This window comes from Onychostruthus taczanowskii, unplaced genomic scaffold (assembly GCF_017590055.1).
Source record: "Onychostruthus taczanowskii isolate IOZ18803 unplaced genomic scaffold, ASM1759005v1 scaffold8, whole genome shotgun sequence".
NCBI lineage: Eukaryota > Metazoa > Chordata > Aves > Passeriformes > Passeridae > Onychostruthus > Onychostruthus taczanowskii.
Genome location: NW_024505892.1, coordinates 5,667,734 through 5,811,912, shown reverse-complemented (window position 1 = coordinate 5,811,912; position 144,179 = coordinate 5,667,734). Strand labels below are relative to the sequence as shown.

The 144,179-nt window shown below is 40.8% G+C and overlaps 4 protein-coding genes and 1 non-coding gene across 7 annotated transcripts in view; 1 reads left to right on the top strand and 4 right to left on the bottom strand.

Moving 5' to 3' along the window:
• The window catches only part of TRMT11 (tRNA methyltransferase 11 homolog), a 23,922-nt gene extending 199 nt beyond the window's left edge, over positions 1-23,723 (bottom strand). Inside the window, exons 1-13 of the mRNA XM_041423700.1 lie at positions 23,471-23,723; positions 21,953-22,018; positions 21,140-21,213; positions 19,832-19,913; positions 19,639-19,731; positions 18,471-18,605; positions 16,650-16,806; positions 11,950-12,030; positions 11,200-11,364; positions 9,765-9,837; positions 8,961-9,092; positions 5,692-5,812; positions 1-385 (exon numbers count right to left, since the gene is read on the bottom strand). The exon at positions 1-385 is cut by the window's left edge and continues 199 nt beyond it. Coding sequence (XP_041279634.1) covers positions 254-385; positions 5,692-5,812; positions 8,961-9,092; positions 9,765-9,837; positions 11,200-11,364; positions 11,950-12,030; positions 16,650-16,806; positions 18,471-18,605; positions 19,639-19,731; positions 19,832-19,913; positions 21,140-21,213; positions 21,953-22,018; positions 23,471-23,713 — 1,554 coding nt within the window. The 5' untranslated portion in view covers positions 23,714-23,723 and the 3' untranslated portion in view covers positions 1-253. The remainder of the gene's footprint in view (positions 386-5,691; positions 5,813-8,960; positions 9,093-9,764; positions 9,838-11,199; positions 11,365-11,949; positions 12,031-16,649; positions 16,807-18,470; positions 18,606-19,638; positions 19,732-19,831; positions 19,914-21,139; positions 21,214-21,952; positions 22,019-23,470) is intronic.
• Positions 23,724-31,697: 7,974 nt separating this feature from the next.
• On the bottom strand, positions 31,698-38,539 carry HINT3 (histidine triad nucleotide binding protein 3). 2 transcript variants are annotated; one of them, XM_041423702.1, is made up of 6 exons: positions 38,342-38,539; positions 37,832-37,949; positions 36,493-36,562; positions 35,582-35,708; positions 33,307-33,399; positions 31,698-32,247 (listed from the first exon to the last, which is right to left on the bottom strand). In XM_041423702.1, exons 1-5 carry the CDS (start codon positions 38,483-38,485, stop codon positions 33,352-33,354), a joined length of 507 nt encoding a protein of 168 aa, XP_041279636.1. In that variant the 5' UTR covers positions 38,486-38,539; the 3' UTR covers positions 31,698-32,247; positions 33,307-33,351. The 2 variants fall into 2 exon arrangements, with proteins under 2 accessions (XP_041279636.1, XP_041279635.1); XM_041423701.1 differs by having other exon boundaries at positions 31,698-33,399.
• Positions 38,540-41,333: 2,794 nt separating this feature from the next.
• NCOA7 (nuclear receptor coactivator 7) lies at positions 41,334-120,098 on the bottom strand. Of its 2 annotated transcripts, XM_041423955.1 has the most exons (16): positions 120,060-120,098; positions 101,492-101,622; positions 82,232-82,485; positions 65,548-65,627; positions 64,628-64,735; positions 63,742-63,840; positions 62,506-62,631; positions 60,144-60,328; positions 57,669-58,735; positions 56,064-56,232; positions 49,540-49,687; positions 46,149-46,277; positions 45,864-46,016; positions 45,247-45,342; positions 44,526-44,599; positions 41,334-43,660 (listed from the first exon to the last, which is right to left on the bottom strand). In XM_041423955.1, the coding sequence occupies exons 2-16, from the start codon at positions 101,539-101,541 to the stop codon at positions 43,525-43,527; spliced, it is 2,874 nt and encodes a 957-aa protein (XP_041279889.1). In that variant the 5' UTR covers positions 101,542-101,622; positions 120,060-120,098; the 3' UTR covers positions 41,334-43,524. The 2 variants fall into 2 exon arrangements, with proteins under 2 accessions (XP_041279889.1, XP_041279891.1); XM_041423957.1 differs by lacking the exons at positions 49,540-49,687; positions 56,064-56,232; positions 57,669-58,735; ... (6 more) ...; positions 101,492-101,622; positions 120,060-120,098 and adding an exon at positions 48,021-48,128.
• Positions 120,099-126,866: 6,768 nt separating this feature from the next.
• On the top strand, positions 126,867-126,938 carry TRNAE-CUC. Its single transcript has one exon. It is a non-coding gene; the product is annotated as a tRNA-Glu (tRNA).
• Positions 126,939-137,926: 10,988 nt separating this feature from the next.
• The window catches only part of HEY2 (hes related family bHLH transcription factor with YRPW motif 2), an 11,218-nt gene continuing 4,965 nt past the window's right edge, over positions 137,927-144,179 (bottom strand). The window contains exon 5 of the mRNA XM_041423761.1: positions 137,927-139,939. Within this exon, the coding sequence (XP_041279695.1) occupies positions 139,254-139,939 (686 nt within the window). The 3' untranslated portion in view covers positions 137,927-139,253. The remainder of the gene's footprint in view (positions 139,940-144,179) is intronic.

Genomic DNA, 144,179 nt, shown 5'->3' with positions numbered 1-144,179 from the left:
ATCATCATTAGTACTTGAAAGTACAAATATAAATTAAATAAGACTCAAAAAACTTGTACAATAAAATCTGCTATAAACAAAGCTAATTAAAAAGAACTGCTCCCAACCTGGATTGTGGGTTTCATCTTGTTTTAAAATTAAAAGCAGTATTTATTTTTCTGAAGCATCCAAATGAATGTTCATATCCAGATGTCCTTACAAAGAAACATGGTCTTCATTCTTTTCTCATTTTTTAAGCTGTTTATATAATATTTTACTTCTGATTGTCCTTTTCTTCCTTGGCAATCCTCTTTGTCACACCACTGAAATACTTCTCCCGAAAAGAATTGTGTCCCCTGTACGGCATATACTGACCATCCAACAAGTAAGAGTTCTCATCTTGATCCTGCATGACACCAAAAGACAAACATTAGACCCGAGGGGAGCGTGTTCAGCACGTACTGCCACCACTCTGCTTCCAGTCTTTTTCAAGCCATTATGTGCAAGGGTAAGGCAGTTAGGTTTTTGTTTTACAGTTCAACAGCACACTCTTAAGTCGTTGCAAATGTCTCAGCTTACATCACCAGAATCCCACCCTTACACGACTAAATGAGCACAGGTACCATGCACCACACAGGTCACTGTCCAGAAAAAATATTTTCAGGAGCGTTGTCAGTCAGAGGTCTGTGGAAGGCAGGCACAAACAGAAGATGAACACAAATGGTAAAATGAGTTCGTACAGTTACTGAAGCACATTCAGAGAATTTTTTTTTTCTGTGCAGCATTCATATATTTCTGAAAGTTAAAGTTGACACAGTAAATCCCTATACATAATACCTATTTTACACCAGCCAAAAACACAGTTTAGAAAATTGGCCCACTGTATATACAAAGGTTTAGTTCATCATGTACTGTGGCTTTATACAATTAAGATACTTGTCAGCTAACATTAGCAATGCTGTAAGATAAACATTACATCAAACTTTAATCTGAGCGTTAAAGAAAACTGATGGCAACTTCTAAAAACAGTTTTATGCTTCTGGGTGATGTCAGTTTTTCATTATGCTCAAAAGCAGGAAGGAACAGCGAGAAGGAGCCTCACACAGAACAACTGAGCAGCACAAGGAGAAAATAAAAACAAGCACACAACAGAACCAAGCCTCTATTCTGCCATGTGTTTCTTCTCAGTTTTTTAACCAATGCAGTAACACAGACATTGGTTCACTACCTTAAAACGTTTAGTTATTTGTTCTTATTCAAAAATAAAGTTCCCGTGGAATGTTTTAGCAGTAGTAGGAACATGGAAATAGATTTTAGTCAATATTTTCATATTACAAGAGTATTACAATGCAAGCATGAACAGAATCCTAGTGGACAATCTCTCCCTTCAGCTCTTTTGTAGCCTTTTTCAGTTTTTCACCTACTAAGATCAATACCTTTCTTAGCTCTCTGGATATCTTAACGAGCATTCTAAGGGAGTGAAAGAAGGTTTTTCAACAAAGCAAGATGCTTGTGTGCATGCAGAAAGGCCCTCTTCTGGACACAATGAGATATTACTTCGAAAAGGTCTCCCCTGCTATGATAGCAGACGTCAGGAATGTGACACCAGCTTAAATTAACTTGCTAAATGTTCAGTGCCATGTAGATATCTATTATGTAAAGCATGTACACCAGCAGCAGCAGCTCTATTTAAATACTGCACTGTTGGAAAATAGCAGGAGAAAATTACTTCAGGAAACACAGTGCAGGCACGGTATTATCTATTGTCTTTTGGTCACCTGTGATAGACTGCCACCTCCATGACTATTCTCAGGCTCAGAAACAACAGGCTTTAACACGTTTGTGAAAAAATTGAAAACTACAAAACTGCTATAGACAGACAAGGAAACAAGAAGGATTTAAGACCTAGTCCTCTCACAGCCAGCCTGTACCCATTTCTCCAGCCACTCTTTGGAAAAGAGCACTTTTTCTTCTCTTGAAATTCCAGGTCAAAAATCCTTCTTCGACATAAACATATATTTTTATATCATTGGGATGTTTTAACAAGAATGCTATGTAATTCACTTATTTTGAGAAATGGACAGGTTATTTGACCCTGAAGGATAATGATACACAGATCAAAGATACTCTAAGATAAAAACAAATCCCCACAACCTCTAAGAGGTCATGCATGTGTACAACATTCATCTTGATTCCATAGGAAACAAAATGTTGATTTGGGGGGAAGAGATGAAGGAGTAAACTGCCCTCTCCTCTACCTCCAAGCTGGTTAGGGCAAAGAGAGGATGTGCTGTGTAGACAAGTAGAACACAGGTGTAACAGGGGCATCTGCATGCACCACATGGAAAGAGGCTTGGTGCACCACTCCGCAGCAGAATCTCCTCTCAAAAATCCAATCCTCATCAAGAGCGCTGCACACACTGCTTGCTAAATGAGAGATCTGCAGTCAGGCATGGATTTCATAGGAGAGACCACAAAGGAAGCTTCTGGCCCACATCGCAATAATTCCAGTCTAAGAGGTTCCATTCCCTACCTCTCACCTGTACAGGCATGACTGTCTAATAAAGATGGCAATTGCTTAAAAAACCAAACAAAAAACCCCAACCAAACAAACACCAACAAGAATGCAAATTGCTGCTTAAAAAAGGGAAAAGAAAATAAGAAATCCTGAACTACCTGGAGATACCACTCACTGTTGAGATTTACTAGTCAAAGGAATTTTAAAGGCAGCATGAGGACTGATCAAAGTAACTGAAATTCCTGGATTTCAGAGACTAAGGATTTTCAAACTAATTCTAACTTACACTGTTTTGTATCAAGGAGCTGAATGGGTACAATCTGAACACCAGGGATTAGCTTCATTTAACTCTAGAGAGAAAGTAACTTGTGAAAAAAACCTTAACAACTCATTTGTTCTAAAAACAACACTAAAATAGGTTTTAGAGATCTCTAATAAATAATGAAGAGGTAGAAGAGAAGGGGATGCTGAATGATAACAAAAAAATGTTGTTTAGATCTTGACAAATATTAAGTGACATTCTAAAGATTTTTATTCATCTAGCATGCTCCAGTTCAGCTTCAAGGTAATTACCCACATTTAGTTTTAGTTTAAAAAAAAGTCTTCCTAGCATTATCACTCTTTCCTACCACTCCACATCTGGTGCTGGACAGTAGCTATAGAAACCACTTGTACTAATGTTATACAGCTATAAACAAAAAGGAACAGTTACCAAACCAGAGACAGCAGGGTCATATACCCAGGAACAGACACTGCTAAATTCAGCAGGAAAAATTCTACACCAGTAACCACGCTGGAGTGAGCACATGACATGGAAATGCTTGACCCATTCAGCAGGGTGGGTTTGTGTGCCTGGTGCTTCACAGTCCCTTCCTGGACAATCATATGCTCAGAGTTTGTCCTTCAGTCAAGTTTTCTGTTACATCTTACTACATCATTTCTAGGCATCTCTCTTGGCATTAAAAAAGTGGGATGCCTCACAGGGAGGGAGAAACACAGGGCTCTGGGCTGAGACTGCAGTTGCCCCTGCCCCATCCACCCTGGGTTTTGGGGGGACAGTGTGCAGATGTGCCCTGGGGGAGGCAGAAGGGGAGTGTGCATTTTGGGGTGAATGCTGTGCTGGGAGGAATAGTGGCAAAAGTTGTCTGAAACAGTAATTAAAAAAACCAGAACTCTTCTGCTCATATTGTGCACATACTGGAGGAGCACATTCATATCAGCACTGAGTTCAGGAAGAAACCTTCTCCAGCTGGCACAACTTCACTGTAAACTTAAAAAGAACAGACTGGATGCTTACAAGACAGTGAGTTATATACCAGGTCTGTGAGGTTTTTAATACAACATATGATCTTCATGCTTATGATTTCTTATGATAGATCAACCTAGACATACTCACTTTTTGCCTTCACTTTGATCTCTTTTTTATTACAAACCATTCTAATCAATCTGCACCACCAATTTCAACTGAATTCATCTCCATTTAAGAGTTTATTTAAATTGTTAATAGTGAAATCAAAATTTACTGTAAAAACTGCATATCCTTATTGGTGCCAATCATTGGGGAAACCGAATAACTGCATAATAACAGTAACATGATTTGTAACATTTCTCATCCGTTTGCAAGTGCTGCACTAAGCTGAATTAAAAGCCAGCTGAGGTCCTGTTACAAACCAGTTTAGTAATGCAGACAGGAACCCTCTAGAAACTCAAATGGTAGGCATATCCATAAAAATTCTCTCTTTCACTTAGGAAAAAGAAAAGCAGACAAAAGTATAACTACTAAATTTTATAGTCATATCTGGTCAGTCAGAAGTACTCAATTCAAAGTTTGCTTAGGACATTAACAGAAGAAAAAACACGTTCCAAGTAAGGGACACTGGGTTGGGGAAATCCTAGACACCAAAACAAGGTCCTAAACCAAGCAGGCAGTGGCTAAGGATTCAACATAAATTTTGTTCTGTAGACAAGTTTTGCATCCTCAGAAACCACACATGGGTTCTGGTATCTTTAAATTATATAACAGACATCTGGAATATTGAATGTAAGCATTTGCACAGTCTTATCTAACCAGCAAGTCTGCCAACTAGTCTCAGGTGCTCAGAGCTAAGCACTTCCAGACATGAACCTGTCAGACCACGAACTGAAGAACAGGTGATGCACAAGAGGAGAGTAACAAATGACGCAAGTCTGTTTGCAGAAGGGCTGATATATTTTTTAGGTTAGAATATGCTACCCTACAGCAGTGATAGCAATAAAACTGCTATCCAAAAACCTCCCTGAACACCCTGACATGCACATGTCAAAAACTTTCATCATCTGCCCTCCTGGTTTGCTCCTGGTGAAGCTGGCAGCTCCGAGGCTGAGCTCCACACAGAGTGTTTACAGAAGTTCAGGTGTTGCTCGAGAAGCGCAGTCACCACGAGCATCATGAACGCAGCACTGAACCCCTGGTGTGCCAGTAGCGCAAGCACCACACAGACACAGCAGCCTGACTGCATCTCCTGCCATCTGAAACAGCTCTTCCAGCTGACAACCAAGGTACTAAAAACACTTGCTCACTGAGTGCATTTTCATTAAGAATTTGCCTCACATGTGTTTAGCATTTCTTTTAACAGTATGAAGTGAGAGAAGTAGCAAGAATGGAAAGGAGATCTGAATGCCATATTCCCTGGTCCCAATGCCTCAGGAGAGGCACTTAGTGTGTCACAAAACAAAAACAGAAAAAAGAGCCAGTGTGCTCTTTTTCAATGTGCCAGTGTTCAATATTATTCCAAAAGATAAAATGTACCACTCTAAAGATGAATTAACAGAATTAAATAAGGTCTACTGCAAGACCCACAAAGATAGTTAGTATTGAGACACACATTGAGACACACTTTGAAATCAATGGAAACTTAGGCATTAAGGCAAAGCCGCTGTGGATGGGATTTACAAGTAACCATAAGTTCAAAGATCTTTTTCACACTATCAAGGGACTTTTTCAGGATGAAGAGTTTACCAAAAACTGAGAATAAAAAGGAAGAAACCAAAACCAGAACAGACCCTTAAATCACTGCTCAATTTTACAAAAGCTCTAGCTCTGATCATAAAAACCAAAGTGTGACAGAAACAAGGATCAAATGCTGAATAGCACGAACTTGTCACGAACGCAACAGCTACTATTTTACACAATATGATCAAGAATTCAAGCTTACCTTGAATTCTTTCACCTTTTCCATGGTTATGAGGCGCCTTGATGTGTGGCTGGAAAGCAGCTGCTCGCAGTTGCTAATAAGTTTCAGGCACGGATGGCGGGGAATGATCTCTTCTGTGTATCTGGAAGAAATAATCACTCTTAGTGCTGTAGGCTCATGAAGTGGAAGACCTGCATCAGAAACAAAATTCTTACAGACACTTCACATAAAGGGTCACAGTTGAAAGTTGTTAGGCACTTTAACCTGATTAAATAAATTCAGATATTGCTGCTTCAGAGTTTTGACATCATATATTCCAATTATCTTGACATGCAGTGTGTAGAATAAATTAAAACCTCACAGTAAAGACACACTCTCCCCCATTTTCTGCATGTATTTAAATGATGTTAATGTATGTACACATGGGCCTGCATGTATAATTTCAAGTATAAAATATCTCAGGCAACCAGGAATAACAACTTAGTCAGAGCTGTGATTTTAATATTTTCCACAGTCAACATATATGAAGTTGCAGGAACAAGAGACTTTACACTGGCTCCCTAAAAGGATCACAACACTTCAATTTCAAATCTTATTAAGCCAGGTCTTATTAGACAGTAACACTCCTGAACTTCAAAATTTAGTATTACAGATTTATCTCATTAGAATTACTTTTTCTAATGGCAAAAAAAAAAAAAAAATCCACCATCATTTAACATTAGATAGGATTTAATTATAAGCCAACGTTGCTACTATCTATAGAAGCAAGAGTTACAGTGTTTTAAATGCCCCACCTCATAAGCATACTAGTTTCTATATAGAAAGTGCTTTCTCTAAATTGCTTTCAATCCGTCTATTTCTCCAAACGCTGAAAGAGAAATTTAACGATTTAAGAGCTTTGCAGGGAACTACAGCAGCAAGAAGTATTAACCTAGCTAGTATGATAAATATGAGATATCCTTCTTTTACACTGAAACATAGATCAGCCATTTATTCCTAGATTTTGTAATAAGCTTTCATATAGTAGTTATGAAAAGATAACACAGAAAATGGCTTCTGGTATTGTTAGGTATGATTTTGTACAAAACACCTGCTCCTATGATTCTCCAGTGTTTGGGGGTAAACGGAAGTCAGACACTGAAACACAGAACTGAACAGCTTAATATCTCTGACTTGAATTTCAAAGGTACAAAGGAGGAGCTTTACTTTTTCCTGAATAAAAGCAAAGGTGTTGGTCTAGATTAAAATAGGATCTATCTAGGTGCTGGTGGAAAACTTGGCATTTCTTAACATAACAGAGAGCTGCTAAACAAGCAACTCAATCCCAAATACAGATCTGCAAATAAGAAAAAACCCAAACAGTACTGCCTCTCTGCTTTTCTCCAAAATTTCCAGACCATAAAACTACCTTTCAGTTACTTGTCATGTAGAAACAAGTATCTGCTTTGGCTAGGTGAAGTCAGAACATGCTTTTGGCAAAGGAGAATGAAATTAATTCTCAACTGCTTTTTATATTAGACAAGACTTTTGATGTATCCAGTACCACCAAGCTGTCCTTCTTTTACAAAGGTAGGCACCCCGCCACAATATTTTAAAAGTGTCTCTCAATAATCATACAGGAGGCTGACTTTAATGGAATTAGAAGAATTTGGACCCAACAATGATTTCAATGTCTGACTGAAAGAGTAAACTCTGGAGTGAGATGCTATCTTGAACAGGGAGAGATCACTATCACTTTGTTAAAAAGCCTTTTCTGTTAGCATTAATCAATTTATTTCTACATTCTTTCAGGTAAAACTCAGGAACATGTCAAGTAAGGAATACAGAAGCAATGATTTTAACAGACACCCAATCCAATAGTTTCAGCTTTAATTTAAAGTAACATACAAAGATCTCAAAAAATGAAACTCAAGGCAGGTGTTGCCAAGGGATATTTGAAAATGCAACATGTTAGTAGAAAGTATCTTCTCCCCACTTAATTGCTTGAATGCCCTATGTTCATTATTACCGCTGAAAATAAAGTGACCATCCTACTACTCTATGCTAATTCTAGCAACTTTAGTATTTCAAGTCATAGTATTATGTACAAATTCACTTTTAAAAAGTCAACTCTACTAGACCTCCCCAAAACAGCAACTAAAGCTGATCCCAAATATGCAGTTCCCAAGTTATCTGAAGTGAAACACTTTACACTGCTGTAGTGAGGAAGCACACTTTTACAAAAGTTCAATGAGCAGAAAGAAAAACACTGGTATCTTGATGAACAAAATAAATTCAGTAATTCCAAAGAGATTTTATTGACATGAAAATTAGCTATAATACTATGAATGGCATTCATTGCTTTGTCTGTGAATTGTTTATAGTTTACTAAAAAATAAAATATCAATTTTATAGTTTACTAAAAATTACAAACTACTAAGTGCACTCTCCATTACAGAAGCATGTAATAGAAATGGCTCCTTTTGATTTCCAAACTTTCAAAACAGCATGAGATATATCCGACTATCACAAGCCATTTCCATGGTAAAACCAGGGTCAACCACCACTTTAAATAACAGTATAGTTTGACTGTACATAGAAATATATGACACTGTAGAAACTATCTTCAGAGCACATCTGTATCTGGAAGACACCTTGAAACGACTACTGTACATCAACTCCTCGCTTTACAGTAAAAAATCTTTACAAAACGAAAAACCCCCTCAAACCTAATCTAAGAGATGCTGAAATAAAACACGCAAACAAGCTGGTGTTCCTGATGCACTCAGCTCCGATCCCAGGCTGCACTCCTGAGCAGGCAGGATCCCGCAGTCTCTGCTGGCCTCTCTCGTCCCTAACAGGGCTGCTCTCGGATGCTTCCTGCCTCTCACTGCCATCTCTTGGTCACTTGACTTTTATTTCTCAGAAGAAAGCTAAATCAGTAGTGCCAAACTCCAAAGAACCAAGGATGATTTTTGCACACCTCTATCAACCATTCTAGCAGAAACACGTACTAATACTAGCCTTGCTTCTACTGTCTTAGAAATCTATCTGCACCTTGAAAGTAACTTTTTAAGCTTAAGCCTCAACATGCATTTACAATGATAAGAAAAGGCATTTTCTGTGTGGTAACAGTCAGTAATTATCTCCATTCAAAAGCTCTGTTACAAAATGTGGCCTCCCTTATACAAAGTTTTAAAACACAAAGTCTGGGCATTACTCTTAAGTGGTGGCACTGTGTCCCAAAGGACAGCAGGGAGAGAATGCAGCAGCCGTTCTGACACAACACAGCAGAATTCAACCATACATACTCAGGCCTGTATATGGGTAGCCAGTAAACCAATCTTCCTCCCATCACCAGATATTCTGCCCCAAACTTCAAGAGGTCAAAAAAGATGTCACTTAGATGGTAACTGGATGAAACGAAGAAGTGATTTTCTGTGCTGAACAAAAAACATACAAGTGTAAGCAAACAAGAGCGCAGGTAAAACCTAAATTTTAATAATAGTAATTAAAAAAAATACACTAAGCCACAAAAGCATTTTCTGAGCTTTGCAAAGCTACTTAAGACAATCCAAGAGTACAACCTACTATGAGGAATACTTCTCAAGTTCCCCCCAACTGTCTCTTTGACTTCCACACGTACTAAAGATGAGTCTAAAGAACCACAGGTATGTTGACAATAGTTATTTTGGCACTGCATCTTTCTAAAGGAATTAAAGTCAGAAGGCAAGGAAGGCCAGGCAGTGGAGAAGCCATGCAATATCTCTGAAAAGAAAGGAGCAGTGGGAAATGCAAAAGAAAAAAGCGTAAAATTACAGGTATTCCATTTAGAGTGATTTCACAGCCTGCAGGGACCAAAGAAACACATGCTGATGGTGGCTCAAAGAGGTGAGAAATACACACACAAGGGATGAGCGAAAACAAAACCAAGGTTTCAGGAAGTGACACGGTGGTTTGCCAAACAGAATAAAAAGGGGTCTTCTTCTTTAGTTAGAATTGCTACCATTTTTTAATTTCTGACAGCCAACCAAGAAGTAATAAATATTCTAAAACTGCAACTGGGTGTCCATTAAGACAATTATATTCTATAACAGACAAGACAGCTTCCCTACCTTCTTTCAACCAATTTGACTGTTTCCTTTTGTGATCCCATTCTGCGAGGAGCTTCTCTGATACCATATGGTGCTAGACAAAGCAAAAGCAAAATGCAGAGATGAGAACCTCACTCTTTGTCCAAATAACACACAATTACACCATACATGCACAACAGTGCACAAACAGTGGCTTATACAAGGTTAAAAAAATGGAATGCTTTTACAAATTAAAAGTCAGTAAGGGAAATTTCTTCAAGATCTGTTGAAAGTTTCTTGCTCCAAAAAGTTATTTTAAAACTGGTTTAATGAAATCCCTTCAGCAGTAAGAGCTTCTAGTAGCCTACATGTTTGTTACATGACAAAGGACTATGCTGTGTTTTTTCTTAGAAGATATTCCTTTGATTTCCAACATGTGATAAATAATCCCATCCTTTTTTGCTTGAGACATGAATGTGTTCCCTATAGCACTTAACTAACCTTTCTCAAAATGATATTAAGTGTACCAGAATTTCTTGTCAGCGCATTACACAAATGGTAATTCTCACACATAAGAACCAGAGAAGGCTTTTTGTCATGTTTTTTGCACATTTCTAATAGCATAACATACTTACTTCATGTTCAAAAAATTTGAGTTTGTGAGACTTGTTTCAGCATCACAGAAGCACCAATATAACCACTTGCAGAAGTTTTACAAATGGTTTCACACTCAGTTCTAAGTCCATATTACTATTCTACACTGTCTTGTTGCCTAACAGGCCAAATAAAAACCAGCAAGCAACCCACAAAGAACAGTCACACTCCCTATTCCTAATTCATATAAGTGTGTCATTGTAAAAGCCGGCACCTGAGATCAGAAATTGTAGTATCAAGGTTTTCATTTATCCCCTTGGTTTCTTTTCCTTCTCTTACAAGACAAATAGTGTTTAGTAAATAGGTTTCTAAAAGAGCAGAGGATCCTTTCAAACTGCTCCTGCTTCCAGTAGCTAAGTGTATTGGAAACACATAAAAATTTCTCTTTGGAAGCATTACATTAAACATTAACACAAGTCTCCCAAAGTCCATCAGAGATGCATGGCAGATTCCAATGTGATGCCAACAGCAACACAGACCATTCTGGTAAGAAGTCTCTATGCATCAATCATGTGATGCTTTCACTGAAGGAGACTTCTTCAAAGGATGATTTTCAGCCATACTGATTTCTGCTGCTGAGTGTAACATTCTCTCCATGGGAGAAAGTGTCATTGTCAGCTTTGTTACATGTTAATAACTATCCTTAAAATAAATGCAGAGACGTCAAATGCAGATGCAATTTCCATAGTGCTGCTCTCAACAACCACCTTTGGAAACATGGAAACAGCAGACCTGAGCACTTGTCCAGGCATTTAATCAATGTCCACAGGCAATAATGTTTTAGTCACTGTTATTGGGCAACAAAAGGCAGTAACAAACTTACGGTCTGTAATGATTGCATCAAACAACATCCCTTTTCTCCATATTGGTCTTGAAAAATCAGCAACAAGTGCATCGAGGTAGTATTTCTCTAAACCATACTGTCGGAGATTAGCTCTGATATTTTCATCTGGCCCTCTCCATTTCTGGTTCTTTCTGCTTGCCTTGCCTGGGAGAGGGAGGGGAATGGAAAGGAAAAAAAAGCATACTCAACAAACTATTATATAAGATCTTTCATATACTCTAACATTTAAATTAAAGGAAAATAATCAAATGTCACCAAAAAAACCAAAATGAAAATATATGAGAAAAGTTCTGCTGCACCATCTGCACAGGGTGTCAAAGAACACATTTACAAAAATGTTGGTTTGCAAGATGCTCTCTCCATCCACCAGTCACAACCCTGGTGACTAGGTAAAACATAATTTGCATATTTGCAGAGAAGTAACAATGAGATGAGGGTTCCTGGGTTAGGTTTTGAAGAGCTTCCCACATCATAGGTTAATCGTTAGCACAGCTGTGTGCCCTTTTATTTGGAACTTTGTTTTGGTCTTCATTATTCTTTTTTAAAAATATTTCCAGCTTAAAAATAAGATAATATCTTAACTAGAGTACATGTAAATTGGTGAATAAAACTAAGCATGACCAAATAAATCCTGCAAATATTAATGCTGCTTTAAAATCCACTAAGTATCATCTGCTACCAGAGTCTTCTTAAATTACAGAGGATAAGATTTCAAAACATGTAACATACCTAATCCATGAATTGTGTTGTAATCTATATCAGTGCCACACACATATGCCCCAAAATGTGCTGAGGAGATTAGAAGGCCACCTAGACAGGGGAGAGAAGAGGTAAAGTATAAACTTCTGTCATAAATATCATCTGCGTTAGGATTTTTTCATCAGGAACTTCAGGAGCCTACAGCAGCAGCACACTAGACCCAAGGAAAAGAAAAAAAGCCAAAACAAACACTAAAAGAAGAAGTGGAACTATCAACCAGCTAGAATCACTATGTAATTATAATCAGACATGAAAACACTAAGTCCTTTGTCTTATCTACCTGATTTTCCTTATCTTGCTATGCCCTGTGTCTTGCTATGCCTCATCTCTGGAGATTGTTCAAGAGTTTTGTTTATGGCTTTCTGTATTTTAAGCAGTAAGATCCTTTAATCATTATATGAACCAAAACTTTTGATTCTACTTTGCAAGGAGCAGAATTTCAAACTGTTGTCAAACAATTGGAAAAATCATCACCAAACAAATGGCAGTTCTACTGTGTCTGTTCTCAAAGCCAGTTTCTTTAAAGGTGTCCAAAAATCAAACTTCCATAAGGTGGCTATTGCCATGTTGTAAGAAACAAGGGTCAAGAGCCTTACAAATGTAAATATCTCCAATGTAAACATAAATATCAAAAACATTTCTGCAATCATTTTCAAGTGTGAAAACTACATACAAATGCATTTGTCTGTGAGCAGGCTGCCTACTTTGTCAGTAGTTTGACCAATGTACTTATTTTGTAATAAAATCAGTTTTTTTAATTACAGCTATTGTGACATGCCTTCCAAATTAAAAAAGAAAAGAACACTATACCAAAAAAAGTGTGATTTCCCCTTGAAACTGACAACAGCTGAACAGCCCACAGAAAAGAATAAATTACATTAATTATTTAACAGCTTCCAAATGAAACAACGGATAGACTGCAGGAGATGAACAGATACCTGTGTGGTCAAGTTATTAACAAAGAGGTCTGTGGCTACCAGAATGGTTTAGAAGAGAACAGAACTGAGAACAAGGCTGTGAACCCCACTGATGTCAACAGTCCTGCTAAATAAAGGGGATGACTGCTGCAGGATGAAGGGTGACGATTTGAAAGCTGGCTGGGGGGCGGGGTGACACTAGTTCTCCCATTCATCAGGAGTGTGGAAAGAGGCATCTCAGGTGGCTGCACTGTCCTGAGCCACCCACTGAGCACCAGCAAATCCCTAATGTGCCCTGTGTGCACCAGAAAACGTCTGCACCATATGCTAATAAACTCTACCAAAACCAAAGTCGAGTGAGAACAAAAAAATTTTTAATATTCCTCTGTTTTTTCTTCTGAAATGGATCAGGGAAAAACAAGGTTACTCACCCCAAAGGAATCACCCATTTCCCTTCTTGGCTGCAATCCCTCAGGAAAGATGGGCAGTACATCCAGAGGGTCAAGACAAATTTAGCTAGCCCTGACCCCCAAGTATGGCGTACCACCCAGTCCTACAAAAAAAGTAAGAAGAGAGTCCTTTGCCCATCTAAGAAAATTTTTAATCACAGGCAAAAAAAAGAAGCTTGGAAATCATGAATTTACAGCTTTTAATAAATCTCAGCTTGTACTAGTTCAATTGTGTACAGGCAGAAGGTGCACAGATACTTACATACTCTTACATAGCCAGCCCTTTGATCAGTATATGAAAGGGTTAATCAGGGAATCACTCTGTCCCTGTGACCTGTAGCAGAATGATGATGCACAGAGCTTCATGCCTTTCTATCACACACTATTCCTCCACCTCTGCAGCACAGACGAGGCCTGGTCCTCCAGGATGTCAAAGAAAAACTTCCTGTCATTTACAACTATGCAGTATCACAAGTATCTTCCAAAAGAACAACCAACAAGATTACTGAGATAACCTGAACTGACTGTCTAGGGGGAAGCACAAAATATTCAGGTAAAAGACTTGATTTATTCTTCTAGAAGCTTCCAGGCTTCCCAACCTGAGGAAAGAATATCTAAACATGGATGGAATTTAAAAACACAGTCTTGGCCATTCCAATTCTGCTCAACAATAAAAAGGGGAATCAAGGCTTCTAAAAGCCAGCCTGGAATATAAAGAGCACTTTATATTCCAAGAAAAAAATGCTAATTATCCATTCTTATACTAATGTTAAAGACTCATGATTTGGCTTATGCGGCAAAAACCAGCTTGTTTGCAACTAGCAAGAACCATTTTGCAAGGCCATTCTGGTTTGGTTCTTCTGTTGGTTTACTCTTCACTTTTTCAGTGTAAAAAAACAGGCAGCAACACAGCCAGGTAACAAAGCTACACTAATAAAGAAATCTGAACTGCAGTTCTCCAAAATGCTCCTCAGATCCCGAATATATATTTTCCCAAACCCATCAGCTCAAAATGACTGCATCACTCTCAACTCCAAACCACTTCCCAGAAACTCCAGTGACAGGGCACTGTTGTACTGACAAGCTCAAAATCTTCTGAAGGTCCTCAAGAGACAATTGAAATTCCTAGGGTTTACTAAAAAGAAGTAAGTGCAAAAGCCACTTTTATTTAGTCATAAATACACTCTACTGACAAATGGCATGCCACCCAGTATCTCCAGTGTCCCCCTTAATCCCTACCCTTTATATTACAAATGTCTAACAAAAAAAAAGTTAAAATTGTAATTCAAACTACTAGGCAATCTGGGAAAAATTTTGTATATGTTACATATATGAATGTAACATATATGAACATATGCATGTATATGAATTATGTATATATTTGAACTGAAACACAACAGTTATCTTGAATTCCTATAGCTTCATTATTTTTATGTGATTTTTCTTCTTCTGTCTTTACCCTTCCTTTTCATTTTTCTTCAATTTTCACTCCCAAGAGAAAGAATGCTCTCAGAGACTTTATTTTATGATTTAAGTTATCAGGTTTTATAAGACAAAAAGCCACAGACTCCAAAATGAAACCAACTGCTAAGAGGTAGAGGGATTTCCTGAACCTTTCAAAGGACAAGCACAAGAAAGAGGAGAAAATTTCATAAGATATTATTATGCATGAAAAAAATCAGGTTCTATAAGAATAAAATTTAAGACAAAAACATAGAGTTCACCAAACCCTTCTGAAAATATCATATCCATGCTCTTTTTCTATGGCACAGAGAAGACACATACTAATAAGAATTTATCCTACTAGTGTAATCTTCTCTCTCCCTAACTTCACTGCAGAGATTTTTCTTCATCTTCACATTAATATACATATTTTTAAATCTCTGCATTTCACATGTGGTCACCTTAAGTTTAGCAAGTTGAGCATCAGTCAGCAGTGCCCTGGCAGCCAGGAGGGCCAAGTGTGTCCTGGGGTGCATCAGGCACAGCATTGCAGCCGGGCAAGGGAGCAGATTGTCCCACTCTGCTCTGCACTGGGCTGGCCTCACCTTGAGTGTTGGGGCAGCTCTGGGTGCCACAATATGAAAAAGACACTGAGCTATTGGAGAGTGTCCAAAGGGGGGCAACAAAGATGGTGAAGGGCCTTGAGGGGAAGCCATATGGGGAGCAGTTGAGGTCACTTGGTCTGTTCATCCTGAAGAAAAGGAGACTGAGGGGAGACCGCAGCACAATTTACAACTTCCTTGCTGGGGAAAGAGGAGGGGCAGGCACTGATCTCTTCTCTGTGGTGACCAGTGACAGGACCCGAGGGAATGGACTGAAGCTGTGTCTGGGAAGTTTTAGGTTGGATGTCAAAAAATAGCCAGAGGTGGCTGGGCACTGGAACAGGATCCCAAGAGAAGTGGTCACAGCCTGACAGAGTTTGAGAAACATTTAGACAATGCTTTCAGGCACATGGTGTGACTCTTGGCCCCTGTGCAGGGCCAGGAGCTGGACTCTGATGATCCTTATGGGCTTTCTTTAACTCAGGATACTCTACAATTTGATTCTAGGAAGAAACACAGCCTTTGCTACATTTTTGAAGAAACTACTATAAGTAGTTTAACACAATATACTGTGCTTTTTAATTATATGGCACAAGCTGACACAATAGATCTCCTATTTCACATACAGCTGAGTTTACCAGAGGCAAAAAGTACTTCTGTGCCAAGCACAGCAATATCTGGAATAAAGGCTCCCCCTCCTGGCTAAGATAAGGAAAGCTCAGCTGGGGAAGGGCACCTTGTGTGAGTAATAATATCCTGGATATAGGCTTTGCACAACAAAGTGGTCCTCCTGGAATGATGCCATTTCACTATTGCTATGTTGTGCTGTATGACCAGAAATGCCCTCAGCACTCCCCTAAAGAGCCAGCTCTAAAATGTTGCCCTTTGTAATGTCCTGAAAGTGACTGCAAGTGCTTAGCCAAATTCCAATTCTTGGTCACTTTGATCTTAAGCAGTCCACGACAGACATGGATGGGTATTTAGGCCATGTGGCATAAAACACAACAGTGAAGACAGACCTTTTAAAAGCTCAAAATAAACTGTTTACATCTTTGGAATTTGGTCTCCTTCCTCCAAAATCCCTTTCAGGTTAACAAATCATTAATTTTATAAATCCCATTTTGCCTTTGGTATCATCTCAAATACCTGTTGAGCACCAGAAGTCGTGACACCAGGTAAAAGAGTAGTGCAAGCATTAACACAATCTTCCAGTTCTTCCCACCAGCAGAAGAAAAAAAAATATATATATCTATATATACCTGTTCCAACAAACGGATCGTATACAATGTCATTGGGTTTTACTCTCCCATGGTTCGCCATGATGAAGGAGAGGCAGGCATCCATGCTTGTGTTTCCAATGAAGTGTCTCTTCTTTACACTGTAGGATTCAATGAGTTCTCTTTGGCCATCTGCAATCTGTTGAAACATTTAAAACCCCTGTCAGATCCTGGATACAAAATACAAACAGACATGCTAACAGACTTGCTTTGGTGACACCATCCAAAACCAGGTAATTTCGCTTCGTAACACATCACCTTGCTTTCTGACATCTGAAGATATGACAGACTTCTTTCCAAGCAACAGATATCTTGATTCAACACCTGGGTAAATTCTTCAAGACAGAGGTTAAAAATGTACAAATATTTTAGAGAGAAAATTTTTTCTAAGAAATTACAACTAGAGTAATTTTGCTATTATTCTAAGCATCAGGAAAACAATTCCTGGCGATTGAGAGTGAAAAGGATTTCAAAAGTATGAGGATTAGACATGCACGTTAAGACATGCATGCACACACATGGATGCTTAAGGTCAGACAGAATTTCTTTCTTCACTGTCATTTCTGTCCCACTCAAAATCCAAATTTAGGACAGCGCTGACAGGTGAGAATTTGAGGGAAAAGCAAACAAAGACCAAATGCTGGCATTTTTACATCAGACTTCCAAAGCACATTGGAGAAGACCAAAGCAATCTGAAACAAAACACATCCAAACACTATCCAACACTATCCCACTACCTCTGCTCAGCATCAGTCTTACTGGGTTAACAAAATACACCTATTTTTTCAGGTTGGTTTACTCATTTTTAAACACTTCAGGAATTCAGCACAGATGGGATAACAGCTGCAATGTTTTGCAGCATCAGCACAACACAGGGTGCTCACACATCAGTCACAGGCATGGAGAATATTCACAGGCCCTAACAGATCTCTTGAATCTCTAACCTCCCTGGAACACAAGTCACTGACTACAGCTACCAAACCTCTGCAGTGATTCTCCCTCCTTTCAGCTGCCCTTGACCCAGGACACTGCAAGCACATATTCCCACCAGTGGCTAGTGTCATTCTGGGAGATATCCTTTCACATGTCACTTTTCCCTCACAAAAAACATAAAAGACCAGACCAAATTTCCTCAGGACATCCTAATAATGCAGCAGGTTTAGAGTGCAATATGGCCAGCAGGCAAGAACATTTGTAGTGAAGATGACAGATGAGAGGCTCCACACAGTTTTTGTACTTGGTTCCTTTTGCACTGTTGATGTTCCCTCGGGCAGGTACTGTGGGAACAGGTACAGTCCTGTGGGCTGGACTCATTGATGTCCAAAGCCTCAGGGATCGGTCTGCACCTTTCCATGGAGGTGCCTGCCAGGATCACTTGAAGCACTTACAGAATGCTTCAGAGAGGCTGATGCCACAAAGCAGGGCCACAAGCCATCTACACTTCTGTACATCTTTCTGGGTGTTTGGAACAAGTGCTTTCAGCTGCAGCTAGGTCCAAAAAAATACAACACCAGCACCCTAGCTGTGCAGTCTGGCTGCTGTGCTGAGTCCTCTCAGTGGATGGCAAGACAAAGGTGTGTTTCCAGATACAACTTCATTGTTTTCCACCTCTAAATTGTTCAGTAAAGCTACTTTTTCCTAGTCACAGTAAGGACTCCCGAGACTTGCTTCAGAGTACTATGCAATGACAAATTCAGACAATGGTATTTTTGGCTTCTATTAAAAGTCAAAACACTTTTTACATTTAAACAGAAATACTGAAAATACAAGCTTGTAAGAACTGAAGCAAACATGCTCACGCACCCATCTACCAAAATACAGATGAATGGGCTCTTCTGGAACATCATTTGGGTTCATTCCATAATCTTCTAAAATCCAAAATATGTGTTCTGGATTCTTCAAATTTACTTTTCCTTTGAATGGCAGAAATTCAAGGGCCTATACAATAAAGAAAAACAGAGTAAAAAATAAACAGGGTCAAATTTTTTTAAATGGGTACCTTCACCCCCCCCAAGGAAAAAAAACCACAACCAACCAAACAAACAAAAAAAAAAAAATCAGAAAAAACCCCACAATTTCATTTGTGAGAAATGGTATATTAGTATTAAAAAGTTCAATTTTCAATGGTTTTTTGAATGCCTTTCTTCTTAAAAAAAATAGCTCGAATGATTACGGTTTGGATATTTGGAACATATATAGAAATAACACTTTTTATTAACTGAACAGAACTCACCTTCAGAGGAAATTAACTGTGCATATTAATTACGCAATTTTCAAGTTATAGAAACAACACTGATGATGAACAACGGGATGTGAAATTTCAGTGATGTGCAGCTACAATTGTTTAAATACTTAGCATTATTTCATCTACACAAAAACTGAACAGGGAAAAAAAGGTACAACTTATACAGATAATTTCAGTCTCTGTAAATGAAGTAAATTGAACAAATAGGTGCCAAAATAGAATGTGGAAGAGTGAAGTAAACAGTCATTTGGAAAAATTTCCTAAATTAAATACTGACATAGGAAGAGAGCACAAGTACAGATAAGAACAGGAGATCAGCACGAATCCACAGTTTGCAGCTGAAGTCACTTGTTCCACACTCTGCAACAATAAAAGACTAATAAGGAGATCAAGATATTTTCCAAAAATCTAGCACCTAACTCTTGCTATTTGAATCTTATAGTTCTCAGCAGTAAGCTTCAGTTTCCCCAGCACATTGGGCTGAAATCAGCAGTGATATTTGTTTGGCATTGTATATGCCTTAAACAGTCAGTTTATAGGGGGGGAAAAAAGTCATTAATTTTGAGAGAATGTTAATTCAGACACAAAAATCTCATTTAGACCTGACAAGATGTAAGCCATAAACTTCCTTAAGATCTTGAAGAAACTTAAATACACTGATAGCATGGAATAAGAACAACATGACTTGATTAAACTAAACAAAGCTTTTTTTAACCATCTACTTACATCAATCTTTTTTATTTTCTGTGCTTGGGTCAGTGTTTTATTAAATGTATGAATATGTACTTTGTAAGTAGAGTCTGACTGTAGATATGGAAGCTGAAAAGAAAAAAAAGGCAAAGACACTTTAGTTAGTACAGATGCAAAGCTATTCAGTGGGCTTAAGGAACCATAGTATCCAGATTATTTATATTTATACCATCTTGTCTGTTGGATAGTTCCTCAAAGATGTATAGAGCTCCCCTGCAGACTTTCCATGGCCCCACAGTTCAAATATAGACCTGAAATTAGAAAGTTTTTGAGAGTCAGTCACACAGAGCAAGGAAAATGCCTTACAGATACTTATTCCTTTTAACCTACTTGGCCAAGGTATTTAGGCTTTAATTCATGGAGTATTAAAGTCGGCATTTAATTCTAGAGTAATGTTTCAGTTTTTGTTTGTAACAAGTATTTTTAATCGCAGGCTGATTTTTCACTGGTGCTTTTCTTTGTTTGGCAACATGCACCAAAAGCTTCAGAGCTTTTCATATTGATTAGCAGTGCAATGGAGGTACTGCAGTGATCTTATTCTAAAACTTACATATCTCTCCACAACCAGCATGACAGAAAAACAAGCCATGGGCTAGTTATGCTTTCTACATAGAACTAGCATATATTAGCTGAGAGTGCACGGTGTGCAGAACATCTGCAAGCTGTTTGGTCACATTTTACTCCCCAAGCTGCCTGCAGCTGCTTTTTGAAGTGCAGTTCTCCAATCTTTAGGCAAGAGTGGAGAGTCCACTCTTGCAGTGATTGTAATAAAATCATTGTAGGTAAAACTGAGTACCTGAGACAACAAGCACTCAACAGGGACTGTGCAACATTCTGCAGAGGAGACCAAGCTCTGAAGAACACAGCACAGAAACCACAAGTTTAGTATGGTCAGAGGGACATAACACACCTGTGCTGCTTCTCATCCTGAACCATACTTCAAGGCCTCTCTCACAACCTCACTGGGAAGCATGTTATTCACACACCTCTAAAAACCACCTGGAACAGTCACTCTCCAGCATGTTCTTGTGCTCTTGAATTTCCTAGAAGAGACTCTGCTGCAGCAGTCAGAGCTGAAGGCTTGGATGCCAGCACTGAGGGAGGGTGACTCAACCTTTCCCTTCCATGATTGTCAGTTTTCACATTATCACTGGTTGTATCTTTCATTTCCACATATATTTTAGAAAAAGCCCCTAACTCAATATTATACAAGGCACATAAAACATGAGTAATGCTACAGGTGCTGTCTCTGGAGTGAAGAACACCCTGAATTGATCATGCACTGAGTAGAGAGGACAGACAGGTATGCTACATAATCAGTCCTACAGGAGTCCTACAGGCTCCAATAGCACCTTCTCAATTCTAGAGGGAATAAAAGACTCTGTATTTTATGACTCCATAAAAAAATCTGTATTTTCCATAACAGAAGAAAATTCCACTGCTTATGTTATTATTTACAAGATTTTTCATCTCTTACTTTGCACATACTGTCCGCTTCATTAGTCCCCTTGCCATCTCTTCTGAAGGAATATTGAGAATCCAAAAGGGAGACTGCAATCAAGAGAAGGTAAGTCATGCAAATACCTAGCTGTAGGATGTCACATGAATTACACAACTACACAGTTCTGTTCTATAAAAACAGAATACGCATACTGAAAATTTAAAAAATTAATAAAAAATACATCTCTCACCTTTAATCATACAGAGAACGTGGGGATAAAATAATTAATCTGAGACAAAACTGTTTACTGAGCTCGAATGTCTGAGAAATTCTGTTCTGTATTTTATTTTTCCAACATAACTGACTTGGTAAAATGTTATTTGCACTTCTCTTGATTATTCATCTGCTAAAGACTGGAAACACCTCGTTACACACAAGCAGTAACTAAATCCCGATAACATTCTCTGGCCAAGCAGTGAGACCAGAATCACATGGCTTCCTAAGTGCACTTCTCCTGTCTCACTGATTTAGAGGCAAACACCAATTCCAAACTGCTGCCGAGTGTTTTCAGGGTGCAGCTATCCTAAAAAGCAAGGAGAGCCTCCCAGCAGATGGCACTGCTTCTTTTCGTGCCGGTAAACGAAGACAACTTGAGGTGCATTTTTGCATCTTTTTTTCCTGAGTTCTGAGTCTTTACTGAAATTGAGAAGCCCTCAGTTTTGGGAAGATTCCTCATTTTCTTAAGAAACTTCAATATTTATTCAGCTGCCTACAATTAACAAAAATACTGTAAAGAACATACTTGCTGGCCATACACACGCTCAAGTAAAATATCTGGTCCTCACTTACATTTACACGAATTTCCTGCTCGCCACTGAATTGTCCACCACAAAGCGAAAGCAATGATGTTATTTCCTAAAGTGAAAACATAAAGGTCAGGCTTTAGAATCTTATAAAGAAGAAAAGGAAAAGAGAAAAAAAAGAGAAGAAGTAGCATGACAAATTCTAATGCAGATGGTGGATAGGGCACATGTTCACAAGTAAATTCAGATTGTATGTACTGTTCATGAACTGAAAATTAAGACCTCCCTGCTATAAAAACAGCTTTCTCAAAATTCATTGGCAAATGTCACAAAAATTTCAGTAATTAAACCCCACCATTTCACATATTCTCCTTCATCAGAATCTTTACTGTGCAATCCAACGCTTTCACAACAATATTCCTCTTATAAAATTATCCATTCTCTTCGTAAAATATTTTTCTGACTAGTTCACATAAAAGTGATGTTTCACTAGTAACACTGACCCAGGGCCAGGATCAGCAGATCATCTGGCTAAAAAAAAATCTGTCCTTGCTTGCTCCATTAAGTTTTTGACAAATCATGTTCCTAGCACAGCTCATCACAAAACCAAACAAACTGAGCAGTCACCAAAATAAAAAGAGAAACAGCTCTACTTCCACCAGCAGCTATATCAACCAAGTGTCCCCAAAACCGGGGTGATAAAAAGAAAAACTTCCTGTGTTACATATGCATCATCTTCTTTTTACTTCATCCAATGACCTTGCCTAAAGGAAAACCAGGATGACCATGAATGGTTCCAGTCCCACAAAACAAATAGGAAGGAGAACCTTAATGAAAACAAGGAAAATAAAAGCTTCAAGACACACTAAACATTTTGTAACACGTGAAAGTCCAATCGACGAGGGAACATCACCCTGTGAAGCAGACCACGGCACTCAGTGCCACATCCAGTCCTCCCGGGAGCACCTGCAGCAGGGACGGTGACTCCAGCAGCTCCGCGGCAGTCCATCCAGAGAGGCCCTGGCGTGAGCCCAGGCCAGCACCAGCCACTCCTGCGCCCACGGCACGCCGGCGGGAGCTGACATGTAACTTAACTTTAAAATTAGTCACCAAAGCCAAAAACTTGAAAGCATTTTTGTAACCCCAGCTTCCGCTTCTCACATGGAGCCCCGGGTACTCTGCTGGCAACCTCTCCTAGCACCAGAGGCTCTGGAAAAGCGAGCGGCAAGGGAAGTGCTGCCTTAAAGCCACCACGCGGAGGCTCCCCAAGAGCCTGGGGCAGCAGGGGGAAGAGGGAGCCTGGGGATCCCTTCCCACAGGACGCGGGGAGCGGCGAGGGAAGAGGCGCCGGGCGCTCCAAGCCCCCGGCTCTCCCGGAGAGAGTGACCTGGCCAGGGTCCGGCTCCCGCGGCACACCCGGGGCCGCGCCGCCCAGGAGCGCCCCGGAGGGGAGGGGAGGGCAGCGCCTCACCAGACCCCAGCCGCAGCCCCGGTCCCAGCCCCGGTCCCGGTCCCAGTCCCAGCCCCGGTCCCGGTCGCGGTCGCGGCCCCACGCAGCGCTCACCGGCAGGCGGAACTCGAGGTGCTCCTGCGCCAGCAGCAGCAAGTAGCGCCGTAGCGCCGGGGCCGCCAGCGCCATGTCCGGCCATCCCCCGCCTCCCGCATGCGCCGCCGGCAGGGAAGGGCGGGAGCGGCGGGAGGAGCCCGGGAAGGGGCGTGTGGCGGAGAGACCCCCGCGGCCTCTGCGGTGGCATGCGGGGCTGTGCGAACTCTTCAGGAGTTGCTGCTCATTTCGTCTCCTTCTCATCCTCCTTGTAGTTATATTTTGGGTGTGCTGTATCACGCACGCCACGTGCCAGTGCAGCAGTGCCTGCGTGTGGTTTATAAATAACTCCGTGTACACTGGGGACACGCTCCCTCAGGGGTGCTTCAATGTCTGGGGCGCGCTGCGGCCTCTCCCGGCCACATTTAAGGACCTGGAGCATTAAATAACATTAAGAATTAACAGATGCCGAAGGAGTCGCATTCCTTTTTCCGTGGGAAGGAGGTCAGCGCCGGCGGCGTGGGTGTTGCAGCAGGTAGAGAAGCACATTCCCAGGAAAGGGGCAGAGGTGTGACGGTCCGGCAGAGGGGCAAAAAGGGGTTTGTTTTGCGGATTATGTTTTATTTTAATATCTGGTCTTGATAATTGTAATCCCGTACTCACTGGTCTCCCTGTTGTGTTGATCTGAAAGGTTCATTTTATCCAGATTTTGGCAAGCTGTTTATTAGGACCAGGCCAGCTCAGCACTGAACTCATGTTCTGTGTTTTATGTACTGATGGTTGTTCAGGTTGTTTTGGGGTTTTTTTTCAGTTTTTTGGGTTTTTTTTCTAGATGGCTAAGATTTTGCTCATGACCTGCAAGCACTGCACGGGACACCTTGATGCATCTCCATAATCCCATCCTGCAGCTTCTCCAATTATCCCTTCCTGCAGTAATCAAAACTGAGTTTACTGTGAAGCTTTAGCCCTGACGATTGACAAGAAAGCAATCTAAAGCCACCTGGCACCTAAACGAGAGCTTTCCTAGAAGAGAAAGAAAAGAGGTAGATGTGGGTCTGTCTTGTTCACATCAGTAGTTGAGTGCTGAGACCCAGCAATAAACACATTGCTGAACTGCTGACAAACCTTTGAGTCTGAGATTGCTTACAAAATCTTGGAATTGCTGAGAGAGATTTAGTGGAAGAAGTCTGCTTTTATTTTTCCAATCTGTCTCACTTTAAATTTCTTAGCTGTATTGCTTCCATTTTAGAAACTCCTTAGAAGCTGTTGTTGGTATTATTTTTAAGCTTAAGCTCTTTGAAACTGGCTTTTGCTTACTTTATCTGTGCTGCTTTACCTTCAGGGCGTTGCTGCCTGTTCTCTCAAGGTGAATACCTGTTATTCACGGATACTGTTTCCTTCACGGAAGACTTTAACAAAAGCCCTGGTTTTTTTCTTGTTTTTGACTTGAGGATCCATGCATAATCTCTGGCAGTGTATACATGTTGATCTACTTAGTTTGAAAGTGAATGTACATTACTGAGATTTACGGAGTATTTGATTCTCACATGAAAACAAAATGCTTTTCAGATGCTGCGTTTGGAAACAGAAGGTACATTCCTGTAATGCCACTGAGGAGAATCAAGCAGTTTGTTAGCCTGGATGTGGGGAGTCGCCTAAAAACATTACATAACTCTTAACTCTTCTAGAGAGGGAAAGGAACAAATTTACACTTTTTAGTCTACAGGGGAATTTTATACACACAAAGTGTAATTATTCAACTCGAAATTTATCCAGGAAGCTAGAATTAACCACCTTCCTCAGAAAACATATAACAATGGTAATGTACAACAATCACGAGTTTCAGTTTAAAAGTGAGAGACCATGAATGAAAAGCCATTACTTCATGTGTGCTGTTGCTATTTATTCCCAATTCCCTTCTCTGGTGATTGCGTTGCCACTCTAGGCTCACCTCCTGCACTCTTCTAGACCCAGAGGCAACGCAAGTGGTTTTTGACTCACCTGGAGGTTCTGCTGGGGAATTTAAGGAATCCTGGTCCTGCTCATGGGTTCACATGCAACAGCACTAACATATGTATGTGGGCAAACGCTCACATGAAAAACTTACTTTTAAAACAGCAATGGTTTCAAAATACAGAAATACCCAGTCTGTAATTCAGCTGTTAAACTGTTCGGAATTTGCATTTCTGTCCATTTCTCCGTTGAAAATCCAGCACTAATCCTGTGTTTTAACTTCAGTTGTCGGTGGAAATATCAGCTCTACTTATGTGCCTCCTGGAAACTCCGGCGTGCATATTTCAACAGGTGAACGATACGACCTAGCAAAGACATGGCTATAGGACACTGAGATCTCTGTAGGGATACAAAAGTCTGTCTCTCATTCACCCCAATAACCAGGTGCTGCTCAGACAGCCCATACTCCAAGCGCACGGAATGCCACAGGTGGTGGGGAGCGGGAGGCGCTGGCTCCCCTGCGTGCCCGCGGGCTGGAGCCGGCAGGCATGGCCGTGCAGCACAGCCTTTTAAGGGAGAACAATCTATTCTGCCTTTGTCTTCCTCACTAAATAGGGTGCTGCGGACAGCGACGCGCTGGCTAACTGGACTTCTCCTTGCAGAGCCTGATGAGGAAAATCCTCCTGCTCCCACCATGTATTGGCGTTTCGACTCCAGCTAATATTTTCTGTGCATAATAACTAACGCAGTCTGAGGGAACCTTGTCGGCACGGCGTGAATTCGTCCACCTTTAATCAGCCTTGAGGCCGGAGAGCGGCTTCCCACCCCTCTGCCTAGGTCGATGTGCCGCTGCTGCCGCTCGGGAATGGTTTGCGCTCTCCGCAGCTCAGCCAGCACTGCATCAGATTGCTTGGGAAGCCAGCGGGGCTGCCGGCTACCAGGATAAAGTTCTTGGAAAGGCGTCATTGCAAGAGGAGTACTGCACTGTGTGTTGCACGGAGGCTGCGGGGTTTGTTCGGTAACTGCGGGATCGGTGGAGCACCGTGTAATCTTGTAAGCGTAATTGACTGCCCTGTGTTCTTAAATTACTTTTGAATTTCACCTGAATCACTTTCACTTTCTTCATTGCTGTAGAATTATGAATGGACTTAAAATCTTCAGAGAGTTAACCTCCTTTTCAGCAACCATGCCTCTCACTCGGGCAAAACTCTTCCAAAAAGTATCAGGCTGATTTGTTGTTCTTCCTTCACAGCTGACAGTGCACACAGGAACCACAGTTACAGCCGGTCACTGATTCATTTCCTGCTTGAGTGCCATAAAACATTTTCAGAAATGGAAGGAGAAGAAGGGCAAAGTGCTAAAGCTACCGGTGCAGTAGGTGACCTGAGGAAAAGTTGGCAGAGCTGGGCAGAGGATCACATTGAGTATCAGAGGAAGAATCCGTTCAGCAGCGACGACAGGCTTGCATCTAAACCTGCGCATACTCACAGAGGAGACCCTACCTATGGGAGACCCCCTGAAGGGTCTCGGACAGAGCAGAGAGGGAAAGATGCTCAATCACACGTGGGTAAGGAAGTAGAAGAGCTGTGCTTGATCATCAGAAGAACTGGAGAGGTGGGAGAAGATGGACACGTGAGAGTGACATTCGGGCAGCTGTTTGAAACGTATGTGACTATTTCCAATAAAGTAGTGGGAATCTTGATAAGAGCCAGAAAACACGGTCTGGTTCATTTTGAAGGTGAAATGCTTTGGCAAGGAAAAGATGATGATGTGGTCATCACTTTACTACAATAAGGCTTTGTCCTGGAATAAACTTTGATGCATGGTTCCATTTGCACAAACCTATCTAGATACCATCTTCACAGGCTTTGGTTACAGAATTTCAACTCAGCTACACACTGGGACACAAGCAGGAGAGGAAATGGGCGAGAAGGATATTTTTGTAAAAATGGTAGAGATTTGGATGGAAATCACAGATTATGAGCTACTCCATCACGCTGACATTGGATGGTCCTTATTATCATCTACTAGCAAGTATATGAGAGTTCTTCAAATAACTTTGCTGGCCTACTGCTCTTGGGTTACTGAAAGTATAAATTACTAACTTGCTATCCTACAACACAGATTCCTGCAGGTTGTGAAGGAACCTTACTGTGTGGGAGAATGGGATTTGTAAAACATGGAAGTGAAAACTCTTGTGGGAATTCATATACTTCTTCAAACAAAGAGCCTGGTATATAGCAAAATTTCAGGTTCAATCTCACGTGGTTAAACTGAATAAATGGAAGTTATTTTCATGAAGTAGATAGAAATTCCCAAAATTGCAAAGATAGCACAGCAAGGATACTTGATTGTTGTAAATTAGTTGCATCTTGCTTGGATTTTGGACAGCTGCACTGGTTCTGGTATTTAATAGTCAAAAAATCTTACAATCATACCTTCTCCAAACCTTCTGTGTCTCTTGTTCTTTTTGTTTTCTATCTCACACCATTTTTTTTTCTGTTCTTGTAACGCTTCAGAACTCCAGAAAGCTCTGCAGCCTTTTTGGTGAATTCAGCTATACCCCTTCAGAGAAGGTAGGGTGCCACAATGTAAAGATGCAAAAGTCAGCAGAAACTCTCTGTTGGGACACCTGTGCATTCATAAGGGAAAAAAAAGGCTCTTCTTTCACCAAAATGTAGCAATGTTTTTTACAAGAGGAGAGTAGAGATACTGTAGTGCCAAATGCATAAATGAAAGTATAGCAGCAGTCCCATGCCTCATTTACCTGCTTTCAGAGCACAGTTGTGAGCTCTTCACAAAGAAAAATAAAGGATTGGTTATATAACACAGTTGTAATAGTGCTATGAAAAATAATCAGGAGCTCTATTTACAATAGTTCCCACGAATAAAGCTGCATAATTAGAAATCTAAAGTTCTGTTTTTTAGCAGTGCAAATAGAAGCTTCTGTGTGGTGTTTACTATACTACTTGATGGGTCTTTAAAGTAAGAGATACTGTTCTTGCATCAAAATGATATTAAAATTTAATATAAATTTGGAACTTGATAAAAGTGATGTGTAATTTTACGCTCTTTATATAAAAGAACTTCTGTTGCAAAAAGCCTAAAAGAATGGGGCTTTGTTGTGATGTTTTCATGCAAGGGGGATGTGCACCAAATGAAGTCTTTGGCTGAGGATTTCATTATTTTCCTGCCTCCTTTTTTCTTTTTATGGTGAAAGGACAATGAAAAGAGGAAAAAAAAAGGAATAAATTAATGTGCTGAAATTAAATTAATGTGGGAACAGGGCAGTCAGATGCAGGTAGAGAATGGATTGTAATCACTACATAATTTTACCACATTGGAAAAGGGTGAATTTGTGCTGCACCAGGCATTGTTGGTGTGCTCCCGTAGGTTTCAAACCAACTGCTTCTTTCTAAACAGATCTGCATCTTGCAGCTGAAAAAGAAGACATGTAATTCGTGATCTTAACATATTTTAAATGCTTTGCTCTTTTTGAAAAAGCATTGCTTGCCAAATGACATGAGCACACCTCATTTTTCAGCTCCTATTAGAGGAAGTCTTTACACACATTCGGATTTCAACACAAATTGAACTTTTTACAGTGCAGCTATGGAATGAGTTTTGTTTAATTCTAACAGTTCTGAAATCCACTCAGTTCTGCTGTAGTATTAGTTCATAACTTGCAGGAAGCAGCATCAGGCACTTCAAGCATCACCAGCTGACTAATGGGATGGCACTATCAGGAAAAATAATACACTTTTGGACTTTGTACAAATAATTAATTGCAAGACATGTGAGGTAGTATGTAGCCTGAGCACCATAAGATGCAAGTCCAGCTCACATAAATTTACTACATTTTAATTAAGACTGGCTCAAATAGTTAAGTATCAGCAATCCAGGCTGTCACTGTCATATAAGTGGTAGATGCTTGAGCACATCTACAAGCACTTTTTAAGTACACCTCTGATCAAAACAGAAGCAGAGCAAACCTTTAATGACATGGTTTTACCTACTTTGTAAGCAACTAAAAAAAGCCTGCTCTATTATATTTTTAATAGAACCAAGGATTACTATATAACAAAACTATTATTTGTAGAGGGATTTTTTTTAAACAGTTACAGAGCCAACCTGCCAACTTTAGATGAACATTCTGGAAAACGTGACTGAAATCCTTCTGTGTGCCCATGCAATGATTATGAACACCCAGCTGCCAAACTGGCTCAGCACACAGGTTGACAAATCCAGTCTTGTGCTTCCAGCAAAAGCCAGTATTTCAAAAAAAGACTTTTTAAAAGATAGATAATGGAACTGGTCAGCTTGCCAACTGGTACACTCTAGAATAAAAAATTACTCCTGAAGCCTGTTTAGTCATGAATGCATTACATCTAATGCACATGACTCAGTTCAGCTGAGTTTTACAAAATTATGCTTTATCTGTGATTAGATAAACATCTACAGATGAAACAGGAATTTAAACTTTTCAACATGCAACTTGTTTTTTTCAGCAACTTGTTTTTTTCTAATTTACATTTAAACAGAATTTATTAAATTGGTTTTGCAAAAATTGTAACATGTGAGGGGTTTTAGTATTACAGATTATTTGGATAGTAAGTAAACCCCAAGTTTAAAAGGTGTTCTTGCCCTACTAAGCATCTTTCAGGTGTTTAAATCTCTCCTAAACTTCACTTTGTGACAGATTACCTCAGTGGTCTTTGCCCTCTTTCCACTTGAAGTCTGTAAATTCTGCATCTGTTTTGGACTGTATGTCATACAGGGATTATCTGTGATTTGTTTTGTCAAACACTGAAGGCACTGTCACCATTTCAATAAATACTGCACATTAGTTTGAAATTACAAGAGTTTTTATGCAGCATTTTATTGTTTACAAGTTTCTTAAATTTCAAATACAATTTTCACTGGTTTGCTCCCATTCTACTTTTATTTACAACTCACACTTAAAAAGACTTTGGAATGGTGTGACACTATTACCATTTTAAGCACAATTTCTTTTTTACAGCATTTTATGTGTATCTGTCTCATAATTTCAGCATAAAAGCATTATTCTCTGGGTTCGTGTTAGGTTGGGAGTTTATGTAAAACAATTGAGCAAAACAGTACAAATAAAGCTTTGTCATTCCTAAACATGAGGTCAAAAAAGCAGCTTTTCTCAAGACTGCTAATACTGGATCAAAGAACAGAGCCAGCAGCAGTGGCTAAACAACTTTGCTTTGCTTCTCCAGGCTCTTGGAGAGTAAGAGCTGCTGAGTTCATGCTCCTTATTGATCTTTGCTCTGTAGAAAGCTCTACAGATGATTTCTGAAGTTTGAAAATTACTAAAAGCTTCTAAAGAAGACAGTGACAAAGTTAATAGGATCTGCCCACTGTCTCTTCCAGGGGCTAGCCAGTAATTCAGTAACATATTGGAAGTATTACGTTAGGTTTTTCAGAAAGTACTTCTTCATCTAATTAAAACAATTATCTTCAGAGTCCAAGAATGCTTGTCAATGCAGAAGGAAAACAGACCACAGTTCTGTGCTGAAAAATACTAACGAGAGGCTGAGTGTTCCTCTCAGCAATTAGTGTGCCTCTGTTTAATGCTTTGCTGTTTCAGCTGTTCTGAGCCCTGTCTGTTGCTGTCAGGCAGCACAGGATATCCCCATCTTTCTCATCAGCAAAACTCTGGAAGTGACATTATACCCAGATTTCTACATTTCCAGTCTTGTCATTAGTGGGGCCGTTCTCCAAAGTTAAGACATAAAAGTTGGCCTTTGTGCCTTCATACACATTTGGCAACGTAGAGTCTGGCTGGGATGGAGGTAACTTGCTTCAGAGCATCTCAGGTTTTGGGTGTGTCTGGAAGTGCTGGTAACACAGCAGTTCTGGCATTGCTGAGCAGTGCACGGACAATGTCAGGGCTTCTTTCACCTGCTCTGCCCCCCCTCAGCAGGCAAAAAGCTTGGAGAGAGCACAAGCTGCACACCTGACACAGACTGGCCAGCATGGATATTCCATGACATATAATGTCTGTAATAAAAGCTGAAGAAGGGGCTTTTTTTTTTTTTTGAGTTGTGGGGGCCATTGCTACTGGCTGGCTTGGGAGGTCATGAGTGATTACCTTTGCTTTTTTCTCCCTCTTTCCTTCAGATATTAAACTATCTTTATCTCAACCCATGAGTTTTTTCATTTTGTTCTTTCTGTTCTCCCACCCCACTGGGTTAAGGGATGAAGAGTGAACAAAGAGCTATCTAGGGCCAACTCTCAGTCAGATATTCCATTGCACTGGAAAAGCATCCCAAGATTAGCATTTATTAATCCTTTTTGACAACAGTTCATATTGATATTTTAAATATTACATGTCACAGTTCAGTAGAGTTGCATAAATTAATTACAGATCAGAACACATACACAGTATTAACTCTTGAAAGTCCTTAATGTACAGCTATTTCACTAAGTTAGGAGCCAGCTCAAACCTCTTCATCTATTGATGGCTTTAAGTCACACTTTTCCTACCAAATGTAACAAATTAAAACCCTAAAGGGCTGCAAATAACATGCAAGTGCCCACTGATAAGAATAACAAGACATTAGGAATAAGATCTTACAGACAGAGAGGTGTAAACTCTGCCAGGTAGAAAATGCAGTTCTTCAGAAGGGTGCAGACTCTCTGAAGTACTGTAAGAATATTACAACACATTGTATCACTAAGGCAACAGGTGCTGGATCCATGGAAAACACAGACTGTTGTGTTCAGGGAGGCTTGCAGGTGCAACAGATGTTCTCACCTCAGCTGCATCTGAATGCATCAGGCAAGGGCACTTGCTTAGTTCGGCACCAAGACAAGCTCTGTGAACAAAGAAAATCCACTCCATGTGTTCTGGAGTTTTAACTTGCCAAACAGTCTGCCTTATTATGGTACTGAAAAACAAGTGCTAGCATTCCTGATTAGAGTCATGCAGCAAAGGCAAATGTTCAGCAGGTTCCTTAAGCAACTTGGCATGTTCCAATTTTGGGCTGAGTCCCTGCTATCCCAAAGTCAAATCACATTGCTCTTACGTAAGTCTGCCACACACACACACTGCATTTCAGAACAGCTTCTCTTATGACTTCATTTAGAATCCAAATTTGGCCAAGGCATTAGTAATTTGCAAGGGACTTGCAGTGAGAATAAGACCAGAATATCTGGACTTTTCTATCTACTGCCATGCAGAAGAGCAGTATATTAAATCCATTCTTTCGAATTCTTCACATTCTTTGTAAATGTACAGGAACTAATTTCTAACATTGTGCATGTAAGAGGGAAAAAAGTCTTTAGGTCTATTTACACATAAACTATATTCTAAGTTATACAGCATTATCACCTTGGGCACATATTGTATTCACTTTAATGTGTCACTGTGATGCAAAGAAGTCAGGTAACATTGAAGTGGTTTTGCACCAGAAAGTCAGTACTGTACTTTCAGCAATGTACCTTCTCATCACTAGGCATAAGTAACATATCATACAAATGCAGGTGGGAACAAATGCTTGAAATGTTACCTGCAATCCCAGAACGATGCCTCTTGAAAATTAAAGCTTGATTCTGCAGCAAATACTCCCTTTGGTACAATTCATATGCTGTTAGTTGTAACTCGTTGCCTTGGTTGCAACACATTCTGCTGCTACACTTTGCCTTTTAATGGGAAGAGTTCTCTGCCTGTGTGCATGTGTATTATGTATGTATCTACACAAATTAAATTAAAATTTTAACTAAAATACATCATGCTATTGCCAGGGAAGTATACAGACTGACATATCCAAATGGAAGAATTAGGTTAGCAGCTACAAATTCTGTGTCTATTTCCTCATAAGGAACTAAAGCTTTTTTTACCCTGGGATATTATTGGCAACATCAAACTGTGCAACCTTAAATCAGAGCTCCAAGACCAAACTGGCTGACAACACAAGCTTTCAGCTGGCAGCATTTTCAGTTTGCAGTCTCTCAATCAGTTGTTCAGCCTATGAAAGAGAGAAAGCAACACATTAACTACACCGTGGGCCTTCATTTTACTGAAAATTCCACTTTAAAAATAGTGACACTAACAGAGCATTTGCTTTTCACTTTTACAGATTAAGTGTACAGGAGAAGCAGAATACAACAATTCCTTTCAACAGCAGACTCAGTTTCCACCAAACACTCATGAGGTGATCAGAAGAAGAAACATAAGCTATGGAGGTCAGAGGAGGTTTGAGCAAATGAACAGCAGATCTATTAGAGCATTGTGATTTCAGAGACCTCAGAAGGCAGCAGTGCTTGGAGCAATCCAGTGGTGAGAGCTGGGATTCTCTGTGAGCCACTCCAGAACAGTGTTGTGACCTCATCACCCACCCAGCTGCACCACCCGCCACAAACGCTGCTGAGGGACAGAGGGCGTTCAATGCGTGGCTCCTGTCATGAGCCACATGGTCACATCAGTGCCCAACACGTACTTTTGTCATCACAGATGGCTATTTATGCATCATGGCCAGAAGTGGGGCAGCTGTACTTTGAACACATAACAGCACCAGCTCACAGAGCCCGCAGGAGGCTCAGGGCAGGAGGAAGTCTGCCAAAAAGCAGGCACACGGAGGCCAATGGGCACTTCTGAAACAGATCAGTTTACTGTCAGCCTTTGGCTTTTTTGCCAGTCCTACTGAATTCATCTTTTAATTTGATCTAGTGCTTGAGGCTTTATTAAGATCTCTAAAGGAACTACGTTAGGGTGAAAAGCTCAAGTTTTTTAAATGCAGACAGTAAAAATGCAATCAGATACTTTAGGTAAGAGCAGCTCAAGAGGAGTTCAGTAATGACTGCAGTTTATTTACAAATAAAGCTACATAAAGCATGCAGCAACTGAAAATTATATTATCTGAATTCTGTTTTACATTCTTAAACAAGTACCACATTCAGGATGCCGTAATTAAAAAACAAAAAAAACAAAAAAAAAAAAAAAAAAAAAAAAAAAACCCAACCCCCCCCCCCCAAAAAAGCTAAAACAAAAAAAAAAAAAAAAAAAAAACCCAACCCCCCCCCCCCAAAAAAGCTAAAACAAAAAAAAAAAAAAAAAAAAAACCCAACCCCCACCCCCCAAAAAAGCTAAACCAAAAAACAAACAAACAAAAAAACCCAAAAAACAAACAAACAAAAAAAAAAAAAACAAAAAACAAACAAACAAACAAAACAAAAAACAAAAAACAAAAAACCACAGAAAACCCCAAACAAACAAACAAACACAAAAAAAACCCCAAAAAAACAAAAAAACCTGACAGCAGGGCAAAACACCGAAGTGCATCCTTACTGGATAACCAGACTTATGAGGGATCTGCCTGAACTAATCCAAGACAATAAGCAGTAAAACAGCTATATGTATTTGAGGGTCAAATACTTCTAAGATGCTCAATAACACATCTGCTTTTTTTGAGCTAGGAGTGAACTTCAGCAAGGTCCCACTGTGAACAAGCTGTGTTTCTTCTCTTTACATTCATTCTTGAGATGAGACAGACCTTTTCCAGCAAATTTTATCTGGGGATGTGCAATGATACCAGGATGCTGCAGCTACCTTGCAAGGACAGGTGCTTTGCTGTATCAAAGCAGTGAGAGTGAGGTTTAGGTCTCTAGAGAGAGATTTTCAAATGCTTTAGTCAGTGTCAGTTCAGTCTCATTGCTAATTTCTACTGACATAAATCAGTACCAACAATGTTTTTGTAAAGTAAAGCAAGCACTAGGCTTAGTCTAAAGATGACAAGATGAGAAAAAGCACATGAAGTGATAAATGCAGTCATTAAGTGCATGATACGTTTTCACCTACGGGATTAACCAGATTATGTGCAAAACAGTTCATCACATTTGAATATACCCAAATATTTACAAAGTGTCACAGAAGCACATCACAGAGCCTGAGTCTCAAGCAAGATCCAGAATTATTGTACTGTTTGCTGTTAGTTATTAGCACTCCGTTCCTTAATGTTTATAAGCATAAACATTAAGGTTTTTACCTTTATTTTTTCTCAGTTAATGCAAAATATACATAACTGAGAATTAAAGCAACAACAAAAATAATTGGTCAGAGAATTTCTGGACATAGTTAAAAGGGTAGAAAGACATGGCATTTTCAGCTCACCATTGAAAACCTAGGGCAAAGCTCACCTGCCTTACACTTACCGTGATAAACCAGTAGGAATTGATTCTGTAGTAGATCCTGGATAAGAATCCCATCTGACTGGCTGGGGCCAGGACGTGGAGATGCAAGTGGGCTATGGAGCAGAACGGTGGCCAGTGAAAACCCATTCTTCAGAAAAGGAAAAGAAGTACAAGACAGTGGTGATGTTAATTCAGGAAGAAGTGCAACATTGCAGGTAATTTACAATGATCCACAGAACTAACAACTCATTGCATTTTTGATATGCACAGAAGCAAAAACAAAAACCCTTTCATTATACCACAAAAGGCTCTTCAAAAGTTCATTCACCTCCTCCTTCACATCTCTGTATTTAAGACATATTTTTAAAAGAAGGAGTTAAAAAGTATCTTAAATGTATCCTATCTAGTTTTCAGCTGGAAAGCCAGCTATCAATTTTCACCATAAAAAGCTGGCTCCCTATTTCTCTACAGTGCTCAAATTATGTTACAGTTTATTTCAGGTATCAAGGGCCTTAAAATGAAGGGTCCAGCACCAAAATCCAGTGAATTCTGGTGTGACTGAAACACAATGTGGTGTCCTGCTTCAAAAGACCAAAGGTTACCTCTCTTCTGGCATCTAGGGTTTAGAGCATATTTGCAGCACATAATAAAAGAGCAGTCTCTTTGGTAAATTGTTTGAAGTGCCCTCCCTGCTCCAGATGTGTTCAAGAAAGCATCTCGGAGCTGGAACCCAATTTGTGCCAGAACTTCATCAGAAAAAAAAAGTTTATATTCAATGCCAGCAGATTTTAATTGAGAATTCATGCAGTAAGTGAAAGGTAGACCTGATTTCTTCCATAAATCACAGTGCAGGTTCTGCCACCATCTCTAAAGTGACATTCTGAAAAGCAAAAAGCACACTCAATAGAAGATGGAAGGTTTCTATTACATACCTTACGTCATTCAAGTCATTAAAATTATTCTGCTGGAGAACAGCTTTTCCCACTTCCATCATTCTCTTCACTATTAAAACACAAATAAATTTCACTTAAAAAGGTATTCTTCAGAATATGAACTTCAACAGACTAATCTACATAATCTACATAATCTACAGACATGGGTTTTTCAAAATATAAACACTGTAACTACTCCTAGCCAAAGAAAGGACAGTCAAGGGAGTGTGTGCAATGATTTACTTGAAGAATTCCACTGATACCAGCTTCCACACCTGCAATGCTTTCCAGTGTAATATTATTATAAGAACTTTGGCCAAAGCCATGCTATCTCCACACCCTTATTAAAAAACCCAACAGGTACTGATTGGTCAGAATGATGACTTTACACTAATTCCAGTGTTCTATCTCTACACAGCTACAGGACTTTGATCTGCAGAACCTGTCAAGCCTAGTGTATGTTTCAGAGACAGTACATAAATTTAAATGAAAATAAAATTGTCAGTATTTCTTACTACTAGCACACAGTTTCATTATCACTAAACAATGCAGTAACCCCAATACAAAAATTCAAGGCAGAAGTCAGAGGAATTGCTTTGAAGCCAAACACATGCAGAAGGTTTCTTCTCTGGAGAAAACCACCCTATGTTTACAAGAGAAATACAGCAATGCAAGATTTGCAAAATGCAATTATAACTCTTTTCTTGCATCACCTGTAAATTTCCCTAAGGTGGAATTTCTTCATGGCTGCAGTTTCTTCTGTTACTCAACACACTTAGCTAGCCATATCTTGTGAAACAAATTGCAGGACAATGTCTTCTTAAGGGGAAAAAACCCCAAAATAAGCCTAGCAACACTAAATAATGGCTACAACATTTCAGAATTTTATTTTTTCAAAAATTTTTAAAGACAATTGAAACACCATTTCTCTTTTTCATCCGTTATTCCCTTTTTCCTGACATATAATGCAGTACTTGTCTGAAAGTATACACGTTATAAAATTCTTCTGTAAGCTTTTAGAACTGCATATGCATACCTAAGAAAATGCAACAAAGCAGCGTATAAATGCTTTAAAAATAAAGCTGTACTTCCAACAAAGTGCAGAAGCATCTATACTCCATGCAAACAGCAATGTTTTTCCAGAACTGCACAAAAAAGTGCCATTCTAGACCAGCACACAGAAGTTCCCAGAAGAGGTAAGTCCCAATTGACACTCACTCACACCAGCTATTTCCACGTTTACAAATGGTGTCCAAAGTTGTAATTTACTTGACAACCCCTTATTTCAGGCTGTGAAAAACGATTTTCCTTGAGGTTAAGCACACACTCGCAGCCTCACCTAGAGGTATGTGCTCTGTCTTCAGCGTTTTGCAGTTTCCCATGTGCTTCACGGGCACCACCAGGTAGTGGTGGGGGGCGCCAGGTTTTATGTCTCTAAAGCAAACAAGGTCTTCATCCTAAAAAAGGATGCAAACGTTTTAAGACGGATTAGGACGAGGATACCGGCACAGAGCAGGTAACGATGCCTATGTCCCCCACACGGATGCGATACCAAATGTCACAGCTGACGCGACCAGCAGCAAAAGCTGAGGGTATTTTGGAGGCAGCCTCCGGGCACGGTGCGCGTCCGCTGCTGACCTTCGGCAGTCAGCATTCCCCGGCGCCAGCTTTGAGGCTTCCGGCTGCTGGGCCAGCACTTTCGGAAGGCACGGTGCTTTCCGTGCGAAGGATGTTTCCCCGCTCTGCCCATGGAGGAGCTGGGGGCCCTGCGAGCCGCCGCGCCCCCGCCCAGCCTCAGCCGCGACCCCAGGCCAGCCCGTGAGGGAGCGGGAAGGAGCGCCTCACCCACCTGGCAGGGGAGCAGCGCCGTGCCCGGCTCCTCCCGGCGGGCGATCCTGCAGAACACGCACTTCCCGTCGTAGCCATCGCGGCCGCCGTTCCCGGCTTCGCTCCCCTCAGCGGCGGCGGCACCCGCGGCCTCAGGCCCGGCCATGGCCGCGCTGCCGCTCCCGTTCCCGCTGCCGGCCCCTCCCGCCGAAGGAGGAGCGGCGGCGCCGGGAGCCCCCGCCCGCCGGGCACTCGCGGGGCGGAGCTGGGGCTCGCGTGAAGGTTTCACAAAAAAAAAAAACCCAAAACAAACAAACAAACAAACAAATTTAAAAATGGGGTGATGTGAAAAATGCGTATTTTATGACTGGCTTTTCGCAAATATTAAAATGAATATTGTATGTGTTATGTTAGAAAGTTATGCTGTATTAATTTTCTTAAGTAGTGTGTTAACTATAGTTTTAGGTTATAACATAATGTTTAAAATAGAAACTTTGCTAAGATATTTTTTGAAGAGAGGACTGGCACCGAGAGAGTAGCCACAGGACACCTAAATCTTTCAGAGAAAGGGAATTTATTGCTCCATTATCAGAGTAAACTAATTTCTCGCTCAGCCGTGAAGACGCCGTCAGGATTAAGAGGAAGGAGATGACACTGACCAGACGGAATCCTTTGTTTGAATGGAATTTATGCATCATGTATGAATTGTATGAATATGCAACAGGCTATTCATTTTTTTTTAAGGCTTAATCCTCTGTTAACGGGTGTCCTTTTTCAGGTTTATTTTGCCCAGAAAAAAGGTACCCGGACGTTCCTAACTCTTTGTTTTTTATTGTCTCATATTGTCCTAATCCAAATTGTCCTAATTTCTATTACTCTAATTATATTACTATTTTTATAAACATTTTATCACTATAAAACTTTTAAAATCTTAAAAACAAGTGATTTAAGTTTTTCACAGGGGACTAAAACCATGTGAATGCATTCTTAGTTCATTAAAATTCGAATTGCCACGGGGGAAAAAAAAATCAAACACGCAGTAAAGAAGAAAAGGATATCCTTTGAAAAAAGGATAAGTGCTTATGATGCTGGATCCTTCTCGTTCTTCACCATAAAGTTATGTCCAGCAATTTACTCGTCAATACAAACCAAGAAAAACCTTAGAAAAATTTAGACATTTTGCCCCAATAGTTCAAGTTACTAGGACTTTTCTATGTGCACAAATAATCTTAAAACACCATTTCAGCACTGTTGCAGTTTGTTTGAGGTCACTAATAGAATTCCATAAATTTTTCCAACTGAGTCTACATTTTTTCTTCAACACTCCCAGCAGCGAGGGCTAAAATCTGACGTTAGTTGTAACTGCATAAGTAAGCTGACAGCCCTGAAATTGTTGCCTGCTCATGACAACTATGCTAATTCACAGCCAAAGTAAGATATTTCATAAAATCACAGAATGATTTGGGTTGGAAGGAACCTTGAGGATCATCTCCCCCTGCCATGGGCAGGGACACCTTCCACTAGACCAGGCTGCTCAAGGCTCCATCCGGCCTGGCCTTGAACATTTCCTGGAATGGGGCATCCACAACTTCTCTGGGCAATCCATTCCGGTGCCTCACCACCCTCCTCCCATCAACTACTTCTGAAACTAAGAGAGGGTATTGGCAAGTGGTAGTTAGCCTTCAAGTTCTAAAAATGTTTTCTTAACAGTTTGTACTTAAAATAATTTGCACTGTTCATTAGACTAGAGCTGCAGAATCACTGACCCTGCAACTTAAATGTATTCTTCATGCAGCTCAAAGGCACAAAGTGCTTGTCCCACAGGTGACAGGCTACAGTGTTTTAAAAGGGAATGAGATGAAAAATTAAGACTGAGATTTTCAAAAATGCTTTTTTTTTTCTCTTAAAAAAAAAAAAAAGAAAAAAAAAGAAAAAGAAAAGAAGAAAGCACGCTGTGCCTGTACAAACAGGACATGGTTGGCTATTCTACCTGAAGCAGCTCAGTTGCCAGATGTGCCAACCTGCAGAGTGCTAGGCAGTCCCTTTGCAATGACCTCACCTGCTCCTTTTCTTTGTTACAAACAGGCAAATCAAATCTTTAGAGTTTACAAATGAGGATTGTTCTAAACATAACCAGATTTGCTCTAAAGCCAGCCTTTGTGCGAAACATCCAACACAAAACCTGCACTTAAACCAGCACCAAATAAAACATCTGCAATTACCTGGGTACTGACAAGCCTGATTTGTGAGTCTGTGTTTGAACACGGGCCTGTATCAAAAATCTGTACCCAAGTACCACTGAAGGAACACGTATTTCATGTTGCAAGAACAAGATCTGGCTCTCTCTGAGAGAAAAATTACTAGTGACCATAATTTTCCAGTTACTTTAACGAAAGTTGTTACTGCCATTTCACTCAGAGCAAGGCTCGTGGATAGCACATTTGTTCAGTTTCACACATAATTGTAGTTTGTTTTCTTTTAATGCCACTGCTGTATACAATGAAAACCAATAAAACCCAAGAACCAGGTACTTTTAAGACAACTTTGCTTCGCTTGGACATAAAAATATATGTGAACACTTTGGAAATATGAAAAGGGTGCATATAAAAATGATGCACGTGGACTTTTGACTTCTGGGAAGAGGCTGGTCAAAAAAGATAAGGGGATACATGTCATTCACTGCAGCTGAGAGTAGCAGCTACCAGGTAAACTGCTAACTGTTTACTAGCATTTCTTAGCCCTTTGTCAGAGTCTGTCTCAGAGTGAATTCAAAACACAGCTCTCTTTAAGGACACAACATACTACACATACAAAAAACTCAAACCCCAAATCCAACCCCACCAAAATCTCCACCCTCCTTATCTGTGTTTGTAAAATACAGTATTGCTGAAATTCTCTTTTTATGAGGTGGCACAGGTATTTGTCAGCATAACCTGTAACTTAAGCTGCATCCTTTCATCTTTAAAATGTTCTAAAGTTTGTGAATAAAAGCAAAAGCATCTGTAACAAGTTTCTGAATGCATAAATTCCTTTATTGAAAATATTGTGATAGCACTGCATTACATATATTCAATATTCATAGTTTCAAGGGTCACAGAATTTTGATTGAACAACACTGTTTTGAATATAGACCACAGCGTTTAGATATGCTTTGACAAGGATAATATAATGGAGTAAGTTGTAGGTAGCAAGAGTGAAATGTATGCAAAATATTGAACTTGGTTTAATTTTGTTTGTTGTGGGGATTTTTTGTTAGGTGTTTGTTTGGTTGGGTTTTTTTAAACTATTAAGTGGTCTTACTCCCACCATTTAAAAGAGCAAAGAGTGTTAGATATTCTGGGTATCTTCAAAGCATTATGCTGTTAACAACTTCCAAAATATTTTAAAGCATTACCAATAAGAACTTTATTTATGGCTGTATTAGACCACAAAGAAAGGAAGTGTGAAAAGCTCATGTGCAGCGTGTTACAGGCTTACTGTGTATAGCACTGGTTTTCAGACAGTGAAACTTCTGTGCAAGATTAAGATTTAGAAATGCTTTTGAAGGAAAGGCAATTGGCTTTTTTTTAAATTATTACTGAATCTATTCAAAAAGGAAAGGACAGTAACTAAAGTGAGTTGTACTACTCAGTTAATAATATTCCAACGTTAGATTGTACTGTTTTAATGCACACTACTGTCTCTAAAACCTGCCTTTCTCAGGACAATGAAACATTCAAGTCTAAGGGCAGGACAGCATCTTAATGTTATTAATTAGGCCTGGATTGTGTAAACAAAACCACAGCTTAATGGCAATGCAGAATTCCTTAGCAAACAGTGAAGATTGCCAGTCCTCTCTCACACTCTCCCCATTTACCAAATGCTTTATAATTTGTAATATATTTTATTCATAAAATAAATTTTACAGATTTTGTAATATAGAGTCTTTTCAGCTTTGGCTGGGGGAGGGGGGAGTATCTGATAATTTCATTAAAAACAAACAAGAATATTGAGTTGACTGTCAAATCCTAAACCAGACCACTGCTTAAAGCAGTCTTTCAAAGGAAATTATGTGTAATTATTAGGAAAACAAGTTTTACACTAATATGACCTGGTCTGCAAGGAAAAGAACTTTCTTCTCTAAATCTCAACTGTATTTTCTCCTTAACAAATTCTTCAATTTGTAGAGAAGTGCTTATAAAAGCACAGTGAGTGGCTTATTTTGAACCATTTTGTGGTGATACAGAAAAACAGTTCTCTTAGAAATCTCCTTCATAATCAGTCAAACAATACTCAGGCAGGTGCTCAGAGCATGCTATCCCAATTCTGTGGACTGCAACTGAACTGATAAAGTCTACACCAGGGGGCAGTTGCCCAGTGTCTCCATACACTGCCAAAATAGTTATATATTAACAGGAATGTGACAGCAGAGTTAAGAAGAAGCACTATCCACCTTCTCCCTAATTTCAGGAAAAGAAAATGAAACAGAATTATGCACTCAAGTGTTTCTGCCAGGAAAACAAACCCTCTAATTAGGGTATAATGAAAACCAACTCTCATTTACAAAATAAAAATATAAAAATTAACTTCAGAAATCAAATAAATTGATTCAGAATAAATGCCAATGCATAAGAAACTCACCTCAACAGTAATTATCAAAATGAGATTTGAAACATTAAACAAAAAAACCTCATAGCTAATACATTTACAGAAAAAAATCTACTATACAGTAACAATAAATAAAATTATTTTAAAAAACATGTTCCCTTAAGTGCTGTGTACACCTATTTCTGATTCTTTTCCATGGCAAACAGTATGCTGTAGATTTTGGTAAAGTAACCTTTTATTTTTGGTCAGCATTTGCATGTTGAACATAAATACACATGGAATGTACTAGACAGTTATAGTTCTTCCACAGGATCTTTTTCACAGTTACATAAAAAGTTTTCAACTTATACATCATGAACATTTTCATAAGCATTGTATCTTCAATTGAAGAGTGCTGAAGAGGAAGTAGAAAACACTTCAGAGTGACCTCTTACTGTTCTGTCTCTTACTGCCTCTCAAAACCAATTCTTTTATTCTTGGGTTGTTCGGTTGGATTTTTTGCGTAGTCATGCTCTGGTACAAACTTGAGGAAAAAGCGTGTAACACTGTGAGGCAGCCTGCACCTTCTGGATAGCTTTTAAGTGCCTAATGGATCCAGTCCTTAAGGCAGTCAGTGTTTCACTCAAATGTCCATACTTCTACGTCTTGTATTATGAAATCTTCTTTCTTAGTTAAGATGTCATTATTGAAGGTGCTGCAGGAGTTGCTTCGCCCATGATACAAATCTGCATCTAACCATAAACCAAACCGGCCACTAAAGGGAAATACAGAACAGATTTGGTGTTAGATGGAACAGTAAAAGCACTGGAGCCTGTAGAAACAATCAAAGAAGCGATACAGAGCAATCTAGGTGACTCTGAGGCCAAATGTTAAGAGCTCAGTACTGGCAAAGCACTTGCCAAGAAGCTGATGGAGCCATCCCCTGGCGTTTGTTTGCACCAGTGAGTGGGGCAGCACGTAGGACCCTGCGAGTGCCCGCAGCCCTGGGCCACCCGGCTGCTCATGCTGCCAGCTGCGGCTACACCAGGGCACAGACCTTGGGGTCCCTTCCCTGCCTGTCTGCATGTGGGCAGAGCACCTTCTGGTTATCCACTCCTGATACAAACCATGCCCAGCTGTCCCATGGTGCAACCTCCAAGTAAGCTTTATTTGGTTGTACAGCCTTAGACTGACCTTTGAAACCTATGATGTGATTATGCCCTGTCTGTATCCCTGCTCTGTGCATCAACAGAAAAACAACAACTTAGTAAGGACCACTTGATAAACCCTTGAAACTGATGGCAAAATTGCCATTAGAAATTATCTTCCAGTGACAAACTTCTTCAGCAATGAGTGATGTATCTACCCAAAACATCTGGTTTTTTTCCTGGCTAAAAACAACTCAAACTCTGCAACAAACCCTACTTGCCTACCATCAGTCACTCTAAGCAAACAAAACTGCTCTCAGTCTGTAACAGAAACTAGATTGCTGAGGTATCTCTGATAAACAGCTTACTAAAATTAAGTTCAGCCACCTCATTGCAAAGTTTTTCTTGTACCTACAACTGTCCCTATTTCCATTTAAAATTTCACAAAAAAAAAAGTTGGCTATATGATTTGAAAACCAAACACTCACTCACCCTCCACCTCCAAGCTCCAGAGAGGTAGTGTCGCCGTTGATGAAGTAGGTGTTTTCTCCACTCCATTTAAATACCTAAGGAGGGGAAAAACATGAACATATTTGGACTGAGGATTCTTGTAATCTCAAAACTACTGGGTACCTACTCTTAGCAGCTAAGAGGTTTGGTCATCTTTTATCTTTTCCTTGAAAGAGGAAAAGGTAAGGTAGAAGGTAAAAGATCAATGCATATTTAAAACTATGAACAAAGCACCCTAATCCCTAATTTAAATGATGCTTCTCTCTCTAAATCAAGTGGTACCCTGTTAAAAAGGAACAATGTGTTCAATATGGAAAAAGTGCATAAGCTATGAGCATCAAGGGGTATTTCAGCAGCACTCTTATCTCTGTTTTGTGGTCACTGTGATCCTAAGAATGCGTAAAATTATATCCTGTTCTTGATATCATTGCCTTCTAAGGTGAGTCTTTGACAGTCCACTCCTTAAGTCCTTCCTCCTTCAATTCACTTAAAACCTTCTCCTCACCCTTACAGACTGTCCTCTTTTCAGATAATTACAGACACACTTGCTTGAAGTATTGCATTGAAGCAATGAATGATTAACTGCATTCATCAACATCTGGCACCTCTTCTACACTCAAACATGCTATTGTCATAAAAATGTCATAACTGTTTCAGAAGTGGAATCAAAAAAATCTTATTTCAGAAAGTGGACACCACTTACCTTGAAATGTGGACTGAAAGTGTAGAGGAATGTTTCACCAGTGCCATAGTAATGGTCACTAAACCTGAAGGGATGAGTAGCATACGCTCCAAATATCTGTCAGAATAAAATGATTACACTACTTTTGTGGCAAGTGCAGAATTCAAGAGAAAAACCCCCCAAACATGTCCAAATACTTTCTAAGGCTGATTTTCATGTTAGAAGAACGAACTAGTGAAATGTATCAGATGTGCAATGTTTTCATTATACCCTCCACATCTTCTGTATCCTGCAAGTTAAAAGCCAGATGACAGCCATGGTAGCAGCATTGCTGACTCTAGCAGCTACTGAAGAATGAGACCTCCAGAGAGGCATTGCTTGTGACAGCTTCCTAACTGAAGAACCTAAAAAAGGTATTTCCAAAGGCACTACTGCACGCACTGCAGTTCTAAAACTTTTATTAGTGCTGAAGTACTTTCCTCTGGTAGCTCTAGTTTAGGCAGTAGAAAATATAAAAGAATACACCAATGTCTTATTTTGGTACGACATGAGTTCATAGTATGACTAGCATTTCATAATGATCACTTTCCAAAATGCTGCCCTTTCTGCTCCACCCCCGCGGAACAAGCGCTCCTTACCTGGTTGTCCATGTCCTTGATGACAAGGAGAACTGGACTGTCGAGAGAGGCCGATTTGCGGTACAGAGTCTTCAGGCTGGTCCCGTGCTCCAGCGTGCTGTATGCCAGGTGCCACGGGTAGCCCTGCACCCGCGCGGGCAAGCGCCGGGCAAGCTGGGCAGGGAGCAGCAATGAGGGAAATGGTTACACAAGCAACACAGGCAGTGCCCCAGCCTGCTCTCTTTCTCGCAGTCGACAGAGGCAGCACCACATCTAAGAAGGAAACCTGAGGGCTTTCAGCCATACCTGCTCTATGTGCATGTTCTCCAGAAGAGCGCTGTGATGCTTTAGGATAGGCAAAGTATCGTCATCTTCTTCTTCTTCGTAGTAACTGCAAACGCTCTTTCGTCGTTTAGCTTCTTCTACAGTAATGATCTGTGGCAAGAGAACAAGTGTCCAACCTAAAGCACAGCTCTTACACCATCAATTCTCTGTTGAAGCCAATTCATTTAAAACTTACTCCTCAGCTGTCACACTGTTTGGAGAAAAAACACCACATGGGATAATTTTAACAAGCACAAGTACCCTTAAGCCAGTGAGGAAAATCTTTAGCTGGGGCTCAGTGCCACTATGGCACATAGCAAGCAACAGCAAAAGCTCTGAAGCTTTTGAGCTCAAAAGCTCAAAAGCTCTGAAAAGCTGATGAGAAAGAGAAGGGGAAGCAATGAGGCCTAGCAACAAAATAAACAGGAAACCTTAAACCGTCTTTTCACTGCCATGTGTATCACCACAGTGGTCTTGTCTAGGAGCAGGAATTTCAGGATGCAGCTGCAGAGCCCACTGTGCTCTGCTATGCACCTCGCTGCCAATAAGACTTCCAAATGGCTTTCATGTTACACACTGATCAAGTTTTGCATAATTTCTCCACGCCTTCACGATCACTGCTGGAACTTGCAGAAGCTGTCAACAGTCAAGACAACTGGGAAGAGATGCCCGGAGGTCCCACACACACCTGCCCCTCAGGCGAGAAAGCAAATGCGCTAGACTGACTCCAGGTGTGGAGTTAACCACACAATAAAGCACAGAAGTTTTGCATGAGGACCAGGCTGGTGAGAAGCTCTCACAGCCCTAATACCTTCAGCCACACCGAGCATCCCCAGTGGGATGAGAGCTACATATCTGCTGCATGCACTCATGCGCAGTCCACGCTCTCCTGCAGATGCCTGGAGCTGAGCAGGGCATGTGGGCACTGGCATTCCAGTGCAGGGTCAGGAAAAGAGAGGAGGGCAGGATCACAAGGCAAAATCTAGCCTGCAGAACAAACACTGCGATGTGTCCCTGAACAGCTGAGCATTACAGGTATTCCTGCCCACGATACTGCAACAGCTCTACAGCTTCATCCTGACCCTCCAGCCTCTTCTTCTGAGGCTACAGATAATCCTGTGCTGGAAAATTTTTCATATGGTCAATTTCAGGAAAGGTTTGCACTGCAAAATTAAGGTAATTAAAAATCTAAAAACCACCCACATCTAAAACAAACTGTTCAAAAACCCCAATCTTTCTACTTGTATCACTATTCTTTTTTCACCTTCAGACTGGTTTGCCTTCACTCCCCACATCCCAGAACATTATTGTATATTTTTTAATTAACACCTTTTAGACATTAAATCAAAAATACACAACTCCCCTTTTGAGGACTTTCTTTTAGGAATAGTCTCTCCCACTCCAGGAATGGGAGAGAAGTATCAGACAACCACAAACAACCAAGAGGTATCTGTAGCAAAATACAACCAAACTCACTTAGGTAACAAGAGAAAACCTATTAACACAGTTGAAAATTGCAAATTGGCTCCAGAGACAGACAAGCTCCCCCTCTTCTCTGCACACACATTTATTCAGTCTCTGGATTGGATATATGAATGAAGTTCAGTTAACAACTGCAGAAAGAGGCATCTGTAAGATCAGGTATTTACAGACCACACAAAAGCAGAAATGGATGAAAAGAATTGACCACTACAGAAACCAGATCTACAAAGTCTTTGAAAGATTTTATAGGGCTGAGAAAGGAAGCCACCTGAGGTGGAAATGCCCCTCACCTGAGTACAGAGCATGTTTATTACCAGGACAGAAGTTCCATCATCAGATCCACACTGTTCAAATGGGAACAATTCGACATACCTCCACAAAAGGTTCCTCCTGGTCCGGTCTGGCACAGTAAACAATTCGAATATTCAAAGGCATTTGTCTCTGTTTCATCATCTAGCAGTTTCTTTTCAGTACCCACTACTCTACCCCTGCTCTTGTGGCAAGAGTTCTCAGCCCCAGGAGTGACAGACAGCTACTGGCCACAGCATGCTGTGATAAAACTGCTTATATGCTGCTCTACAATTAGAGTTTCTGTTTCCCCGCAAGGGAGAGTGAAACTTTCACAGTCATCATGCCCAAATTTGGACTTTATTCAATAGAGATTTCCTGGCAAACCTACTTTAAATTGGTGAAGCTGGAATATATTAGAAATGAAAGAGACACACCTTTAAAAGCAGTTTCCAGCTTTTCTTCCTTTCAATAAATATCTAAAAAAAACAATGAGAGGAAAGCTCCCAGTGTGGTCAGATCTCTCCTACATGTGTCTTTAGATCACTGACTCTCCTTCACTGTGGTTTTATGAAAATGGCATGCAAATAACTGAACAGTAAAATCTAGAGCAATGTATGACTGCACTCAGCTCTAAGGAAAATGGGGAAGGCCATTTTTTTTATATTTCAGCTTACAAAGCAATAACATTGAGAAGCTACAAAACTGTAAAAATATTAGCTCCTTGGGAATAGAGGTTGCTACATTTAAAATTACAAGTCCCACTTCTAAGCTCCATTTTTCAACAGAACATACTATGAAGATCAAAATGCTCAAACAAACAAACAAAAAAGAGGGTAGTAGAATTTAAAGAAAACAAGTTTATGTTTAAGATGAATAATCAGATAACTTTTTTAATCACCATCAAAATATTTCCCACTTTGGAATTTATGTGTCTGTTTCATTTATCCCATATCTTTAGCACAGAAAGTGTTTAAGCATTGAGAAATGTGGTTTTAAAAAATGTGTGTAAGCCTATTTCCCTCAGAAACTAGGCTTTGTATGCAGAAGAAGGAGATAACAAGCACAGGCATGCCAAGTGGTTAAAACAGATTGCAGAAGACCACACATGAAAAAGCCAAAGTCCAATGATAAACTTATCCCACTTACACCCAATATTCAAACAGTAATGCTGTGTGCACCCAAGAAGCAAGGGTCTGGCCTATCACCACACACCCATCTATTTCAACCAGCACAAAGGAGTCTAGGTTGATGGTTACATGCATATATACGTTTTGAAGAATTTATTTGTAGCACATAAATACGTTAGGAATTTAGCAATGCTGACCACATATTCCTGTATAGCTTTGCAAAAGACTAATATCACATGGTCAAAATATTTACACAACTTCTGCTGGTTGCACACCAGAGAGCTCCCAGTTGTTTACCTGCCCTTTCTAGGGAGAGAAGAAATGAAGACTGAAGGAATATGAATACATTTGTGAGACAGATACAAGCCTTAAGGAAACACCATAAAATCCTCCAAAGAACAACTGTTGAGATTCTCAGCAGAGGATGCACACTCAATACGCACATGCTTCATGTAAAGGCAGAAGGCACTCACCTCCCAGCTTTTAGTAGTGGGCTCACTAAAGAAGTTGTCAATCATGTCAAGCTCCTCCTTTTCTACCACAACAAAACCTTGTTCTTTGGCATCTTTCCCATATATTTCTGGTGACCACTGAACAAAAAATGTGTACAAGTGATCCACCCTGTGAAGAGAAGAGGAGGAGACAAGCACTGTTCAGCAGTCCATGAACCCAACGCTGTCACGCAGCACAGAGGTGTTGCCCAATGCCAAAGCAGGGACAACTACACAAAGAGGATAACCTTGTACCTCCACCCTCCCATACCACACAAGGCAACAGCTCCCTCCACCTTGCAGCTTGAACCACTTCAAGGTTTCTCTGCTTGCATTCCCCACAATGTATTTTCCTCCTCTCTTTGTTATATGCAAAGCCAAAGAATCATGGTAAAGCAATATGGCTTGTCCAGTCCCACACAATTCATATTAAGAAGTCAAATTGATTGATATTAGATCATAGTCACAAAAGTTAAATCTGTAAAACATTCACTTTACCCATTTAGTTTTACTCCAGCAATGAAACAAGCAATGAGATCACCAGTGAAGTCTACACTAGTTTTAGCTGCCCTTTAAAAGTTAGAGAGGCTAGCCACAAAGCAATCTTCATTCTCTAAGCATTATGAAAATAAGCTGTTACTGACAGCTTTGGTAATGATATAGTACCAGCAGCACATGCTCTTCCATAAATGTAGTCAGCTCTCAGCCACTGTCTTTAAAAAGATATTCTGTGACAACATCCATAACAAACCACAAAACAATTTCTGAAGAAGGAATTTATGTATTAAGTTAAAACAAACATGTGCAATTTCAAACAGGAATACAACAGTGGATCCACTATACAAGAAGCTGAATTGTCCACAAAAAAATCAGGCCCACAGTAAAGAGGGCAGATAGAAAGATAGTAAGTGCTTATGACATCGGATCTTCCTCCAGCTTTTCACTAGAAAGTTACATCCAGCAACTCTTAGACCAACAGGAAACAGGAAAAACCTTTTAGAAATACAGACATTCCCCCCCGCCCCCGAACCACCATATTTCAAGTTACTTGGATTTATAAATATGCACAAATAACCTTAAAATACTCTTTCAGCACTGTTACAATTTGTTAGGGTCACTAGTATAGTTCCAGACTTTTTCAAACGAGTCTACAAAAAGCATAAATAATTTACTTTGCTTCATCATGGAAATAATGAAAAAGGAATAAAATAGCATGGTTCGCAGAGGTTTCAGAAAAAGCAGTCTGATTAGCTCTTTGCTAATTAATTTGAGCTTTAATTGAAAGAGACAACTGACTTGAGCACTGTGTATTTTATATACAGTAGTCTTACTCTGCAAAGACAGCTACTTAATTCCTACAAATCCCTACGAAAGGACAATAAAAGTAGTGGGTTTTGCTGTCTGGGTAAGATCAGTTTGAAAGCACATTTATGCAGGTGGATGAAGGAGAGCAGCACACTTGTATCACAGAATGTATTTATGTTTTAAGTCATCTCTGGAAATCATCTACACCAGCTCCTGCTTATAGCAGAGCTAACTTCCAATTTTTAAAGGAGGTTGCACATTCTTGTCCATTTGAGTTGGAAAACCTCCAACAGTGATTCTAAAAGTTCTCCATGCATAGTCCGTCTTCTGTGGTTTTTTTCTCTTTTTTCTCATCACCATTTCCTCTGAAGCATGCAGCACATGATCTGAGAAGGGTCTGGTGCCATCCTACATTTTCTGTTTCTTGTCCCCTCACCTCCATTTTTTAACCAAGTGTCTAAAAGGAAGAGGGGATTAATAGCCACCTAAGTTGTTTGGCTGTACTTCCCTACTTGAGTCAGCAAGAAGTGAAGCCTTCATTACCGCAAGGACACACCACTGATGTGTTGAGTTTGCTTTCAACTTCCCCAACTCCTTTTCAGCAGAGCTACACCCCAGGCTGCCCTTCCCCACCTATTGCTGCAGGAACTGCTCCATCCCAGGTAAACAATTTTTGCATTTGCCTTTTCTGAACTTCTTAATGTTTCTGTCAGCCAGTTGTGTTGAGGCCCCTCTGAATAGCCGCCCTGCCCTCCAATTATGAGCGCTCTCCAAATTTTGTGTCATTCCCCAAAACGAAACAGGTGTGTTCTGTTTCAATGTCCATGTCACCAGTGAAGGCATGAGGCAGTATCAGTTCCCAAGAATACCACCTGTACCTCACTGCCACTCAGACCAACTACCTTTGAGCCCAGTGGTCCAGTCAGTTTTACAACCACCAGTAACCTGCCTATCCAGGTCATATCTTTCCAATTTGGCTGCAAGGGTACTATGGAAGATTGTGTTGAAAGCCTTAGTAATGTGATGGTATCAATCCCTTGCTCTCTCCTTGCTCAAGGAGCTAGCAATCTCAAACAGAAAAGTTATTTGGTCAGTAGAAAAGCAATTTGTCCTTGGTAAATATATGACAGCTGATCGTGATCACTTCTTTCTATCTGTGTGCTTGGAAATGGTGTCTGTAAGGACTTGCTTCCCAGGGACTGAGGTAAAGCTGACTGCCCTGTGCTCCCACAGATGCTTCCTTGTGATTTTTCTGACAATGGTTGCAGCATTTGTCTTTCCAGTTATTAAGGAACACTCCCCCCTGAACACAACCTTTCAAAAGATGATAGAAAGCAGCTTTGTAATAACATCAACCAACTTCCTCAACATACTCAGAACATTTCCTGTCAGGCCCCATGGATTTGTATATGCTCAGTTTATTTAAGTAGTACATAACTAAGTTTTCCTCTGCAATGGACAGTTGATAAATCCAGACAATCCAAATTTAAAAAGTAGCAGCATAAAATAGAAATAGGTGATTACAGAGGTCATGTCATTCTGAAATGGGATGCTCTGCTAATAAAATTCTAACATTATGCTACAGTGGTACTTCCAAGCTACCAAATTGAAAACATTTGATCCAATTTTTAAATTGAAAAGCCACTTCTTGAGGAACTTACTTACAACTAGACAACTAGACAGCTGTGAGAAAATTTATCCTAGAACTCAATAACTGTTTTGGTGATCACATGCTTATGAGTGTATCATGCACTAAGAAAGACATCAATAAAACAAAGTACTTGGAAAGAGATAACTATAGAAACCTGAAACTAGTAACTCCAGAAAGAAAATATTCAAAAGGCTCTAAGTCCAAACAATGCTCCTGGCCCAGAGAATGACATTAATCCAGAAGTATCCTATGACTTTGTTATAAATGTGCTTGACTAAATTATAATTCTTCACAAATCTTGAGCATTGAGGTATTGTAAGCCCTCATATGCTTTTATGAGCTTATAGAGACTTCTGTGAGTCCTCTTTATAAGACATTAAGCTATAGATACAAACAGGTTTTCATAAATTTCCTCTGGACAGTTTGATATCTTGTTATCAGCAGTTTAGGAGTATTCTCCTTATAAAAGGCTAATTCAAAAGGTTTCTAAATCTAGCAAAAAAGTGGATGCCCTCTCAGCAGCACAATCTCAGTGCAGTGTCTTTTACATCAACTTCAGTGCAAATTATACATTCATAAAACAAACATGTTTGTAGAATTTACACTGTGGAAAATTAAAGAGATTTACTTCTTGACTAAAGAACTAGTCAATGATATTACTTACAAGCAAAGAAATTCTGCATTACTATCTGTGTCTCGGTGCAAGGCATTTTCTCGTAAAAGGTCTTCAGGAAATGTGTGACCTAATTACTGAGCTACTGCTACTCAAAATTCACTAGGGTGGGAAACCTACATACCACTCAAACATAAATCCACATAGTAAGAGCACACACAGACTTACCCTCTAATACTGTAAGCTATACCCATTGCAAAACTTCCCAGCAAAACAGTATCTCTATTTGTGTCCAAAACATGGGTGCCCCTCTGCTCAGCTGAACCTGGCAAGAAGCTGCCCTAGACTGAGTAATCTGTATATAAGGCAACTCAAGATGCCCCTCTGCATGCTGAGGTGAGCACTGCTGTGACCAAGCAGGCAGCAGAAAGAAGTGCTGCAGTCACTGATTAACTCAGCCACACCGTGCTGGTCATGGGGCGACGTGTGCCGGGACACACTCAGTGCCTGGGAAGCCGTGCATGGAGAGAGAACACCTACAGCTACAGCAGGCACAAAAGGCAAATGAGACAGAAGATTCAGTGCCTTTATGAAGAATATCAGCCTAAAAGTCTTCTTTCTGTATTAATCAAGTTTCCAGAGCCTTTCAACAAAAAAATAAATATAAAAGTACTGGGCCCAGAAAGTAACAGCAGCCAGCACGTGGAAGAGCGGCTCTGCTGGGAGCTGCGGGCTATGGGAACAGGCTGAAGTTGGAGACATTTTCACAACGGATGACAGAAGCTGTTTTAACAGCAAACATTATGACCATGGAAAAAATATAACTAAAAGCAAATCAGAGGAAGATTTAACTTACACTAAATATAGACATGCAGACCAATTTTTTCACAGTCTCACTCCAAATCTGGACAGCTTTTTTTGATTCTGCTTTGTTGTTTTTTTGGTTTTTTAAATTACTACAAAACATTAAGCTGCTGAACAAGCTACTGTGACTGGACTGGAGAAAGTTTTTTATTTATGCTGCTTTGTGGCCAACAAGATGAGAGTGTTATTCTTGTTATTTTCACACATGAATATAAATTGTATTCCAAGTAGTTTTAGACTTAGTGAATTATCTCCCATTTTGTCTAAAATACATGGCAAAGCTATCCCAAACAACCTACTGTTCATGGCACTCTCAAGATGCAACACTTAATGTTTATATTCTACACAATACTGATTCAAGAATATCCCCAGAAGGTAGGAAGTGTTGTGTTTTGCTTTGGGAAAGCATCCAAGAGCTTGGAGAAAACACCATCTTGTTCAAGAGGCAAAGACATGCCTGGCATTAATACAAAGGAATGGGTCTCACATTTAATTTCTGCTCCAAGTTCTACTTGCTCTGTCATGCAATTCTGGGGTGTTAAAACAGGCATGAATAGCACTAAAGAGACCCAAACTTACAACCAATCATTCACCACTACTTTTGATCAAGATCCAAACAGCAGCCCTGACACCAAAGATCTCGTGTGTCAGCCAGCGCAGCCAGGTGCTGCTGCAGCAGCTCACTGCGGAAGTTACTTTTTTCTCATTATAAAAACTGAAGTACAAACCGGTTGTCAACACTTCAGTTTATATACGGATTAGGTCTGCTCACCATTCAGAAAGTTTCTGCTCATAAAGGACAAGCAGAAAAGCTGTTTTCCAAGTCTGTGGTTAGAAGCTTGATAGATTTACCTGTTACAGACAGCAGTGATTAGAGATGACCTCGGGCAGCTCAGCAGCTTTATTCACTGTTAGCTGCGCTATCCCCAAAGCACTAACTGACCTTGTGTGGTGTTACAGCATCACTCCAACTCCTTCAAGTATTTACTCAAACTTCAACCCAGAATTTTCTGAACTCACCCTTTTTCAATCCCTGAGGAGCCAAGGACTAGCAATCCACAAACTAGGGATCATAGAAAGCAAGCAAACCAAAAGCTATCCAGCTGCTCTCCCAAGGACCACATTTCAGCTGGATTAAACCTCTTCCTCTCCTCCAGGAGGAGTTCCAAGACAGCAACTTCCACACTACTACAGACAATCAAAACACTCCTTTTCAAGCCACAAAAAACATAAACATTTAAATCAACACACATCATAGACATCTGAAATTAAAATTATGAAATAAAAATTATTTTGAAAAAATTGACTGCGTCTGAAAGAGACATCTCTGAGATGGATCACAAATTCAAATTCCTCTTTCCTGGCATCTAATTTACCAGAATCACTGATTTTGGTTCATCAACAGACCAGAGATTTGCTCCAGTTGCCTTCTGCCAACAAAAGAATCATATATTTGATTCTTCACAGCCAGTGAAAATTCTTGAGTGATATATGTGGAAAATCATAAACCTCCACTTCTCTACTTTGTTGGTTTGCTTTTTTCTAGAGTACTATTTATGCATTAATACACACCTGCATGAAAACATTTGTGTTCCTCAATTTTACTGCAAAGGGACTATTTTTAATGGGACAAAAGACAGAAATCCTCACACCTGTTTAGTTAGGAGCATCTCCCTTTTCCCACATGATTCCCTTTGCTCATGTGAAATACTTTTTTTTTTAGCACTGACACCTTCAGCCACTGCTCTCCTTTCCCTCATTTCCTAGACTACAGCTGAAACCCTGATCATCTCTCCGTTCTTTTATCATATGTTAGCTGCACATATATCCCTCTTTCCCTCTTCAAGTGGCACCTGAGCCCTTTTTCATTCCCACTGAGAGCCATATTAGACCAGCAACAAACATTGCTTTATGCTACTGGCACGCAATGAAATGAGGACACCCCTCAGCATCCCTGCTGCACTTCACAACTTGTACTATGTAGGTAATGTAGGATTCAGCTCTGGAAAGCACTACACATTTAAAAAGTAACAGACAGACAGACGTGTTTGTGCTGGCAGGAGTGCAGCTTACCTTTCCCGAGGAACAGCAAACCAGTACTCTGGTTGCTTTATCTTTTTACTGTACTGTTGAGACACGGTCGTGCTCTGAGACACAAAGGACTTTCTCATGGGCTTGCCTACTTTAATGCACAGAAACATTGGAGGAGTCTTGCTCTTCTCCTCTTTTGAAGGAAGCATATCTGAACAAGACACAAAAGAAATGGTCTGCTTACAGGAAAGTACAAATGCTGCAGCAGATAAAACACTGTGACAAGATAAATAATCTTGTGCAAAGGAATACTCAGAGGCACCATACACAGAATTACACCTCACTTCACCAGCACAACTGGTTAGTAAAACCACGTTCATCCTAAACTGAGTCCATTTATTCCCATTTCGTCACAGCCTGTATCCCCCTCAGCTGTATAGCTGTGTACAGAACAGCCCTGTAAAGAAATAGATAAGATGACCAGGCTAAGTGCTGCCTGCAACACAAGGCAGGCAAATAAAGGGGACATGTTAGGGTCCAGAAAACCTATCCAGGCTGAAGGGTAATCCTGCATGCACACACACACGCACACACACAAAAAGCCCAATCAGTTTCTCAACTCTGTCAGTCACACAGCCATACAAGCACCTTTGATCTGCACAAGACAAGGCCAAGCCTAGAACCAGTTTAGGCTCCTTAAATTGCTAGTATGACCAAAAACAACAAACTTGCTTATTAAAGTACAGCTTCAGTCATACTGAAGTTGCCTTCTTTGTTTTAGCAGTACATGTACAGCCAAATACCACCAACAGAAACCCTTATTAAAAAAAAAAAGAAAATAATTTTAAGAACAACTGTTCTTAAAATAGAGACTTCCACTTTAATCATCTCCCACCACCTGATCTGACTCAAGGGTAGGTCCACTGGTTCATTAAATTACCCAGAGAGGAGAATCAACGCTCCAGGACAGACTACTGCTTAGTGGCGCTGGGCTGCCATAGAAATGGTAATATGTGTGCGCATGCTCTGAACAGAGATTTTATTCAGGAACGTGCTTTCCTGGAACAGCCTGAATTATTTCTGATGATAACCAATATTTCTGATGCAATAACCAATCAGGAGAAAAGTGATCACTCAGTAGGACTATACATGTATTCCTATTTATCACTTCTTTAAGGGTTTCCATAGCATGAGAGACACCAGACACATGCAAATATTGTCAAGAATACTTCGGTGTCCCCCTTCACAGCAATGCTCTACTACCTTGGATACTATCAGAAACAAAACTGACAGACTTCAATGAAGCAACAGTGGCTACCAATACAGAGTGACAATTCCTAGGCCATGAAGTGTCCCTGCCAATACTGAAACTGGATGACATTTCACTATCCTTCTTAAAGCCAGCAAACAGAAGTAAAGATTATATAAGCAGTGATCACTGAATGTGGAAAGAAAACACAAGCTACTTATCAAACTACAAGCTTCAAGAATTTGAAGACAGCAGGTAATATAAAATTGAAATACACAAGGAGTAAAAAAGAGACCAGGTATTCAGAAACAAGAAATTTAGAGAAGACTGTCAATTCAAAGGTTACCGTCATAATGCTGTCCAAGCCTCAGAGGAAACAAGGATAACCAGAGACCTACCTTCAATTGGCACTTGAATTTTCTGCAGCAGCCACAGTCTGATTTCTGATTGATTGTCTAACTGTGTTTCTTGACAGGTCTTGTCTACGGCTGGTACTAATGAAGAGTCCACAGACTCTTTCAGATCCTTTTCCTCTGCTGCTGCTGAGCTGATTTCTAATGAAGGTGCTTTCCTTTCAACACAGCAGGAATCAAGCTCCATACTTTTAACTGTATGGACTTCATTAGCTTGGGACTTTGAACAGCTAAGTGTAAGGTCTATGCCAATTGCTTTATTGTTTTCACCTTTCTGGATTTCAACCTTGTGTAAGTCTTCAGATGACTGAGATACATTTCCATCTTTATTGAGGTAAAATTCAATAAGTTTATCTTTCTCTAGCTCTTTCTTAGTGTCCAATTCAGTCTCCACCTTACCTGTCGGGGTACTGACACATTTGTTTACTTCTGGAATAACATCTTGCTTTTCACACAGCTCTAAGTCTAAGTCAGCTTTAGGTTCAACACTGTCCTTTTTTTCCAAGGAATCAACTGTCAAGTGCTCCTGGACTTCTGTAGTAGGTTTGGTTACCTGCTGCTTAGTTCTCCCCAAGTCCCTGGGGTCAGCCAGCAAGCCTTCCATTACTGAGATTTTCCTGTCCAACCCTCTATCCATATGAGATGATGTCTTTTCCAGCTCAGTGAACTCATCCTTTCCTTCTCCTAGAAGGGATTTTTCTTTGGTTTTGGTATCTGAAGCATTTTTTTCCCTGGAAGGGTCCTTGGTACATGCATCTGCATCAAACTTTTCCAGATGTTCAGTGGCAGTGATGTTGTTGGAAAACTCCAGAGACTTGGATTTGATTGAGCCCGTACTCTCTGATGCCTGAAGAACTTCAAAATCAGCAGACTTTTCCTTATCTGAAGGCTTTATCTGTTTGGCACCCAGAGCAACAGATGCATCCCCATTCTGCTGCCTCTTTTCCTTGCTAAGGGATTTGAATTTGCTGAAAGGATTGATATCTTTCTCAGAGGACAGGTCTTCCCATTCTCCTGGCCTGTACAGAGGACAAAGATCCTTTGGTATGTCACTGTCAGGGGAAATGATGGATGTACATACGATGTTAAAAGCAAAATGGAAATGGAAAAAAAAATGAAAATAAAAACTAAACATCAACTTAACTTAAACCGTGAAACTCATCGAAAAATAACTTCCTCCAAAATAAACATACACTACTGGAAATAAGTGACTTTAAAGACAATGGAGAAAAATGCTGAAAGTATAATATCAAAATAAAATGAGTAAACCACTTTGCAGAATATGCCACGTGGGTGAAGAAATGTAACACATGTAATAAGAATGTGCAAGTCATCAGAAGTTCCGTAACAAAAAAACACAGGACATGTATTTAGCTGCTGGAATTAAATTCAAATCATATTAATATTGTAATTTCCCACACCTGACAATGAGTCAACATCTACAACCATCCATGCTTCCCTAGTCAGTACATAAGTATTTTTGAGAAAAAAAAATCAGAGATAAGCTGTATCCTGTTTGAACACGTTTACTGCAGAACAGTAACAGGCAAAACAGTTAGTAGCTTTCTTCTTCTATTTGTCTCCATTATTCAAACATATTGTTTGAATACAGGCTTCCCCAAATATTTCTTTTTAAAGCAGGACAATCATAAAATATTTCAAAATGAAAAATTCTGAATAAGCATATCAGCATAAAACTTGAGCTCTTTGTTACTGCTAAAACTCTGAGGAAAATTAGAAAACAAGATCCTCATCACTTAAAAATTACTAAGAAGGTATTAAACACTCCAGAAGTGAGTATAGCAAGTATCTGGAAAGTTTTTCTTGAAACGAGAAATTCAATGAATTTCACTGTTCAAACAGGTATTGCCTGTAAGAACAAAATCCTGCTTAGAACATATAGATAGCAGTGCCTGGTCTGTGCATAAATGAAAACAGCCCACCCCAGAAAGTCCATAACGTATTATAGATTATAACTGTCAATGCATTCATTTCTGGTTATGAGATACAAGTATTCCACAGTCTGGTGTTTCTTTAAGTCCTGAAGATGGCAGCTGAGGTGCTGTTACCTTTAAAAGTTTCAAATACTCTCTGAGAACAGTCCTGGTAACACAATAATGGTCAAAATTTAAACCTCTTCACATCCACTCAAAGAGCCCTAGAGACAGGTCAGTGCCAGAGCCCAACTGTGGCACATTACAAACGCTTTTATTGATTACTGGTTTGTACTCCTTTGCACTTGGGTTCTCACATTTGTGACCCATTTGTGTTTAATGCCACTTTAGTGTTCTAAAGAGAAAGTTGTTGTTCTGAAGAACAACACAAGTGAATCATTCCTTTGCTGGCACTTTACTCTGTTGCACTAAAACTCTTCCCCCTCCATTCCCCCATTCCCTACCCCTTTTCCGTGACCCTTACTGAAAATCTGCAAACGTAAGTTCAGGGAAGAACACTCCTTACGATGGCAATGCATCTTTAATCTTCATGTGAGAGATGTCATTGTAGAGAGCTATAGAGACAACCTCCTCCATGGGGCAGATGAGCCCATATTCTTCACAGCCGTTCTCAATTACCAGAGGATCAGACTTATGTGGGTCAAACATGATATTGTTTGGAGTTACTATCATGACTCCTCCAACGACGCCCTAAAACAGGAGAAGAAAGAGTCAGCACATCACATGTAATGCACTTATCATTGGGTGTTGGATTTTAGGCTACTACCCTAAAAGCAAAACCACTTTCCTGCCACTTTATACTGTGTCATGAAGTGTTTGCTAGCAAAACACTTTGCTTTCCAATTGCATCAAGTCAGACATTTTAAGGAGAGAAAAAAACAATTCTTAGTAACATCCAACTTCCTGGCTGATAAGGAAGAACATCTGAATTATTCATCTTTCAGTGCTGACTGCTACAAGCTAAAAATGTGATTATTAATCAATCTCAGACAAAAGAGATTAGTGGATTTATTTTTTAAAAAAACTACATAGCATTTTATTCTGGATGCAGCTACTTTCATTTGATCCATAAATTTACATGCAACCAACACAACTGCATGCAGTTTTACTCATGGAAACATCCAGGTTACTATGCCAAGCTAACATCAGAGGCCCCCTTGATCTACTTTCCCAGAGGTACATGCAAAAAGCTTTTCCATACAGGGATCTGATACGAGAAAGCTTCTTCCCAACCTAGAAACAGCTCCTATGATTGGTCCAAGCATATTCTGCACAGCTGCAGAGGACTCATTTAATTCTTCAAAATGTGCTCTAGCAATGGATTTGATTAAAGGCTGCTGCATCAGCCATTATTCAGCATCAATCCATGGCAACTGACCATTTTCCAAGGTTTAAGAAGACTTCCACTGTCTTACTTCTGCACCCTCTCCTCCAGATGAACTACACAATTCACCAGACTAACTCAGAATCTGTTTGTAGATCATGACATCTGACAAATGTGAGACAGAGATCAAATGGAATGGCCCACACTGCAGGTACTATTAATTATATGGGGTCATCCGCAAGGCAAGCCAAAGAAGGCTCATGAACACACAGGTAAAAGACCACAAGCTTGGTTTGTGGGGCTTTTTTAAAAAGCAGGTAATCTATCAAGCTGATGGCTTGGCACTGGCAAATGAGCACATGAATGCCTGCTCCTTTATAAAGCAAAGTCTGTTCGTTTTTCCCATTCGCTTCTCCTGTGTGACTCACTCCTCAAGCTTGTTTTGTGTTTGGATGGCAGAATGAAAATAAGTGCAGAGGCTTCCTCCAGAAGTGAGAATACAATACATTAGTAGGACTTCCCACCCAGCCACTGCAGGAAGCCAGGAAACAAGGGATTTCAGCTACACTGGCAAAGAAGCCATCTCATTTTTGATTGCTCTGGCTGAAAACTACTTTTTCCATCCTGCAGCCATAAAATTGCCAATCTGTATCCCCTGCACCTAACAAGCATCACATAGCAAGTGACAGTACTGCCCTAATTTACATGCCAGACATCAAGTAGTCCTCTATTACGTTCTACAAAATGCAGACTGTAAAACTGCAGAATTGATAAATACAGTCTACATCCACTGAATGCAAAAAGAAGCCAGAAACCCTAGAAAACACATCCATCTTACAAAAGTCAGGACTAAGGGGAAAAAATGTTGCAACTACAATGATTAGCATCTCCAGTGTTATAAATTCCAGAAAACTTGAAAACCCAAACGCGCAGACAGCTAACTGAAACCAGAGTCAACAAGGACAGATATGTCAAAGTAGCCAGTTCAGGAAGACAGTGTCTTGAACCTTGAGAAAAGGGCTATAATACTACCCAAGCTCTGTGCTTCTAAAACACTTGCTATAATTTAGGATTGCAGTCCTGGCCTATGTTACAAGAAACAGAAAGAAAAGATTGCACAATGCAATATTTATCCTTTTATTAGGCTTGCACAACATTCATTAGCAAGTGCAGAAGCAACATAAACATATTTGGAAATGCTGCTCTGGAAACAGTTAAAATTTATCTTCACATCATAAATGAAAAAGACTGGCATGTACTCATTTTATAAAGCTGTTGCTCAATTTGATGGTACTGGACAACTAATCCTGACATGTCATAACTCTGAAGTGCAGTTCCCTCTGTGTATCTAGCAACACACAAGCAAAAGAACAAAATTATACAGCATATTATCACAGTACCCGCAAACACAACAGTAATAGATAAAGCCAACGTAACTTTTACATTCTTTATAAACATTAAGCACATTTGACTCTCCCAACATTCATCTCTCACTTATCCAAAGAGAATCTCAAACAATGCCCAAAAATCAGGTTCCACCTACCTTACCATCTGTGAAGTAACGACAATTCATTTTTAAAAATTTGACAACCACAGGCTCATCCTCTTCTGAAGTAGAGGACAGGACTCTCTCCACTGGTTTGAAAGCCTTTCTTGCCAAATCAGCATCCTTAGAAAAGAAAAAGTTCAGTGCAGAGCAACAGGACCAGAATCATATACTTCTAGATTTCTGAAAACTAAAAGGCCAGGTTCAAACAATTATTTTCCATTTGCATAAGGAAGAAAAGCAATGGTCATATATGTGGGTATATATTTACACTTCCCACAGTATACATACGTATTTTCAATACATACAGTATGTATTCAAAAAAAAAAACAACAAACCCAACCTTGTAACCTTACAAGAAACTCCATACAAATAACAGACAAGAAATTAAAAAACACCAAGGCAGGTCAATTCATCAAAATTCAATTACACACTCTCATTAGGGAGAGGGCCTGCCCTGACACATCATCTACACTGAAGACATCTGCTCACAGAGCACTGGTGTGATTCCCCATGCAGATGGAATAGGGGTAAGGTTAAATACAATTATTCACTCCAAGCTTCTTCCCACTTTTGATTAGTATTGACTAATTGAAATTAGTCAATTAGTGATCAAGTGACTAATTCCTTAATCTCAGCAGATGCTAAAGATGCTAAAGGCAGCTAAACTGCCTAAAGGTACTATCTAAAAATCCTCATGGGCCAATCACCCTTCTAAAGAAAATGAAAGATAACTATGCCAAGACCTTTCACAAAGATTAAATCCAGCAGTCTTGTCTAAAGACAAGTCTGTATATGGGTACCACCACAATTTAAATAGAAAGAAACTGACTGCTCAGACTAAATTAAAAGCCTCCCTGTTCAAGGATGCCAGTGCAGGAGCAAGGCTCTGGACTACAGAGCAGCATAAAAATCTCCAGTAGGAAACATTAAATAATTTTTTTATATTTAGCTTTCTATTCTTTAAAGATTATGCACTACACCATTTTTAGTAGTTTTGATAGACTTAGGGCCCAACTGAACTTGTAATGGGTTTCCACACTCACAATTCCCTTAATTTGGACTATTTTTAAGACAATGTTAAATTTTGTAGCGCAGCGAACTAATTTAATGCAAGACACTACACACAAGGCCCATAAACTCAAAACCACCTATTTACACAGCCTTGATTCTCCACTTCAGAATCAGAAAATATTTTGAGAGTTTAAGACCAGTGAACCATGTTTGACTTACAGGGAGTTTATCATATTCAGCATCTGATGATGAAGGAGAAACAGGAGCACCAGGACTAGAAGACAGTCTCCCAGCACTTGTATCTGGCACAAAGAGAATCTAAATACAAACAGGCATTTCAAAACAGTGAGGCAAAAGCTTTAAAAGGTTATTAACTATGTTGTATTAGAAGGACAACACAATACTGATCACTCATATCTGCAATGTACACCTTAAAAACATTCAGAAAAATGAAAATAATTTCCTTATTCCAGCTTTTGTCTGCTGGGTATTCTTAGGCAAGTCACACCATCTCTCCGTGCCTCAGTTTCCCTATCTGCAAATCAAGACACTTCAACCTCCTCATGGCTGTGAAGCAGAAGTAGAGATCTGCTCTTTATGAACCAAGTGCTAATCTCCACACTTGCATTTCCAGTCCTGGAAATTTTAGGATTTAGGACTCTCCTAAAAAGTCTCTCTCCATTTATTCCTCATCTTACAGGAGACTGACTCATACCCAACATAATGGCACAAAGGCATTTCAATTTCTGTCTCTCTCTAATTCTTTAATGCATTATAGATTGCATTTATCCAGACTTCCCAATAATCAAACGTCCTTGCAACAGCTGTATTATCTTCTTGAGCTTCAGAGTGATCTTAAAGCTTTAGTGACAGTACATAAATAACAAGTCAGATACGGTAATTACAAAGCTTTCCCATCACACCAATTCCAAGTAATAATCTACTAAATTTCACTTTGAGGGAGTGTTTTAAATTAGTGCCCGTTATCCTTGTATCCAAGTACCTGAAAGATACATGTTAGTACTAAAAAACTTCTAAATACATAGCCAATAATTATGTTTCAGGTATTAAAAAAAAACCAAAAACAAATAAATAAAATATTTACCTGGCCTGGCACAATTGTCTGTGTGAAAAGCTTATTGAGCTCCACAAGCTTGTTTGGGGTGACGTTGAACTTTAATGCTATGCTGTTTATGGTGTCCTGATTTCCAGCCTGAAGAAAGAGTTGATGACTAAGATACCATACTGAACACAGCACCACACATGAAACTAAACCCATTTAACAGACTGTTTGCAGGGATAGACTTGACAGACATCTATTTAATAGCTTAGGTGATAAGCCAGTATCAAAAAAAAGAACAGAAATATTCTTTCACAATATACAGTAGAAAAAATGTAGAGGTGTTACAGATGTCCCTTCTCCTTTTCTCTTAAAACTTTAAAGCAGCACATGTGTATTTACAACTGGCCTGGCAGGGCGGGGAAGGTCATACACTGCAAAGTTCACTACACCTTCAGTAGCCACAGCATGTCAGGCATTTGTGCAGTTCCCAGCTGGGACACCAGCTTCCACAGAGGCTCTGGATGGTAGATTGGAATGCACTTAGTGACCTGAGGGCTCACACAGACAGAGCAGAGCTAGCCCACTGCTGCCCTGCTACAGCTTACAGAAACATCTCATCCAACACAGGTCATCTGCTTGATGACTTAAGCAACACTGCAGAATGGGAGTATTTTTCCGAATAACAAAACCTCTGCTCTATTAGAGAGCCATCATGCAGAAGTAAAAATGGAACTGGCAGCTGCAAGAGGAAGAGATCCTGGGTTGAGCAGAGATTCTGGATGTGACCCTAGCTCTCCCCATACAGTGGTATTTGAATGGTATCAATAGGGGCAATCCCTACTGAGATAAGTGCAAACTGAGAAAGAATTAGTGCTTACAGTTTTGTGCCACTGCCCCCCTCTCAACCTCAACAACTCCACTTTCAAAAAGCAGGCATGAACACACCACACACCAGTACTTACTGTATATTCTATGGTACCATGGGGCTTCTGAGAAACCATCTTCTTCTCTTTCTTTTCATTGCTTTTGTTTTGATTGTCATCTAAAGAGCAAAAAAAATTCAAGTAATTGACTGTCAAGATGTTTACCTTTCAGCATGTTTTGAAAGAGATCTACAGTATGTGTAAATTGCAGCTGCGAAGAACAAGAGGACACATTAAAATGCCTATTAGACCTTAAAATTAAATTGTATGGCAAGAAAACTTCATCAAGCACAGCAGGTTTAGTAATCGTTCAGGAACTCTGCAGGAATAATGTATATATGATAACATAGCAATACACAATGGCTCCCATGGTTTCCAGGTGATTCCTACACAGTTCAGCTGCTGGATACAAGTACTTTGTACCGTCAGGTGAATATACACATACCTACTGCCTTGGTACAACCACAACAAATATTGGTTAGTCACCACTTCACAAGTACAATATATTTAAACAGTACTTTAATCTCTGAAGGTAAAAGTGTGCCAAGAGTGTCCTGCAAAGCATGCTTGTATACAGTCAAGCATGAGAAAGCAGAAAGTTTGTGCAGGAGAGTTTTTCTATCAGCTGCAATACACAGAACTCACTACAGCTGCAGAACCCAAACCTGTGCAGGACCCAAAAGGCACTCGTGAGCTGTCAGCACCAGAGCTCTCTGCCAGAGCAAGGTAGAGATTTCCAATTCTTACGACAGCAGCAGGTGAGTAAAGCCAAGGCTCAGGGAGGATGGAGCTGCCCAGCCAGCCCCAGCCCCACGGGGCTCCCCCTCCAAACCAAGAGCCCAGACCCACATACCTGGGGGAGGAGAGGGCAGCATGCAGCCCCAGCTCCAGGAGTGGGGATGGGGTGCCAGGAGGCAATTCATGGCTCTGCCTGCCCCCAAGCCCTTAGAAAGGCCCCACTGCCTCTGGCAGGACGCTGCAGCCTGGATGAAGTGGAGAGAGGCAAGAAGACAAGGCAAGGCTGGGCCCAGCAAAACCAGCAGCCAGGACCAGGAGCAGGGACACGCTGTCCAGGGTGGACTCCTCCTGTGGTCCAAGCCAGCAGCTCTGGAAGATCAGGGAGGAAAGGACTGGAAATGGCAGCGCAGGGCTTCTGACTTGCATTCAGGCTTTGCTGCAACCTTTGCTATTTCCAGAGAGCAAGAGGCAGATAGTAAAAGGAAGGGCGAGGACTCGCCTGCCACACTGTAATGTACACAAGAAACAAGGAGGGGCCCAGTGTGCTGCACCTGAGCCTTCTGCTGGCCCATGTCCACAGCAAGATGAATGCTGTGGGGCTGCCTCAGTGTGCTGCACTCTCAGTCAGAAGAGACTCACAAGAGCCCTGGATATGCATCCAGGTGTTCCTGCTGGCATATCCCACCCACCACCTGCCAGGGATGCAGTCATGAGAAGTGCATTGGTTAGGGACACTACAGATAAGGCAACTGAGGCAGAAAGCCAAATACAGTTTAAATACATGCACATGGTGTATATGGCATGAAGGACAGCGGGAGAACGGGAAGATCAGGATGATGCTGGCTTTTCCCTTTTTGAAACACAGCATCACTCAATGATCTCAGACACTTCATCTCTGAGACAACACCCATACTGAAACTTTTTAAATTAGCTTTCTTACTGTGTTTTTCTGACCATTTGTGTTTTCACCATTGTCATGCCACCTTCTGCTGATCAAAGTGAAAACAGTGTGTGGAAAAACAGGTAATGGCAGCATCAGCAGGGCAGAGTATTAAACCATCAGAAACACAATGACAACATGACAAACAAAAAAATCTGACAAATACTGGATGTTTTCATTACCTACATAAAATTGCCAGTATGGCACAATCCTGCCTGAAGAAACCCTGCCAACTACTGAGTTCACACTGTTTTGTGCTACCAGGAGATACCACTTCAGCTAATCCAGGATAACTATAATCACAACTACATATCACGCATGTAAGCAAACTACATGAACTTTTTGTGACCTTTCCCTGGAGAAAGACAAGAAAGGTAGACCTTCCAGCTAGACTTGGTCTAGCTGAAAAAAGTAGACAAGTTTTCAGATATTTTACCCTTACTTATCTCTGAAACAGTACACAAGATAGGAAACAGTTAAGAGCAATAATCTCACACTAACTAGACATGCACCAGTAAGACCTTGGATGGATGGGAATAAAAATAAAGTAGGCCAGAGAGATGCAGAGAGAGAGAAAGAGCTTTTGCACCTGCTGAATAGGAAAAAGTTTAAGTCTGTATGTAGATGGGAGAAATAATGATATGCAATAAAAGCAGTTTCTCTGAAGAGCTTACAATATTTGCTATTAGCTGAACACTTTTTGTTCCAAAGCTTTGTGTTTAACAATAGAGAGCCAACCACAATAGCAACCACTATGCCCCTGTGGCACAAAAAGACCACAAAATAGCAATACAGACAACTTTCTCCCCTGCAGCTTCCTACCTGAGAGGTAGGACACTTCTGTCTCCCCCTGTGAAATATCAGTATTTTCCAGGTCCTCCTAATTGCACTGCCTACTAAGTTTGGAGATTAGGAAATACTATCCAGGAAAATGCTATAACCTGTATAACATTTACATAACCTATACATACTGTATTCACAGGATACATGTAATATCCTCTAGTTCTTGGCTGACAGAACTGTGAACCTGTTTGTTTAGTAGGGTCCTGAACACAATCGTGGTACAACAGAGAAGAGTGAACTAAGTATGCAGACATAGCTGAAAACCTCTAACTGTAAGACAAGAAAAAATGAAGTTTGAAAGACAAGTTGAGTTTAGATTAAACAAAATACTGTGCTTTTTTGTCAATAAATGTTAATAAATCCTAAATAAGTTGAACAATTAGACACTTTTTTTCACACCTATGTGCAAGAATATGTGTTGTACAGTCTGGTTAGCTACAGGCTAAAAGAAGCAGTCACAGTCTGTGAATTTATTTGTTTCCTGAAACCAAAATAAGACATTTTGTGTTTGGATACTTTTTTCTTCTACCCCCTACTGCCCTCGTTTTTTTTTTCTATCCCAGCAACAAAGGGTTCAGAACACTGTCCATGCACTACGCCTAACTAGTAGTTACTAGTCAGGTTTGGGCAATTCAAAACCACATCCTAATTATTTGAATAGTGTGAATTCTTAACCAGTCTATGTTTTTAATTGTGCATACAAAGATTTAGAATAATGAAATAAAAATTTCAGACCTTCAGAAGAAAAAGCTGTAATGAATCCATTAAACTGCTCATGTGATGAGGCCACAAAAGGTCACAAATCGTGCTCTACATGAATGGTTTACAGCAGAGTGACTGGCAAGCCCGCCAAAGCAGCACACTTAATATACCTTAACACACACAATATACTCCAGTTCTCCTAATCTTTTCTCATTCCTCCTCCAGAAAGTCAAACATTTTCTGACATGATCTGAGGGCAGGCAGCTCTTGTATAGCCACAAAGGCACCCAGAGCATATGCAGGCATGATGGAAGCCTCAGGAACCACGTTTCTTTCAGTCAGAACTAGATGAAGAGCTCCACAGGCTTTAAACAACTGCCTTTGGCTAGTTTTTGAACTTGAACACTTGCTTAGTGGTGAAATGACTCACGGTTCTGCATCCCAAATTTTCCTGCACTGCATGTACACTGGAGATGGGATTGCACACCCCTGAGAAGTGACTAGGTGTTAATGCAAATTCACTCACACCGCATTTTTAGGCAAAAGGCAGGGTGGGTGGACTGAACCTCTCTGTGGTTTTGGGAAACTTGTAAATTGAGAATTATGTAAAAATAGTAAAATAATACGCAGTGAGAAGAAGAATGCCAAGTGAGAACAGGCAAGAAAATACAGGCTTACTGAAAACAGACAGGTCTAGAATAGGAATTTTTCTGCCTGTAATGATATATTTGTATCTCAGTTTCTTAGCAGACTCTTGACATTTCGTTTAGCAGCGTTACAGGAAACCTTACAAAAAAGAGTTACCTAAGAGTAATTTGGAAACCAACTTTTGAAGGAGTATGTTAAAGAGGTCAATCAGTTTATCACCCAGAAGACCTTGACGCATGATAGGAGAATTACACCTCTGCAACTGTGTAAATAGCTCTGTAAGTAGATAGAATAGGTCAGGGAGCATCAGGAGTCTCCTGGGCTGCCCACATGGAGCACAGACCCATCACCACTGCAGGCTGATGCCATCACCACTGCTGCTGCCCAGCCCAAATGAGTGCGAGGTGTGGCAGCGCCGGCAGTGACGGCTGAACCCGCCAGCCTCACGTCTGGTACTGCTAGCAGGAATGCCCAAGCAAATTAGGGGACAAAGGACTGACCGCTTTCCACACCTGGCAAACAAACCCTGTAGCCTGAGAGGACAGAGGCAATGGCACACTTGGTGCAAAAGTCCATTTTACTCATTAATTTCTGTCTTACCACAGATTTAGGCTGCATGTCAGCAGGGAAATCTTTCCCCTGATTAGCCCCCAAGTCACAGATTTCCCAGAGTAACACCATTCACTGAAATGTTCTGTTCTTCCAAGACCTCCACACCACTTCTATGCCAATGAGCCCCATGCTAACATGTGCTCATAAAGCAGTGCTTCCCTTCTTGTACGTCGTACTTCACTGAACATCCTAATTAATGCTGTTTTAAGGGTGAACAAATAAATAATCAATATTCACCTTCTGCATGCCATTCATGATGTCACAGATTTCCAGTATCTTTTCTCAGTTCATTACTTTTTCCAACTGACTAATACTGTGATACTTTGGACTCTCCTATTTCTCTGATCTCACAGGCTGCTCTTCTTGCTAGCTTTTCTCTCCTACTACATCCTTTTTGAGTTGGAGGAAGTAAAACCAAACACAGATTTTAAGCTATGATAAAAATAATAACATACGCTGGTGACACAAAAAAGGGTTTCCTTAAACATGTATGACACTTGTCATTTTTCCACATCACACACTAATATTTTTTCCACGCTGCTCAGTATGTCACTGCTGTTTCGGGACATTCCAGTCCCACATCTCTATTACAGATTTGTTATAGAAGCAATAAAATGATATTAAATAAAATTATATATAGTCTGGCGAAGCACCAGAACAAAGGAGTAAAAACCTACAGGTAGCTTAAAAGAATCTGAAACACAATCAATTCAGGGGAGAACAGTTATCCCTCAGAGTAACCTAAGCAGGGTACTGATAAGCAATTAAATAAACAAAACTTCCTGGGGTAGCTTCCTTATCAATGAATGAGGCCTGATACCAATTATGGTGACGGAGATGGAATATAGTAAGTATCACTTAATTGATTCTACACACAGAGATCTCAAGAATATGAAAGACCTACTTGGGACAATAGAGGGGGAAGACAAATGAGTTTATCTGAACAATTTTTTCCATTCCTGCTTTCTACCCTGACATTTTAATAACTTTCAGCAACTCTGCTATATGCAAAGCTGTGCATAGGATGATGTAATTCTGATTTAAAGTGTCTTTCTGGCTTTTCTCATGACTCTCAAAGTGATGAACTGAACAGCATTCACATTAAAATTACTAGTTTTAAATAAAAAGTCTTTCAGCTCCTGTCAAGTGTGGGTGAACCCCATCACCACAGGGGCCAGATTCTTGGTTTGGGACACCTTCCACCCGCTCTGATGTTTCAGCTGCAGAAGCCTCTGAGAAAGACACCCCAGCCTCATTCCCACCTTTAGACAGCTGCAGCAGTTAGGGGGCATATAAAAAGGTTTTTTGGCCATCTGATCACTTATCTCCCTGAAGTAAACCAGATACTCAGATTTGTGTAGTGTACTGCTATCATGTTAAAAGAGAAATAAAAACATCCCTACACTTTCTCACCAACTCAGGTATCTGTTTTTCTTATATGCTTCCCACTTTCCCCAGAGTATCCTGACAAGCCCTCAACCTTTACTTCTTCATATTTTTACTCTACTGAATCCTATCAGCTGGCTTCCTCCTTTGCTACTGTTGAAGTCACTTGAAACAAAAGGGCAGCTGTCATGCATCACAACCACATTTATACTCCTTCATTAGTGAGACTTCTCCTGACATAGGAACATAGCAATTCCCTGATCAGTACAAATCCAGACACATGACTCTGAAATAGCCATGCCTTGAACAACTTTTCTCCATTCTCAATAAAAACTGATTGTCTACTAATTATTTTCCAAGCAATACTTTCAAAGGAATAAAGAGATCACCAGAAAATCCAGAGCCTCGAAGAAAAATTATAATCAGTTCAAAGAACTGATAAAAAAGTTAGTAACTCCCTCTGCTATTAGGTATTTTCAGGCACACTTCAGTAAATATTTGACTACTGATATTCAAGCAATATTCATATACTGCAGCTTCTACACGAAAAACTGCAAATATTTAAGGAACTTAAATTTCCTCTTTATTTACTTCACCCCAAGAAGGGGCTTTAGCTCCTTTCTGGTCTTACAGCATTACTTGTGAATCCTATTCAAGAACATGTCAGCATCTAAACACATCTTTCACTAAAGTATCACCATAAAATTTCTGACTATCCCCTACTTTAAGTACTCAAGGACAATACAGAGTGAGGAAAATCAGCCTGTCAACAAAGTAAGGCCGAAGGAAGAAACACTTAGGCCTCACAAGAGAAAAAATGGACATTTTAGAAAATGGTTAACACTACGCATGCTGGTTTTCTTCATTTATTTTGCTGCTTGAGCACATCACAGCTTGCCTGGGTAGGAAGGCTATGCCATGTAAGTCAACCAGGACAATGCCTCCTAAAACCAAGCACTGTACCGTCCTGTCTAATAAATGGTGTTCACAAGGTCATAGGTTAAAAACAGAGATGAAAACCACAAAGATTCTAAAGATACAGGACACATGCCCTGTGTCTGGAGATGGTAGCATCTGATGTGCTGCTGACTGTCATCACTTCATCATGCAGATCCTCAGAAGCCACAGAAAAGAGCAACTCAGTTTATACAAGCTACTGTTGAATCCCAAACATGACCCAACAAGTTGCAACAGGGATGTCGCAACAGATTGAGAAGATATTAAGAAATGTCAGTAGAGAAAGCTGGGAGCAAGGACGTTACACAATCAAAAAAAATCTGGCTTAACTTTTTATTATTATTTAAATGAACGTGAAGAGACTGCTGCTTTTCAGAGCATTTATATTAACTTTCAACAGTGCTTTTCAAGCACAATGTGGGAACTTGGTGGAGAAGAGAAATTAAAAGCCTGCCTTGAGGATATCATGCCTGAGTTATGCAGACACCCTAAAAATGACTACCTCATGCCTCTGCTTGGAGACCAAAAGATCTGCAACATGATTTCAAATGCACTATATTGTGCTCATTACATACTTGGCTTATGAATATTCCTGTCTTAGAGAAGAATGTCTGAAACTAAAATGAGAATATTCTGCCTGTTCCCTGAGGACAGAAATCCCAAGAGAGCTACTGTGAGTCACTGGGAAGGGAAGAGAGCTGATGCACGTGGGTGCTGCAGAGGACTGCTCCAAAGGCACTCAGGGAACAGATTCTGGAAGCCTGCGTAGGGGAAGAGGCAAAGGATCCAACCTGCCTGGTTGATAGCCCTCCCAGGAAACACAGAAGAGAAAGACCTGTGGGAGTCCAACTCTTTATCCCAGCACAGCATACACCACCAAGACCACCTCTGAAGCTGCACATGCCCTGCAGGTACTCAAGGCTAACTCCACAGGGCACCCGTGCTCAGCAAGCACAAGACTCAGCAGGCAGCTGGCACAACCTAGAGAAGCCAGACTACCCCAGGCACGATGAGCCAGTGGATCCTGGAAGTGACAAACTTGCTAACCACAAAGACATATTACCCTTCATTATCCCTGGCAGAAATATGACAACTCTCTGTATTAATTCTCCTGACACGCTTCCTTTTCACCTCCTGCACACGCACACCTGTCACAGTCTCACCATGGGCTATGGGACCAATCGCTCCACAGCCTCTCTCTCTTCCTCTGGGACCACTCTTCAGAGATGTTAAGTGCATCTGAGTTTAAATATAATGAAGAACGTAAGTGCTCACTCTTACTGAAAATTCAGGCCTTGGGAAAGCAGGCAGCCCGTGGAAACACACCTGGGTCTTTCAGCAGTGAGATCAGTTTTATCTAACTAAACACTAGCCAGTCAGTCTGACCCTTCCAGAATAGAACACAAGATGTCACTGCCTTAAATCTTACTTTGTGTTATTGCTATAGTGGAATTTTACTTTGTAAAATAGCAAATCCCGATATTTTTTCTCACATGAGAGAAATACCACTTTTTAATTTTCTGCTTCAATAATTTATGCCACTGTTAAAAAGGTATCCCTGATTTCTAATCTCCACTTGTTTCTCTCCATGTCCTGGTCTGCTGAGCCTGTCAAAGCTCTTTACTATGATATTTCAATCACACGATTAAATTAGGATAAGGTTCTTCGGTTTTTTCTCCCTCAAGAAGAGTTATAACCAAGGTAGTCTTCTCATAACTCCCTCTAGTCTCCAACATTTTTCTTCTTCCCTGAGCTATTCTAAACAGTACTCACAGTAAACCAAGTCAGAGAGCCTGAACTAAGAGTAAAAACATCCCCTGTTTCAGCATCCTGGGTCCTGGAGGTCCAGAGAAGGCTTACAAAGACAAGCAAAGCCATGGAATAGCTTATACATAAAGAATGCCAAAGATCTTCAGCCTGGAAAGGCAACTGTGAAAGAGGGATGTTTTATAGACAAAAAAAGAACAAACAAAATGCCAACCAACCAACATGAAAACAGCAACAAAACATCCAAGAAAAATCACAGGAATCGTGGAGATGGTGAGTAGGGATTGACAGTTCAGTTTCTTATACAAGAACCCATGACCACCCAACAAAGCCAGCAGAAGCAAGATTTGCTCTTTAAGAAAATGGTAGCAAACCTGTGCACTCTTCGCCGAAAGATACTGCAGAAACCTGCACAGGCCCAGGGAGAGGCAAGATAAGCATATGGTAGAACACTCTAAATGCATGAACTACAAGCAGCTCACAAGAGGACAGTAGTGTGGACACTTTTAAAAAATTCAGTGTTCATAACCTTCCCCAGACATCCAGGTGTAGCTCTTGTGGGAGAGTATATGCTACACTAAATGGGCTCTGGTCTGGAATGGCATGGGCTGTCCTACTGCCCCTCTAGCACTTCTTCCCCCTGGAGTCACACACAGCATCAGGATTGGACACAGCGGTTCAGTAGCAGTCACACTGTCACACTGTAATTCCTTTTACTCAACTGCATAAAACTTTCAAGTACTGTAGGATTTTTTTGCCTCCAAAATAATATTTTCCAAGTTTATGGTCAGAATTTTTTTTTTAGTTGGTACTATTAAAATCTGAAGTGCCACTCCGTATCTGTATTGTTCTCATGACTTCAGAGTGGACTGGGTCTGACTCTTAGCGGTGGACAGACTATAATCCATTATTTTTGAGTGAAGGCCAAATTACTGGCAGGTCCCAAATAATCTGTGAATCAAACCCAAGCTACATTTAATGACAACATGTCCAAGTGCCAGAAGAGCAGATTGTGACTCTGTATTTGGGCTCCTTTCCTGAATGTCCAACTCCTTCATCCAAAGCAAACTCAAGTTTGCTTGAGTACATCAAGTGCCCCAAGATATTTTTCATAGTTAACAGGATAGTTAACAAAGCTTCATCCTGGAAGCTTTGTTCTCCTACCTTTAACACATGTAATATGCCTGTATTCAAGTTACCACTCAATTCACATAACTCAGCATCAGTAACCTGTGATGGGCACTTTCCCCCCTCACCTATAAAATGTTGAATCACACAGAAAGCTATTGACCCCTTCTAGCTAAACACGCCTTCAGTCATCCTACCAGAGGGACCTACCATCCAAATCTTAAACTTGAGACATTCTAGAATATAAACTCAAGGGCCTCACAAAATACTAGTACATGACATCAGCAACGTAATGCTTACCAATGCAATTTGCCTTGACTGACTATTTGAAAATTAAGGAAGGAACATAAAAATTCTGTATAACCATTTTTAAAAGGCTTAATGAAAAAAAACCACATCAGTTATCATGAATTCATCAGTAAACTCTCAGGACTCCTATATAAAAAACAGCTCTGTCAATTAAAAAAAAAAGTGTCTATTAAGCTACCGTTTACCACTGTTTCTAACTGAGTGGAGAAAATCACATCACGGTATATAAATAGATCAATTCTCCTTCTATGTCCTTTCTTTTTCCTTGCTGTCAGAAGCACCAGAAAATTACTGAAAATTCAACTGCTAGTATCACATACTGAGCTAAAATTATTTTTAATTTCTCTTTTGTTCTTAACACAGTTAAGAAATCTCTTGTTTTTTATTTTCCAGAACAGTTTTCATGTTCTGTCCTTTAATTTCTCATTCAATTCCCTTGCTTCCTACTTGAAACATACATTAGATTACTGACTATCAACAGGTGAGTTTACAAGTTGGTTTTATATATCCATATAGCTTCATTTCCTTCTAAGAGAAGACTTAAGCTCAGTCTTCTGTCTCAAGATTAGGTGCCATGTGTGCCACTCATTTGCTTTGAGCATGGTGCTAATAATGCCAAGGTTGTGTTGATGGGCAATACCTACCTATTACATACAAAACATCAGCTTTCAACTATTTGCATCTTTACTTAGTTTAACAGCAAACAAAAGCTTATCCACGGAAATGTGAATTTGAAGCAGACGCCACACATGGGGAACATGCCCAGTGTTAAGATTTCCACGCAAATTTTCAGAACTTAAATGCTAGCAATGTTATTACTGGTACTTACTGCTCAGATTGAATTCTGCTGCCTATGGACAAGGAATCCCTTCTCTGTGCAACTGTTTCTAGCAAATATCTGTTAACAGCACAGCTTCCATATAACCTGGTGGCCTTAACACTGATCCTCTGGGATTCAAGACCATTTGTTCTCATTCCAAAACAAGTCACCTGAAAACAGCTGTCTTTCAGTCATTTGTCCACTTTATTCTTTCCACATGGTTTCTATAATCAGTGCTAATAATTCAGCTTCCTGAAACTTCCCAACCAGCCACTGCCCAGTCAGTACCTTCATCTTCCCCTCATATGCATGTTATTCTGATCCCCTTAGTATTCTACACAGGCATTTATAACCAAATTGACTGCTTCTTATGCTGCCTCAATTTTATTTGAGATCTCCATTCTGAAAGAAACATATTGTTTGCATTTTAACCCCTCCTTATATCCACAGTCATTTTTGGGCTGAAGCACAAACACTAAGGCAAGGTCTCAGAACCTGAGAAAATTTAGATCCTGTTATAACTGCTGTATTAAACAACTTAACACAACACTGAGCAGCCCACTTTGTAAATCACTTGGGTTACTTAGAATAGAAAGTACTTTGCTACATGAATAGGGCGGACCAAATCAATCCCCAGAGATTAGGGCTGATTACAGTTAGCTAGCCACAAGCAAAAATTTATATGGATTTTCTCTTTTATTTTATTAATTCTTTCTTCTTCTTTTATGAGCAGCACCTGAATTACGTCCTCAACTGCATCTTAATGTTCTGTTCTAATGCATCTAATGTTCTAATACAGAACAGGTAATACCAGGTAATACAAAAGACAAAACCAGGACTCATAAACAGAAGGAAATTTCCATTTTTAATTCAATATGTATTGAAAAGTCCACTTCAGATTAAGTCTACTTAGCAGATGACCTAACTATTTTGCAATGTGTGCTCAGGAAGTGTCCTACCATTTCATTACTTTTAAATTCTCTGAAAATTTTCATTGCATTGCAAGCAACTTTCATCTTTGAAACAAAGTACTTCTGGTATCATGGGAGCTGCATCTGCTGTTTTTGTGCCAGTCAGGGCCAACCTCAGCACGTAATGAGTAATGAAAATTGTTATGCCCTCTCTGCTTTATTTACTAAAATTTGTTCTTGGTCATTTACCCAGAACATCCAGAGGCTTGGTAACTGCACACACACTGCACTGCTTCTGCATCACTCCCTGCTCAAGGGATGGGAAGACAAGTCAAAAAAAAAAGGTATCTGCTTTCTGCCCCTAGGGAGATACTCTGGCATCTCCTGCTCAACATGTGATATACTCTCATTAAATGGACATATACCACTTTTCTTCCCATGGTGTTTAGGAGTCCTGCTTGTTTTGATGTAAATCAGAGCTACCGTAAGAGGGGGTTTTGTTACTCTCACCTCTCACTCCTGCAGAAATTGAACACCACACAGTGAATGGTTTTATGATTACAGAGCAGAATGATAAGCTAGTCAACTGGATTTTATGTTGTTAACAAAAGTAACTCTGTGATGTGGGACAAACGACCAAAACCAAACTTTTCTTTAAGACATATTCTTTAATGGAGATCAGTTCCTCACATATGTTGCCTGCTTAGGTTTTCAAGCAAAATCAGTGGAATCTAGGATTAGATTCCATATCTGATAGAAAGACACATTATATCATGCTGGAATAAATACATGGATGAAATTCAATGTCATTTTTGACCACTGTTACACTGCTTGCTTTCAGAAGCTCACACCATTTACGTGCCTCAGTGTCTTCAGTGGCACAACACAAATGTTTTCATCTAGTTCAGCAACTCCTGACAGGAAATTGTGGCTTCCTAATCTTTCAGTAAAAACAGGCTTCCCAGAGACAGCATGTCAAAACCAAGAAGCCAGGCTGCAAAAGTAGGTCAGCTGGGTTATCCCAAGAAGAAGGGAAGAGCATCCTGGGCACCAAGTACAGCAGCCAGAGCACCTGCACAACCATTGTACTGTGCCAGACAGACATATCCCCCAGAGGTCTGAAAGCTGTTTACTGCAGCAACAACAGCAGAAAGAGTGAGACAAAGTTAAAAAGCAGATTACCACATAAGCCAATAGATATGGCAAAAATATAGAGAAAGGAGTGTTATTGCCACTGATCTTCAGGGAAAACAACAAGCAGTATTAGCATCTCTGTTGTTTGAAGGCAAGAGAACAAGGGCTGTATCTGCAAGGCAATATCTTACAGGATGAGATTTGGAGACTGAGTGTTGCAAATTGTTATGGAACTACAGACCCACTGAACAACAATGCAGGTGCTAAGAGGAAAGGAAGCTATGAGGCTACACTGGAGAAACTTTCTGGCAGTAGGACCTATTCAGCCACTTAGCAATGCCTCAAGACAAATGATCATTCCTGTACACCATCAGGCTATTTGTAAGGGTGCCACCACAGTGTAAGCCGATATGCTGTACTGAACAGTCTTAGCTGAGAGAGGGATGCTGGAGGATCCCTTCCTAGAGGATGCTCCAGTCGCACCGCCTCCTCCTCCTCCTCCTCCTCCTCCTCCTCCTGCCCGGCTCGGCGGTGCCACCCGCCGGCTGCCGGCATGAGCACAACGCCTCACCTGGATGCAGGAGAGGAGCTCCTCGCTGCACCGCTGCACTTCCACCGCCTCAAATAATCCAAGCCTTTTAACCACTATCCTTTATACAAAGCTTGGCAGGGATAACCACCTCCAGTTCTGTACAGCCTTCAGAAGCTGTATTAGTCCTTCCACCGAAGAAGAGGAATTTACTGAGTCAACAAAATCCCCCTGACAGCGTTGGTGCCTGCAGGAATCTATTAAAAAGCTATTAAAATCTATTAAAAAGCTCAGCATTCAAATTGGGAGTCAGGATGTCACTGCAAAGACAAAGGCAAACACATTCACAAGGCTCTAATGAAGGGATGTGGTGTGCAAGGAACAAGTTATAATGAGATGTTATGTTCCTTCCCCCACCTTTTAGAACAATAAATAAAGAAGGATTTATTGTCCTGTGAAATATGAAAGGAAGATTATTCAGAGGACAGTGGTCTTCATTCTGTTAGACTGACAGACACAACTCCTCTGGACTCAAATAATCTAATGACAGAACCTCCATTAATCCACAAAGCTTGGTTGTATCAAGCATGGGAATATGCAAGGCTGGTGCTACTTTTAATAAATTTTCCTTCTGAGGAAAGTTAAACATTTTGATAAAGTGCAGAAAGCATTTCAGGACAAAAGAAGTAATTACTGCGTCAGATTTTCATCAAGTTAGAATTATAGAATTGTTTAAGTTGAAAGGGACCTTAAAGATCATCTAGCTCCAACCTCCCTACCATGTTCTAGACATCAGTCAAAGCGGGATAGTTGGGCAGAAACAGACGCCAAAACTTCCAAACCCTTCAGAAAACATAAATAGAAACATGGTTAACAGAGAGACAGTACATGCTTTTCAGTCAGAGCACTTCCAAAATAATGGGACAAGTCAGAGGGGAAAAAAAGACAGGGAAGAGGGGAGAGGGAAATGAGGTATATGTATCCCTGACATTAAATAATTAAGACAGACGTATATGCATGGATAATAGACACTTTCATATGAAAGTCTATCAACAATGAAAAGATAAAGTCATTACAGATCTGGCAGTACCTTCCCACCACTGCAGCTGACACGTCTTCCAGCAGAGAACTGCTGAATGTACACCTGGCAGAACTCAGCTTGGCAAGACAGATGGGTTTGTCCTCTGCCATGACATATGCAGGCAAAAGGCAAACTACTTAAACAAGTCCAGTTCTTTCAGACTGCTGTGGATGTGCAGACAGCTCTCAGAAACTACTCAGGATGTTGGAAAGGTGTCTGCTTTCTGGAGAGCAGCAGCGACAAACAGCTGAGCAGGTAACTCTGTGAGCTACAGCTGCAGTGGGTTAAGGCAGTATAAGCCATGTAGTCCAGTGCCATGGCAACTAACAATTCTACTGAAAAGACTGCATTCTGAAAGTTTCACATGGAGCTACTGCACTTGTTTCATAATCAACTCTTTTCTGCCTCTACTTAACTTACACTTCTGCAATTTGGTGCTCTGGTTGGGTAAAAGCCTTTGGGAATAACCGTACAGCAGATATTTAAACAAGGAGCAAGTTTTTATCTCCTGGATTTTGCCAGTTGAGTCTGTGCTCAGCTCAACAGCAGCATTAAATAATTTCTCAACAGACCTTCTGTATTTCTGCAGAACCCAGAAACTTTGCACACCTACATGATGATAAGTAGCATTTCAAGTCACCCTGTAATGATGGCAATCCACATGAAACCGGGGAACACTTACGAAACAGACATAAGCAAAACGTGAGTTTTTACTGACTGTTGGATCACAAGTCAAAGACAGCTCAAAGACATCAAAGACACCTTTACATTCTTCTTAGCTAGCACTGCCACATTCTTCAGTGACAGAGAGTGATCCCATTGCCCCCCATCTCGCCACCCCAAGTGCCAACAGTTGTAGAATTTTTTCAATTTAACTCCTGGAAAACTTGAGAAACAAAATTCAGCTACCTCACAAACCCCTAAATTACTCTAGGTACAAAGAAACAAGTGCTTCTAGAAGAAGCACTTTATTAGGAATGCACCAGAAGTTTGTATTTTGGTGTGTTTGGGGTTTTTTTATATCTGCATACTACCAAAGCAGAAAGAATTTACAGGTTTGTTCATTAACTGTTCTCCAGTTTTCCTTTTACAGATTTTATTTCCAGAACAGTGTGGTCAGAACTTCAGACAGAGAGAAGAAAGTTCTTTTAGTTCTCAAATTATTGATCTCATTACATTCAGATCTGCCAAAAGTTAGAGCCTGATCAATAAATCACTGTAAACCCCAGGATGCATTACTCCAGGGTTTATCTTTCCTATGGCAAGGCCCATACTGCCTCATAAAAGGCGCTCTTTGGCTGTGGGTAGTCTGCACGACCACTCAACATATAACATTTTCAGTGCAGATTCCTCTGTTTTTATTCTAAAGAGGACTCCTCCTTAGGAGTCAGCCATTCGTGCACACACTGGGTGAGCAGTAAAGAAGTCTGCTTTGAGGATAGCTAAAGTTTTCTGTTCCATTCCTTCTCTTTGGGAAAGGATTCCTTACAAGATGGAACCAGAGTTTTCCAAATCTAAAAATTCATTCCAACAAAATACCAAGACAAAATCTGGAATGAAAAGTACTTCATACATCATATGTAAAATAAATTATGCGTATCTAACTAATTACAGTCCAGAAATGTGAATGTGTATATGACTCACCTCATATATTAATGTACAAATAATTTTTTTCCTCAAGTACTTGCAAAAAAAATCTTAAAAGGAATTTATAATTAATTGAGTTACTTAGACAGCTGGAGTGGGGTGAGGGGGAAACAAGCCATCACACAAGTCCTTTGACACCTTGTTTAAAAATATGTAGTTATTTACTTACTTCCTCACACTTCAACAGACAAACATGAATATGAATTAAGACTGAAGTCTTGAACAGTATACATCAATTATTGAAAGAAATAGCCCTGCCAAAAAAACTGAACCCCATAAACATTGAAGACTAATCTTAAAAATAACAAAAATAAAATGCAATAATAAACTAACTACTGCCTATAACAACACTGAGTTTTAGAAGCGAGAAACAAGATATAGGTATTTTTGTGAAAATGCAAGGTTTAAGTTAGTACCAGATATTTTGAACTATATAATTCTATTTGCTTTTATAGGAAGGATGTCCAAAGTTAATTATCCTTTTAAGAAGGCCTACAGAATATGAGTGAAATACATTAGCAAGCTATCAAAACAAACATATTTTAAATACTACAGCATTAACATAACTCACCAGTACTATAGTATCTCTTAAGTTCTGTGCGTCTGATATCTTTCAGTTGACTGTACTTTTTCTTTTTCTTTTCCTTGTCTGGAGCAGTTTCCTTTTCCCCAGGAAATTTACAGTTGTCTTCAGAGGAACTGATTTGCTCCAAAATAACTTTACTTTCATCATCTTTCTCAGAAGGTGTTTTGGAAACAGGAGATCCAGAGGAATTGGCAGAGACAGTCTCGGTGGTTTGTTTGACTTGCCTTCTCTTTTTCAAACTGTGCATAAAGAAAAGAAACCCACATTAAGATTTAGCCAACCTCTAGAGAAAAGTTAACTCACTTTCTAAATTGATCTTTTAAAAAAATTAATTTAATATCAGAGTTCCTGCCTTACAACCCTTTAAAAATCACACACTTGGCATCAGTAACTTGGAACTTAGATGATCCTGCCTTATACTCTTTCTTCCATTATATCATAATCTAAAGATACCTTCTCAAGAATAACAATAAAGTTTTTCCTGTTGCTTACTGAGAAGGAACAAAGAAAAACAAACAAACAAACCACTGAAAAACTGGGGGTTTTTAAAAGGACCATACATCTAAATGTAAAAATAGGATACGGAATTCATGTTTTCCAGATGAAGCTTGGCATAAAATAAAACCTCAGATCACAATGTACTATAACACAACAGCTAACAATAATTTCACAGTCCACTGCTCCTGCTTTACAAAACCATCTGTTTTCAAATAAACTTGTTATTTTTTTTCCATTTTGTCCAAGGTTATCTCCTAGAGGCCACTCATGCTACTCCACAGCTGTTCTGGCACAACCCACACTAGCTGGTATTCCAAGTGTCATCCAGGAGCTCCTTCTGCAACATTATCAATGTGGCCACAAACTGCTTGTACCAGAACTTTTTCCAACTGCCTAGATTTCTTCTGAGAGAAATCTTAATGAGCTGCCTATAGATCTTCCAACTTATCACTATAGCAACAAGAGCATTTTCTTTTTGGAAGACTTTAAAGCACAGATCAAGTGAGAAAGATGCTTCAGGAATCCTAACACAGAATTTTCTGCTATATCACCATCTATGGCACTGAGTTTGCTTAGTGAGAGTGAAGACTGACTTTATGGGTTGAGGGTCACTGTCACTAAAATAGCTCCCAGTTAATCACTGACTCATACCATACAAAATTAAAAGCTAATCTATCTAATGCTCCTTATCTTCAGTACATTAACTTATTGGTTACAAGGTACCTAAGGGAGTGAGTAGTATATTTATCTTGTTGATGCCAAAAACTTTGCTTTGTGCACAGGAAGAATTATGCATAGAAAATACAGACAACCAGTGAGTCACCACAAATGGGAAAAGGTCTCATGAGCTCACAGCAGTAGCTTACGTAAGTGAAAACTTAATACAGTAAGTTATTAATATACTGCAGGGATTTCAGAGATTCTTTCTTCCACCTTTTATGTTTATATGCTTTTCATGTATTCTTTTAGACTGCAACATAAAATAAATACACAGAGGAATTGCAAATTTTAGAAAGACATTTCAGGCTACACACTTTAAAAAAAAAATAAAATACTAAAACCAGTTCCAAGTTTAGAATGTTTAGACTGAGAAGGGTCAGTACATGTGACCAACATTTCCAGTGAAACACTTCAAAATACAACAGTATTGTTGCATTGTTTGTGTTACAAATGGTGTCTGTCACACATGTATGTATACATATTTCTTTCATACATCCCAAAATAGGAAGATTCACATCGTGCAGCCAATCCAGTGAGGATGTTGTGCTCCCCATTCAATCAAACTCACAGATCTGTAAGAGAAGTAGCAGCAGTAGCTCATGCTCTGCCCAGAAAGAGACAGTTACTGTACATGAAATTTATGGATTCAGTCCTGACTACATATGGAAACATCATACAGGGATTTAGAAAATATAAAAGTGACTATATCTATATAAGAAATGAAGTGTTTAAATTGACTGTTATACTAGACTGATTAAAATTTGCATATGTAAAGAAGGCTTATTTTTAACTAGTAAGCCACAGTCCTTATAAAAGGCTGCTGTGGTAATCACAAAACATTACAAACACTTTGCATGCACAATGTGTATATTTAGCTGTGGTATAAATCATGGCAACACAGCCCTCTATGCTGAAATGGCATATTCCTACCATGGTTATACCCAATTACAGACTTCTAAATGAGCCACATTCCTGACTTTTGACTCTAGTGACTCGAGGACCTTCCTGTGTGTGTGCATATTACAGGATACCCAAATCACCTGCTTCAGTACATGAGAACTAGCAAGCATCCACTGGCACTCCACTTCTACTCACACTGCAGCAGAGACTTCTGTCTTCAGATTCCCAGTCTATTTGTTTTGATCACAAACTCTGTTTAGTAAGCTTTCTGTAGTATGATTGTAGTTTCTCAAAACAACAGCAGAGCCACTAGTGGAAACAAAGAACCCTTTCTGGCAGGGGAAAAAAATGAATAAAGAGTAAAACCTCTCTAGAGGTCAACAGTCCTTGTGACAATACTAACTGCTTCTGTCAGTACTTTCCTTAAAACATCCGCATTTGAACTGGAGTTTTCAAAGATGCCCCTGGCAACTTTTAGAATGAAGAGCTAAAACAGAACTGGTCCATTAGTGATATAAAAAAGGAAAGCAGAAAGGAGAGTCTGAACTTACTCACTGCAATGCAACTGACTGGTTCTTGTCCTCACTGTTTAATCCTGCTGCATTCCCACTCCTACAGCACACTGGGGGCTCACTACACAATGTACAGCATCCCCAGCACACAGCTGCTGCTGCTGCTGTGAATGGACAGTGCCACTGGCACTTCAGGTACAAGTGATCAAGAATCTGGGGACTCCATCATTTCTACTCCATCACCATGGCAGGTATCAGATTTTCAGATGGTGCCAAGCTTACTCCTCCTGCCCACTGCTCTGTTTGAAGGTCGTGACCATCCAATTCCAAAGGTGCTAACCTTGGCACTAGGAAAAAAACCTAAATTTTAAGACCAAGTATCCATGACATTCCAGACAGTACTCAGAGTACCTGCAACTCTGTCTAGGGTTGTGATCTCTGCTTGTAAGATGCTTCTTCCTGAGGTTTCTAAAGCCTGGTAAAAATTACCAAAACCCCTCTAATTCACTGCTCCTGAAAAGCCTTGCCTGTAATATATCAAGGAACCAAAACAAGCCTTCAACAGCACTTAAAGCCATAATGGCAGCCTCAAACCTACTATGCTTTTTGACATTATGCATCCTCTTACTAAAGCAAAGCCCAGTATACACACAAGGCAATTCATTATTAATGCACATTTGGTACAGTGCAGCAGAGACTGGGCTGTGAAGAGCACAGCTGGAGGCTTTACTGCATCTTAAACTCCATTCCCTTGAGGTACCTCCTTCAGCCTCCACTTACCCTTCTCTCACACTGACCTGTATATCCCACACAAGCTGCCAGTCCTTCTCCTGCTCAGATTTCAAACCCATCACCTCCTAAAGAAGGTACGGGCTGAAAGTTTAATCTATTCTTTTCTGAGGTCTCAGGTATTTCCTAATCTTCATGACAAGAGCTGCTATGAACGATGGTTTTAAGAACATAGTTTGTTGAATTGTTTTTCAACTGCTTTGGAAGACTATGAGTGGGTTTGTTCAGTTTCTAAGGGGATGTCTGTGAACAAATCTAACTTTCAGTTTTGTCCTAATAGTTATGAAAGTAAAAGGGAGCTGAACAACAACAACAAAAAAATAAATTAAACCTCTCAGTTTGATCTTGTTCTGCAATTAAATCAGCCTTTTAGGCAAAACAAGATGCATACAGTGAATTCATAAAGTGTTGCTGCAGAAAATGCTTGGACTTCAGTTTCAGTTGATGGATATGTTGTGATCCATGAAGAAAGCTGCTGGGGGAAGAAAGAAAAATAAAGAAACAGGGAGGGCAGGATAAACAAACATCTTATCTGCAGAAAGACTCCTGTTTATGAAGCAAGTCTTATAAATCTGTAATTTCATTTAGACACCAGATAACATTTTTCAAGCTAGTTCATTCTGACAGGCAAAACATTTCTTCTGAGTTTGTACAGAGAGATCCTTTTCCAGCCCCTCAAGTGCTTTCTGAGCAACAACCAGTAATCAATTTTCTAAGTTTGTCCAAATACAAAGTTTGCCAGCAAAAGCAAAACTTTACAATACAAAGATCATTTAATTCAATAAAGACTAATGATCTGAAATGGACACAATCTCAGAGTAGGCAGGTAAAAATGCAAGGTTAGCAATGCTTACTTAAATTAATTTGCAACTGACTGTTTAATACCTTGGGCACTGACTTACAGGAAAAGAGCTAGGAAAGATTCCAAGAAATGGCCTACTTCATCTTCCAGACCCAACTCTATCTGACTGCCTATGAAAGGCAAATAACTAATTTTTAGAACAAAACAGCCTGAGTTTCCCATTACACTTACAAGGTACGTGGCTAGGGGAAAAAGAAAACTGCTGAGAGAAAACAGGGTGATTTTATCTGCCAACTTTCACTAGAAACTACAAGCAACCAGTAAAGCAAATCTGACACTGAAACAATAAAGACATGGAAATCTAACAGTAACTTTTTCCCTAGAAATTTCACTGTGTTTTGCTTAACATTTATTCAATAGAGGTGTCTAACAGACAATTCAATAGGACCTCATTCAATACATAATATCAGTCAAAGAGCACTAGGTCCTTATCATAGGATGTTCTAAAGAACTCCTGTGATAGTAAGGCATGTTTTTTTATGATGTATTAGATTAATAAAGATCATACACCATGAACAACTCTTGCTTTAGAAACAAAAGCATCTAATAAAGTGGCCCTCCAAGAATAGAAACAAAAGGAGGGGGAAGGGAGAAGAAATCTTTTTATCTTTCAGCTGACAAGCCGAAGTTTTCCTTTTTGGATATTTTCCACAATGTGCATCCTCTAAAATGTGCCTTGATATCTGGCATACAATCATCTTAACATCCTGCAGAGCATAAACAGATCGTGTTCCTCAAATACCGTTTGTAAAAATCTATTTGTGCATACATACAATAAGATTACAAAAAAAACCCCTTAAAACACTTCAAACACCTTAATCTGTTTTGCTCCCATTAAGATTCCTTTATATGAAAATGATATGCACCCCAATTATTTGCTTCAGAATTAATAATTTTAATTTAAATCTCTGCACTGATTATAATATATACTAGTTTCTTTCTACCCTCCATGCCTTTCTCCACCCATCCAGAAGAGCTAAATAAATCAAATGTCACGTCAAAAAAAAAACCCTACCTACCTACAGAAACCTGACAGTAAAAATCTCCATTAGTCACCCACTGGTCTGATCTTAATCAGTCTTTCTCTCCCAGCCTGCACAGATCACCAATCTCCCCTCCACCCAGCTCAGTGCCAGCACGACTCAGCCAGCTCCAGGCATGGCCCTGCTCTCATCCCATCCCATGGAACCTGAAGAATAAGCAAATCTCAGACAAAATAAATCATTGCTGCTTGCAAAGCCAAAGGAAGTCAGACTGCTTGCCAGACCATAACACTTAACCCAGACCTTCCCAGTGCAGCTGCTTTCACTTCAGCACAGAAACAAATACAAAGCCATTCACCCCCAGAAATCTTCCTAAAACTGAACAGCATGCACCCCACAAGGAAGCACACTCCATGGATCACCAGCCATTTCAGGTTGGTACATGTCCTGTTTTGAAAACAAGCAAGCCACAAGGCTGTATGTTTACTATTAAAACAGATTATTAAGGTAAATGTAAGGGAGAGAACACATCTTTTGCCAGATATTTAAAGAATATCTTTATATATTTATATCTTTATATCTTCCACAGAGAATAAAAAACTACAAAAAAAAAAAAAAAAAAAGAATTCTGAAAAAGTTATCAAGGACAACCGTGTGGCTCCAGTATGGTGGTTGTAGACACTCAAAAGTGTCCATAACCTGGTCATTCCAAAGGACAAAAAACAACTCCTAAAAGCTCTGATGTTAGTAGCACAGGTCAAAGCTGGAAATTTCCACTTTTATTGGAGCTCCTGTTACTGATTGACAGCAAGTACCAGCACCAGTCTTCACAGATGGTCAGCCAGCAGCAATGCTCAAGAAAGCTGGCATGCTCCCGAGAGTGAAGTGCTGTAGTGACAATCCAGGGTATGTCTATTTTCTTCCCAATACTGCCATTAGCTTAAAAACCAAGTCACTATCTCTGTTTCATCATTTGTAATGTGGAGGAGAGGATTTGTAGTAAAGTTGTTCTGGAATTTTAAAGACACTGCACTTTCTGATGAGTTCTTAGATTAAGTAAAATATGTTAATCTCCCCTCCCCAATTTTCTGACTTAGATCAGGGAATTTTAAATATCTCATCTAACAGCTTTTCTGTTTATTTAGGGGGTGGGAATAATCCCTGTTTCCCTGGGTAAAACTCAAAGAGCGTTTTGAGGTGTCAGAAAGTTTTTGTTTGCCTAAATTTAAGACTACAGTGTTCTCACACAACTTATCAAACTTTCCATTTTCAAAAGCAAAAGTATCCCCATCTTTTGTGCTTACTTAGCAAAAGAGGTTATAATGTATTTAGCACTCGGTTGCTATGACAACAATTTAATAAAATCTTTTCCATAGGAAAAGGATTCTGGAAAGCCGTTTTGCTTCCTTTAGACATCTATTTGATTCTCTCCCTTACAACCTTAGTTACTGCAAGCTCTCAAAGAACAGCCTTAGGCAGAAGGCAAAACGAAGTCTTTCCCTTCAGATGATTCCTTTAACTTTGCCAGAAGTTCACTTAATAGGCTCATTCAGGCAGAGCAGCACCACAGAACTATTTTGTCACAAATACCAACTTGAATTTTAACACACTCCCATCGTGCTCCTCCTGCTTTCTTCTGCTGACAGTGCCAGATACTCTCTCCTACTGTGGTGTTCATTCATCACCCCAAACGGCTCCTACACATGCCAGGAATTCTTCTGAAAGTAGCACAACGAGACATTCTCCCTGCACTGAAGCCCTGGCAAGGGAGGGATGGTCCTGCCCTGTCACCTCCAGACAGTGCTGGCTCCCAGCTGCTCTCCCCCACTTAATGCCAGCCCACCACTCCCCTCCACATCAGCTGAGTGAAACTGCAAGAAAAAGGGAACTGCAGTTACACAGCAAGGGAGGATGCTACAGAGAGGCTGCACAGAAGGAACACACCATAGCAAACTTCTTTTATTTTGATGAGGACAATAAGCTCATCAAGCTGGCTGAAGTATCTCAAGTTTCTCCAAAGCTTTGATAAACTTCTCACTCCCTGCCTCAACTGAGCACTCTTCATAAAACTCAAATTCCATGAGAAAAGAGGAAGGCCCTTTAAAATTAATATTTAATTAACATAGGGAAACAAAATGCAAGAACTGAGAACAATCCCAAAGGCAACAACAGAGTACATGGAAAGCTCTGGGGGATGTGTGCTGCTCCATACAGCGGTTGCTCCTCACCCACTTTCTCAGATCACCTATGTAACAAAATTTCCTGATAACTGAAAGCAGCTTTAGTATTGATTAAACTGACTGAAAAAAAGTAAGAAATGTAGTGCTCAGCGACTCAAATGGCAATAAACATCTGCAAGGAAGCAATAAAACAGTAGGTGAAAATCAATGGTCATTTACAGCAAAGCCCACAGGAAGTGTGCCACACATCATGCAGCAGTAATGTAGCTGGAACGCACCTCCAGGAAAAAAAACCTCAAGGAGTGCTATCTTAGTACTTCTTATATGAGAAGTACCAAAGATACCAAATTAAATTCTTTCAAGAATTACATTCAGATAAAAGTGAAATGCAGATAAAAATCAATAGTTTAGACATATGGTTTGCCAAAGATGTAAAAAGATACAAAGAGCCAATATGAAAATTCATCATGGCAGGGCCAAGGACAACACAGTGACAGGCATACAGTCTTTCAGTTTTGGTGATTTGGTTGGTTTGTTTTGGTTTCAGGGGCTTGTTTGGTTTTTTTTCTCAGAAGGAATCTACATAGCAAACTGTCAGAAGGCTGTACACATGTGGGCAGACTCTTGAAGGATACCTGCAGGCACTCCCTTTTTTTCCCCCATCCCTCATTCTTGAGCATCCATGCCTGGCCCCCTACAGAAATCAAGAAAGGTGAGTGCAACAGTACTGAGGCAAAAAGCACAGCAAACCTGCCATGGCTAAACACTATTTGAGGAAAAGGAGACTTGTTTCAAAGCCTGTAGCTGAAAGAAGCACCTTTAAGCCACTTCTGTTAGCAGAAGAAGGTGCCTCTCTCTCTCTGCTCACCACTGATTCTGGCCCCAGGAGCTGCCCCCATTCTTGCACAAAGCCATTTGTTGCAGCTGCACAGGGACCAGATCTGGGTAACTATGTAGGTTAAGGGTAAAATAACCAGCAAAAATACCAATAGATGAATACATTTTTCAAAATTGGATCACTTCCCCATTAGATCCCACTTGGCTGTGCTAGCATGATGTCCACAGAAAAGGAGGCAGCCTTTTGTAAGCAGAGGCAAGAGTGCTCCTCCAAGCAGGCGCTGGAGATGGAAAGGGTTTGTCAAGCAACAGCCTCTGTTATGTTACTTGAGACCAGTAAAAAGAGGATGCCAGAAAGCCAAGCCAGGCACACACCACACCATGCCCAACAGACCTCTGGACAGGAGCACTGAAGTGGTCATGGCAGATTCTTCCTGCTTATCCAGAAAAGATGCTTTGATGATAGGAAATTTTCGCAAACATTGGCACTCCAAGGGCTGGAAGATGGGCAGCTTCCCCCGCTGCAAAAAGGAAACAGTGACTTTGTTCTTTCCTCTCCAATAGCAGCAGAGAGAGAAGAAAGTGTTGTTTTCTCCATAAAAAGGATCTTAATGTTGAGTAAGTTGACATAACTCAGTAAGTGAAGTCACCTGTCAGTGTCTGCTGACCAAAATAGTTGAGGTGATCCAAAAGTGACTATGGTTGAGAAGTCAGTGACCAAAGTCAAGCCAAAAATTCAACAGTTTTCTTATTTAAATGATCAATAATAGAGATATCTTAGAGAGGTAGGGGACTTGGATCAGGTACTTTAAAGTACCTGTCTTTGCATTAGCCTTTGCTTTTCTTAAGAAAGTTACTTTGTAAATTACTATTTAAATATCAAGGTGCTCTGCATCACTGCACCAACCTCTATGACATTAAACTATCAATTTAATACAGCTGTAAACAAAAGTAGTTTAAAAAAGAAAAACACAAACAAAAATTCCACACTTTATACCATTAATAGAAAAGGCCAAGGTTTTTTCTTTTAAAGAAAGACACTAAATGGAAGCCAAACTGATGGCTTTAAATGCTAACTTTCATAATAACACCAAAATTATCCAAATGTCACCACATATTTCTCAAGGATTCTGGAGATCACAGTATAAGAGATGCTGTGCACAGGCCTACAAACAGGTTGAAAACTTGCCTATTCAGGAACAAATTTAGAGCAAAAAGCACAGCAATGTGAGTGAAAAAAGCTTTTATTTAAAGTATTTCAGAATAATTGCTAAAAACAAATCTCAACCAACCAACTGCATATCTCATTTCTGTGTTTGTATTCATTGTCCTCAAACAACTTGCAACCTATTTTGCATGTTGAGCAGTTTAATGGCTTTCCTGAACAGGCTTCCTATGAACTGGCATGCAGCACAGAAGAAGTGTCCAAGTTCACTTAAAATGCTGTTACATGGATTAAAGTTCTGAAAAGAAACACAGACACGCTGTCATGGAGGAATAAAAAGGGAATCTGTAGTTTCAGTGTTTTGAATAATGGCTGATATTGTCTCACACAACAGCTATTTTGTAAGTGAGAATCATGATCAATCTACGCCTAGAATAGGTGTCTGCATCATCTTCTGTACAAAATAATATGGCACCACCTTTTTAATACTGCAGTGAAAAGACCACTAACCACAGGTATAAAGATGACAAGACAGGAGACTTGTCTACGTGGGACAGTCACATGGCAGGCATGTACAAATGCAACTTCTAACAAGCTTATACCTTAAAATGAGAATTTGACATGGTCTGATATTTTTCAGCAGCCATATCATTACATTAGTGCAGTCAGTCCTCAATTACACTCATAAGAGATAAAATGTGTATTAATTACTACTTCTTAAAACTCCTCTGTGGGTTTTATATCAAATATTATTTATGGATTTATTTTTGCCTAAATAGTTTGCATTTTTTCATTTTCACTTCAGCTGAAACTTTTAACCTGCTATCAAAATGTATATGGCTGGAAGGGAAAGAAGCAATTACTTCAGGGAAAATGAAAAAGAAAAGATTAAACCTTGCCCTCTGTCAGTGTGATGGAAGATGGGAAGACACAAGAGGCTCTGCTCTATCTCCATGTTCTCTGGACTCTGAAAGTCCACGAGGTCTCACTGCACTTGAGGCAGTAGCTTAACTAGAACAATAAGCTGAGGAAACCTGGAAGTTAGAGTGCTCCTGAATGTAACCCTGTGAGGCAGGCAGCCCTTCTGCTCCCTGCGGCAGCACCCAGGCTGCAGCACACGGGAGGCTGAGCGCTGCCTCCTCCTGCACATGCAGAGCAGGGGGCTGCTGGGGACAAGCGGGCCAGGAGCTGTCTTCTGCCTCCTGGTATTTTCAAGGACAACGAGCTCCTACCAAATCCAGCCAGCCCAAGCCGGATACGGGAGGTGCTCTGTGACACTGTGTCCTGCTGCCTGCCATTATGCCCACCAGTCCGTTCCCTTCTGGGCTGGGAAGGAAAGCTTCCTGGCATGCTGGGTCCTACCCCTGCTATGGCAGGGGGGGAGGGAGCTGCTGGCCTGGCCTCCCCTCCCCTCTGGGGCTCTGGCACTTCTCCCTGGAGCCACAGTGCTTTGGACCTGATCCCACCACTCGTGCCTGGACAGCTCAGCTCCTACAAGCAGCTTTCACTGTTCTGTAACACCTAACAGTATGGTTCCTCACATGCATAAAATTGCTCAAATGCATCTGTCCATGGGACCAGTCATATGCTGTAGTTTTGGACTGCCAAAGGAAAAAAAAAAAGGAAAAAAAATAGTTTTGTCAGTATTTGTAACAACAAACAAATCCTTCTTAGCCTCACACAAGCAGAACTTCAATATGCAGCACCTGCTGTGGTCCAGGTGGAAAGAGCAGCATTCTCTTTTTAACATTTAATTCCCTAACAGACAGTGAACATACAGATAAATCTTCTGCTTGAGGCGATTTGACTTTTAAAGATTGTCTGATTGAAACATGTGATTGACACCTTCAAGCCATTTATTTCTAGAAGCAGTACTGAAAGTCAAAATCCATTATAGAAATGCACTGTTATGCCAAAACCATAATATAATTTAAACTAAGCTTACCAGTGATTGGCCAGCTGTTAAGCTTACACCTACTGAAATAAAAATAGCCAGTCCAGAAAAACAGTGGCAAAAGTCTGAAGTTATTAGCAGTATATTAAGTGTTATACAAGACAAGTTCTCTGTGCCAGAAACTGCTGTCTCACAGGAAAATGCTCAATGTATTAAGACATCCAGAGAGCTGATTTATGGCTTATTTACATTACAAAGGTTTTCCAGCATAAGGACAATTATCTCCCTCCTCCCCCATTTCCTAACCACTCCTGCTGCCTTCCTTGGGATGTTCTCTCACATAAATCAATAGCAGGAATCCCACAGATCTCAGTGGAATAACATGAGAGACTTAGAGCATAGGTAACATACATCTTCAAATTTCAGATGATCCTAGGAAACACTCCTTGCTCAGACTACAGAGTAGGACAGAAAAAACCACCAAAAACCTACACTTACAAGTCACCTCCACATAATCAGATTGGCAGGCGCAGGGTGGGGTGGAAGAAATCCCTTCCAAACACAGTCTGGAAGCTGGATTAACACTGAGGGCATGAGAGTTTACCATGGGGAGCCTGAGGCCACCAGGAATATGCACACAGCCTCTTACCCTGTTCAAAGCCCCAGAGCAGAGGCAAAAAGCTTCAATTCCTTGGGGAGGCAAGAGCAGGGACACCAATGCCTAAAGGTATAAAGCAAAAACTACAGAACGTGCATCTAGTAGTTCAGATACAGAACAAGCAGACAGGTATCCAGTGTACCCACAGAGGACCCACAGTATTTCCTCTCTTACCAACAGAATTCCCTTAGCTATATGGTGCTTTCCAATCTCTCAGACAGAGGGGGAAAACTGCCTCTTTCCAAAAGCATGTTCCTGCAGGTATCGTTCATACCTTTCCCCTTAAACATGCAGCACACTTACCATTAATAGACTATATAATGTAGCATGGCACATGGCAAAATCATACAGACAAAAGCCTCAGTGGCCACAGATACAAAAGCAGGCAATTTTATTTGTGAGGCAGAAACACTTTCCCTGTGGGTGCATGTCTATCTTCTTATCAACCTGTGTTTTCTTCAATCCAGCAAACTCTAATATAGCTCACAATGCCAACTGTTCTCCTTAAAATACTGTACAGCCCACTCCCTACTACCCGTGGTACAAAGCACAGGAGAGCTGACCAGGACTGCTGCCAAAAGGAGGTAAGACCATTGCTATTTCTTAAAGCATAAGCAGAAGGCAATTAACAGCACCACTAAAAAGTCAATACCATCAGACATCTCTTTAGGTGGCTGCTTCTGGAAGGTGCCTTCATGCTGCAGCAGCTCAGTGATGGCAGCTCTGTCATCCATAAGAGACATGGCAAAACCAGAAGGCTGTGTGTGACCAACTCCTTTCAGTAGCATCTTACACACCATCACTTTAAAATCGACCATGCAACCACACTTCTGCCAAGTATTACGCTACATTTCCACCAGTGTTTAAGTTAGACTTAATTTTAAAACAGTTCACTGGGGTTAAGCAGAACTTTATGCAGTAGATATATAAAGCACCTATGAACAGAAGAGAACACCTGGGAGGCTGAAAGGACAAAACCGTATCTGCAGATGCTACAGAAACAGTGCAATCTAAAAAGGTAATTCTATCAGATACAGTAAGAAGTCTGTATCTCACCTATCCAGAAAGCACCTTGTAAAGCCTACAAATTTCATAATTTTTAATACATGTCTTTAAATCCCTCCAAGAGCAAAAAGGTAAATGGCATGGCCCACCAGGAATGTCCAGCACAGCCCTCAGTGCCTGGCATTCCCAGCTGTAGGCTGCAGGGAAGGGAAGTAGAGGAAGAAAAATTACGTTGCAACTATGTTAACAGCCACTCTTATCCAAACTGCACAGATGTCTACATCAAAAGGCCCATCCTGTAACTACTTATGTTCTATAAAGAAGGCTAAATAAGTTTCTTTTTAAAGGCTGATAAGAGACACCCAAAGGTCCTTTTGGGAAAAGCAAATTTAAGGTTATTGCATGTTTCTGTCTAACAATCCAACCTTACAAGAATCTTGCAAGGTGAAAAATTGTGATATTACTGGTGTGGCACGGTACATTTGGAGATTAACTAAACTCTTTTCTCTGCCTAGTCGGCTCTCAAAGAAATCAAGAAAAAAACAAAACTGCACCTTTCTTCTCTGTCCTAAAAAAGCCTCTTCATACAGAAGCCACACTGTTACCCAAGTCTCACTCCACATGCAGGGGGAAGTGAATGGGTGAGGAGGTTAACCACACTTCCTGTCTTACACAAGCTTTGTATCTCCATAAACAGCATTTCTGGTACTGGAAAGTTTTAAAGAAGACTGAGGAAAGCATCAGGGCCCCATTAAATACTTTCACTAATTCTGTTACCAGTAAAAAAATTTTTCTTCAATCCTAAATGAGTCCACTACTCTTGAGGATGAAAGCACTGGAAAGAACCAAGACTGCAGAAACCACTATCTTGTTTATGTTTCCCAGAGGAAGCACTCACATTGGGAATAATGCCGTGATTTAAAGACTAAACAGAAAATGGTGATTCATGCCCTTTTGCTGAATTCTATCCTGCACCGCAGAATTACAAGACTGCTAACACAGAAACCTCGGAATCCAGAAAGCAACATCCATGTGAGATGAGGAAACAGTTCCCAAGATAAACAGCTGTTCAACTTTTCCCAGGCAACACTTCAGAAAAAGCAGGTTCAATTTCCCTCCCAACTCTCATTCTCCAGATTTACACCTATGACAAAAAGAAAACTTTATATATATATACACTAAAAAGTTTGCAAACAATGAATAGCAAGTGTCTCTCAAGCATCTGAAGGACCTGACCAACCTCCAAAAGCTCCACCCAACAGGTCCCAGGGATGCTGTCAGCAAAATTCTAGACATTTTTCAACAACTTGCACTACAACACTTTCAAAGGGCAGCTAAAATACTGACCTACAGCACAGAAGACAGAAAGTTTGCTAAAAACACTGAAACTGCTCAAACATGAATACCTGGCAGGTAGGTCATAGCACTGTATGTTTCAGAAAATATTTTATGGGTTTTTTTCAGCTATCCACTATAGCAAATCAACTATCCTGCACATACACGCACCCTAAATAACAGAGCAAATAATAACTGCACCCCATAAATCTGAAGTAGTGATATATTCATCCTTTTTTTACAAAATAGAATGCCTCAGGCATACGTGATATTGCCTGAAACAATATGAATAAAATGCAATACTGTTATTCAGTTTCAGTAACTCAATTATGAGGTAATGTTTATATATCTGGAAGCAGAGTTAAGATATTTTCATTGTACAGATGAACTGAAATGATGTATTATTTCCTAGAGCCATTTAAAAAAGATTTAAGCATCTCCAGGATCTTGGCTTGACTATTCTTCACACCCAAGATAAACCTCCATGATGGTTTAAAAACAATGTGTGGAAAACTTTTCCTCCTAAAAGCAAAAAATAAAATATGGGTGCTACAGGAAGCCTGAATAAACATCAACACATTGGCTCAGCAGAATTAGAACAATTGCAAGGAGGCAACTGCTGGAGGAATAGTGAGTTGAAGAGCACCCAACACTTGAAATCTGTTACTTAGATATAATGAGTCTGGCCAACAAGAACAACACCTAACAGAAAAACTTATGAAAAGGTCTCACACACATGAGATGCCCTCAAGGAAGTAACTGTGTGCATATATATATATATATATATATATATATATATCTTATCTAGGTTTTACTCTGTTATGGCCACCACCGATGACCTTTTTCCACACAGTCCCTCTGTGCTTACTGCATTTTTATTCATCATCCTATTGTGTCTTAATAGCCACAAGAATAAAAAATATGAAAGGCACAATTACTAAATATGGGAATAAAACAGAAGACAGGAAAAGTCTAAATGAGATGCTTATAAATCTGACAGCTTGCAATATGCAAAAGACTGACCAAGGGAATGACCACAGCGTGTCAGATCAAGGGTCTGCACAAGCCAACAGCCTGCCAAGAGCAAGGATCAGGGAAAAACCATAACAACATGACAATTACATATAATGCCTTCCCCAGCTAAGCTTTCCAGAATCTAGCTGTTTACAGCTCAGTAGTTATGTATCAATGATACCTACTGTTGGAATTGTGGTAAATACTTAAAAGGAAAGCTATGGTTAGGTCATAACCAGCTATGGGACTCAAAAGCTGTACATCATTTGTTGTATGGTTTTATTTAAATATTAAAAATAATTAGAAGGGGAAAAAAGTTGTAAATTGGAGTTGGGAACAAGTAAACAGCAACTGCAGTAAACACTTATATTTATCTTCTTTAAATCTTGGGTTTAATGTATAAACCTTCATCTGTATGGATGTAAATTTAGGTATCTAAGCCAAGAACCTAAATCAACTTAAAACATGCTGTGAATTCCTTTATTTCCCTTAGATATTGGCATCATTAAGGAAAGAGGAGGTGAGCATCAAGCTATACAACTGGCTTTAGGTTCTGAGAAAGTATTAAAAACCTGAAGCTAAAGGGAGTCTCTGCCTACTGGGATGGCCTTTGGAGCATGTCCTAGACATTTATGTGGTTTTCTGAACAAAATGATGGTAGCAAGACCAATGTACACTCAATAAACACAAAGGCACGCAAATCCCAGCAACAATATTTTCCCTAATACAAGTGCTTCATTTTTGGCTTCAGAAATCCAGCTCTCAGTGCTGACCAAAAAGAAACTGAAAACTAAAATTCATAATTCCCTTGGAAACTATTAAGAAATCATTCAACATAAGTATGGTTTTTACAGTTCATCTCCACACAGATTGTTCAGATTAAGTCACCACAAGTTGAAGACATAACAATTAATAAAATTAATGCAAGTATTTTGGTCAACTTATTGAAAAGCAGCATTTTTTCAAGTAAAGCACACTTATTTCTTTTCCCTAAGACAGCACAGATAGCTACTTGACAAAGGATTGTACAAAGCATAGAAAATGCTCAGTAACTTGCTGTGATGAATGCTGAGACACAGAAAATTTGAACCTGAGAGAGCCCCTTTTCTCATTCTTTCAAAAATCTATTAATACTCTTCCCTTATGATTTCTCATATCTTCTAACTGCTTGTCCAAAGATATCCAGTATCACATAATAGCACATGCAAAATATATCCAGCAGCACACAACAGCACATGCAAACCAATTCCACTTTCAAGCTGTACATTCAGCCTTCCAAGACTATCAATTTAGATCCAAGGCAATTCTTTCCATGTGATACACAACACTCTTTCTGGTAGTTTCTTTCTAAATTAAGTTAAAAATTTGATGGCTACTCATTTTATGAGGTGAAAGTACCCCTGTACTCAAGCCTACACAATGGCCAAGGGAAAACAAAACTCTCCATTCTGTGAGAGGGAAGATGCACAGGCAGAGGGAAATAGGTTTTATCTGGGTTCATGGGCACATATTCACAATAAAAAGCACCAAATGTCACAGCAGAGTCAATATACAGAGATGTGCCACTGTACACCCATTACACTGTGCCATTTATTTTTGGACTTGCTGAATACCAGCACAGATACTGGTCCATTTGGGAGCCAGTGACACAGAAGGCAACAGAAAAGCCTGAAAACATGGTTGGGAAAATAAGGCAAGAAAACTTAACTACACAGAATAGTGTTTAAGTAGGAGTAACAGTTAAATAAGGACCTATTGCATAAGAGAAATTTATGCTCATGTTACTCTTATACTTTCACTTCTTGCCTGTTAAACTCCTACGAGCCGTAACATTTCATCTACACAAGGAATCTAAATCACTGTTTAAAAATTGTGAAGACATTTCTATTTTGTTTGAAAAAATAACTTTTTTTGTTTCCTGACAACCAAGGGGAAAAATAAGCTCTTTACCACAAAATACAGTGGGTAAAATTGCATTTGGTAAGAAGCAAAAATGGATGGGGAAAGTTTTATTTCAGCTTCACTTGCCACAAGGAGGAGGGAAGACCTGGGAAAACTGAGGCACTAGGAGCATAACTATCTGTAGTGGAAAAATATGATGGCTGACTGTGTCTTCAACAGAGGAATTTCAAATATTTTAAAGTACAAATTTGAAAACAATGCTAAATTTGGGGGACAGAGATGCAGACAATTTCATGTTCATTTTGATCTTGCAATTCAGGAACTGGTTTGTCAGCACATATTTTGGGATTCTCAAACCTCCCTTCCAAGAATTGCAAGCACAACCACTCCGACACTGAGCACCACCCCTAGCTAGCTAAGAAAGAGTAAGCTGGCTAAACCATACCATCTTTGTAAGTAAAAGCAATGTTTTTTCAATAATTTTTATCATTTGGAATTTATGATTGGTGATTTTTAAGAAATAAGTGACGTTACTTTCCTAATAACTTGTCTTTGTTAATTTACCAAGTCTCTAATCATGTCTGAGCTCTGATGTACAAGAAGACCCAAGGCCTGCAACCTATATAAAGAAAAAAGATGCAAGCTGGGAGGGAAAGAGAGAGGTAGCCTCCCCTAAGTTACACAGCAGCTAAGTGCTAATACTACAGATTGATTTCCCATCTTTTTTCAACCTTGCTCAATGTCCTATGCTCATACAAGACATGCTGTCCCTGTGAATTTTTAAAAGAGAACACTCACAAGAGGAAAGCAGATTAAATATAATTGTCAAGGATTTTCCTGAAAGCCTCTTGAGGATTTCCACTTTTTTAGCAGACAGCATTTAGAAAGAACACAAAACATTCTCAACACTAAAGCATCTTACTCAGACGTCTGTCTCAAAGCCTGAGTCTTCTTTAACACAAAATTTCTTGTTCCTTAGTCCAATCCCTTTAGCTGCTTCTGCTTTATCCTTTATAATGCCTCCTCTGTTTTAGGTGCCACTATCCATTTCCCCTTCTCAGAGTACCAAACTACAACATTCCGCCAACATCAACATAACTGCATTTCTCCAAATAGAAAGTGAGTCACCAGACATTAACACATGACTAAAACTTCCTCCAATCTTTAGCCACCATTACATAGAACCTGAACAGCAATAAAGCAGCAGCAACTTTTCCCTACAATACTTCTAAATGTTGTGACAGACATGTCTCTAGATCTAGCCTGTAATGCACGAAGGCTACAGTTATTTAGTACTGAGTGGAGAGAGGATACAACTCTCCTCTTCAACAGAACAGAAAACATCCTTGTGGCAAAGATGCTTTTTAAACCTATTTCCTATCCCCTCCCAAGAGTAAGTCAGCTTTGGTTCTTCTCGTACATAAGAGCTCAGAGTTCTTTAGAGACTTGCTAAATTAACAAAGGCAAGTTACTAGGAAAGCAACGTCATTTATTTCTTAAAAATCACCAATCATTAATTCAAAATGATAAAAACTATTGAAAAAAACATTGCTTTTATTTGTAAAGATAATATGGTTTAGACAGTTTACTCTTTCTTAGCTAGCCTTACCCAGTGAGATAACACTACTTAATCTGTGCTTTATGTGAAAATAAACTTCATGTTTAGACACACATATGTTTCAGATATGCTTGGTTTCATCAACACTGTCCAGGAACTTGATGCCAGAAGCTCAAATGCAATTTGCAACTGAATAGACAAGAATGGTTTAATATTACAAATTAGAATTATAATTCAACTATCTTTTACTACTCAAAAGAAAAAAATCTCCACTTAAATATCAGGGATACAGCAAGGAAAGCACTTGCTGGATACGTACTGCAGCACGGGTTTCATTTTTATACATACTTGAAAAATCACAAAGCCTTGTCTAAAAGGCAGAATAAGGAGTTCTGTATTTTAATCAGCATTGAAATAAGCCCTGTAAGCTTACCGAGCAAAATAGCCTTGTCGCCGTTCCTTCTTCTCCTCCTTGGTCTCCATTATTTACAGTGAAATGGGCAAGGTGAGCAGCCAAGCGTGATGCTCTTTTCCCCTCAGCACCTCATAACCAGGCAGAGTCTCCTGTATAGAACAGTTAAAAACAGGACGTTCATAAATCAACATGTCAACAACACCTACAAAACCCAACAGGTTGTGGAAATACAACTGAGCCAGTGACAAAGCAAAGTAAAACTTTAACCAGTGTTTGCTGTGAAGTGTCCATGTAGTATACAATGAGACAAATCAATAAATGCACTCAGGCCAGTTTCTCAGCAGTGGAAGAGATACTTTGCAAAGCAGGTAACCCAAAGAGCAGCATCAAGTTTTAAAACTATGGAAAGATTAAACTACTGTCAAGTTTATACCAAAACATCTTCCAGGTCTGATGTGTTTCCTAGACAGGCAGATCAAGAGAGGCTTTGGAAATATACAGTCTGAACAGAATAACCAGTAAGACACACAATGCTTACTTGGAATTTAAATTTTAAATTACTAAAAATACTGTAAGATTGTGAGAGATCTGAAAGCTTTAAAAACAATGTAAAAGAAAAAAGAATTATCTACATTCTGCACAAGGTTTGACTTTATATTTGTGACCAGTATACAAGCTCAAACAACCATACAGAGAGAAACAAGACAGACCTCTGGCTCTCCCAATGAAGTGTAATCACCTTGAAATAGGTAGGACTAGGGAAGGTTATCTAGGTTATCTGAGAAGTTAAAGAAAAAAAAAAAAATGGAGACCAGTAGCACTGGTTTTTGACATGAAAATCACCCCTCTTGGCAGAATGCTGTACCAAGGCCCTTGGAAAACAGAAGCTGAGAATTTCCAAACTGCTTTATAATTACTGTAATTAACAACAAGCCACATAAACTGCTGCCCAAGATCCCTGCCAAGATATTTTATCATTTTCCTCCCCTCAACATACATTTAACCTACCCTGATGGCTTGTGCACATGCATGAAGTAAGTTAAGTTTAGAGTTTTTATCAGTAATTCAAAATAAACTCAAGCCCAAAGTTACTACTAAACATTTTAGTCTAATGGGCTGTATAACAAAGAGATGGAAGCCACACAAATTATGATTCATAGCAAAAGAAAGAAAAAATCCTCTGGGACCTAATCAGTTTCCATTATTTTCCCCTGCATTAAAAGATCACAAGCTACAAACTGCCAGATGTCAACAAAAGAGATGATGCAGCAAAGACAGACTAATCTACATGAAAAGCCCAAGAACAAATCATGCTAGAAATACTTGCCACAATTTTCTCTCCTTATTGATGGATGATTAGTCCATAGCATATGAAGCCCATTGCTTCAAAATGCACTTTTTCTAACTCATTAGTTTTGAATTCATCCAGTGCATCAGAAAGAATCAAATTGCTCTCATTTTCACACATCAGGCAGTCTTACAGTAATGGGTACTCTTTAAATGGCAAATATCTGACATCTTTAGCTTTATGAAGAGAATACTATTTTACCTCTGCAAAGTAACACACGATGCAGGACACAGCTGGACACCAAAACCTACATTACAGAAGCAGCATTACAACAAACTGGCCTGCTCAGATGTTCAGCCTGTATGAAGACAGCACATACTTCCTGAGAATTCTGATGCATCTCTATCTTCCCTGTCGGGGAAGGTTGTTAGATCTTCAGAGGATCAGAACTGGTGGCTTCATCAGCACTGCCTTTATGTCTTTCAAAGTGTACAACTACAAACTCTACAGCGAATTACAAAAAGAGCTCAAAGAAAGAGGAACCACTTTTCCCCCTTCACCTGCTTTGCCTTCACTACACTGTGATGTGCCAGGAGGGCACTGACTGCCAGAGGTGAGTCTCACACTGACACCAAGAACTATCAAATAACCCCAAAGCATCAATATAGTGTTAAACCCACCACAAGGACAGCAGAACCATGGAAATGGGAAGAGCTAAGAGTCCCTCACCTCACTGAAACGAGATCAGCTGGGATGAACAGAGGCAAGAGAGACCTGTCCTCACTGCCTAATTCCATGCAAGGGTCAGTGGTATGCTCTTTCCATTCACTCTCTTCCTCTCCCATGATGTGACATCCCCAGCCAGAGAAGTAACTGCCCAGCTCCAGGCTGGTAGACGAAGAGAGCACTACTGTCCAGGGAGGCAGGAGGAGAAACCCCTGCCTGCCCACAGCGCTGTCAGGCCCAGTGCCAGAGCAGCCACCCCCTGCTTCAGCAAAAAGGGGCACAAAAAAGGACAGAGGAGGTTACACTGGACCTAAACACGAATGCTGCAGGAGGTGCCAGCACCAAAGCAGCGAGGCACTGCTCAGCTCCCCACGTATGAGGTTTGCTGCTTGCTTTCATCAGTGCCAAACAAAGCCAGCTCCATAAACACGGGTATGGAGCCTGTTCTTCTCATAACAAATAAATCCAGCTCCAAGTCCTTTCACATGGTGAGGAGGAATAAATCACGAATTCAAAAAAATTAAATAATTGTATTCATAACAGATGGGCACTCAGAAAAATTGGAATGCTATCCACAGACCAGGCACAGCAAAGGCATTTAGGCATATTTTTTTCCTTTCGCTAATAAAAATACACAACAATACTTAAATAAACAATAATTAAACTTTTATAAGAGCATAATTCAATGTCAGATCCCACTCTATTGACCTAAAACTTACTTAGTTCACCTTCTCAGAAGAAACAACAGTGTTGTTCTAGAAAGGCATATTAAAGTCTGAAAATTATACTTTGAAAACATAGTACTAGAAATAGCAAAATTATTAGGAATGCTGACTTCTTAACTTCTGAGTTTACTTGTGTTGTTGGGAATCTTGCACTAGTTGCCTTAAAGGACAAAAAAGAGAAAACCTAACAGCTAGGAGGAACATAGCACAGCTTGCAGCAATTGCTACAGAAAACTAGTATTTAGTATTTCTGAGAAGTCCATTTCAATTTTCATTTTTTAAGCAGTAACAGCACAAAAATGTGACAAAAATGTGACAAAAGCCACATTTACTTTATAGGATGTCACTGACAATTTAAAATTACATCAAAAAAGGCAAACCTACTCCATATTTCTCCCCTATTTGTCATTTGATATTTTACAAGAAAAAAAAATCCAAGGTATTCTTTATCACCTGCTTAAAATGTTATTAAGGCTATATGATTAAAATGAACCTTGGTTTCCTGCCAGCTCCTTTCTGGTACAGATGAATATTGAATCAGCAGACTATTAAAAACACACATATTTGGGGGATATTTATATGCTGAGAAACAGACAACTTACTCATACATCATGAATTCAGTCCAAACTCAAAGGATGACAAAGCTGATTTTATATCAATTTCAGGCTCAGTTTAACCTTTTCTACACACTGAAACAGAAGTAGACTGTGAAAAAGCTTCTATTCCATGTCCACAGTAGTGCTAATTCTTTAATGAGGCATTTTCAAGGTAAACTAAACAATGCATTTCAGTAAGGACCCTGCTAAAAATTTGCCACTCTCCAAATTTAGCCAGTGTCAGCACCTGATAATTATATAAAGAAAAGAACAAAATACATAAACATACACTGTTCTTTCTTAATTCTACTGCTCTGGATATTTTAGCTTATATTTACTCATTTCTGGATACTTGCTTTGTCTATCTAGTGTTGCTGCCAGGGAGTTCTGTGGAGGCTACTGAAAATTTGTAATTAGAACGGGAATGCTCCAACAAGGCCAAAAAAAAAAAATTAAATGTTATAATCACAGAACAGATTGAACTCCTGACCATGGATATCCACACCACTTCTACTGTCACCACACTCTGAAAACCTCCAGAATCTGCTTCCAATGCCCTGCTGTCCTCCCTGCAACCTGGCACTGCAGGACAGCAGCCTCCTGCACTGGTACATTCAAAGTAGCAGCAGATGATGCTCTAAGTGCAGGGACAAAAAAAAGAAAGGGAACAGAAGATTAAAAATAACTTAGTGTGTGAATAGAGCACCCTTTAAAGACTGATAAATTTACCAATTTTTCAAAATTATTTTTTCTCCCTTTTCCTTCCCTTCTCATGCATGAAGAATAATGTACCTTGCTACTTGCAGTTTAAGTAGTTCACATTTTCATGAAACAAGAAAAAGTCCTGCTTGCTGTGCTCAGGAGTAAGCACCCAGAAATCCCGTCTGCTGGCCCTAAAGCATCAACAAACAATCCTTTAGCTGTGGGCATTACTTTCCAAAACTGTGCATGTAAGCAATAGTACATCCAACAGCATAGCAATGCAGAAGCCAATGAAGCATCTGATTATTTTTAGAACATTCAGTGGACTTCATAGCTTTTCTCTGGCCATCTGTGCCTACTCCAAGTCCTGGAAAAACATACAGAGAAAAAGAAGCATTCAAGATCATGCAATTCTCTAGACATATTTTTCATGATCCTGTAGAGTCAATACCTCTCAACCTCTCATGAGGTAGGAAAATTATGTAATTCCCTGCTTTGCAAATGGGGAGCTGAACTGTAAGAATTACCTCCACATGTTCAAATGAGAGTGGAAGAGCAATGTGCGCAAGTATCCTCCCAGTAGCTTTAATCCAGCCTTAACAATGAGAGCACGGGAGGAGATTACTTTGACAAGGAGATGGTTATTATTTTCTGTGAAATTTAAACTGACTGACTTTGGAAACCAACAGCACAGTCTCAATTTTATCTGGCTCTGTGGGCATATACATTAAGAATCATAGCTCACATCCACAAAAGAAAATAAAAAGCCTGGATCTGAGGATCCAGGCTCACTCAGCCCCTTCAGCAAGGAGCAAGTATGTAAAAAAGCAATTAACTGACTTCATTAAAATCTAGTCAAGGGTAGTGTATTCCATAACTTGGCAGGACCCCCATAATGCAAGAGACAGTGGCAACAATCACACTGTGAACAACAAGCACACAAATTTTCCAGTTTGGAAGGCAGAGCAGATGAAGGTACAAGACTCCCAGTGGGACAGCCAAGCAGATGTGGCCACAGCAAGGATGCAACAGGGACAGGACAAGGGAGCAGGATGCTGCCCAGACACACCATGTAGCTCTCATCTGCTCTCTGGCACAGGGTCCCACACAACAGTAATTTTTTATTTTTGCTTCTCTATTACACCTCTGCCCCTGAGATTACAAACACCACACACATCTGTTCACAGCACTGCATGTTTCCCATCACCTGCTGTATACCAACATTCTAAACTGGCCGTATCCAGACACCAGGCATTACTAATGGTCTGGCTTAGGTCTGCAACTCTGCAACAGAGTGTCTTCTTCTGAATAACAACTCTTCTGGGTACATGTGCTAAATGTGTCCTAAAAGATGCAGCACGAGAGATGACAAGGGTTACACCAATAAGCCACTACTAAGCCAAAAAAATAGCAAAGGTATGTTTGTAAAACTTCAAGAGCAATATTAAAAATATGTCTCAAGTTGGAAGAGTAAGAAATTGTAGAATAAATCACATATAGAAGGGAAGGAGATTCAGTGTATTAGATCTGAAATTGAACCCTTGGGGGCTGCTAGTTGTGCCTCTGATGGGCCCAAGGCAGTTACCAGAGCACTGTGCAGATGCAAATAAATATAAACACACACCATCTTTAAACATCAGGCAACAGAAACAGTTTAACATGGAAGAGGAGACGTTTTAATTTGCTACTGGCTATATAAATGCCTATTATTAAGCTTCACAAGCCAAAACACTAATAATAACTCTTGCATGCATTTCCATACACCTCCCATTTTTAAAACCAGGAAAAAGAATGCACACTTGCACTTTATGAGAAATGCTAAATGTCGCAGCATTTCATTAAAGCCTCACTGACTGGACTAACCAGGCTGAGTTCTACTGCTTTTAGGTTCTACTAGTATATTTTACTTGGTGTAATAAAAAAGATAAAAGTTTCTGTATAAACATTACAGCATCTGAAGATGAAACATAACAGAGATACACAGCCAGCAAAGACAAGCGTAAGCTACAATTTATTTTAGTCTTTTCTATAGGCAGAATGACCTAGGAAAAAGTGAGATTGGAAGCTTTCAGGAAAGTACCTAGCAGAAGGAAGTAAAACACAGCACTAACTTAATACATTCAATACAATGGACAAAAGAATGTTCTTTCTAAAGCTATCTGAAGTATGGCATTATTTTGATACAATTAAATAGTTACATTAGTGTTATGATGTATAGTGTACTGTTAATTCTAAAACACTAATAAGCTCTATACAGAAGTTCCAGTCCATTACACATAACTGAAGGGTACTAAACTAACCCAGGAGAGCTACTTCACCTGAGGTTCACTCAGCCCTTGCTCAGGTGAATAGCCCTTCTTTATGCCTTTCATCTTTGAAGCATAATGTCTGCCATGTTTCTTGTGACAAGGGTGTGTATTAAAAAACCACAAAAAATAAAAATACAAAAAATAAGAGACGGAAAAATAAGTGTGTAAGCAGAAGCAATTTCTAGACTTCTTGTTCATAGCAAACACAGAGCAGTCACAATTTCTGTGTCCCCAAATAGAGAGAAACAAAGAGATTCAATGTGGCTATTTGCATGCTGTGGGCTCTCAAAGACAGTGAAGATAACATCTGGAGATAAGACAGACAAAGAAAATAAACACCCTCGCTCTTGAGGAACAGGGTACAGTGTTTAGGAGTTTATTATCCCCCCTACAGTGGTGTAGTAAACTGAAAGTTCAAGCATTCTCATTCCCTACTAATGAAGTAAGAAGATGCTAAGCTTAGATCACCTTCAGTGCCCCATCTGGATTTCCAACAGTCTGTGCATATGAACAAAGTCCAAATAAAATAAATAACAAACAACGTAGCAGAAACATTTCTGATTCAGAAACAGAACAATAACAAAACTTGATTCAGCTCCAAAGAAGTCTCCAGACAAATTATTCCTGTCTTACTGGGGAAGAGGCTTTAACCCACTAACGCAGGCTGCCATGTTTCACACAGAGTAAGAGGAAGCAAACACGCTACCAGGAATTCCACATCACCAGTCATGTTTTCACAAGACAAAAACATCAAGATTTAATCTTCCCTCATTGGCAGCTGAACATCACCAGATGCATCTTCCATACAGAACAATGCATTTTACTGTTTAACTCAGCTTCAGGTGCTAGACAGAAACTGGTTACAAAACACAGTATAAACTATTAACAGGCAGAGTGCTATGCTATTCTAAATGTTAAAGTGCAGTGCTGTTGGAAATCAGGCCACCTGGGAAGATTTTCATTTTTAGGTCAACAAGAACATTGCTGCAGATGTTTTAAAATAATTAGTACCTTCATCTTACTGTATCTCCTGTTTCAACCTACTCCAATTCAATTAAACATCAAGTTCAAGCCCTTTGACCCCGCAGCTTTTCACACTCACATTGTACAGGTATACAGTGTTGCCCCCTACAACTACTGGAAAGAAAGAGGTGGGGAGGTGGCAGTCAGCCTCTTCTCCCAGGCAAGTAGTAATAGGACACAAGGAAAGGCCTTAAACTGCGCCAGGGGAGCTTCACGGTAGATATTAGGAAATATTTCTTCACTAGAATAGTGGTTAAGGATTGTACCACCCAAGGAAGTGGTGGAGTCACCATACCTGGAAGTGTTCAAAAAATGAACACACATAGCACTTTATAACATGGATTTGATCAAAGACTGGGTTTGATGATCTCAGAGGTCTTTTCCAACCTTAGTGACTCTGTGATTATATGAACCATAGAAAGATGAAGTTTACCACAACCAGAGAGGGTAAGACGGATATCACTTTTCCCTTACCTCTGCCTGGGGCATGCAGGCATATACACAAAATATTTCTCATTTATGTGCTCTCCAGCATACAACTAAAACACCAAGTACTTGCAGTTTTCTAAAACAGAAAAAACTGATGAACATTCAACACATCAACTAGCATTTAGACAAACCCCTTAGCACACTACCTTGCTGTTTTGTTAGTTGACACTACCATGTTCCTTGCTTATAACAACTAATTTCATGAATTGTTTAGTATTTCAAAGAAAGCCTTGCACATCTGTTTTGATAAAGTCAAGAAAAATACATACAAGCAACCACATCACATGCAGACCCAATGAATTACAGGTTCTCTACCAGGTTTACAAGGGCCATGATAAAGTCCTCCTTAGATTCCCCTCTTACCACACTTAGAATGCTGCTCAAGGCCACTGGATCCACAGTGTCACGTATTGCAGGCCTGGCCACGCTCCAGAGCAACTTCTATGAAGTAGCTTACACAGGCCACAGAGTGGGATTTGCACAGGCAAAACAGCAGCATCACAGCAGACAGATGAACAGCAAGTACCCTTTGGTGATTAAGGCAATCCTGACCAGTCAAAGTGCCAAGCCAAAGAATTTGGGCTTTCCCTTGTCTCAGGATGTTAGAATCTGTCCATGGAGCAAGCAGCTGCCATTCCAAGTATTACTGCCCTTTGCCTTTCTCCCTTTTGCCCACTTCAGCTGCCTATATAACACTCCTCCACCCAAAATTACACCGATGACTCGCAGCAGACTCAGCAGAAGTGGCTCTGTATCTGCATTTCAGTTTATATCCCACCACGCCAGCTCACACCCCCTTCCAGCAGGCTTTGCTGCACACGGCTGAATTCCAAGCACACCCTCACATAAGACAGACCTGCGGCAGAAAGCTTGGGCAGAAAACCATCAGTGTGACTCCCTGAGCAGCAACTCTGTTCTGTGGGCACTAGCAAGCACACGTGGAAAGATGAGTGCCAGCATTCACGGGACGACAAACAGACTACAAGAGACAAACACTCGACCTCAGCTTCACAACAAACTTGCTCTCTTCTCAGCTCTTTTCTCACCAACACAAGAAAGGCATTTATATGAAATGTAAATAAAGCTGAGGCAGAGCAGAAAGACACTGGTGTTTGAAGATTCTTAAATCACAAAGATGTGGCTTGATGCTTGGCACAAATATCTATATTGTCAATCACAGGTTCTATTAATCACTTTATGTTTACAATTATTAATTAGTTTAGGTCCCAAAGGTTTATATTAAATGTTCCCATTGTACTCAATGAACTTGATTAACATGTTCTTAATATTTTACAGGACAAGACCAGGCAACAAGAAACCCATGAGGAACAAATCCGGCAGTCTAACAGAAAGCACTAGAAGTGGTCAGTTTTTTACATCAAAAATGATGTATATTGCTGGAAATGTTTTACAAGCACATTTCCAGCAATATACATAATCAGGCTGTGAAAATTATTGGAAAAGTCTCTTTAAAAAGTACGCCATCATTTTCAGGTGTTTAGAAAAAGAACCTCAAATCAACAGAACCTCAAGTCAACCCAGGACACTACATTGTGAACAATAAGCATTAAAATACTTCATTACTCCAAGAAAGCAACTAGACACAATATCTACTTGAAGGTAAAATTTTTAAGTTTCAGCTCAACACCTCTTTTTATAATTGACCCTGATTCATGGAAATTCCAGGTCATCACTTCTTCTCTATCATCTACCTCCCAAATGAGAAGCAAAGAAGGTGAGGAGTGGGGGCAGAAAAGAGTCTAGCAGTAATGCAATGCAAATCTTTTCCTATCTGAAACGCTGTTAACAGAACCAAAATGCCAGGTTTCCATAGCAACCTGAACTGTGTCACATGCTTACACTGTATATTAAGCAACACTGAACAGTTTAATTGTAACACAAAATCCTGTACATTTGTAATGTAAAAAATTAACACTGGAAACCTTCACTATTTATTTTTCAATTGCTTAACCTGCAAAATTTATTGCAGTCTGTTCAGTGTGACCTTGTATTACACCTGTGCAGTTGCATAGGTGCTCCAATGCTGGCAGTGTAAGGTGCATCAAAATTACAATGATCAACAACAAATCAAACTCTCTTTACACTGCATAGACTGAATCCTGTTTTTAAAAGCAGCAATGTTTCTAATTATTTCCTTCTTCCTTGCAAAATCCCCTCAAGCATTGTGTAACACATTATTATTTAGCTGTCTTGTCCTTCTGAAATATCCTGAAAACTTCTATTATCTTACCTTTTCTCCTTCCTCCACCTCCAGATTCCTGCAAACACTAAACACAGTTGCTGACCTTGTACCGAGTCACCCTGCGCTATAAGCAGTGCAGAAACTCCCCTCTCAAAAGGAATTCCCCTCGCTATACCCAGAGCACATCACATTTACCTGCTAATTAGGCAGCGACTCTTTGAAGAGCTGCTTGCTTCTTCAGAAGCAGAAACAGAAAAGTTCTTTATATTTTTCTGCGTTCTAACAAGGTGTGCACAGCTAACTCTTTAAAATGTTTCAGGTAAGTAAAGTTACCTATGTCTATGTACACAGAAAAGATAGATCAATGTTATGATTCATGCAAAACTGTCATATGCCATCCTTCCTTCAGCATATCTACCTGGGCTTTTACTTGCTCAACTCTGCATGCATTCAGTCAGTGAGATGGTTCAGGCCTTAACTAAACAACAAAAAAAATTTAAAATACACTTGAATTAAGCTTGAGTACTGTTGCATAAAAAACAGATGTGTAGAAGTTTTCTGGCAAAGCAGTAGCAGTATATATTTTACTTTCAGATTATTTAAGTGTTTTAAACATTATTCTAGAACTGAGGTTCTCTTGTTGAACAAAACAGACTAGTTTTGAAACTAAAATTTAAACTTCTTACACTGACAGTATCAACAAAGTAACTCAGCGTTCTGAAGCTAGATATTTCCTTTTGCTGGAGGGTGGGGAGGAACCAAACACCATAAAGTCAGAAAAATGACAAATAGCTTCAATTCCTCCAGTGCTGCATTTTCAGGAAAGCCATCCATCTCAGCCACATCAACCAGGTGCCAAAACAGAGACTCTGAGCTCTCTACTCCCATACCGAGTGCATTCAGAGGGACTACACACACAGATTATGTTTGTGACACCTAAGCTAACATGGGGCCCAAAGCTGAAAGCTGCCCAATTCCTCTTCACTGCAGGTTATACCTGACACAGCTGCTAACGTTTCAAACAAAACTCTGTATTCTCTTGCTTACAGCTACATCAGTGTAATTGCTCACCCTTTCTCAAGCTGAAGCCAGTAAAAGCAGTTAATGCATTAACAAGTTTTGGATTTGGCCTTGCTTTTTTCCATGTTAAAGCACCTATTTTTGAGAGGCCACAGTCCTTCCATTTTTTGTGTTAAAATTTGTCTTTGAAAAAAAAAATGGGTAGAGACCTACACTTTAAAAATAATACAAAAAGCAGTTTGCACCTGCCCCACCAGGGTGCATTAATGATCTGTAGTTAAAAAGGACTAACACGTTACCTGTGAAAAGGCTATTACCTCAGAACTAGATTCATAGAATCAAGAACCATTTAGGCTGAAAATGACCTTTAAGGTCATCAAGTTTAACCATATCCTACTCATCTCTTGCCAATAATTATGACAGGACCTAGGATTAAAACTCATACATCAAATCCCTAACACATGGCTGGGCTGACCTCATGAACAGGTCTAGCTTCCACAGGTCAAAATTACTTTTCTGAGATATCTGCATGCTGGACTCAGGGAAGTAAAAAGAAGGGGCAAAAAAAAGTGAAAAGAAGCAGGAAGAGAGATATGTTTCAAGACCAGATGAAATAAATTCCAGTTTATAACATGGGATTCTGTCATCCTAGAGCCTTTCAGTGAGAAAATCATTCACAGGTCTTGCATCACAGAATTCATAAAAAACAGTACATGGCATGAAGAAGAAACAAAAACTTAAACAACAGATGTAAAACACAGTACTGTAGAACTTTTTATTTTAATTGCAATATAATGCTGACAGCAAAGCAGTTACGATTTGAAAACCATACTCAGTGAAATCCTGATTCCAGTGACAGCCACAGAAGTCTGCTTCTTTACAAAGCTTCTAGATCCGAAAAAATCCCTCAACCAAACCAAACAAACAAAAAAATAAAATAAAAACCCACAAAAACAAACAAACAAAAAAAACAGCAACAAAAAAAAAACACAATCAGAGGAGAGGCTTTTGAAGGATTGTTACCATTTACTAAGGGATGACAGTTTTTCCCAAGAAATACATTTTGTAACTTGAAGCCTTTACATCCAAAACTCTACACTGGTCCACAACATAATGAACATGTTACAGTCACCAAGCAAAAAGAAATACACATCTCCTCAGAAGCACCTTAAAATCAGGTTTGGTGCTACAAGTGGCTCCTTCAGCCGCACCACCTTTCCTTTTGCAAACCTCCTTGGATTTCTGCTTGCATTTGCACCCACTACCCACAGCACCCTTCAATCATGGCTCATTCCTAATGGAGCACGGTGCCATTCTGCAAGGAGCGGCATCACTCTGCTCTGCCAGGTCTGAGTCTAAATCTCCTTCCCTGGAGGAAAACAAAGAAACAAACGCACCTGCCTTGCTCATCTCATAAACTTAACTTAAATTGTGTTCATGGTTGAGCAGAAGGGCTAGGAACTGCTCTCCTGGATGCAGTGTTATCCCACAGCTCACCACCCACGGAGGCCAGGAGAATCCTCCAACACATGGCAGTGTGTAAGGTCTGGTTCATTCCTAGGGTTCACATTCCTCGCTCTTTCCAACCTCCCTGTAGAAGATTCATTATTTCTTAGTTTTGCTGTACCATTTTGGTTTCAAAATCAGCCTCTAGTCCCCTACCCCTAAAACCTGCCCATTATATGCCAGGCTCAGCCTGGGGCTGGGAACCACCAGAGCAGGGCTTAGAAAAGGACACAGCTAGTTGACAAAACACTGAAACTTCCTTCTCACACAGTAGGGTCAGGTGCACAGTGTCAACAGTGCAGGAGAAAAGAAAACTAACCTTCATCTTCTTAATCTCTTTTCATGACAACCAGTGTGTTACTTGTACTAACAGAAATGATGCACTACAAACAGAATCCAGTTTTCAAAACAAACAACCCACTTAAAAATTTGACCACTGAGGGATCAGTTAGCAGCACAGACCCTTTTTAAGGAATTTAGAATTCCTGATAGAAGGAAACAAATGGACATTTGATATGGTGTGATGTGAGCAACCACATCAGCACAAGCCCAACAAAGGAGATTTTCCTTTCCATCCTGTAAGTATGACTGTAGCAGGACACAAATGCAGATGTCACCCTCTATTCACTCTAACCAAAAGGCACACCTAGCCAACACTGCCCAGCACCACACACTAAAAAACCCCAATACCACAGAACAAAACCAAAAACCAAATTACCTGTATATCAAATGAAATTTCTTCAGTGGATACCTAACCATGGGGACTGGAGAACAACTCACGGCACTGGCAGAAAGCCACCCTTGTCATTCCTTTGTGGTTCTCAATTTGTTTACTAACTAGCCTGAAGATGACCCAGGCTGCTTGTGACTTGACCCCACATATTTGGGTGGCAAGAGGACTTTCATGTCCCTCAGCTGTTAATTATTTGGGCCAGATCTGCACAAGTGACTGGCTCACAGCAGGCAAAGTCAATCTGTCACCACATACCTGGCTATATTTCAGCACACTGTTCCAAAGTTTACTTGCAACAAAGTAAAAGTTTCATTTCCTTGGTTCTTCACCTATTGTCACCAAGATATCACCGCTTATACCACATAGCTACCCCACAACACCTGCATTTGAGAAGTTTTTGGATTTGGACAGAAGGTACAGACCAGACTTTATGTCATGGACTATCACAGCTCCTATTTTAGGAGTCTTCAGCAGCTTCACTACAAAAGGCTTGATCCCCAACCAGGATGGGAAAAGGGAGTACAAAATGTCAAATACTGCTTATATAAGAGAATAATTTATTTTTAATATAAATTCTAAATATCATGTGTAAAATCTTCATGTGTAAAATTATTATACACTTCAATGCTTTCCTGAATTATCTGAACCTTTGTGAGGAAGTACGAAGGAAGAACTCAAGACACTCTCTGGCCTACAAAGTTTTGCTGAGTTTGCTGCAGCTACCAAAAATCTGCATACAGACTAACCCCAGCTTTATCACAAGTACCCACGTCTTCGGCATCACTACAGCTGCTTAAAAAGCATTCTAAAAATTATACTTCTTAAGTGGAGAGTAAAATAAAGCCCTTGCCACCAGACTGGGGCACTACTTAAGCATAAGACAGTTAACTACAGCAAAAGCCTGCTGACACAGCACAGAAGCAGTGCCAAGCCACTGACCACATCAAGTTGCTCCACACAGCATCTCCTTAAAGTAACAACCTAGGCAGGCCCAAGGATTTTCTGCAATCACAGCATCACCTGATCTGGCAGAAAGCCATCCACACCTCTTCCCCTCTGAATCAAAATGGCAGTGATGCTTTGTGAATATTTATATTTTTTTTTATCTGCTGCATTACCTTAGAATACTAAAAAAGAAAATAAACTGCAAAATAAGACAGATGGCATGTGAGGCAGAAAGCAGAAAAAAACAGACTGGAGTAACAGCAGACAGAGAGAGAGCTGCTAGAAAAGGTTAAATTTACTTGAAAAAAATGAGTCAGGGAATACATTACCTTTTCTTAAGATAAGGCTAAGTTCAAGGAAGCAACAGCTCTCACTGTGAACTTCTCTAAAACAAAGCTGTGATTTCCTCTATCTGCTGCACTGGAACTGATCCTTGCCTGCAGTGTCTTAGATTCTGAGGAAATGGCCCTCAGTTATCTTCAGAAACACTAAGAGAAGATCCCAAAATCAGCCATTAATGGATGAGAGCAAAGTAAGAAAATTTCCTTTCTAGAAATAATACTAATACAAAGCTTTTAAATCCTAAAGCGAACACAAAATGAAATGTAAACAGTACTATTCTGACATTGTAACCAAAAGATAAACACATATCCTGCCTGTATAAACAAATATAATTTCCCTGCTGTTTTCCCTGATGTTTTCTGTTCCCGCAAATCAGTTACATATCAGTTTCATGGGTACTCATACAACCCCACATTTCAAGAAGGATGTTGGAAAAAAACCCTGAAAAACACATAGAGAAGCCATAAGAAAAGCAGCAACAGGGAAGAAATGGCACCTTGGTGGGCTCTACACACAGCATACCAAAGAGAAGGCCAAATGCTTAATTACAGCTCAGGAGTACTACAGGGCAGAGAATGACTGAGCAGGGAACAGCTTCACCGAGCTCTGACAGGGGCATTGGACCACACAGCACCAGGAATTTGAGGCATGCAACTGAAAGCAGTTCACCTCTCAGGATAAACAGCAATCAGAAAGGCTTACTGAGATTATGATGAGTACTCTACACATTGACAAATTCAAGCCTAACCCAGAAGTCTTCTCAAAGGATAACTGTGGTTCCATGACAAGTCATTAATTCTCAGGTAAGTATAGGGAGGTCAGGAGGATGCTAAATGGTACTGAGGTGAAATATTGGTATCCTTTCTCCCAGCCTGGTCAGAGACTCGGAGCAGCGCAGGTGCAAGAGCAAAGCAATGCAAGAGCAAAGCACCGCACCTGGTTGTGGGCACTCAGTATGACATTCTGCACTGCAACCAGAGGAAAGCACCAGCAGACCCCCTGAAGCCTGCCTGCACTCTGCCCTTGCAGGCAAGCTGGGGAGACACTGCAGATACACAGCCAGGGTCCCATGCGAGGCTGCACAGTGCTGCCCACCCCAAAACTGAACAAACAGTTCCCAACATACAACTTCCAGCACCAGTACAACCACTCACACCCACCTGACATTTTGACCAGGAATAAAGACATACAGCTTTCCACCTACAGTAGAAGGGTTTGCAAAGAAAAGCAGGAAGAAAAAGAAAATACTCCTCTGTATGTGTTTAATATATCTATCTGAAACATTTTGTTTGGGGAGAGAAATATAATTCCTCTAGCCTGCTGTGAATTTTGTCACTAACTCATTGTTTCATAAATCTGGCTAGGGAAAAATGACAATGGAGTAAGATCTTTAAAAGGAAAAAAAAGGAGGAGAAGGAAGAAAGAACTGAAGACTTCCTTGTCCTACTCTGCTTTCTTTCCTAGTCAAAGGAGGTCACTTGAGTGAGTGCTCTTACTGCTGACTTCACTCATCAAATGTAGCATTTCCTCTTTTTGGGAAAACAATCTTAACCCCCAGGACAAACTCACAGCAGAAAGTGGCAGCAACATGACTTGGACATTTTCTTCCGTGAGGGTACAGATCACTCAAAAGAAGGAGTGAGAAGCCATCAACTTTGTGGCAGGCCAACCCCACCATCAATAACTCCACCAACAGGTGGATACCTCACTAAAACAAAAGCTACACCTATAAAGCCTTTGACTATTTTGGCTTATTGATCATGATGAGGAAGAGGTTTGTCAGTCAACTGCTTTTTGGGTGATGACACTGAATTTCTTCTGCAAGATGAGCCGAGGGCCATGACTGCCTGTCGCTGAACTGGGCACCTGCTGAGACACAGAGGGCACAAGCCAGGTGCTGGACAGAGAGCTTTACCATTTTTCTCAGCATTGGTCATGTTCCAGCTTTCCTTTCACGCCTACTGGACAGCAAAGGAAAACTGAGTCCCTTTGTCCTTCATTTCCATAATTACTGTTTGTGAGCAGCTCCAGCTGCCTAGAACAGCAATTTCTTGTGTCAGATCTCACTGCAGAGGCTCACACTACATTCTCCCACCCAAATGGGTGACTGCAGACAGTCACTTTGGACTGCAAATAACTAGCTACAGGATCACCACAATTTTTCAAATTATCTTTCCAAAGACTTGTTATCCTCCAATCCAAATCACTCTCAAGTGAATTCACTTCTGTTTGGATAGAGAGGCTTATTCTCTAACAAAGAGATTTGCAAGCTGTCCCCTGAAGTCAGGATCTTAAGGTAGCCAAATATCCACTAGAGCCAGCCACCAACTAATTTCAACCTTCTCTTTCAAAATCATGGATACACAAAGCAACAAAGCCATATTCCTAATAAGACAAGGACTGTTCCAATCAATTCTAACTCACTTCATCTCCAAAGGGAATCACTTACCATTTCAGCAGCAGATGTGACACATCCAAATGTGAGTGTGGCTACTGCTGCAGTGAGAACAGGGCATTGGGCAAAGCCAAGGAATGAAACCCAGAGACTGCCTCATAAACAACTTGGACAAATCAGGTGTTCCAGAAGCATTTCTCTTCCATAACTTAATATGCACCAAGATAAAAAAAAAAAAACACCAAAAAGACAGAATTTCCCTCCAAGCCCAAGATTTTGATCCACTACTTAAAAAAACCCAAAAAAACAAACAACCAAACAAAAAACAGAAAGCCATCACACAGCATTTTTGCTACAAGCATCTACTTCAATACAACTCTTCAAAGGATCAACATTACTTGACTATTTAGGTCCTTAAAATATTTTGTGTGTATTTATGGACATTTTCCAGGTAAAAAGATGAAAGAGAAGGCAGTCTAAAATGCACTGCAACTTACATATTTTTTATCATGGTTTACATTTAAAAATATATTCCTGATAAAGTAATTTTCATTCAGAAAGTATATATTCACGCATACTTATAGTCTTGGCATTTTCTACTGCCTTCTCCATTAATTTTCTGAAAGTCTGTGTGTGTACACATAAGTGTCAGATGGAACAATATCAGGAAATTATTATTTCCATACTGTGTAAACACTGGCTGATACAATATGCTGGCAGAGTTCATCAACACACATTTTAAGTATCACACAAACACAGGCCCTTAGGCTGGGTCATAGCATTTTAAGCAAGCCATAATCGATTAATGGGCACCTACCCATCTTAAAAGTCCATCACTGCGCATTAATACAAGAAATGTATGACTACCTAACGGGAGAAGAGTAATTGTAGCATGTAAAGTAAACACATGCTAAAAGCCTGCTACTGAGTCGAAGTGTTCATCATCTCATTTCATCACCTAGGGGATGAACAGTTACTACATCCTTTAGCACCACGATATCGCACACACATCACCCAACATACAAGTATGCCACTCCACCCGTAAACCAACTCTGAAGCATCGCACGATGAAGGACAGAGAGGAAAGTCCATTGCACTGATTAAAGAGACAAAAATCAATTACTGACACACCTTTGGAACCCGGCAGCACTTCGCAATCGTGACAACCAAAGGCTACCCAAATTAATATACAGAAAGAGCCTGGAACATTCCAGTAATTCATCCAAGACCCTGAGAGGGAGGAAATAAATGAGGTTGGAAGCCGCGAAAGCCATCTCGGCGGCACGGCTGGGTAGCGGCAGCAGCAGCAGAGCACACCCCGGGTGCCCGGGAGCAGCACCCGCGGCGGGCGGGCAGGTCCCTGGAGCCGCCCCGCGCCCCCGACCGCGCCCGCACGGACACACCGCGCCTGCCGAGCTGCGCTGCCGCGCTGGCTCCGCGCACCAGCGAGCGGGCGAAGAGCTCCTCTGCCACCGCAGCGGCGGCCCCGTCCCCGCCCCGCCGGGCTCCGCGTCCCCCGGCCAGGGCCCAAGGCCGCGCCCGAGCAGCCCCGCCCTTCCCGCGGCCCGGCGCGCACAGACCGACCTGCGGGCGGGCGGCATGGCCCTCGGCCCGCCCGGCCGCCCCGGCCCCGCCGGAGCGCGGTGGCCCCGGGGCTGGGCGCGGTGGCCGCGCTCCTAGGGAGCTTCACAGGCTGCAAGCTCTGTCCTGGGCGAAGGGGTCGGTCTGCGGAGCCAGAAGCCCTTACGAGTCATAAAGCCCAGGCGCCGGGGTCTTCCTCTGGATGGGAGTCCTCTGGAAGGGCGGTGCTAAAAACAAAACAGCCAGTTTTGGAAATTGAGGTTAACCAAAGCCTTTAGATCCGTGGGAAACTGAAAAGCCTAGAAACCTCAGCTGCTGTTTCTACACTGTCCGCCAGTAGGCTTCCTCACCCAATCCCCGGGAAACAACACCCGCTATATTTACCAGAAAATCCACTCCCTTACCCGAGATAACTGCAGGTAACCCAGACGTTTGTGGCTAGCCTAAACAAGATCTAGCTTCTTTTTTCTTCCTTAGGTCAGTAGTCAGCTCTGAAAGACTGATTTCAGTCTTTCGGACATTGTAACAAAGGCTTTGCAACACCATTAAATTCCAAATTCTGCAAGACAAAATCTCAAGCCTGAAGATAGGCAGATACGTGCATAAATGAAAAGGTGACACAAAGTGTACACGTATATAGAGAGATGCCAAAAGAATGTGTCAAAATAACAAATGGCACACAGGTGTCTCAAGAATAATATTTTTACTAGTTATAATGCTATGAATCCAACGAGCTTTAATTTTAAGTAAGAGATTTGTCAGAGGCTTTTTTTTTTTTTATTTAACAGCTGCTTAGAAGATTCATTTCAAAAACACGTAATTTTCAAATGCATCTCCAATACAGACACAGCCATCTCCCACCGTTGCCATTATCCTACTTGTAGCATATGCTTGCTACCACTCAGTGCCACTACTGGAACAGCAACTGTCTCAACTCCTCCACTAAATTTGCTGCTGCACTTTCAGCTAAAATTGAAGTTTCCATCTGATTTTTTTTTTTACCAAACCAGTTTCTTTTACAAGGGACAGATTTTCTTTAAAACACAGTCTGCTGCTTAAAGGATACATTCTAGTAACACACTGAAGTTAGTACATCTTATTATTGCCCAGCAAAAGATGGACAAACCCAAAGTTACTTTGGTTATAATCTCAAAGACTTCACTGGTGCAAGGGTTTTCTACCACCACATGGAAGAAAGCAGCCCTGCTCTCAGTTACTCTTCTAGCAGTGCTTAGATAACAAAACTGGGAAAAAAAGAGGAAGAATAGTAGTACTGTTTACCCAACCTCCTTTGCCAAATTGCAGGAGCTATGAAGCCCTATCCATCAAAGTGGTGGAAACCCTGTTTATCTCTTAGCTGCACTTGCACAACAATGACAGTGACTAACAGCTTATTTTAGCTCCAGAAAAGATATCCCTGTCCTAATGTACCAGTTTGCTGTCCATCATCATTCCAAGCACAGTCACCTCTATTGTACAGTCTAGAAAGCTCTATAAAGACACTGCATGAACTCCATATAGCAAAGAAACTACGCATTTCTATAGTACTTATGTTCCCCTGAGCATATCAAATATATATTCTAGACTGCATGGGGGAGAAATCACTCAAATTCCTGTCAGAGCAGCAGGATAAGCAGGCTAGGACTGGGAGAGAAGCACTGTACAAGCTCTAGTTATGGCACTGTGGGTTACTGCCTGTGGCTCAACCCACAGACTTCACATCATTGGCAGAAGTCATTGTGTGAGTGGCACGTCACACCCCCTTATATTTTACTGAGTCTGAAGCACTCAGTAATGCCTGCCTTTCTGTTGCAACGATGAACACGAGATAGACAGATAAGAGGTAGATTAGACACACACACATCCCCTTTGAAATAAAATTTAGTTTTAGTCTCACTGCAGTAGAGGATAGCAGATAGCCTGAATAGTTTGCTCTTTCCCACAGCAATATGTTCCTTGCTAATTCATTAGAATACAAATGCTCTTAACATAATTTGATTAATTGTCTTTGTGGTATCAATGCTTAGAATATCTTTACCAGAGAAAATCTTAAATTCATGTTGCTTGTTGATTTCAGGTTTGGGCAAATTTGTTTTATCACTGTTTGCATTATTTTGATGGAGACAAAATGTAAATTTGCTATTTTCATCACTTCCAAATTGTGAATTTTTATCCTAGAAAAATATTTCTCACACAAACTTACACATATAACCACACATGAAAGACAGAACAGATTCAGGATACCGAAATACTACATTTGAGTGGGTTTTGATCTTCTGCTTCAGTGTACATTAACAGAGTTACATACATTCAAGAGAAAAAATTGCTAGAGGTACGGTATGTTTATGGCCTGCATTCAGATCAGCTTATACTAATAGCAGAAAAAATACTGTATTGCTCATGTAGTTCATGTAGTTTTTCTTTTTTTACATCTGTAATTGTTAGCTTACAGCACATTTATTTAAGACAACCTGCCATAAAGAATAACACTGACAACCTTGACTGCTATAACAGTCCAGTTTTGAAAAGATATAAAAATAAAGGTGACACCAATCTTTCTTTTTTTTTTTCCATTATCAGCCCTTCTGTTTTTGCCTATTACTCCTACCATTATTCACCATGAAGTAGTCACAAAATAGGTTTCATACAGACAGACTTTTATGCATACATAATTGAGGCTCTGCTTGATCCTTCTGCACTGAGGGCTATTCTTAGCTTGGTTTCTTCAGTTTATGTAATGATGAATTTTCAGAGTGTCCCCGACTCACCCTTTAACTTTGAATTGATTGTCTGGGTATAACTCAATGTGACTGAGGTATTGAAATTTTCCACAAGTTTTACAAAAATGAGAAAGCGACCATAGCTTGAAACTTTTATAAGAAGTTGTCCCCTAATAACTGATTTTGTGCACCTATTTCTCTGCCTAAAAGAGCAAACCAGAAGTAGCTTCCAAAATGTTCAACTGAAGAAAGACTATAAAAAGAAATGGAATTTGCTGCAATACAAGAGGAGATGACAAAAACGTCCTATTTGTTTCAAGTAAGGTAGCTCAGTGGACACTGCATGAAGCACCTCACCACCACACTTTATCCCAAACCCCAGAATCACGTGCATTTTAACATGGGTTAAAAGGGAAGAGAAGTAGATCCAGGCTTTACTATATCAAATGCAGTGCCAGGGGAGGAACGGAAGCTGAAGAAAAAGAATACAAGAACGTGTGAAAGTGCTTCTGTAAAGTAAGTACCGTAAAATATTGCTGGTTGCTCCCCGTCTCGTTCTTCAGGATCATTACAATATCCCCCAGGAGCGGGACTGCCGCGCCCGAGCCGTGGCGCTGCCCGTCCCCTGGCGCTGCGAGCGCCACACTGCAGGCACAGGGAGCCAGCCACCGCGCGGCCTGGAATCTGCTCTTGGAGCTGGGACAACCACAACGGCTGCGACGCCTGGACAACGCATCTTCAGGTTTTCTTCACGTTATTTCCATCAAAACACTACTGCGGTTAAAACAGATATAGTAAGTACAAAGTACAATAGCATTTTCCCCCCGAAAATTGTTATAATCCAACAGTTAGGTCACCAATCTGGCCATACATGGAAATTAAACACAAAATAGCAAAAGACTGTGCATCATTTCTTCCTTCCCTCTCCTTTCCACTTCCTTGAAACTGGGATGATGTACAATTACAAATCAGGCGAACTTAGAGAAGAAAATCTGATACCAAGACTTTCCACATGAAACACACAGGTTGAGGAAAGAGAGGACTGATAAATGCAGTTTCTATGCAGATCAAGGGTTTTCACTAGAGCTGAAGCATATACCTCAGGAACTAAAGAAAATTTGCACTTACCATTATATATTACATACATACTCAAATTATATACTTTCCATAACTTAGCATATTACTTTGATGTTATTCTTATTAATTTTACATCATAAGTCTACTGTCACGTATCAATCAGCATGTCAAATTAAAGTAATAATAATATATCATTTATTCATATGCAACAGACAAGTTAATTGCATGCTGTTGTACAGCTTGCATTTAAAGGAATTGCTCTGATTTTTCAGGTTCCAAAATTCAGCCTTACATACTAAACTGTGACAGCCGTGATCCAGTACCTCTAACACTGAATGCTACTCACTCGGTTTCACAGGCACACCGATGTTAAGTGAAAAGAAACATCGGCCTCTGACATTCCTTTCCTGGTGCCTTTGGGAAAATCATTCTTCTCCAGCTACCATCTCAAGAGATGCAGGCACAGGCACTGGCTGCTTCTGTGCTGGCAGGAGGCGGAATCGCTGACAGTTTCACTGATGCACTTCTCTATCGGATACAGGAAGCCAGAGGAGAGGCACAATCTTTTGTCAGTGCACATGACTTGTACAGTAAAGAAAGCCATTTCTAAAAATAACTAGGCAGCATATGACTCTCAGTGCTATTTTCCTGATGGTCTAGTGGCCAACCCTCACCTCTGAGGTTAACATCAAGGAAAAGATCTGCTATTTTAGTAAATTTCTCTTGTACATACCTTAGTGTTCACTGCTCCTGTGGCGGTAACTAACAACCCTTTCACTGCTCAAGAGAAATTTAGTAAGATATATTACTCATTTGGAAAGTGATTTGCTAACTGTCAAGCACAACAGAGCAGGATTGCTTTGCTTCTACAACTAACAGCTACCTAGGGCATGGACAAAACACATTTGCCCACCCTGCCATCAGCGTAAGGCCACATTTTTCATAGGCTCAGCTACTTTTCTGAAATTGTCAGGGGGAGTATTTTGTCTCCATCACTGAGGCAGCTTAAGAACCAAGGGGCCCACCCCTACCTTCCTCTGAGGTGTCACATAACAGAGACACTCTTAAGGGTGGCAATGACCATTCTGTAACCTGTATCTTCAATCCTGCCAATGCAGCTACTGGGGGGGGCCTAGCCTTGTTCTAACCTAGCTGTCTCCAATCACAGCCACAGAAGTCAGTACCCCTCCAAAACCCACCTGAGATGCACCCAGAGTGGAGAAACCTATGCTTTTAAACACAACACTGTGGACTTAGTGGAGTATACAAACACTTAAGGCTAGCTCAGTTTCTGCAGTATAACCACCTAAATATCTGGCTGGTGTTCCTTGCAGGTTCCACTCTGTAGGAAACTAGGTCCCACTTTGCCTTTCTCTTCAACAATAGGCACAGATGCCTGCTGGGACCTGCTGACCTCTCTCACCTAAGCAGACCCACCTCTCTGAAGTGGCCTCAGGGCACAGTGATACCTCAGCCTCCAGCCCCACACAGCTTGGCTCCTCAAGGCCTGAAATGCCTTTGTCTTACCAAAGGGGATGCTGTCAATCCTACACGTGTGAAAAGCTGTTCCTGCATATATAAGACACCAGATCATTATCTAAGAGGGCCTGATTTTAACCTCATATTTTGTTATCTCTCTCACTGCACAGTAAAATGGCTGAATTTAGACCAAAGAAAGCTTCACAATCAAGACAAACATTTTGTTCTAGACTGCTATAGTAAATGTTTTGTGATGAAATGAACCATCAGCTTAACAGGGATGCTGATGAGATGGAAACCAAACACCTTCAACCTCCTTCGCTCGTCCCAGAAGAAAATTATTCCCTTAAGTTTGTTTTCAGACTCCAAAGCTTTTGAAGATCAGCTAATGCATATTTGCACAGTCCACAAGCACACAGTCTGAAGCTTATCTATCTTAACACAGAAAGGTTTTTGCATTTTAGAAGCAAAGGGCTTGAGAACTAGCGAAATTTGCTCGGGCAGAGCCAACCCTCCCGTATAGTTGAGACTGCCTAAATAGGGAATATTATTTTTGCTAGTACAGCTCCCAGATCTTCTATGCTCATGAAAACAACATGCCAGAGGAAAGAGCTTTTGCACAGAGGTCATCCGCAGCACTGACCGCTTTCATTCCACTCGCACAAACCTCACAAAAAAATCCAAGGTCACAAATTAATATCTATCGTGTGAGGAGGCCGCGGCAGCGCAAGGCCAGCAAACACCGACCTCGATCCCCTCTGTGGAGCCACTGGCTCCCACCTGAGAGGGCCCTTTGGAGCCGCTTTTCCCTGCAGGCCTAGCACCGGAACCCGGACAAGCTGAGGTGTTTCCACAGCCTGCCCGCCGAGCGACCGAGCCGGCGCGGGGGGAAGCGCCACGTTCCTGCCCTCCCGGCTGCCGCCGGCCGGGATGTGCGGTGCAGAGCGCCCAGCTGACGGGGCCCCGCCTGCAGCCGTGACAGCGACACTCCGTACGGAGACGATGGTGTCACGATCGGCTTGTAAAGGCAACACGAAATGAGGGAAAACAACTGCGGGAAGCCCGCGCCTGCTGGGGCCGGCGGGAAGAGCGCTGGCGGAAGAAGAGAGGAAGACCTGGCGGCGGCCGCCGGCGCCCTCCTGCGAGCCTCCCCGCCCCTGCCGCGGCCGCACAGCTCTTGCCTGAGGCGCTGTGGGAGCCACCCCCGTTCCCGCCGCGGCACCGCCGGGCTGGCCGCTCCTTCCAGCCCGAGGTCCGTCCTGCCTCTCCCCAATCACCATCCCACCTCCCGCCCACGGCGAGGGCCCTTCACCAGCCTCGCCTGGGCGGCCCCCTCTCCTCCCCAGCCTGCCGCCGCTATTCTCTTCCGTGGGGTGGAATACAACGTCCTTCTCCACATGTAGCTGCTTCCAGGACTTGGTACTGCTTAGAAAGTGGGGGCGCAAGGAGAAAGCAGCGGAACACAGTTAAAGGGAAGAGGGAGAGTGCGTTGTTATTGCTTCTTTACAAAGAAGCGGGAAATGGCTTTCAAGGATCCCTGGTGGTCTAGTGGTTAGGATTCGGCGCTCTCACCGCCGCGGCCCGGGTTCGATTCCCGGTCAGGGAAGACGTATTTTTTTTCACCTTTACCACTTTCATCTCTCTTGTTTTAGGATTGTCTCCGGCCCTCTCCTTCTGCTCTTACGATTCAGGGACCATGGCCGGCTCTCTGCGAGCCCGAGGCGCGGGAGTTGTAAGACGCACCTGACAGCTTGCTGAAATCGTACACGAGGGCCGTGCAAAAAGTCTCAGCGCCCTGTGCTGGTGGGGACGGGAAGGTGTAGCATTAGCATCTGCTTGGAAATCTTTCAGTCACAGCACTGCCTATAGACATCCAATACCCACCCACATGTATTTTTTTTTCTTTTTTTTTTTTTTTTTTTTTTTTTGGGCTTCTCTAACAGCTTAGGGTGCTCCCACACCTTCCCCCTGCCACAGGTGAATGGTCACTTGGTGCTACCATGAATCTTTGAACCATGGCAGCAGGGACCCAAGTAGGGGCCGGAGCATCTCTCCTAGGAGGAAAGGATGAGGAGACTGAGCCTGTTGAGCCTTGACCAAGACAGCTGAGAGGGAACCTCTTCAATGTCTACAAGTACCTGAAATGAGGTGCCAAGAGCATAGAGCCAGGCTCTCCTTGGTGGTGCCTGATGTGAAATAATGGCTTTGGCTGCCTTTCCCATGGCATGCCACAGCCTAGGCTGCCCTCCCCTTCAGATAGGAGTGTCTCATGGGAAAGGTCCTCCACTATATTTTTTATGAAGAAGAAGCTTTGAGGACATTCAAAGGGAAGGGATCACCTTTGCTCTAAGGCAGAAAGCAAACAGTCAAAAGGGCTGTTGTCACCCTTTAGATATAAAGAAAAGGTGTCAGCAAATTATAGTTAAACACCAGCTCCACAGGTTGCCACCCAAGGAATTATTGCATTCCTATGGCTGGAGGTTCTTAAGAGTGGGCTGGACAAGTTATCAAGTCTCTCAGACTGGGCAAGAGGAATGTCTCAGTGGATCTCCTAATATCTTGAAAGTCACAATTATATGATTTCATCCTGCACTTTCCCCTATAATTAACAGTTTACCTGTTAATTAGAACTGTGTAGGGCTCGGAGTTCTTCTCTCCCTCTTTGATCTCAGTGAAATGCCTTACCAAGTTGGTGGAAGAAGTTGTTGCTTTCTATGTCAGAAAATGATGGGCAATTTTAGAAGGAGCTAAAATGAATTTCAGGTGTTGACTGCCTTCTCAGAAAAGACATGTATATGGTTTTACAGAATAGGAACAAAATAAGCATTTCCTTTTTCTTTAAGTCATTCTGTAGTAGGACATTTGCATGCTCTTAGCAGTTTAAGTCCAGCTGTAGAGTCACCTGAGAAAAAATAATCACATGTAATATTTTAGAAACATGTAAACAAATGCCAGAATAGCTCTTGCACACAAAGAAAGAGTAGTTTCCAATATTTTGTTATGAATGCTGCATAATCACTGAAGAAGTTATCAAATGGCCTTCCAAATCCCTTTTCAGTCCAATGTCAGACTTGAAATTTGCCCATGCATAGACAGCAAGGGGTAGGCACCAATCCTCTTGGCTTCGTCTCCTTACACTTCAGGTCCACTGTGACTGAAGGTATCCTGGTCTGGGATGTAAAGAGCCCAGATCAATGTTCACCTTGAGCATGTGTTGAAGAGTGTTACAGCAGTTTCTGATTCCTTGTTCCTGGATCTTAGTGATGGAGGGAAGGAGCTAGGTACTTGTTTTTAACTGATAGAAGAACCATCCTTCCTAGAGCTTTTGTTGATGTTTTTGGTTTACATAAAAGGTAATTCATGATGCTGGCATGCTGAAGCCCCAGAAAATGTGGGCTGTTTTACACAGGACTGGCAGTGCAATCAAAAGCACATGACAAAAGTGATCTAGCTAGAGCAGAAATATTTCAAACAAATATAAGATTATTAATAACACATTTTGAAAGTAGCTGAATTCTCTTCTCGCTGTGGTAGATTTTGAGATACTGGCTCACAAGTATTTTCACTTTCATTTCTGTTCTTCGTCATAAGGGTGACCAAGTTCTTTCAAAAGTGTATGGAAATGAACTGCAGAAGAAACAAGAATTATAAGAAAGACAATATCTTAACTGTAGATCAACTTAAACCAGCAGCTGAGTCAACTTTTCATTCTTGCTACCTCTTTTAAGTTATATCCCTACATCAGTTCTGCTTTGTAAGTTTTTTCCAATCTTATATGAAGTGATATTTTGGCTGTAAGTGAACATAAAATTTTGCATGAGTTTTACAACTAGCAATTCTTTAGAAAATGAAAGTTCCCACTTTTTTTTTTATAGGCGTATTTTCTAGTTGCCATCATATTTCACTTCTGTTTGAAGGGCATAGAGCCATGCAGTCGTTAGATTTATTCTGTTCCCAGGACATTCTCTTGGCCACTTATAGCCTTTTTGTCTGTTTTATTGTGGATATAAACAAGTGCAACTCCGTGGTATCCTCCCCAAGGCAACGAGCCTTTGACTAGTGATATAAATATTGTGGGAACACACCACGAGGTGGCATCCCGGTCCTGTGTCTGCCACCTCCCTCCCGCGGTTCCCCGAGCAGCCCCTCCTCTGGAGGTTTCAGACTCAGTTCCTTAAGTTAACGTTGTGCCCATTTCATTCCAATGAACTATAGAGGAATGAAGGATTTGTATTTGCTGATAAAGCAAATTTCATGTACAAATGAAGCTTTTAAGGTAAATCATTGCACAGTTTCTGAGTGGAACGCTGTATATGGAAACTTTACAAGCTGTCTTTAAACAGTCTTAATATAACATTAAAAAAAATGTCACAAAGAATAATCAGGAGTGTGACTCGGACTCTATCACCTCATCCTGTCTGTGGCATTAATACAATGAGGGCATGTACCATTACCAGAGTGACAGAGAACCATGTGTCCCTGAACATGTTCACCCCCACAGCCACTCTGCTGGGGTCAGCAGCACCTCTGCTTTTCACCTGTAGGTTTTGAACTGAAGGTCATGCAGAAAGTTTGTGCCAAGGTGAAGAAGGGAACCACAATTTCTGCATCCCAGGTCAGGATGCCGGGGCATCAGCTGCCCAAGGACACAAGATAGGTCTGGTTTCATTCCCTTCCCTTCTGCATGGATTCACAAGGCTGGTGAGCCATGGGAGCAGTCTGTGCTATGACATTAGTGCTGCCACCATGGCAGTCAAAGGACACAAACAAGGCAAAATGTTTATTAAACTGGTGGGGTGGAAGGAAAAACAAACCCAAAAGATGCTTTCAGGCACACAATCGTTTTTCCAGACTTTTTCCCCCCATCCTATTATCTATCCCAAAATATTTCTGTATAATATTGATGTCATAAAACATAACTGTACATTTCTTCCTGAGCTACACATTGACTATGAAACACCTTCTGGACATTAAGATAAAAAAATATGACAAGCTCACTGCACATCCTGCCAGGACTATTCCTTGAGAACTACAATTGGAAAATTTACCCTGAATTGTGTTTAAGAAAAATTATTTTATGCAAACCAAGGCAGTTTATTTAAGGTAATGTTATTGAAAGTCCAATACAGATTTAATTACCACTCACAAATCTAGATAATACTGTCCAAGGACCATTTTCCAGCAAGTCCTTTTACAGGAGCAGTTGCCATGTCATATTAAGAAGTACTCTGATCATGAAATTATGAAAGCTCTGATCCTTTTAAAAGTCTGAATTTTTCTCTTGCATGCTGCAAATCTGCTTTCTAGATCCTTTTTATACTGCCTTGTGGCTACAGTCAATCATTACCTTCTGCCTTTCCATGCTTTTTTTCCCATGTGCTCCTTTGAATAATCACACTTTAGTAAACTATATTGACAATGTTATTATGCTGTGCCTAATTTTTGTCTTGCTAGCAGGAAAACAGAGCTGGGTGATTCCAGTTTTTCCCCCAAAGCAGTAAAATAATAACAGACTATAAATTGGTATTACAACACATGCTCTGGTGGGTGGTGTTGTCTGCTGCATGTAGCTGGGAATAGCAGCACCCCAGACACGGACAAGGCAGCTGGGCTGGTGGAGGGTGGTTACAGCAGGGTGCCTTTGTGGCTGTCCACCCAAACTGCCCCTGCACCCTTTGCAAGGGATTTTTTTACAGAAATTACAACTCTGTATTCCATAACTGGCATAATTTGTGTTGTGTAAGCTGCAGTTCTGCACAAGAGATCCAGCAAAATAAAGGAAAAACCAGGAATGCTCTTCCTATCTGCTCAGATAAGAAACCACCTGCCTAATTCTATCAGCATGACGTTTTGTAGTTTGTTCATTCTCTACCCCAAGCCAGGTAGTAAGTCTCAGTTTCAGACTTGTTGGGACTGTGGCCTTGGTTCAATCCAAATGGAGTTCCTTGCTATAGCCTGCAAGGGCTTTCATCCCTCCTACCATGCTGCACTCCTCTTCCCCTAAGTAACCAGGCTGAAGTGGAGTGTGAAGCACATGAGGAGATGAATGTGAGCTCCTGAGTTCCTATCACCATGACTCCCCTGCCTGCTACAAGGCTCACAGGGAGTCTCTATGCACATGCCAAACCTAGTTCTGAAGTGATTTCTCTTGGTACCATCATGATCCCTCTAAGCCTGTCTTTGGTGAGAAAGGAGTGGATGGTGGTTTTGCTGTGGATGAAGGCAAAATTCAGGTATCTTGAAGATAAACCAGGTATCATAAAATCTCTTGTACCTACTGTTTATTACAGTTTGCCGATCCAAAAAAAAAAAAGAAAAATCCAAATCATTAAATGTAATTTAATGAATTCTACTTCTCTTCTGGTCATGCATTCAAAGGGGCTTTCCTTCCATGTCATCCATTATGACATCAGACATTTGCCTCCTCAGTAGCATCTGGGCTCCAGGAGAGCTACTATCTTCTATTAACCAAAGGCTTATGGTAAGGGATAGAAACTTGAGTTAAAAGTGCTCCCAAGATGATGATGAGTTAGGAACTAGTCTTTCCCCTGGGGTCTGTGATCTAATTAGACAAGATCAAGGACAAGTATTAATTAACACTATTTCCACTTTATAGGTGAGTAGCCAAGAAGTGAATTAACAAACAAGTTGTATTTCTATGTATTTAAACACTCAAAAAGTAGCTTGACACCCATAACTTTTAAAAATCAGACAAAAATGCATTCTCTAAAGTTTTGGTCCTGCAGGGGGATTAAAAGCATAAAGATTTTTGTTTATACAAATAATCACACTGAAAAGGAATAGTTCTTCTGTTTCCCTCAGAAATACATTCTTAGTTCCTTCACAGGACAAGTTCTAAGTTATATTGGTGATGAACTGTAACACTGATTTTGAAAAGCAACAGAGACTGAAAAAGTCACACATGTCAACAATAGCTAAAAAGTATCTCTAATATGCCTAGTTCTTCTTCACTTTAAAGGCTATATACAGGAGAAAAAGAGTTTATTTCCCCTTTTTTTTGCCTCCAGTTTAAACCACCGGTACAGAAAAACTCCACTGCAAAAGCTGGGCATATGGGCAAGCAGGTCTTACATATTTATATTGAATTATTACTTCTCTTTTGTTTTGTTGGTGGCTACTGCTCTTGGGCATCCTTGGGTTTTGACGGTCACATCAAAGGAGCGGCTCTGGCGTGAGAACCGGTCAAAGTGAGCCAGATAATTAATGGATTTATTACTGAGGTCGGTTCCCATGATTGTCGGTGGGCAGCAGCCACTGCTGTGTCGTAATCCTCATTCTCTTGGTAAGGCACATACTGCCTTAAAAAGGTTTAATGATCCAATAGTGATTTACTAATGGGAATCTTTCTTGACGGTTTAGCAGGCCTTGAAGGAGGACAGGGTGGCACATGAAGGTCAGTTTTCAGCGGTATCAAGAAATGGTTTTATTTATTTTGTTTTGAGATTCCTGTTTGGAGCATTTTAATTCACTAAATGCAATAATGAATTGAAGGGTCAAAGTCATTGTAGCAGGGCAGGTATCGGATTCTTGATAACACGAGGAGGGAAGCAGACATTGGTCACAGTAGATTGTGGCTGAAGGTCTGAGATAATTATCAGAAAACATTCACTTCAGCTTTTATGGTTGACAATGACAAAATGAAAAAGTGTGGTTAGAGGGACTGAAACAGCCACATGAAACCGCAGGCTGGCAGCTGGTCCCCGCCACCAGCCCCTGCTGGGGTGGCTGCCTGGCTCGCTAAGGTTACATCCCCTTTCTGCTGGGAAAGGAGGGAGGGGGACAACCAGTGGGACAGCTGCCCAAAAAGAGGGCAGGGGAGGGAAAAGGAAAGGAAGCAGCTTTGCCTGTCCAGAGGGAAAGAGATGCTGTTGGTGCCCAAGGAGCCAGAGTCCCCACCACTGTTCCCCCCTTGCCACCCTGGTGCCTCTTCAGAAAAACAAACCCCAGAAAAGCCAAGAAAAATAAACTTCCTTCTCGCCACCAAAATACATTTAGAAAGCAACAGAGGGAGAGGGGGTGGGGAGAAAAACAATGTTACTTTATTTTAGGGCTTGTATAATAAAACCAAGGGCTGTGTGAACAATCCACACACAACAGACCTTGTCCCGTTAATCAAGTTGTGAAAGTGTACCTTAAATGTTTAACTTTTGTTTTAAACTCATCGAGGGAGAAAGTCCTTTTTCTCAAGAAAATTAAAGTTACTTTTCTCTCTGAGATATGAAAAAAATTCAGCATTCTGAGTTAAATCAAAAGTAAGGGGGGAAAAGTGTAGGCCTTTACATAAGTACAGTTTTGTGTCCTTGGATTTATATATTGCCCTGTATTCGTTAGATTTTCACTTACCATGTAGTAATATCTATGGGTATTCTTTACAGGTAAAACTGTTTCCTTTACATCTTCCATTGGGACACTGTTTCCAGGAGTGGGTGCAGAGGTCTTGCAGTTCACATAGGCAGTGTTCGGAATTTCCTAGCAACCACAATTTCAGTGTTGCATCGAGGTATTTTTTCATCCTGAAAACTTTTTTTGTAGAAGAGAAAAATCCTGAAAATGAACTGAGTGGAAAGCAAAATTCACTAACTCAGAAGGGCTTTCCTGTAGAATAAGTAATAGCACTGTTAAAACATTGTCTAAAACATTTAGGTTTGCTTGAATTCAATATTGGCAGTAGTATATCTGTAGGAAAGGAATATGCCTCTTCAGACCTTAAAAGTAATTCAACCAGACATATTTCATTTTATTTGCCATAATCACTTCCTTTTGCTTCTGGTATTTGAGTATCTAGGGTACAACACTAATTCATGTGTCCCAGACTTACATAGCCACCATAAATGTAGAAAAATATCACTTTAAAAACAAATTATATTGACATCATCTTATAATCACCACCACTACTGAAGTCAGAGCATTAAGAGAACTTCTAAAATTAGTGCTGATTGAGGTGTTGACTGATCTTAGTTCTATGGGAGTGATAGATGATAATGCATTATCACCAAATGATTTTGATACTGTTCTATTGTTTCTTCTGGTGAGGAGTCTAATTCTTTGAAAAAATTAGATAATACGTGAAAATATTATTAAGCTTCAAATCCTGTGTCTCCAATGATGATGCAAGATAGAGAGAAATTCCATTGCCTGGCCTAACATATATCGTGCCTCTTAAGCAATTTGGATTTCCCAGGCATCTGCAAGGACTGGCAGAGGTGACACAGGACACAAGGGAGACCTACCCCCTCCAAAGTGATAGTTGGAGCCAAACTTAGGACATGGCAAACATTTAGACAATTGAATGATGACTAAGTGATTGTGTTTGCACATTCATAGCACTTTACAACTTCCAGTAAAAGCAATTACCAGGATAAAAAAAAAAAACCAAATCAAAACCAACCACGTCTTCTCCCCCAAAAAATAAAATCCTACATATTTTATGGAAATGATCTGTGAATTATCTGTCAAAATGTTTCATTTGTAAATCAGGAGAGGTTTGGTTTACCCTTGAGTGGAGATCTCAGCATTTCTAGCACCTGCCTGGTGCTCCTCTTCTTATCATTTCTGGTTATGATCAGATGTGTTGCTGCACTCATTCCTTTGAGACTTTTACACACTAGTGTCGAAGTATTTGCTGTGTAAAATAATGAAGCAGAGAAACAGTGCACAAGTAGAAAGTTCAGTGTTGAGTAAAATTAACTCAGGTTCATGCAGTGGCCTCACACAAATGAAGCTTGGATGCATGAAGCTTGCAAACAAAGGTATATCAATTCCTTTATATTTTCTCAAAGTTGAGCAAAACTACCAGTTCAATCCCTCAGGTCCTCAGTTGTTTGATCTCAGGCTATCCATGCAGACAGAAGCAGATGAGTAAGGAGGCTGGTGACCACACAGCTGGTAAAAGTCCACTTCACATGTCAGTATTTTCTTATTTTGTATCTTTTGACTAAAAGCTGCTTGTGACCTTTTCCTGTTGTAAAGAAGACATTCCTCATTTACAATAGCCCTAAGAATTTGCCAAAATCCATGTTCCAGGCTTATCTCGTGGCATCCTCGTTGAAGTACCACCTTTCAAAGCAGCTGCAAACATTCTGAAGGTTCACACTTAGGAGGCAGCAGCATAAGCTGGCACCTCCTGGCAGTTGTTCAGGCAGAGGTAGTCACAGCCAATTATTCTACTTTGAATATATGCATTCAGCCCTCGGCCACAGTAGCCGGTTTTTCTTCCAGGCAATACCTAATGCCGGATTTCCTCCACTTGCAATCACAGCAAAGGAAAGACAGGCAGCACTGCCTCTCAGTTGCCTGTCTCCTCTCTAAGGTAATAATCTTCTCTCAGCAGCCTAAGTGCTTTTTATTTGCATTGCTGAGGGCTAAGGTTTTGAGCCTGCTAATGCTGAGTGACAGAATTGGTTTTTAGTTTTTTCCTTTTAAGAAAAACATTCTATGAAATTGCATAACCTGCTTTGATCCTCTTGATAATTGGAATTTAAAGTTGTAAACCCACCCATTGAAAAGTTAGTCAAAGCCAACTGCTAACTGTTGAACAAGCAGCCTGACTTGTGTTCTTGTAGTATGTGCCATGATCTGCTCTTAAATTATATAAACTACTAACTTTATTCTTCATCCAGGTCCATTCCTCACTGAATGCACAATAAAGACAGAAAAGGGCTGAAGTAAGGTTGCACGTGCACAGCCACGAGGCCTAACTTTTGCATCTTGGTTATGCCAAGGAAACAGCTTTCCCTTGCTCTGTTTTAAAAACTGCACAGACGCCTTCAGCTCTGACCTGTTAGCTACAGCCAAAGCCACCAGAAGCTATGACCCTCTCATGTACTTTCCAACAGCACATGTGAAATATGTGTCTTCGTCATTAACTTCTCACTTGGAAAATCTTCATCCACTCTCAGAGAGGTAACGTTCCCCACAGCCTAGGAATAAGCAGGCATGAAGGATGAGCTCCTCATGTCCTCCAGGTGATTTGATTCAAACCAAACTGATGCAGAAGACAACACAACAAGAAATAGTGGAGACCAAAAGCCAACACAACAAGCAATAGAGGACTCATCAGCAACTCATGGATCTGGCCTGATTTTTGAATTTTGAAATTGAAAATGGGATAAACACAAACAGGCTGCACAAATCTATCAGTGCTGTGTACCTAATCAGTGTCTTTTCAAACTGCCATTTTTTTAGAACAAGGCAGAATATTGCATTTTAGGAAACAAATGATGTTTTGAGGTACATCAATTAGATTGAAGACCTTAGGCAGAAGCAAGTCAGTGGGTGCCTATTTTTAAGGTGATACATGCCTGAGAGACCTCCTACCAGGCTCTTTGAGAGCAGGTTAATAGTTAACAGCTTGCAGTCAAGTAGGGCTGCAACCTGCTCTTTCATGCAAATAAACCCCACTTTTTATCTACCAGCCATTAATGTCCTCTTTTTTCTTGAAAATACACATTTAGAAAGTGAATTATACCTCATCTGTGTGCTGCTAAATATGCCAGAGCAACAGCACAGCATTTCTGCCCTTAACAAAACAAAGTCATATTCCCACCCAAACAACACTACTTCAAAGAATATCAAGGTTGATTAACAGTGTAGGGGTTACAAGACTTCTTCCTCCTCTTTTGTCCATTTTTTCAGGTGAATGACAACCCCTCCTCACTTAAGTGCCAGAGACCAGCTAATTGAGGCAGGGATGAGTTCCAGGTTTAATATTTGAGAGAAAGGATGACAGGAGAGTGAGCCACCGAGCTGAGGCTACTGAGGCTTTTGATGACAGGTGAAGTGTCTGTCTGGCTGTGGTGTGATCCCCTTTTTCTGTGCCTCAGTCTTGCCAGCTGCTATTTCGGCATTCAGACATGTAAGACGTTGTCCTCATCCTTATAAACAGAGCTTTCCGCACTTTCCACAGAGGGGCTTAGGCAGGTCTGATGAAACAATAACAAACCCGTGCCTCAGTGAGAACTGTCAAATTAGAAGACCAGAACTTGTAAAAAACTACCTCCTCTCATTCCATATATTTGTGGATTAACGATGTCATTGGGTTAACATTTTCACCTTCTAAACTCTATGGAAAGCTGAACCTCAATGATTTTTGGGGCTCTCCAGGATGAACTGATATGCTGGTATCATTAAGCATACCATCAATGCAGAGCCAGTTTGCAAGCCTGAAAACCAATGCTGCTTTGCTATTTTCCCCCGCCTACTCCAGATCACGCTGGAGAAGGTGGGTTTCCTGGCTGAGCAAGGGGAGCAGAAGAGTAGAGAGCAACCAACAGGCTTGTTATCAGGGGCAGAAAACAACTCTTGAGTCCACAAGTATTCTTCAAAAGCAAACAAATACTGCAACAAATCATCCATAAAACGCAGTCAAAAAGGACTTCATTTAATTAGTGATATGTAAAGACTTTTGCATAGAAAAAAGGTTAACAAAGTAATGCATAAAAGACCGACTAGGTACAGTATTTTTAAAACAAATATTTTAAAGTATATTTTGCATAATGTTTAACATTTTCAATGCTTATTGCTTTCTCCACACAGCAGAGAAATCAAGTGCATAATAGTACATGCTGTGTTTTATTTTTATTTTCTTTTTTTTTTTTACATAAAATCTCTAGTTCTTGACTGGTTGTATTAAAATACTTAGGTTATTTTAAGTCACTGTAATAAAAAATGAAAGCAAACCATTTTATGCAGCACTAGTTATCTGGGTATTGACAAAATAATTTACTCACATCCCATTAATACATTCATTTTGGTTTGGAATCAAACCCACATTACAATGTTGGCATGTTAATAGCCAATTTAAAAATCGTCCCTACCATAACTTCATTCATACCCAGAGTGATCATTCTCCCAGAAGTTGATAGTGAAAAGAAGAGGGATCTTGCACTGAATTGTCTAAAAGTAAGTGTCCAAGTACAGCTAAATAAGTTAAGTTGAACTCTTACAACACTGAATCTCTCGTATTGGCATGAATCAACAGTATCCAAGTGTGCACACTTTCAATAGGTGGCTACTTCTGGGTGCATGACAAATTCACTGTTTGTGCAGATAGGAGCTAGCACCATGTTTAAGCTATAAAAATGGGTGCCTCAGGGCTCACAGGCAATGCTGAAACATTCATTAATCCCAGCACTGATAGGATAATTGCTTTTGCCAATGCTATGCTAGACGTCACAATTTGGCAAGTCTGTACAAAGAAAGTGAACTAAGCGAGAACTAGGCCTGTCAAACTAAACATTCTTCCTCGGCAATCTTTTGGCTAAAAAAACCTCTCCCCTTCAAGAGCATGATCTGCCCTAGAAAAGTATCCTAGTTCTGGAGCTGAACGCAGAATTTCACCTCTCTCCCATACCATATCCATACCTGTGCAATGTTATTTGTTTTAGCAGAGCACACACACATATATATATATATTTATTTATTATTTTTTCAATGTCAGGCACTTAGGAAACTGGAACTCCTCTTCTAGCCTGGGGAGACCCGGTAGATGCAATCCCTCACCTCTCTGGCAAACAAGGATGCATAGCTGGAGAACTATTAGTTCTAATGCCTACGTATTTCTACGTATGCTGCAGGAAACCTCTACATGCTGATATGGTCACACTGTTAGGAAAGTCATTGCTGCTCCCTCAAGATGCCTCCAGCAAGACAAACGGAGAAGAGGAAGAAGGTGTCTCCCCATGTCCTCTCCGACACCGGCAGTGAGGATAATCGCGCCGTTCCTCGGCGGGCTCGGGGGCACCCCTCAGGCCCTTGGGGTGAGGGCTGAGCAGGGAGGGCTCGGCGACTCCCGGAGGCCGGGGCTGGCTGCAGGGATGGTGGGTGAGAGCACATGCGCGTGTGCCGACGGGGAGAGGCGGGAGCTGCAGTGGGAAGAGGTGTGTGTGGCCGGGGCGGGGAATTAAAAGGCTCCAACTTCAGTCCCCCAGGGTCGGTAGGGTTTCGTGCCGCCCCCGGTGCCGGCCTGCTGAGGGCTGGCGGTGGCTGACACGGCCAGCGGAGGGGTGATGGCGGTGGCCGCAGCGACGGCGGCGGCGGCCGCGCTGGGGGGGAGCATGGGGAAGGTGCCGGTGAAGGACAGGGGGAAGCTCTGGGCTGCAGCTGTGGCTGCTGCTGCCGCGGCGTGAACAGTGGCCGACAGGGACAAGAGGGAGGTAGAGAGAGGAGGGACGCAGGGAGCCATGCTGCCAGCGGAGGGGACTCTGAGGGCGGCATCGGCGTGGGCGAAGGTGGCCGTGAGCAGGGCGGAGCCGTGAGGGGGCACGTCCGAGGAGAGTCTGCATGGGGCAGCATCGGAGCCGTGCAGTCCATTCGGCTGCAGCAGAGCGGCCGGGAGGTGGTGGAAGGCGGCTGCCCAGTGGTGAGGGTGCAAGGGGTGGTGGTGGTGGTGGTGGACCATGGAGGAGGTCATGGCAGCAGCTTCCCTCTGAGAGGCGCAGGTGCTCAGGTGAGACACGAGTCTAACGCGCAGGGGGTCGGATGTGTCGAGACCTTCCACCGAAGTCAGGTACCTCGCGACTTCTGTCAAGCACTCCCGGAAGCCGATGCTCATGAAATCCATGGCCAGGGAATGAGCGTCAAAATAACCTGCAAGGGGAGGGCAAAATACGTGTTGAATGTGGAGCTCGCCAACCCAGTCCTGGCTCAGTCACTGCATTTCCCATCTGCCATTCATGGGTTAAGATGTGCAACAGAAGTTTGTTCTCTGGTCTGTAAATGATCTCTGTGACCATCCCTGTAATGTAACAGGCTGCAGTTGTTTATGCAGACAATATACAAATGAAAAGAAATAAGTCCATAAGACACTTTAAAAGATACATGATTCCTCTCCTGAAATTCCTCAGCAAGCTGCTGCAGTGCAGTGTTGATCCTGTACGTGTGAATGAGATGCTTATCCACACAAAGAAACAGGCTGGAGATCAGAGAGCTTGCATGTACTACCCTGCCTTTTCTTCCCTCCACTGGCATTCATCCTAATGCTTTCAAACTATTTCTTGACATTGTGAGATAGTTGTCGTAGCTGCTGACGGGGTCCCATCTACTTCACAGAGTCATTAAGACAATATGACATCCGGTGTTGCTTAACTACAAACAAAAAACATCTTGTGATGACTCTGCACACACACAATAAAAAGCTTTACTGAGAAAACGTTTTATGTAATGCCATCGCTAATTTGGAGATGGAAGACTGACAGTCATATGGCCCATGAGGTATTTCAACAAACAGCAACTGGAGCTCCATAGGCTTGGGACAAAAAAGCATTTGAAAAAAACATTTTATTAAATGCACATGAAAAGATACTCCCTTTCTAAAAGGGTTGAGCATAAAATCTTGCATTTAACTTGCAGCTCTTCAACCACAAAAAACCTATTCCACTTTTTGGAATTTTCCTATTTTAGTTTAAATGTTGTCTCCTTGGGGGAATAATACACTATCCACTCTGAAGTTGGCATGGTGTTTTTCTTCTCACTTTCAATGAAAATTTTTAGGTATGCATGACTGTGATGAGTGTCAGTATATAAAGATCAAGTGCCCCTCTTATGGTGGAACATGGCAGCAATGCCTTGTACTCTGTCATGAAATAATCTCAGCCTTTGTGAAAAGTGCTGGCACTTTAGATGGCTTTTTAAATTTTAATCAATTTTCAGGCTAGAAAGAAGTGTTTCTGCCACTGCACGCCCACATTATAGAATTAACTTAGGCACATTTATCCACATTGCTCCAAATCCCCTGCCTATACACTCCATCTTGCCAAATCACGATGGTGCTTTTGCTGCAGGCCCACTTGCTCATCTGAACCTGAGTGAAACCCTGGCTCAGCCAGCAGACCAACGAGCGTGAGGAGTTGAGGACTCCTGTCCGCAAGCGCTGACTCCTAACAGCTTTCTTCCTGCCGGGTCCTCTGCCACCAAAGGTTTGAGTGAACTCCTGAGAAACAAAGGCCAGGCGTGCCAGCAGCAGTGAGATAGCAGGGCACCTTCTCGGGTGCCAGTCAGCCTGGCATGGGGACTGCTGCTGTGCCGGAGGCTCCAGGACCTCCAGCAGCTTCAGAGGGGCTGACGCAAAGCCAGAACCACTTCCCAGCCCTGGCCACGAGTCAGCCAGCCTGGGAGTCCTGAGAGCACACAGCTCAAGCCAGGGCTTCCCAGCCTCCCTCCCTCCCTCCAGACTAGAAGAGATGTGGGGGATGTGGTTGTCACCAGCTTCCCCTGAGTCTGAGCTGCTGGCTCTGTGACAAGCCATCCCAAAGCCCTGGTGATCCTGGCTCCCTTTCAGTCTCCTATGGTGGCCGAGACATGAAAACAGAGGCTAGATGAGATCTGGGACTCCCAGGCTCCATTATATTTTGATGGTTATCTTTTCCCGGTTTCCCCTTCACCAGCTTCCCCCTTCTGAGAGAGATTTAAAAACGTTGTTTCTTATTTCTTTCCCAACCCACAAACATTCTCTACCATGTGCACATGCCAGTGTTTTGTAATGAACAGGAACTCTTGGTTTTACCTCATTTGTCCTGGTAACCCACCTGCGCTGCACACAGGTCACTTAAGCTGCATGAACCCATGCACTGACCCAGGTGGCACTCACTCAAGATAAATTTGTAGCGAAGCTGCAATAAAACCACACTGAGTTCTCTGCAAGCAACTCACTGTTGACAAATCACTCCTCCCCTGTGCTTGCTTGCACCATCAGCAAAAAGCCTTGGCCTTAGGCCAAAATAATAACTCAATGTGAACATGAGACCACTGTCCACACATGTGTCAGAGCAGCGGAAATGCAGAGTCTGCACAGGACCTGAGAGGCATCTGCCTGCCTGCCCAGGCAGCTCTGAGAAGGGGCAGAAGCCGTGTTGGGCTTTTTTCCCCGCAGTGCCCATCTCGGGATCAGTGTGCTGGGCGGTGGCCAAGCCCATCCTGGCTTGCCAAGCCCCACCCATTCCCCATCATGGATGTCCTCCTTTCTGTGTGTGGAAGAGGACAGTCCTCAATGCAGGGGAACATATGGGTATCAGGACTCATTTCTCCTTTCTGCAGAAAGAAGTGATTGTCCCTGGTAAAAATGATGAAATTCATTTTTTTGCTGATACGAAAAAAACTCTCTGGTGCACAAGATGAATTACGAAGAGGGAAATAAATGCAAGTAAAACAAATATCTACTTTAAAAATACTCTAAGAAATTATATTTAAAACTGTTAGTTAGATTGCAAAGTAAAACATTAAGCAAGCAGGAAATGCAGGCTTAAACTTTGCCCAGTACTCATTCTCAAACCTCTTTTTCTTACAGTTTCTTAACCTGTGCAGTGAGATTACTCTTATCTCTAGGACAGAAGGAGCAGATAAAGTTGTAGTATTGTGAAGCGATCAGGTACTATTGTGATGGGCCACCCACTGTGGATCACGGTGTGAAAGGCAGTTGCAGAAATAAGCCTGCATTGCCTCCCCCTGCATCACAACACTTCATCCTTTCCCACACTGCCACAGTTATGCTGGTGTCAGCTGGAGCAGGAGAGACCAACCAAGGAAGAGAACAGACTGCAAGACCTGGGACTGTGAACAATATCCAGTTTGTCCAACTGGAGCCAGAGGCTGGGCTCCACCAACATATCTCTCTGTCCTGCAGCTCCCATCCCAAGCATTTCATCCCCTGCCCCACTTGGCCACCTGACCTGACCCATTTATAAAAAAATCCCTTGCATACTTTTTTTGGGCGGGGAAGCTGGGGAAGGAAGCTTCCTGATGAATGAGGTCTCCATTTGGGTTCACCTCCTGGCCGTCCCGCTGCCGGGGCAAACATCGGAGGGGTGGGAGCTGCTGCAGCTCCTCAGAGGAACAATGTGCAGCGTGACGTGGGGGTCAGGCAGGGATAGCTGAGCCACACCTCGCATGGGCAGGATGAAGCGAAACAGCCACCACTTCCCTCAGCAGCCAAGCACTGTGTGCTCCATGCACTGAGGGAGACAGAGCTTGTGGGACACCAGCACACAGCCACACACTCAAAGAAGGCACCGTCACTCGGACACACAGAGAATCTGAATCACAGATTCAGGTATCACAGATAAAGACTGCACAACCATGATCAATGCTGGCGTTTTGTAACTTTCAAGAGCATGTCTTTACCAGCTACAGTGCTTTCTCAAGGACTTTTTACATATATATGTTAACCTTATTTTTCAATTTTGTACATTTTCTGAGGAATCAAGAGACATGTCTGTTACCTGATGGACAATAAAATTCCTTTCATCTCTTATCAAACAAGTTACCGATAAATTTTAAGCTTAAACGGACTCCTAGAAAAAAACCTCCTTAACACCTAGAAAAAAGGTGTGTCAGTTTGGTGTTAATTTTCACAAATAACTAAAAAACAGCCTTTAACTTTCTTTCCTATAGTCATCTGCTGTTAGGCATGCACTGATTCTAATCTGAGTTTTTTAATTGCTGCAAGGTAGGGAGAGGAGAATAATTCAGTCATGCACTAAAAACTTTGGTCAAAAAAAAGTAAGAGAGGGAAAGCAGCAGTTTCTTTTCTAGCCTTTACCTATATGGCATAGTGGATGAGTGAAGAATCAGCTGGTTTCCATTACAACAATTCAAAGTATGATCACGGTTGATGGCACGGGACGTGGGACTATGATTATGGAATGCCAGCAAGTTTTTCGCTCCAAATAAGTTCCAAAATCATGACTACACAGAACACCTCGTGGGTGGCTGAAACCATTTGGCCTCCAGCCTTGGGACTGTCAGCTTGCACAAGCGAGGTACGCTCTACTCCCGGCACTCAGCTGATCTAATGGGTCAGTGAGTGCAGCCACTGCGTATGCCAGCACCCATT

Coding starts and splice junctions, on each gene's coding strand:
- HINT3 (XM_041423701.1), bottom strand. CDS start 38,485: ATGGCCGGGCCTGAGGCCGCGGGTGCCGCCGCCGCTGAGGGGAGCGAA. Junction 37,950..38,341: donor CGGCGCTGCTCCCCTGCCAG/GTGGGTGAGGCG, acceptor ATCCTTTTTTAG/GATGAAGACCTTGTTTGCTT. Junction 36,563..37,831: donor GACAGAGCACATACCTCTAG/GTGAGGCTGCGA, acceptor GTGTTTTAATAG/TGAAGAGAATGATGGAAGTG.
- NCOA7 (XM_041423955.1), bottom strand. CDS start 101,541: ATGGAGACCAAGGAGGAGAAGAAGGAACGGCGACAAGGCTATTTTGCT. Junction 62,632..63,741: donor CTGAATATGATAAACTCCCT/GTAAGTCAAACA, acceptor TTCTTTTCTAAG/GATGCTGATTTGGCAAGAAA. Junction 49,688..56,063: donor TTTGCTGTTCCTCGGGAAAG/GTAAGCTGCACT, acceptor TTCTCTTCACAG/GGTGGATCACTTGTACACAT.